The following is a 144179-nucleotide window of genomic DNA, read 5'->3' on the forward strand; positions in this document are numbered from 1 at the left end:
GGAACCTTTATCCCTGGTTGAATCCAGGGATAAACACCTTGTTCTCCCTAGCATGTCATGCAGGGCTGAGCCATGGCCTTCTGCTTCCTTTCGTCCCTTTCGGGGGTTGGAGGGTGGCTATTCCGGACCGAGAGCGCAGAGATATTTCCCCTCTAGACAGGGCCACCCCCAGGACAGGCAAAGGTTTCCTGGGCAGAGGGGATCCAGCAAACGTCCCTTTCGTGGTGGACAGGGTCACCCCTTCCACCGTTCCAGTTGACTGCACGTCCAATCCTCCCATTGGGGGCCACCTGGCTCTCTTTGCCAGCCAATGGGAGATGATCACCACAGATGCTTGGGTCAGGGAGATGGTCAGGTCGGGCGTCTCTCCAGGAATTTCTCTCCACCCCTCCAAGTCGATTTCACCAATGCCCCCTCTTGTGGGATCAGTCGAAATGGCTCCTGGTGGAATCGGCCATAAAACACCTTCTAGAAATTCAGGCCGTAGAGCCCTTTCCACGGGAGCACCACGGGCAGTGTTTTTATTCTCGACTGTTCATGATCCAAAAATCCTCGGGGGAATGGAGAGCAATTCTCAATCTCAAGTCTCTGAACCGCCGTATTTTATATCGGCGGTTCAAGATGCAGTCCCTCCAGACCAACTTGGAGGGCATCAGGGAGGGAGATTTCCTCACGTCAGTAGACCTGATGGAGGCTTATCTCCACATCCCCATTCACCCAGCCTACCGCAAATTTCTCAGGTTCTGCCATGCGACTTATCACTATCAGTACTGTGCTCTACCTTTCGGTCTCTCCTTGGCCCCCCGAGTGTTCACCCAATTGATGGCCATGCTGGCAGGCCAGCTCCAAACACTGCCGATAAGGATTCAGATCTACTTAGACAATCTCCTTATCCAGTCCAGTTCGGAGTTGCTAGCACTCCAAGACCTGACTACCACTCTTCGGGTCTTGCGGGCCCACGAGTTTTCCGTCAATATGGCCCACAAGTAATATATTAAATATATATATACTGAGTTGCCTTTATTAAAGTGCTGATTTTGCTTAATAGAAAATGCCATAGTTTCTTTTTTAAAAAAAGAAAAAGGTTCAGAAATATTTCAGATCTATTCTATGTATAGTTCCTGCCAAACAAGTCAAACTTGTCAAGTGATGTAATACAATGCTGTATTTTCTGCTATAATGGTAACATAGTGCTATTGCCTTACTAGATTTGAAGGGGAGGAGGAGGAGGACATGGGGAGGGGTAGAGTCAGGGACTTTTAGGGATAACACTCCTGGAGCAGATGATTTTGGTTATATGAAGACCAAGAACCAGCAAAACCCCAGACCTTCATCCTGCATCCTGTCCTCAGAGGCTGAAGTTCAGCCATTCTACCTGAAGCAGTGGCAAGAGTGTAGCAGAGGCTACACATATATAGTTCCCTTAGCTGTTCATTCATATGATTTAATCTCCAGACGCTCATCATCTTTGTCATTCTTCTCTGCACTCTTTCTAGGGTCTCAGCATCTTCTTTGTATTGTGGTGCCCCGTACTGCATGTGGTATTCCAATATGGCCTCACTAGTGTAGTATAAAGTGGTATTATCACTTCTCGTGATCTTGATGTAGAGTTGATTATGAGAAACGGACAAATAGCCTATTGAACTACCAGAGTCCATAGGTCTCAGAAGGATAGCAGGCCCTAAAAAAGCTACATGAACCAAAGTTTTAAATAGAAAGATTTCAAAATGTATCAGAACTATTTGTAATCCTGCTGAGCTGTTGCTGTGAAATGTGATTTTGCCAAGTATGTAGTTTTGAAATATATTGGGAATCAGAACGTTGAAACTGTGGGAAATAGGGAAATAGGGAATAGGAAAGAGCCTTGGTGGTGCAGCAGACTAGAGTGCTGTTAAGTAGCACCAGCTGCCTGCAATTACTACAAGTTCAAATCTCACCAGGCTCAAGGTTGACTCAGCGTTCCATCCTTTCAAGGTAGGTAAAATGAGGACCCGGATTGTGGGGGCAATAAGCTGACTTTGTATAAAAAAGAACACTGCTTGTGGGGGGGGCGAAAGCCCTACTAAGCAGGTATATACAAAAGTATGAAGGCTATTGCTTAACGCATTGTAAGCTGCCCTGAGTCTCTGGAGAAGGGCGGCATATAAATCAAACCAATAAATAAATAAAACTGAAAGGGGCCGATGGATAGAGGTTTGAGATGTACACAGGTATATGTGAACAAAGAAGTAAGTTTGAAATGCGTGCAGAAAAATATAAAAAGAATATCTTGGGATGAGTTCAGGGCCACTGGCTGTAGCTACTCCTTGCTGGACTCAGCTTTGTCACTGGACCTAATTGCAATGGGTTATTGATGTAAGTTGTGTTATGATGGCTGTTCATGTTCCAAATTTCTCCTGGAAGAAACCTCTGAATCTTAAAGTAAGAATTATTGTTTGTGTTACTGTCTCCTGTTTTTTTATTGGGATATTTTTATGACATGATGCAGCCTAGGACTACATTAGGGTTTTTTTGGCAGCTGCAACATATTAGTGACTTATACTTAAACAATAGTCCAGGACACTTAGATCCCTCTCACAGGTACTACTGTTGAGCCAGGTACTGCCTATTCTGTACCTGTGTGTTTGGTTTTTCCTGCCTAAGTGCAGGACCTTACTTTTCCCACCACTGAATTGGATTTGTTGAATAGGGCCCAATGCTCAATATGTCAAGATCCTTCTGAATCTTAAGACTATCTCCCAAAGTGTTAGTAATTCACCCTACCTTGATTTGATGAGGCACCTTCAATCCCCTCAGATTCATTTCTTTCATAAGCCATGGTGGCACAGTAGTTAGAATACCGTATTGCAAGCTAACTCTGCCCACAGCCAAAAGTTAAATCCTGACCTGCTCAAGATTGACTCACTTTCATCCTTCTGAGGTTGGTAAAATGAAGAGCCAGATTGCTGGAGACAATATGCTGACCTTTGTAAATCATTCAGAGGGTGTTGTAAAGCACTACAGAGTGGAATGTAAGTCTAAGAACTATTGCTATTGCTATTTATTGGTTCCAAGGTCACAACTGCCAGCTCTTTCAGTACATTGATATATACCCTGAGATCTCAACTTGTCCAAAGTGGATAGGTGTTTTCTTACCAATTCCTTGCTTATTTTGATCTGCATTCCTGTTCTGTCTCATACGGTGCTGGTTTTGATAGGTTGTACTATTTTTCCTTCCTACTACTTATCACCTTCTTGCCATCTTCTCTGATTAGTGGACTGATTATTTCCCTAACTTTCTTCTTGTACCTTACATACTGAAAGAAACTTTTTTTTGTTATTTTTTTTAGCATTTGTTGCATGTCTTAGCTTATTCCTTGCAGATTCAGATTATTTGCTAATATTCTGTTCTAGTTATGGGTCTTCAAATTTTTTTATACTTGTCCTTTTTGTCCCTCAGTTTTTCAGAAAGCTCTTTATATAGCCATGCTGGTTTCATCTAGAATCTCTTGGGAGTTTTTCTCTGTGATATTGTTTTTGTTTGGACCTTTATTATCTCATTTTTTTTAGAGTATCCCAAGAATCCTGGACTGTTTTTCCCCTAGGATTTCTATCCATGGATTCTTCCCCATTCTCTCTCTTAGTTTGTTGAAGTTAGCTCTGTTAAAATCTAAAACACATGTCTAATTTGGTTTGGTCACCTGTGCCTGCATTATGGTTAATTCAAGTATGATATGGTCACTCTTCCCAAAGTTGTTACAACTTCCAGTCCCTCAACCATTTCATCGCTGTTAGTAAGAATCAAATCCAGCATAGCTGATCCTCTAGTTCCCTCCTCCATCTTTTGGATGACAACATTGTCAGCTAGCTAGGATGTCAGAAGTCTATTTGATCTCACTAGAAAGTTTGTTTCTCAGTTAATGTCAGGATAGTTAAAGTCCCCCATTACTACAGTGGCATATTTCCTGCACACTTAACAAAAGTTCATCTATTTCCTTTGCTTGCTTGAATGGATGGCCTGTAGTACACACGTATAGCAATGTCAGTTTTTTTTCCTCTAGTATTCACCCAAATATTATACAAATCCTATAGGTAAAAGGGATTCCTCACTTCTAAAACATCTGTTTGAGTTTGCATATCTATGGACTATGGCAGGCATCCAATTAACTATCTTGCCTGCTGGCAATCAGCAGTGCTAGTACATAAAAAATATTTATATTGCAGCAGTGACAGATTCTCAAGCTAAGCAACAATTAAATGGCATTTCCAAACAAGTTTGTAGAACATGTGATAGACATTTAAACTATGACTTTGGAAAAGATTTCAAAATTGTTTTGAAATTCATGGAATAAATTGCTAAAGTAATTTAGAGCAGAAGCTGTAACACCACAATACAAAGTCACAGGAATTCACAGAACTCAGCTGTCAAAACAAGCAAGTATTTTCATACATCATGAGAATCTGGGGACCTCCACCCAAATCTTTCTGCACAATCCAGTATTTCTGCTGGCAGTTTGAGTGAGGATATCAGGAAGCAATGCAGAGCAAAGTATGAAGCTATCCTTAATGCAGAATCCACTTAAGCATATCTGAGCATTTCATCCTTCATTTGAATACTTCTGGTGAAAAACTCACCACTTCATATAACAAGATTTCTATTAACTAAGTCTACAAAGCTGAAAAAATTCTCCTTGACAGCTTATATGAACTTTCTTCCAGGTCCTGGTCCTGGTCTCTGGGGCAATAGGACATGTCCACTCTTCTTCTGTATGAGAGCCCTTCAAATACTTGAAGAGGGCTATCACATCTTCTGTAAGATATCTTTTCTCCAGGCTGAAGATAGATATTCCTTTTACATGTTTCCCGTAGTGCTTGGTTTCCTGATCCTTCCCTACTTTGGAAGCCCTTCTTGGCACTTGCTTCAATTCTTATGGTCCTTTTTAAATTGAATTATCCAGAACTGGACACAATATTCCCAACATGATTATAGAAAAATCATTGGTGGCGATACTTGGCTCTTGTTTAGCTTCAAGGCAGTGAAGTAATTGACAACTGTACTACATGGATAATCTGTGCAACACCCATATAGAATGTTTGCAATAAAACCCAGTACAATCCACCCATTTAACAACAGAAACAATATTTCCCTCAGTGCTCATTTAGTAGAATGGATCATTTAGTAATATGGATCAATTTATGCTACAATGTGCCCTACATGGGGCTATCTTTAAAGAGCATCTGGAAGCTACAGCTGGTGTGGTGCAGAATGTGAGCAAGTGAGCTGTTCTGGGTGCCCCAAGGATTGTGTTATAACACCTCTGCTGTGTGAACTGCATTGGATGCCAGTTTGCTTTCAGTACAAGGTGTTGGTTATTATCTTTAAAACCACTCATGGCATGGGACCAGTTACCTGAGAAGCTGTTTTACCCAAATTACCTCAACCCATACTATCTAGTCATGCTGAGAGGATATTTTATGGATCCCTTCAGTTAAAGAAATATGACTGATGGGATCTAGGGCGACAACCTTCTCTGCTATTGCCCCACCCTATGAAACATTTTGCCCCTAGAGGTGATATTGGTCCCTATTTTTCGGAGGAAGAGCATAAAGACTTGGCTCTGTCAGCTTGCATGAGAATCAAAGAGCAGCATACAACTTTGGGGGTGGTTGGTAGCCATTCTGGCTCATGAATTCTGGGAGTTGAAGTCAACAAGTCATAAAGTTTAGAAGCCCTTCTGGAGAACAAAGTTTAATTCAGGCATAGAAAGTGGCCATAATAAATAAGCAATACCGAAAGATTTAATTCTCCTCTTGCACCTCCAAAATGTAACAGCAGATTTGCCCAAAGACTAACAGCATTTATTTGCACTAATAATTAATAATAAATCCATCAACAATCATTAGTCTCCTTTCACTAACTTGTCTTATACACTTATAGAAGGGGCATGTGATTAATTATATTATGTTCTTTATCCTTTTATGTAAAGTACATCCAGGAATGTCAGTTGTGGCACAACAGACAATCCTCTTTTCCTCCCCATAGTTAAGCTTGCCTAACTATTCTCTAGAGCTTGTGAATTATATCCAGGAACTGATTGATATCTATTCATGTAAATCATTGATTTATTTCCTTGATATGCTGCTTTCAATCAAGGCTCTCAGCCCCTGTAATCTCCTTTGTTTCTTCCTTCTCCAAACTTCTCCAGTGCTAAGCTATGGCCCAGTTTGAATCTCCCCTACCAGGAGTTTCTATTCCCAGCTCCTGAATTTCTCTTTCCAGGTTCTCTCCTTTCGACTGCTTCCACAAAATAGGCTGTTGTACTCCACAATGAATAGGCAACTAAGGTAGTGTTTTTTTTTGTGTGTGTGTGTTTTTTTTTTTTTTTTTTTTTGCTAAACACCAAGTTTAGTGAAGTGGCAGTGAAGACCTTTCCTGGTATTGCTTTCTGGTCCTGAAGGCTGGAGAATATGCATTTTTGAACAAACTTTCAGATCAGCAGACAGAAAGGAGAGATGGTAGATGTGCAAGTTAAAAAGGAAAAATGAGAATGTTTGGACTAGCAACACCAGGTTTCAGAATTCAGCTCACAAGGGTAATCTTCCCCAACTCAACCAGGCACTTGCTTTCTTCAATTGCAGAGGTGACAAGGATGGGAAAAACTGTCCCACAAGGGATGGTGTTTGGCTCCTACTTGTGCAAGTAGGCATCCAACCAGAGCTGCCCCGATTCCTTGAGAGAGCTAGAAGAAAGAGTAGAAAAGAGGTAAAGCCAGCTCAGGCACTATGAAGAAGAAATCACATTAACAGTTGAACAAGGAAATGCGGGGTATGCACCAGTGACAAATGTGAATGGTAGGATAAGAAATGTAAGGATCATCCAAGATAGAAGAACATGGACTGGAGAGAATTAAATTATAGGGATTAAGGCAGTACTATCTCCTGGAGAGAGTCATGGTACTTATTTATGTACATAAACTCTTCATGAAATGATATACAGGTAGTCCTCAACTTACAACAGCAATTGGGATCAGAATTTCTATTACCAAGCAATATGGTTGTAAAGCACTTTATCTAATTGCATCATTTAGCCATGACAATCCTGGCAGTCCCCACTGCCTTTGTTAAGTGAAGATTGCAGGTCATTAAGCAGGGATCTCATGTGACTATAACTTGTGATTTCCTACCAACAAGTTAAATCAATAGGGAAACTGGTAGGAAATCCAAAGTCTCAGGCAGCTTGCAAGCAGGCCGGCAGGCAGGTGAGTATTATGAAGTGCAGCCAGGTGAGTGAGGGGACAGTATAGCATTGTGCAAGCAATTGTGGCTGGGTGAGGGAAGGGATGCTGTGACACCATACAAGCACAGCCAGGTGAAGGGAGTTGCTGCACAATTTGGGCAGGGAACACTGTAGGCAAGATCTCATTCTCTGTAGCAGGTTCCTCAGGAAAAAAAGCAACAGAAGCAACTTGCAACCTTTCCTCCTGGGAATGATCACATGACTGTCAGATGCTGCAGCTGTGGTAAATGTGGACTGGTTGCCAAATGCCCAAATGACAATCGCATGACCTGGCGGTGGGAGGGGAGTTGCTGCAATGCTCAGAATTTTAAGGACTGTTGTAAGTACTACAGTATTCGTTCAGCACAATCACAATTTTGAACATTTGCTAAATGAGTGATCATTAATCAAGAACTATCTGTATGGTGAAATAGAGCCTCGCATGTGTGAATAAATCATTCAGTGAATAAGCCATGGCTGTGTTTTCATCACATTTTGAGGTTATAATTTTCAATAGTAAAAGGAGAAAGATTTATACGATCTGAAGAGAAACCAGAGTATAAAGCTATACTTTTCAATAGATTCGGTTCACATGTTTGTTTGTGACTTGAGGGAACCAAGTAATCATATGAGATTTCTTCATGTACTTACATCGATTTGCATGTAGTCACCAGCCAAATATGCACTGGGTATCTTAGAACACCAGTGCAATCTCAGAACTCTAAGACTTCCTCAAAGACAATTGGAGAACCAAAGGTGGTGACAAACTAGCAGCTCCTGACTTGTGGCTGTCCTTATCAGGGGTGGGTTTCACTAACCTTTGCTACCGGTTCATTCTTTGTCTAATTTAATTTAATTAATTCAATTTATATGCCGCCCCTCTCCGAAGACTCAGGGCAGCTCACAATACATTTTAAAAAATCATTATAAAAAACATTTAAAAATTAAAAACATTAAAAACTCATTCACGCCATTCATGGCCGGATCTCGCCAGATCACAAGAGCAAGATCAACGGCCCCAGGCCTGCCGGAAAAGCCAGGTCTTTACCGCTTTTCGGAAGGCCAATAAGGTGGGGATGGTCCGGACCTCAGGAGGTAACTGGTTCCAGAGAGCTGGGGCAGCCACAGAGAAGGCCCTCCCCTGCGGGCCCGCCAGCCGGCATTGTTTAGCTGACAAGGACAAGGGGTGTCTAGATAATAACTTCCTTTGTCTAGATAATAGTTCTTACATATTTCTGTCAAAGTTATTTTCCTTGGTCTTTTCAAAAATGCATTCTCATCAGTGAAATTGCTTTGCCAAAAAAAGTTTGATGTCTATGGAGATTTTCTATCATCCAGGTTATGGTTGTCACAAAGGTGCTTTTCCAAAAAGCAATTGTACTTTCTTGGGTTTTTTTTTTTTAAATGTTTACTTTCATCTAAGAAGCTGAAGAAGCTGAGAACTGAAGAAACTTCTTGGATAAGAAGTGAAACATTTTCAAGGAAAAAAACAAGAAATCCAGTTACTTTTTGGGAAAGCACCTTTGGGACAAAATTTCAAATCTTTATTGTCAGTGCACAACATATGTACAATGAGATTGGTTGAGCTCCCTCAGTGCACCCTCCCCCAACACAATACAATTCACAGTGAAGACAGAAAATCCCTAACCCAATAAATCATATTAACAAACACCCAGTCCTATTGCACCAGTGTGAACATGTTACACATTGCACCAGCCCTGCAGTCCATCATACTACATAGTTATGATATTATTTCTCATTCAGGAGTCTGACAGCCCACGGATAAAAACTGTTCTTCAGCCTGTTTGTGTGGCTGGCTATGCTTTTGTATCTCCTTCCCGATGGAAGGAGGGTAAAGAAGTGCTGACCAGGGTGTGAGTCATCCCTGAGGATTTTCCTCACTCTTCTAAGGCAGCGAGCCCTAGAGATCTCATCTAGTGGTATCAGGGGACAGCCCATGATGTTTTGTGCTGTGCTCACCACCTTCTGTAATATTTTTCTATCTGCGGCTGTCAAACCAGCATATCATACTGTAATGCATTAAGTGAAGACGCCTTCTATTGTGGACCAGTAAAAGGAGGTCATCAGTTGTTGTTCCACCCTATTTTTACACAAGACCCTAAGGAAATGGAGTCTCTGTTGGGCCTTCCTGGCACTGTTTTTTTCCAGGTGAGGTCTTCGCTGAGATGGACTCCTAGGAATTTAAAGGAGGAAACTCTCCCTACACAGCCCCCCTTGATGTAAAGTGAGGCAGAATCCTCTCTCTTCCTCCAGAAGTCCAACACCATCTCCTTAGTCTTGCTGATGTTCAGGTGCAGGTTGTTTTTTAAGTACCATGTGGATAGTTTTTGCACCTCCCCTCTGTACAGTTTCGTCTCCACTTGTGATAAGACCCAGTATGGTCTGTGAACTTAATGATCACAGTGGATCAAAAAAGGTTCAACTTTGTCATAAGAGCCAATGCTTACCATACAACATCTGCAAAGGCTGTGAATAAAGGCTTAGATTGATACTGGATGCCATGCTTTTCACAAATGGACTTCACCAAGGGGGTCACCTTCCAGTAATTATGTCGAGGCATGGTGGGAAAAAGGCTACATGAAAGAAAAGAAAGAGAGAGAGACCTGTAAGATGCCATACAGTCTAGTGCTCCCCTTCTAATAATAATGAGATAGGCATGCCTTCAAGCCCAACAACCTCTTCCCAAAGGAGCTGAACAGAAAGGTTTAGAAGAAGCACGTAAGCAGAGTTCTGGCATCTCTGGCCTAGCTTGATTGAGTTCTTAAGCAAAACAGGCAGAGATATATCTAAGATTGATTGCATAGTGAGTTTTCCTTCTGTGGCTATGTCTTGCCATTTTTTTACCCTTAACCATCTTCACAGATTATTGTAATGGGTCTTGTCAGGGTTCAGTGGCTGAAAGATTGAACAATCTGAATGGGAGGCCTAGAATGAGGAGACTATAACAAGCATCTATCATTGACACTAGAAGAGTTAGAGGAAATCCAAGTCTCTTCTCCAAAAAGGGTGGATCGCAAGAGTGTGTGAAATATTCAAAATCTGTGTTAAGGATATTCTTGGCTCATAACCAATGCTGTGGGTTATTGAGCAGAGTACCCTTTGAGTAAACGCATGAAAAGCAACTGGGAGTGGTTGTGAACAATCATAGTCAACACACAAACACAGTGAGTCCAAAGCAAAGTCCAAAAACTATCCAAGTCATACACAGATAATACGAGAGTTAAAAGATCAATCCAGGGATATTTCAAGTACAAAGTCTTCTTATCAGTTGTAGTCATACACAATAAAACAGTTCTTGAGTTTCAAAACAGGAGCAAGTTCAATATCAAAAAATTCAATAAATGGTAGAAAGCAACATGTAGCTAGTGATCATGCAGAGAGATCAGGTAGAGAGTTACAGCAAATAAGCAGGTAAAATGGTGTAGTATCCACACAAGCCATGATCCTGACTTCCCTTAAGTACATTGGCTACAGAGCTTAGCCAATCAGGATACAGGATGATGCAATACAGTCTTAAAGCAATATAATACCTTTCTGACTGCAAACATACATTGTTGGTTTATATATTGCCTGACCAACTAGTTAGACAAATAACCATTTCCTAACAATCTGAATGGTTATAAATTATGAGGGTTGATCTACATGTACAACTTGCTATGGTGCAGAAAAGTCCAGAACTGTTTCCTCTCAATGAGAAATAATTAAGTATCTGTTATAACTCCTGTTTCCTGCAATAGAAAAAATGTGATTTCTAGCCATGTTCACTTCTGTTGGAGCCTGGCAAGTCTGTATGTCAACTGACTGAGTTGTGTACAGCTTTTGTAGGCCAGCCATTCATACTACTTCAAAACACTGAGAGGAAGAGCAGGAGAGGATGCTGTATGTGAGGAAAGACCATATTGACAGAAGACCTACCTGGCCAGAGAGGAGAAGGGCAGAAGAAAGTATTGCCCCATTGAAGTATTCAGTTTTGTTGAGAGTAAATTGGTTATGATTTTAGGTCTGGGATATCAGGAGAAGTGAAAGATGGGGGTGTGGCAGTTTGATTTTTCCTCAGGGAAAAATAAGGATGAACATTTGGAGAATAAGCAGGCAAAGGGAGAAGGGACTTAAGGGTTAAAGAACAAAGAACAGGCTTTGTAGGAGAAAGTAGGAGGATTCAGGTTAAGTTCTCAAGAAAGAAAGAGGAAATTTGTTCTAGGTAAAGCAACAATGAAAGATGTAAAAGTCAGCTAGATATTCCTTGGAATGAGTCTGATGAATTATTAGAACATAGAATAATAGGGTTTGAAGGAACCTTGGATATCTTATTGAAGATTTTTAATCTGCATAATACTTATGTTCCTCTTCATTCGGGATCCTATGTGAAACTTCAGAAGACAAATATGGTGAGAACAACAGTGAAAATGTAGCAAACACAATTATCAAGCAATATCCCCTTTATTTCCTAAGCTCTGGGTTATTTGAAACTGTGTTACCCCCACTCCCCAAATTTCCATTTCCCCTAAGACAAATGTACTTACTGATGTTCAATTTGGAAGTTGAGGTGCCCTGTAAACCAGTCGTTGAATAAGGACTGGTTTACATTGCATGTTGCCTGAAGCTGAAACGGGAAAAAAGAGAGGAATAAGCCAACTCTAAGAATGTAATGATTTTGTTTCTGGCTGGACATTTCCTGCAGCTCTCTCAATCTGTACTCTAAGCAAGAAGAAAATTTTGTACTTTGGATCAAAATAAAGTTAGTGTGAGAACTCCATGGTGAGTCCCATATAAGCAGAAAGCTGTTATAATGATCACAACTTTAAGACTTGTCTCCCCTTTCTAGAACCCTGATTTTATTTGTGCCACATAAGGGTTGGTCTCTGAATCAGAGCTAGGCTTAGGTTCTACTTATCTGGATGGAATAAATTGATATCTTTAGAACTCACTGACCTGCAAACAAGGTGTAATAGCATGGTTCACTTTATAAATATTCTGCTTATAATGGACTCTTAATTTGGCCCTGAATTGCACCCACAAGGAAAAGGCAAGTTGAACAATTTACACCCATGGATGCTATCAAGACTATTACAAAACAAATATGCTTTTTCACTTGCAATCTGAACTGCAGAAAACCAAAATGACTTCCAGATTATGTCTGCAATGACTCTGATCATCCCCACCAAAAAAAATCCAAATATATGGCTTATTGGTAAACCGTATTTCTTAATACAGCCTCTGTAATCTCAGAGAATAGCAGAAAATCTCAAACAGATCTCAACCCCAAAAACCCTTCAAGGATCTGCAGGTGCCTAACTAGTCTTGTGCAATGTTTTAATCCCACAGCAGATCTTGATCTGCATGTCCAAATATTTCAGGGGATGAGAGGGGGATTTTAAGGGGCAAAATCTATTTCATCATACCTCATATCTAAAGACTATCAAAACTTGAGATCAGACAGTTCTTGCCTCACACCAGTCTTCTTCCTCAGAAGGAGAATTTCATTTTTCCCTTTTGCCTTCTTCCACTCCATCTATTATATCACATTTACATATGAATAAGATATGTCACCTGAAATAAGGGTTGAGGAGGATGTGCATCTCACCTGCATTGAAAGCCAGTCCATGTTCTTATCATAATCAATGGCCATTGGGATGTGGTTCATTTGTGTCACCCAGACAAACCAGTGACTTTCTATGATTCTAGGCAGCAAATATAAAAGCAGATTACAATTTTTGCAACCTACACAAAAATACAAATAAAGCAGTTTGGAAGTAGTAGAGAAACACCAAAAGAGGAGCAGAATTAGGGGGAAATGCAACTAGAAGAAAATTAAACAAAAGCCAAATATGAGATATATTTTTTCCTAGTAATGAAGAATTCATTATTATTCAGAGTAACAGTGGCATATTAAGAACCTCTACTATTATTAATAATAATTATAACAATAATGTTGTTAACAACTAACAATAACTCTAACAATAATTTCCCATCTTTATTTTGTACAACTCAAAATGGTGAATGTGATGTTTCTCCTTTTATTTTTCCTACAATATCAACCCTGAAAGGTGAGTTGGCCTGAGAAAAAGTGATTGGCTCAAAGTCACCCAGCTGGCTTTCATGCCTAAAGGACACCTGGAACTCACAGTCTCTAGCTCAGCACCTTAATCATCACACCAAATTGATTCTCTTTTTGACAGGAGAGGATTTGGAGGATTTGGATTTCCCTATGAATTATAGTAGATTAATCTCTATTCTCATGGAGAAAATCTATGTTGTCACAAGAGTCAAAAACCATTTGATGGCACATCATCCATCAATCTTCATGGTAAAATTGGACTTGGGGTGTAGCCTATTTAGCATTTGTTTTCCACTGAGAAAATGTCAGTATAATGGCTGGGAAGATGTGAAGAGAAAACCCTGACCCTAATTCTGATTAAAAGAAAAAGAAAGGAAAAGACATGTTCTTATTGAGTTCAATTCAGGGGTGAAATGCTCCCAGTTCAGACCGGATCGCCCGATCCGGTAGCAATGGAGGCGGGTGGTTCGGAGAACCGGTAGCAAAAATCCCTGCCCCCCGCCATGCCCAGCTGAGCCGCGCAATCATCAGAGGCTTTTTTTTTAAAAGCATTTTTTCTATAACCTCTTTGGCCGAAAAAATGCTTTTAAAAGTAAAAGTAAAAAAAAAAAAAGCCTCTTCGGCCAAAGAGGTTATAGAAAAAATGTTTTTAAAAGGAAAAAATGCCTCTGCCGATCAGGCAAGTCAGCTGGGATCATCAGAGGCTTTAAAAAAAAAAAAAAGCTTCTGCCGATCAGGCAAGTCAGCTGGGATCGTCAGAGGCTTTGAAAAAAAAAAAAGAAAGCCTCTGCCAATCAGGTAAGTCAGCTGGGATCATCAGAGGCTTTAAAAAAAAAAGAAAGCCTCTGCCGATCAGGCAAGTCAGCTGGGATCATCAGAGGCTTTAAAAGCATTTTTTTTACAACCATTTCAGCTGAAGAGGTTGTAGAAAAAATGGTTTTAAAAATAATAAAAAAAAAAAGTTGGCCACGCCTACTTAGTCATATTACACCCCCCCCACCAAGCCACGCCCACAGAACCAGTAGTAACAAATTTTACATTTCACCACTGGTTCAACTCTATGTGAATGTATACATGCCACATCTTGGCGATGTGATAAAAGAGATTTGACATTCTCTTCTTCCAGAAAGATTTTAAAACTTCCAGGTCTAATCAACAACTCTGAAACTTCCAGGGGATCTTCAATCCAAGTACTATAGCCATGGACAAAGCTGATCAGAATCTTGGCCATTCCAAGATCAACTAAGGTTGACTAGATGTTGCCATTTGCTGAAAAGCAACTCTGAGAAGACACCATGCATCTAAAAAGGCATTGTATATGAACATGCTCCATCCCACAACATCCTCTCAGGGAAGGCTGAGGCATTCCATTCCTGGTCTGAATCAGAGCACTCAAGCAAGAGAGAAAGCAAAATTCTGGTTTTGGCTCTGAATATTGATGTATGTATTTATTCAATTTGCTCTGACTGGTGTCCTCCCAACTGTGCGAGAATCAACTCTTAGAATGTCTTGAGAATTGCAGACCTTGAAAGCCAATACATATGGCTGCATAAGGCAAAAAGCTTTGCCTACAAGGACATGGCATGGCAACCCAAAGAAATCAGGAAAAGTGTGGGATCAAATGGAACTTGCCTGAGCAGGAGAAAGAGACCCAACAGACTCTTGAGATCTAGTAGAAATGAGTATGTTATGAAGAACCGGAGATAGAAGGTCACCATCCAAGCCAAATCCTGCCACAAAAAACAGAGAAATATTCTGTCAAATTGTATGGTGTAATCCCATACCAAAATGCATCTACAGAATCCTAAAAACGCACCTACATTTTTGCTATGGCTCCCTTTATTATGCTGCAATAGAAATGCAACCTCCTTTTGAAACCATAGTGGAAATACGACTTACCACCCAATTTTTGCGTTGAACAACGAAGTAGAAAACATACCACTGCAAGTAGAAAGGCACCAGAGCTGGTGGACCAACTAAGGAAGAATACAAAGTTACATGTCTAAATAAAATCAACTCAAAGCAAGTAAAATATCTGTAGCTCAAGGTTAAAGTGAGGGGTCATTAGTGCTTTCTAAGCTTTGTTGTTGTTTTCTTGCAGGCATTTCATTATTCAAACTAGATAACATTATCGGTGCTGAGCTATGAATATTCTCCTGTATAGATATTTAATGATATCACTTTCTCTATTCCCTACCTACTGAATAAGAGGAGGGGGACTTTGTGAAGACTTTGTTAAGATTCAGATGTAGTGGTCTCACTTTCTTGCAAGCCAGAGAAGAATTGCACACTCACTCATTGGCTCTAAGTGTCAGGAAGACCTAAGAATTGTTTTAACGGATCAAACCTCAAAGCCTCACTTGCCCAACAGATGTAAAATAATGCTAATATGTTCCTACTCAATAAGTAAGGTGTCTGTAGCAATAGCAATAGCACATAGATTTGTTTACCACTCCATTGTGCTTTACAGCACTCTCTAAGTGGTTTGCAAATGTCATCATATTGCCCACAACAATCTGGGTTCTCATTTTACCAATCTCAAAAGGATAGAAAGCTGAATCAACCTTGAGCCACTCAGGATTAAACTCCTGGCTGTGGGCAGAGTTAACCACTGTACCACCAAGCTCCTGTAACCATGGAGATTCCATTTGGTTAACTGTGGCTCAGTTCCATCATCGTATGCATCTACATCTATCATATTTTCAATTATTAAAAGGGGATACAGATAGTATTGAGCCAGGTGGACCAGGTCTGTGTTAACCCTGGGATACAAAACTTCATTTGTCAGATATGGTGCTGTTGCCATAGAGTATTAAATATAATGTGATGGGTAGAAACATTTGAGATTATAATAGGGTGACATAAAACAGCTATAGTAATATTGTACAAAGGCTGCAAAAAAGGTCTCCTTCTAATGATACTTGACAGGAATGTAACTAGTTGACATTTTTTACAGGAAAAGGTTATTCCCATATTTCCCAGATAAATAGGGTTTCACTCTTCCTTCCAACCAATGGCAGCAAAACCACACCACACACATACAAAAATCACTGATTTCTTTAGTATCCTATGTGCCCTTAATAAGAATACGAATATCTCAAAAAGAAAATGATACTCACGGAGAAAGAAGTATTTGTGCTGGTGATTGTATGGCATGAACTTCTTTTTCTTTATGCCAAGCTGTGAATGGTGAGAAAGGTTCATAGCAAGTCAACATTCAACAAATCATACCAGATAAATGCACAAACTTGTCCTGGCAAACCTAAGTCCATCAATCACTCTCTACCATCCGTGCCAAAGTTATTTGAGCCAAAGTTAAGGATATCTTAGCAGTGCCAGTGTTTCCGAAGCCCTGACCTATAAAAGATTGTACATATACAGTATATCGGCACAACACAAATGAGATTCAAACCCAGTCTAAAAGCAATTGCAGTTTCTTCAGTAAAGCCATCAGTTTTAGAAAACCACATGCAATATGTTTTAGAAGTTGCTAATACATAATACACCACTGACTGAAGAGGTAGAGGTAGGTAGAGAATACAAGAAGCTGTAATCTCTTGGTCTACAAGAGAAGCTGGAGCCTATGTATCTGCACTCAGCCTGTATGACAAAGCCACACTCCCAGGAAAAGGAAGGAGCAACCAGATTAGCAAGATGTCTCACAGGAAGGCCGCATACAAAACTCCAGAGAATTGCATTGGCAACTTCCCCTATTGTCTTGGGAGCTCACGATCAGTAAATACTGTATATATGTGGCTCCCAGTAGGTGATATGTAGAAGATGGAAGAATATACACGAAAGGAAAAAAAGAAGGGAGAGCAATTGTCAGTTTGGAAGGAAGTGAGAATGGCATATGGTTCTAGGTGGAAACAGTTAAACCCACATGATGGGTGAAACAGGAAACTAAGGGGGCAAATTGTTTTCTATCATGCTGAAGTCCCTCTTTCTCTTCTCTTCTCTTCCTCCTTGCCTTTATATTTCCATAAAGAACACTGCAAAGATGTCATTAGTCTCCAAATGTTTTTCACCCAAAAGAAACTAAAACCAGTAAATTGTCCTGGTACTTCTCTCCATTTGAAGAAAAGGGAAACACACCACAATCTTCAACTATGCTTTATTTCTAATAAGGCTTATCCTGGCAAATAAGGTGACAGTTAACAACCAATGAAGTTCTTCTATGAAATCTGGCTAGCAATTTAATTTAATTTAATTTAATTTAATGGATGAAAGGAATCCCCCAGACAAAGAAAGAGTTCAAACTGCTCTCGCATACCTAAGTAATCAAAGCAGTATGAGCCTAAAAGGAGGTACTGTGTGCAACTTTGTATGATTTCTTTCATCCATAATCTAGCCACTAAAAGAACTGGAATCCTTTAATAGGTTTTTGTTGCTGCTGCTGTGGCTACTGCAGCTGTCGTCAAGGAAATTATGAATAATTCATTCAAGACAACACATTAGAGAGTGCAGTAACAAATCTATTCATACTTACTTGGGGATAAACATATATAGTGAGAACTTAAGAATAGCCCTTAAGTGGTTCATCTTACTCCCAGTTTGTTTCTGGCCAAGCAGATTTTTCTGAGGTGCCTCCAAGCAGCACATACCTGGTATGTGCCCCCTGCCCCCACAACTGAGTGATAACATTCACTCTTCAATACCAACAGACTAATCTTCCATGAATATAACCAATTCCCTTTTAAATCAAGCTGTTTTAGCTGCCACTATGCAGCCTTGTGGTAGAAACTCCACAAGTTAATTATACATTGTTCAAGGAAGTGCTTCCTTTTATCTATTTTAAGCTTCCTTTCAAACAATTTTACAGAATGACTGCTGGTCTTATCTTTCCAGAGAAGGAGAACATTTCTCTCTGTCTGTATTCTCTCCACATTACACATGATTTTATATGTTCAGGCATGTTCCTTTTCAGTTGCCTTCTTTCTAAAATAAGGTGTCCCCAACTCTTTTGGTTTTGACTATCCGGAACAATTTAGAATAATGTGCAGCCTTGGCCACCTCACCACTTTCTGATTTTTAACCAACAAGCAATCCAGCAAAGGAAAGGCCTTCTTATCTATAGCTGCTAGGTTAAGAGTCTCATCAAGAGTCTCTGATGAGAAATTTTCTTAAAGGCTTTTTGAAAATCCAGGTTAATAACATGCTGACATTCTCAAAACATTCTAGAAGGTGAGGGAGGCAGGATTTACTCCCCCAGAGGATTATTCTCAATATAAAAAGATCTAGATGCATCTGTCTAAGAATCGGGTCCCCTTCCTGGGAACATTTCTTCGAAATTATATCCTTCTTCCCCAAGCCCTTTTTTCTTTCTCCCTGAAAGGAAAGAAGCTTTCCTCCTGGGAGTGGAGTGAGCCATCGCATTCCAAAAGATCCTGTGTATGTACCTGTCTGGTCGTCTAAACATCTCCAGCTCTACAACTTTCATTTCAAAATTGCTCTCTGTGCACCAAAAGCTCGTGACAACTTAAGCTCAAAGTACAAACAGTCATACGTCTGACTCTGAACTACAAAGTACCTTCACCTCTGGTGTTCTATTTTTATACTGAACTTTTGACCTGAAGTAAAAAAAAATCATCCCATTTGCCACTCAGATTTCCCAATATTTTCATTTATTTTAAATCAGTTGTCCTTACTTCCATGACATTTAAAAACCTAGCCATTTAAAAACATTTAAAGTCAACACAAATTGTTATTATTTTTATTGTTTTAAAGCTGTAGTTTTGACCAATATCAATTATTATACTTAATCTTATCGACAATTTTTTATGTCAAATATATACAAAAAAGGCCAGTGTTCACATAAAACTACATAAGTGTGCTTTTTTATTTGAAAATTTCTAAATCAGTCTAAGTGACAAAATAAGCCTCAACAGCATTTAACTATTAAATCATGTAAAGAGGCCCAGGGCAAAACTGAGTTTTTGAAGATTTCATTTTCCTTTCTAATTCATGTCACTATCTCAATGATGTAATTGATAATTTTTCCATTCTGTTAGATTCAAAAGTACACAATGATAACAATTTTTGAAGATCTACAGTAAAAGTATGTAGGGGCTACATTTAAGGGTTGATGCTTCAGAACGCATGCAAAATTTCCACACAACATTCCCCAAATCCCACAAGCCTCACCTCTACAGAGAGTATCTTTCCCAGGGCAAATAACAAAGGATGCATGTTGAGATCAGGATCCTTGCGAAAGCAGTTAGGCTTTGCATGATGCTGGAAATGCCAGTGATTCCACCAGCTGGCTGGAGCTCCCTGCAAAACAAGGCAAATGCAAGAGGCCTCTTCAGGAATTTATTTCCTGACTAGGCAGAGCAAAATCTGAGTGTAAGGGGCCCAATCGTTCTTGAGCCCCAATGCCATGACATGGCTAAGAGCAAAGCCCATTTTCATGAAACTCACCTTTAAATGTCCAATCACAAATTTGTGAATCCAGTGGTTCCATTTAGACTGGCCAAAGACAGAAAGATGTCCAAAATCATGCTGCAGCCAACCAGCTTGGGCCTGGAAAACATTGCCATAGCTAGCATGACCACAATGCCTTGACTGCACACAATGCTTTTCCATGTAACCTGCAAAATCTTTGCTCCCAGAAGATTACACAGAGAGAAGGTTGAGGCGGGAGGAGAGAAGGAGAAGAGATCGGAGTAATACAATAAACAAGTTTAACAGGCAGATGGACTTAGATCTGAGGAGTTAAACCAGGGGTGTCAAACACACATCATCACAGCTGCATCACGTGACATATCGGGACTTTTTCCCCCTTCGCTAAAATGGGTGTGGGTATGGTCAGGTTGTGATGTATCCGGCCCGCAGGCCAGGAGTTTGACAGCCCTGAGTTAAACCAACAGTTTCATGAAAAAGTAGACTCCAAAGGGAGTTCTGATGAAAAAAAATATTACTAACATATTTGGAGGGAGATTTCTTTGCATAGACGAGCATAGGATAATGGGCAAAATTGTCCAAAATGGGAAACTAAGGATGATCAAATGAAAAGAGCTTTGATTACCATATTTGTTTATCTCGAGAGAAAAGCTGAATTAGACATTAAGGATAATGCAAATAGATACCTCTCCTCACAGAAGTCAAAAGTTACCACAGCTGAAAGATCACCAGAAGCGTCGCAGTGAGACAGTCGGGGAATTAGCGGGCTCTGATGAGCTCCGCAAAAACCCGGACTGACGAACCGCTGTCGAGCTGTCTTTGGACCAGAACCATCCTGTAGGGATGGGGAAGAAGGAGAGGCACCTCAGAAGACCGAGAGAAACAGGCAAGTTCCTCGAGGGTCAAAGGAATTTCTCTCTAAATCAGCAGCGGGGGTGGCAGCCATTGCAGCTGTCACGAAGCTGGGGCAACCGGGCCAAGCAACAAGCAGCAGCAGTGAAAAGAATGGAGTTTTGAAGCTGGGTGAGTGACAGCCAACTCAGATGAAATAACAGCACTAAAAAGCTTTTAAATTTAGAAAAAAAAAAAACAGCGAGAAATTGGCGGCTAAAGGAAACAGGGGGGAAAAAAGAGAAAGTCGGAAGCAGAATTTAAAGGGATAAAAACCTGAAAAGAAAATTGACTTTTGGAAGGAAATTATTTGGAGAACATTAAAGATCAGAAGAAATAACCCTAAATATGGAAAAAGGATTGGAAAATATAAGCAGATCCTTTTTTCCTCTTTTTTGAAGGTTAAGACAAACAAAAGAGAATTGAAATAAGCCCTTGTAACAGAAATGTTTTTATAAATTGAAAAAATATTTTTAAAAAAAGAGAGAGAGAAGAAAGTATTGCTTAACTGGAACAGGACTAGATTGAGTGGATATTTTTAAAGTGAAAGAGAAGAAAAGAAATTACGTAGTAAAATTGTTAACTGAAACAAAATACTATGTTAAATTACCTACAGTATAAGAATTGTGGATTGTAGAGAGACATCTTCAGGAGGAAAAGAACGGTGCAACTTGTAACTTTTCTTTTGGAAAATTCTGAACTCTGTTTGAGATAACAGTGGTGAGAACTTTGGGGGAGGGTTTTTCTGTTTCCAAATGGCTTGACTTTGGGGGGAAGAAAGAAAAGAAAAAGAGATCTTTAATGAGACTTTTAAAATTGGAATAAGACTAATTTGGAAAGAGTAAAATCGAGCAAGAAATCAAAGAGATGATTATAATGATGTATTCGACTTTGAAAACAGAAATAAGGGAAATGAAAACAATGTTGCATGGAAAATCGAAATCTGAGGACTTAATAACTGAGATAGAACACGTTCAATTTGACAAGGATTTGAAGACAGAGATACAAGATGCAGAAATTGAAAACAAATAAGAAAATAAAGACAATGAGATGAATTATGTAAAATTAACTGAATATGAGGACAGTCACAATAAAAAGGAGATTTTTGGAGATTATATTGAAATTAACAATGGGAAAAATAAAGAGGATGGGAAGAGACAAAGTTAGATAGAGAGATGGAACAGAAAAAACACAAAAATCTTAGATGATTACACTGGGATTAACAGTGGAATGACAAAAAAGAGAGAAAAAGGTGGGAAAATATTAGGGAATATAGGGCAAAATAGAAGAGTCCAGGACTTTGATTCACAAAATGATTACATTGAGGTTAACAATGGTAAAACAAGAGAAAGAGAAAAGAGAGGGGAAACAATGGGACAGATAGGGCAAAAAAGGGGAATTCAAGAAGTTAGAACACAAAAGAAAAAAAGGGGAAAGAAAAGGGTAAAAATAAAAAAAAGGGAGAAAGAAAGGAAGAGAGAAATGAGAGAAGAATATGTTACAGATACTTAGAATTGAAATATGGATTGAAGCTAAAATATTTGAAAATTAGATTATGTAAAAAGAAAATATATTAATGGACATAATGAATTAATTTTTATTAAGATGTTGGATGGTATTATTTGTGAAAATTAATGGGTATAATAACTGGGATATCATTTAAATACCTATACCTATATTACAATTGTAATAATTTGAATATTTTCAACAATATATTTATCTAAGCAAAAAAGAAAAGAAAACTGAAATGATATAGGATTATGATTTAATTAAATAAAACTTATTTAATTGGCTTTTCTATAAATGGTATTGTTAAATAGACAGAATTTAGGAAAATAATTGGGAATTGTATTATGTTGCATTATTTGAATTAAGAACTCTGTTTAATTGTTAAATTGGTATATTTTTAAGATTAGAGATAGGATTTAAATTTGATGAAGTAATAATTAAATAAAGATTTAATGAATATTATATGAAGTAATAACAAAATGTAGAGAAGTTTTAGAAATTGAAGTAAGATTCAGAAATATAAACATGTTTGAACTGTATTGTTAATAATGAGAATTTAGGGTAAGAATTGTGAAATGTATTATGAGGTATTATTTGAATTAAGATTTAAAGTGGATTAATAGAAGGGTAACCGTTTAATATGATTAATATTAAATAATAATCATATTAACTTAATATGATTAAATTAATATGAGTAAGCTTACTATAAGATGGTAATAGTTGAGATATGTGAGCCAAGATTAAGAAATAAATGTTATGGCAAAAATAGAATATATAAAATTGTGTTAAAGATGGAACAAAAAGTTGAACAAATTTATGACCGGATCAATGCTCTGTTCCAAAAAGATGTATTGTATGTTTGTCTGTGTGTTTTAAAAATTTTTTTAAAAAATTGCAAAAAAAAAAAAAAGTTACCACAGCTCTTCAGTTTTTTTGAAGCTTCAAGCCATGCTCTGCTTCATCTGATAACAGATTACCTGGACAGTCCCAAGTAGCAAAGCGGTGATGAGGAATGGCACCAAGGATGTTCCAAAATACCACATATTGAGCCAGGCTGATACATCCAGCAGCAAAATGTGAAGAAGGGACAGGAGGAAGAAGAGATGATTGGAATTCAGTAGTCCCATTTTTTCAACAGTGGCACGGAGCTCACGGAAGTCCTCCACAAGTTCTTTCTACAAAAAAACCACAGTGTGATACTTCCTTTGTTCTGAAGGCAACTTTTTATTCAGAAGTGGACAACCTGACACCTTGGGCAGTGGGCACCTCTAAACCACAATAGTCTTTAAAGTCTTCCAAAAATTATCACCAAAATATAACAATAAAAGCCATACAAAGGGGAAATATTCCATATACTGTATGTTGGGCAAGTAATTGAATCGACTCTTACATTAATAAAATTAAAGACAAATGTGGCTTTTGTCCTGGCACTACTCAATATAGCTTAGAATGATGCCATCCCTATTCTAGTTTCATGACAAAAGACTCTGTAATCAGAGGTGGGTTTCAACAGGTTCTGACCAGTTCTGGAGAACCGGTAGCAGAAATTTTGAGTAATTCGGAGAACCGGTAGTAAAATTCTGACTGGCCCCGCCCCCATCTATTCTCTGTCTCCCAAGTTCCAGCTGATAGGGAGGAAATTAGGGTTTTGCAGTATTGGGGACAGAATGGAGATTTTACAGTATCCTTCCCCTGCCATGCCCACCAAGCCATGCCCACAGAACTGGTAGTAAAAAAATTTTGAAACCCACCACTGTCTGTAATGCAGAGTGTATGGCCATGTGCATGTTCATCTTTGTACACTTTTTAGAAAGCCCATTCCTATTGAGATATCATTCCAAGTTAAGTTTCTTTGCTCTGAAAGTCGGCACGTAAATATATGAAACATTTTACATCTTAGACATTTAATATTTCTCGCTCCAAAGATCTCCTAGATCTTGTCCCCATTTTGAGACTCTAATTGATCATTTTTGTTTTGTTCTGGTACTACACAGTCTTCTCTCACCTGAAAACTGCCTCTTAACCAGGGGTGAAATGTAAAATCTGTTACTACTAGTTCTGTGGGCGTGGCTTGGTGGGGGGGGTGTAATGTGACTGGATGAGCATGGCCAACTTTTTTTAAAAAAAACTTTTCAAAGCATTTTTTCTAATGCTTTGAAAAGCCTCTCTGCTGATCAGGAACTCAGCTGGGATCGTCAGAGAGGCTCTTTTAAAAATGCCTCTCTGCCAATCAAGGAACTCAGCTGGGATCGTCAGAGACTTTTCAAAGCATTTTTTTTACCACCTCTTCAGCCAAGAGGTTGCAGAAAAAAATGTTTTGAAAAGCCTCTGATGATTCCAGCTGAGTCCCGCGATCATCAGAGGCTTTTTTTTTTTTTTTTACTTTTAAAAGCATTTTTTCATCGGAAGAGGTTGTAGAAAAAATGCTTTTAAAAATAATTTTAAAAAAGCCTCTGATGATTGTGCGGCTCAGCTGGGCATGGGGGGGGAGGGATTTTTGCTACCAGTTCTCCAAATCACCCGCCGCCATCGTTACCAGATCGGGCGATCCGGTCCAAACTGGGAGCATTTCACCCCTGCTTTTAACATATCCCACTCCTCCTTACAGTATATTTCTGTATTTCCCTTTTTTTGGGCAGGCCACCAAAGGAAGGTATATTTGATTTTGTTCCCAATTTTTTTTCCTGCAGATTCCTCATAGCATTAGCAAAGATATCTTTCTCAAGGCAGTTCTCAGAAAAGCTTACATTTTTGTTGGGTTCAAAACTGGGCTGATCTGCTGCAAGCTCCCCAATGAATAAAGGCTTCAAATATGTTCTCACTAGATTCTTGTCCAAATGGAATGCTGTGAAAGGATCCTGCAAAACCAAAACAGAACAAGGCAAAAATAATAGGGCTGTGTGTCCACACAAAATAATCAGTAAGAGAAGCTTTGGTTTTTGTTTCAGAAGATGTCTGCTTTTTATTAAAGGAATCTAACCATAAACCTGGGGGGGTGGGGGAATGAAATTGAAGGAATCCATTCAACTCTTAAAGCTGGAGCAGATTTCGTTATCTCTCGCTGAATCAGGGAAATGTTAAATAAACACAGTTGTGGTGGTTAAAGATTTCCATTTTATTAGCTTCATTTTAGAAGCTAATATTTTTCCTATAATAAATTGGCATTATCCCCAAATAATTGACATGGTTGTCCAATTAGTTTCTTCTGTAACCTTCACCAAAGTCCAAGTTTTAAAATTACCACCCAAAAAAAAAAAAAACCCCACCAAAAAGAATCTGGTTCTCCCACCCTGCTCTGCCTCATTTAGTTTAAATTCTGCCTTGGTTTAATCATTTTAAGCATCTAGTCTTAAGCACTAGTCTCCACCCAGCACATTGGTTCCAATGACTTCTCCTTTTGATTTGAAATCCTTTGCATTCATTTTGCAATACCTGAAAGGAATCTGAATGGAAGCCAAGACAATTAAATCCCCAAGTTACACTGTTTGCTTTTGACCACTAGATGCTGCTATAGAAACCTGTTTTTCTGGATTATTATATTTTGTATAAAGTGTCTATTCTCAAACAAAAGAACTTCAGACAGGTAAAACAGCTGAGTAACAACTGATCAAATAAGTCAGTTTTATCACAAGCGTCATGAATCAATAACATAATTTCATTCTTTTTATGTAGATGCAAATATAGACATACATACATACATACATACCGATATGTACATGAGGCATTGTTATTTTATGTCAAGGTTGATAGCCATCCAGTGCCTTTTGGCAATGAGTAAAACAAATGTATCTTCCTGCGACAATTAGCTTACTGACGACAGGAATATATATTCCGAATAACACTTTTTTTTCTGACCACTGTGTTCACAACACCTCCACCACTATCAAACTCTCCTATACTTGCAATAAATTATCTCCTCCATAATTACCTCCTGGGCAATTCTTTCTACAAGTGAATGATAGAAATGAATTGAAAGGTGGGCTACACAAAAAATATTCCATGCTTTATAAAGTAGTGTTGAGTCCATGAATATATGGGCCAGATTAAATTTCTTTAAATGTTTGAGAATTTCATTGTTGCTGACAGCGTTCCAGAACAATCCAACTCCAATTAAAAACTCTGAGACAAGCTTCATCTCAAAATCTTCATTTATTGGAATAGGTAATACTGGCACATCTGGGAAAATCCGAATCTGAGAGTTCCGGGTTTTCCCTCAATAAATCAAAACTCCATATCCAGCCCCTGCACCCATCAGTCCATCACATGGCCCAATCACCATCCATCCCAACTTGACACCACTGCAACCACTCTTCCTCCAGATGCAGGAGCACCATAACCTTGACCGAAAAGAAGAATGCTATTATGTCTAACAAAACCCTCTATCAAATCTCCCCTCCTACTTTCCCAAGCACAAGAAAGTGGCAGCGTGGAAGCTTCCAAGGTTAATATGGCTTCCAAAGCTGACAGTTGCATTTGTACGTAGCTCACACTCTCTCTAAGCTGCCAACATTCTATTGTACCATAGGAATAGATTTCTCCAGATATGTACCAAAGCCCAGAAAGGCCAGCTCAGGACATGCTGACCTGCTGTTGTACATATTGGGCAATATTAGTCCTTTAATTGGTGAGGCACAAAGAAAGGGCTTTAATCCTATTGTTGATACTGCAGCTTGGATCTCATCAGAGGAAAAAAAAACATCAAACCTTCCCTGGTAAAACTTATCTGAAGGGAGCGAGAGTGAGAGAGTGAGAAGACTGTCATTATCTGGTCAGTTTTTTTAACTGGAAATGGGAAAGTGGGTGGGTCATAGCCAGAGCTGAAGACTGTGGTACCATAAGTTTCAACCAATCATCACAATGGTGGATGTAAAACCTGGCAATAATGTCTGAAATGAAGAGGAAGGAAGCAATTTCCACAGCACTTTTTTTAGAATCACAGTGCGTTGTGTGTCGGCAAGATACAAATGGGGATCTGATTGTATACATTTTTTTTTCTTTTAAAAATAAGCTTGCTTGCTTTTCTTAGCATGCCAGTGAAAAAGGTCTTATTTTTTTAAGAAATTGGAATTATTCCAATATTTGCTTTCTTTACATGAGCAGCTTTGTTTCAGATTATACAAAAAATATTGTGCTCCAGCTACATTAAGACTAAAGTATCTATTTCTCTCTAGTAAACTAAATTGTCTTAGGTTATTAAAACAATTTTGTGCACCTCTGAACAACATGGTTCAGGAGGCTCGCATAGCCTTAGCTTTTGCTATGCTTGTGATGAACTAGGCCCATGAAGTGTTTCTCAGAAATACAGAGAGATGCTTCGCCCTAATATTTCTCAGAAATTCTGAGCGGTTGAAAAATTGTTGCAATGCAAAATCACAAGGACTGGGTTTTGATAATAAGTTCACTGTGTGCACAAAAAAATCTGAGTACCTCCAAAAATCCAATCAAACACTAAATATTAAATGTAGACATGATTCCCCTCAGTTAGTAGGATTAAGGAAAACTGTAGATAGAGGCTTAAATTAAATTTTTGTGAAAGATCCTATCAGTGAAAAGACTTAATTTAGATATAAATGGTAGCTCAGCAGTGACTATCCTTAGCAAAATAGTTGGATTTTAAATGCACATTAAAGCAAATGAAAATTTTAGCTTCCATTCTCAGAGGCAACAGTGAGATAAAAATCAATCAATACGGCATTCTAAAAATCAGCTTTTTGGAGTTTTTTGTCTTATGCACTATGAGCCAAATCCCCCTTATGCAGCTACAAAATCTCTCCAACAGATCATGACAAAAAACTGTTTTTCACCGTCATGTTTAGCCATAAAAGTATCAGAAAAGCTCAGAATGTTACCAAGAAAATACATCAGTATTTGCAAAGTTGTTCTCAAAGCTTTAAAAAAAAGTAAAAATTATATCCAGGTTACTAATATAAAATACTTCATCCAGAATTTCTACCTGGAATATCATGTTAATATATCCAGTCCATTAATTAAAGAACCATTTACACTACATGCCTGAACATGTCAAATATTCAAATAATATAACCTTCTGGAGATAAAGTCCACACTGACCATTTTTGAGAAGGGCAAGGGCCTTATGTATACATGGATGTGGTTAAGATTTGGGGAGCTTTTTCCCAAGTTTAGGAAGTTGATCTAGTGGTGAATCCCACCTTAGGCATGAAAGCCAGCAGAGTGGCTTTGGGCAGGTCACTCTCCCTCAGCTCAACCCACCTCATGGGATTGTTGTTGTTGTGGGGGGAGGGAATAGGAGAAGGAAGGTGTGTTGGATATGTTCGCCACCTTATTTGTAAAAAAAATAATAAAGATGAGATACAAATAAATAATATAATGATTTTCCATTTGGTCTTTTTTAAGCATTGGGTGTACTGTAGGGTTTACACTATTGGCTTTGGTGTTTTCACCAAATAATAAAAAGCCAAGTCACTCTTTTTCACAATTGTGGTTCAATGGACTCAGATCCCAGCAACAAAGAGGCTTGGTGAATGCATTTAGCCCTTTCCACATCTTGCGTGCAAACTTACAGTGGCTTGTTTCACAAGCCCTGTATTCAAGAATCCTGATTGAGCATTATATGGCAACCTGAAAGTGGGGAAGCAAAGCCATAGAAGTTTTTTCAGAGACTTGTTAGGGGTGGGGATGGGAGGAGTAGAAGAGCATTGCTCAATGGTTAAAGCAATGTTCGGCATGGAGGGCAACCTAAATTCAGATCTTGGAACCAGTCGATCCTAGAAGATCCCCACCAGAGAATTGCTGCTGCATTCTATTTGACAAAATTGAGTTAGAAGGATCAATGCTTTGCTTCAGGAAAAAGAGAAGCTTGTTAGGTGCCATTGCATAAGATGAAAGACAACGAAGGCCAACAGCTACCACTTGAAAGCTTAGTCTCGCCCCTGGTAGTTGCTTTTTTCCTTAGTAGATCAAGAAAAAGGATTGCCTTTTGCTCATCCAGACACATTCAGACTTTTTTTTAACCCCCACCCTATTGGCCTTCCAGAAAGCGGTGAAGACCTGGCTTTTCCGGCAGGCCTGGGGCCGTTGATCTCACTGTTCAATCTTGCGAGATCTGGCCATGGATAGTGTGCATGTGTTTTTAATGTTTTTAAAATGCTTTTATAATGTTTTTTTTAAAAAAATTATGTTCATTGTTTGTATTATTTTTGTTGTAAGCCGCCCAGAGTCCCTTGGGAGTTGGGCGGCATAGAAATATGATTAATTAAATTAAATTAAATTAATTATTGGGAAGAGGCCTTTTTTCAAGAGGAGACATACAAGGGTACAAGTTATTGCCTGAAATGTCTGAAATGATACACCACAACCCAAGATCTTCTTCCTGATTATAATATACAGTTTGGTCCTTAGAAACAGAATGTTATGCACTTCCAAAGGAAACCGTTAGAGCTTCAAAGAGTTATCTTTTTTTTTTTTTTTTTGGCCTCTTAAGTGGCCAGCAGTAGCATGAGTATTACATATTATGGTAGTTTCCTATTAATTATTGTAAAATTACATGATAGCTAAGCTTTTCCAAAATATCAAATGAGAAAAAATATCAGGGGAAATATTCCTGGAATCAGTAACATCCAGATGCCCAAGCATAGAATGGGTTGAATCTCCTTAAATATTCTCACTGGGGGAGAGGGGTGACCCTTCTCTTGGTCTTATCTTACGAAGGCTTGTTGTTTGAAGGGTATGTGTGAACCAGAGAAAATATTCTTTCTTTGCATGGCTAGGTTGAAAGTTTTCCAGTAGAGCAGCGGTTCTCAACCTGGGGGTCCCGACCCCTTTGGGGGTCGAACAGCCATTTCACAGGGGTCACCAAAGCCCTCTCTCACACACACCCCACGCCTTCACTCACCCTCACCCTCTGCCTCTGTTGGATCGCCGTTCGTCGTTCGCTTACCCCACCCACTCCCAATCTATTGCTGCCTCCGGAGTCCCAGCTGATGGCTAGAGGGAAACAAACCAGTGGTGGGATTCTGCCGGTTCTAGGTGGTTTGGCTGAACCGTTTGTTAAATTGCTGGCTCGCCCCGCCCCTTGCCAATAAATAGTGGGGGTGGGGCAGGGCGAGGGGTGGGCGAGCCAGTAATTTAACAAACGGCTCGGTGTTTTTTTGCAATTTATTGGCCTCGCAGCACACCAAACCGTTTGTTAAATTGCTAGCTCATCCACCCCTCCCCTTTCCCCGCCTCCCACCTGCACGGCGTCAGCCTCCCCTAGCCCAGGGCTGGGCAATTGTGACTCTCTTACAACCTGTGGACTTCAACTCCCGCCTAGCCCATTCTGGGGAATTGTGGAGAATTCTGGGAGTTGAAGTCCACAAGTCTTAAAGCTGCCAAGGTGGGAGACATCTGCTGTTACACTGTAGAATCCTTTCAAGCATGAAGATGGCCAAGTATCCTCCTTGAGAGACAACAGTTGAACATCAGGAGGGCTGTTAGAGGGCAGGGCTACATTTGGAAATTTTTGCAGGTGGTGCAATACGATCTGGTGTTTGCAATGGAGAGCAAAATCCGGCTTCTTCTCTCCGCTGTAAGTTCGGCATCAGGATTCCACCTTGGTATATTTGCAGCACAAGGCAGCCCTCCTCTCCTGCCGCTTGGGACTCGGAGCAGTAAACAGCGTCTGGTTTGGGGATCAGCCGGATTTTGCTCTCCATTGCTCTCTCAGCCCCCTGCAAGCTCTCGTCTCTCGAGGAGCGGTCCCTGAAGTGGTGCGGGAAACTTTGGTTGGGCTTCTCGAGAGATGAGAGCTTGCAGGGGGCCGAGAGAGCAATGGAGAGCAAAATCCAGCTGTTCCCCGAACCAGACGCTATTTATCACTCTGAGTCGGCAGGAAACGAGGGCTGCCTTGCGCCACAAATATACCAAGGCAGAATCCTAATGCTGCACTTACAGCAGAGAAAAAAAGCTGAATTTTGCTCTCCATTGCAGACACCAGATCGGCCCCTTGCAAGAGAATGAAAGAGAGAAAGTGGGGGAGAGTGGGAGAGAGAGAGGGAAAGAGAAAGGGGGAAAGAGAGAAAGAGAATGAGAGAAAGAGGGGGAGAGAGCGAGAGAAAGAGTGGGGGAGAGAGAGAAGGGGGAGAGAGAAAGAATGAGAGAAAGGGGGGGAGAGAAAGAAGGGGGAGAGAAAGAATGAGAGAGTGGGGGAGAGAGAAGGGGGAGAGAAAGAGAGAATGAGAGAGAGAGTGGAGGAGAGAGAGAAGGGAGAGAGAGAAAATGAGAGAGAGAGAGTGGGGAGAGAGAGAGAAAGAGGGGGGAGAGAAAGAGAGAATGAGAGAGAGAGAGTGGGGGAGAGAGGGAGAAAGAGGGGGGAGAGAAAGAGAGAATGAGAGAGGGGGAAGAGAGAGAGAAAGAGGGGGGAGAGTGCCTGAAGGACCCTATCCCGTCACTGGGAGTCCAGGTGCTTCAGCAAGTGGCACACTGGGTTCGTATTAGTGGTCTGCGAAATTTAAAATTATGAACTTGGTGGTCCCTGAGGTCCAAAAGGTTGGGGACCCCTATTCTGGAGGATTTAAGTAGTTTAACTGTGCTTGCTTACCAGAATTACAGAGTTGGAAGGGACCTTTGGAGGCTTCTAGTCCAGAGATCTCCAACGTTGGCAACTTTCTTTGCCTGGGCCTGATGCTTCCTGAGAGGCAGGGGGTCTCTCCGAATGGGACCCCCTTCCCAAAAGGCTGGCCCTAAAGCCCTAGCTCAGAGGTCTTCAAACGTGGCAGCTTTAAGACTTGTGGACTTCAACTCCCAGAATTCTCTAGCCAGCATAGCTGGCTGGGGAATTCTGGGAGTTGAAGTCTGCCAGGCTTAAAGTTGCCAAGGTTGGAGATCTCTGGATTAGAAGATAAATGATGGCATAAATGATGACCGGTCAAAAGTGCAAGGACCTGTCAGAAATTATTTTTTTCAGCCCTCTGGATAGTCCTTATGTGCATATGGACTACTCAGAGGGCTGAAAAAGTTATTTTTGACCGGTCCTCACACTTTTGACCAGTCCTTGAACTTACAACTGTCCTCACATTTCATGTTTTGCGCCCTATCTTGTCACCGTGGTGAAGAGAAGCAGTTGTGAAATGAGTGACATGGTTGTTAAGAATGCTGCACGGGCATAAATGTGAGGATGGTCATAAGTGTGAGGACCAGTCAAAAGTGTGAGGATCTGTCAGAAATGACTTTTTTCAGCCCTCTGAGTAGTCCCTATACACATAGCCATGGCCACCCGGTCACATGACCAGCTAGCCACGCCTACCCAGTCACATGACCTCCAAGCCATGCCCACAAAATAAGCCACGCCCACAGAACCGATAGTAAAAAAATTTAGAACCCACCTCGGTTGGGGGTCACCACAACATGAGGAACTGTATTAATGGGTCGCGGCATTAGGAAGGTTGAGAACCACTGCAGTAGAGAATCCATCTTATAATTTTTATATGTAAAGGTGACTACAGCCTTCCTTCAACATATATTTTAAAGCAGGGGTGTCAAACTCGATTTCATTGAGGGCCGCATCAAGGTTGTGTTTGACCTTGGAGGACCAGGGTGTGTGTGGCTAGGGGTGGGCGTGGTCATGGTGGGCATTTGACACAGGCTCAAGATGCGCTTTTTTCCTTTTCTTCTTTCTTTCCACAGTTCTTTACTATAACCATTTTCCTATCTCTTCTACCAGATATAATGGTCAAACATTTATTACTTATTCTTCATATTCCACTAAACTTTTTATTTCTAAACTTGGCATATTTTTCGGACTATAAGACACTCCGGAATATAAGACGCATTTAGCTTTTGGGGAGGAAAACAAGAAAAAAAAATCTGCCTCTGCCTCCCAGCAATTTATGTCCTTGCAGCAAACAGCCTGGTCAGCTTCAGCACAGCCTGATTTAGCACGAGCAGCTGATTGGCTGTTGGATCGGCCTCCCAGAATATCGCCTATCAGCTGTTCTAGGCTGTGAGGATCGCTGCCACTGCCTATCGCCGCCTCCACATGCCTCATTTTCGGCCTCCATCCGCCCCATTTTCGGCTTCCACATGCCCCATTTTTGGCCTCCACATGTCCTTTTTTCAACCCATTTCAGGCACCAGGGATCGCCACTGCCTATCCCCGCCGCCTGGAATGGGCCAAAAATGGCGCACGCAGAAGCCGAAAATGGGGCACACAGAGCCAGCAATAGGTGGCAGCGGCGATCCCCACAGCCTGGAAGAGCTGATAGGCGGTATTACATGAGGCAAATCCAACAGCCAATCAGTGGCTCATGCTAAATCAGGCTGTGTTGAAGCCAACCAGGCTGTTTGCTGCAAGGAGGCAGAGGCTGAAGGGTGAGGACTGGCGGGTCGGCGGAGCTTTGGCAGCATTTGCTATATAAGATGCACAGACATTTCCACCCACATTTGGGGGAGGGGGAGTTCATCTTATACACTGAAAAATACGGTATACCCCATTGTTTAATAGTAATTGCATTTCCAGGCAGAAAAGCTATTTATATTATTAAAAGCTATTTATACTATAGCACAAATAACATGATAATACAAGACCTAACAGCAGAGATAAATTTCCAGGATAGTAAATAGAAATGGCTGTCAATTATAGATTGTAGATTAAATGGACCTACAGTATGTAAAATCTGGCATTAAACTGTAGTATTAACATAGGTTGTTACTTGTTTTCTATCCAAATCAGGCACTTACTTGAAGCCACATAATTGTAATCTAGTCCAATCCAGTCCTCCCGCAGCACTCTGTCAGCTGCACAGAGGCCCTTGCGGGGGGGGCATGTGCAGCCCCCATGTGGCCCGTTTTTTTGCCTCCACGGCCTCCAGCAGCACTCTGCCGGCCAAAAACAGGCTGCGTGGAGGCCTTTATTCTGCTGTCACCATACTATGTAACATCAAAGTTCCATTTGTTCTTGGACATATATTCTAATACCTATGGTACCTATGGATGCTAACATGTGTGCTAACTCCTCCCCGGCATTTACCAGCAACATGTACTACTGATTTTTTTCTCATTGTTTTCATTTCATAACAGTTAGATGTTGTAAATTGTCAGGGCAAGCATTATCTTTATTTCTAGGAATAACTCTGAGGCCACAAAAACCCCAGGAATTCCAAGAAAATAATAATGTGGGTGACCACAGTTGTTTCACCCTGTACCCAAAGAAAAGGTAGCTATGGTAATAGACAGCATCTTGGGTGGTGGCAGGAAAAACTTCAACATATTACCTTCTGATAACTATGACTGACCATGCCCTCCATAGTAGTAGCCATTTTGTGGAAGGGCCCATGCTACACTCTCTGAATTCTCAATATTTCCACTGGCTGAAAATTGAATGAAGGCTTCTGGTCTAAGATGCTATTTACCCACGGCGGTGTTCTTAGAAAGAGCTAGAGATATCTTCATAGTCCAATTGTTCTACTGTCTCTCAGTGAACATAGCCAAAGTGACTCATGCTTCAGCTACCTTGAAGGTTTGTAGGGGGCAATAAGACTCCCTGCACATCAGAGGTGGGTTTCAGCAGGTTCTGATCAGTTCTGGAGAACCCGTAGCGGAAATTTTGAGTAGTTCAGAGAACCGGTAGTAAAAATTCTGACTGACCCCGCCTCCATCTATTCTCTGCCTCCCAAGTCCCAACTGATTGGTAGGAAATGGGGATTTTACAGTAACTTTCCCCTTGATTGGGGAGGGAATGGAGATTTTACAGTATCCTTCCCCTGGAGTGGGGTGGGAATGAAGATTTTACAGTATCTTTCCCCTGCCACGCCCACCAAGCCACGCCCACCAAGCCACGCCACACCCACCAAGCCACACCCACAGAACTGGTAGTAATTTTTTTTTTATTGAAAAGTTTTACAAAGAGATTTTTCCCCCCTTATTCCCCCCACCCTTTTCCCACCCTCCCCCCAAGACTTCCCAGAGCAAAATACAGGGTATTTCAATTAACAATCATAAGCTAAATTAGCCTAACTATTCTTAAACTACCTATTCCCCCCCCCAAACCTTAACTCCACTATAGATAACATAATACTTCTGGGCCTTGATAGTACAAGGGTTTAGTGCACCCTGTTATTAACACAGCTGCCTGCAATTTCTGCTGGTTCGAATCTCTCCAAGGCTCAAGGTTGACTCAGCCTTTCATCCTTTCTAAGGTAGGTGAAATGAGGACCCAGTTTGTGGGGGCAATAAGCTGACTTTGTATAAAAAAAATATACAAAAGAATGAAGGCTATTGCTTAAAGCATTGTAAGCCGCCCTGAGTCTCCGGAGAAGGGCGGCATATAAATCAAATTAAAAAAAAAAAAAATACTTCTAAAGTAGAGTTTAACCTTCATTTATAAGCTATTTGATATTTTCTTGTCTGATACTTATTTTGAATATAATCAATCCATCTTCTCCATTCCGATATGTATCTTTCTTGTGTATGGTCCTTCAGATATGCTGAAATTTTCGCCATTTCCACTAAATTCGCTACTTTCAATGTCCATTCTTCAATAGTAGGCAAAGAGTCCTTCTTCCAGTATTGCGCTACCAACAATCTAGCTGCTGATATTAAGTTCAAGATCAATTTAGTCAATTTAGTCTCTAATACTGTACAATCCATCGTTATACCCAATAAAAACAATTGAGGAGTAAATTTCAACCTTTTTTTCAAAATGTTCTGCATCACCCACCAAATTTTTATCCAAAATGCCTTGATTTTCTTACAAGTCCACCATATATGATAATAAGTTGCATCATCACATTCACATCTCCAACATTTAGCTTGCAAATTCAGGTACATACATGATAATTTTTTAGGATCTAAGTGCCATCTGTAAAACATTTTATAAAAATTCTCTCTCCAATTTTGTGCTTGCGTAAATTTAACATTTCTAACCCAAATCTGACCATGTTTCCATCATCACAGGTTCTTGAAAGTTTTGTGCCCATTTTATCATACAATCTTTAACCGATTCCGTTTCTGAATCTATTTCCAATAAAGCATTATACAATCTTTTAATATGCATCTAACTTTGATCTCTAATCTGTTTTACCAGGTTTTCCTCATTTTGCATGACACCAATTTTTTGATCTTCCCTCCATCTAGCTTGAAGCTGACCATACTGAAACCAAGTATAGATTATCCCTTGTTCTTTCAATACATTTAAAGATTTCAATTGCAGTTTACCCCTTTCTATAAAAAGAAGTTCTTTATAAGTAATCACCTCCATTTTTTGTTCTGTACTTATATTTTCTATTGTGTGTCTAGGATTTGCCCATATAGGTATCTTGTAGTTTAGCTTATATTGATACTTTTTCCAAACCCTCAGCAACGCATTTCTAAGTATATGACCCTTAAACACTTTATCCACTTTTTTTCATATAATAAATAGGCGTGCCATACATATAACAAATCATAATCTTCCATTTTTAGCATTCTCTCTTCAGTTAAATTAAACCAATCACTAATTTGTGATAAAACAGCTTCTTCATAATACAATCTTAAATTGGGCATTTTAAGACCTCCTCTCTCACGTACATCCTGTATAATTTTCAGTTTCACTCTTGGTTTCTTCCCACCCCAAATAAAGGTATTAACCAGTGGTGGATGCCTCCCAGTTCGGTCCAGTTCGGCCGAGCCGGTAGCGGTGACGATATGACATCACCGAACCGGTTCTCCCCCCCCCCGCCCTTCCACCCCACCCATCCACCCATGTTATTCTTACCTTTTATTTGGTCCCACCCCCAATCTATTGCTGCCCCCTGAGTCCCAGCTGATGACTAGAGGGAAAAAAACTGTTTAAACTCTTGCCGCGGGGCTTCAAAGGGCCGTCCTACAGCTGATCAGTGTTAAAAGCAAACAAATGAGTCGGGTCGTAAGTGCGAGGACTGGTCGTAAGTGTGAGGACCTTCCAGAAATGACTCTGACCAGCTAGCCACGCCCACCTAGTCACATGACCTCCAAGCCACACCCACAAAATAAGCCACGCCCACAGAACCGGTAGTAAAAAAAATTAGAACCCACCCCTGGTATTAACCCCTTTTTGCCACTCCCTCAAGTTTCCATCTTTCTTAAGCACTGATATCATTTGGAACAAAAATAAAAACCTAGGTAGTACATTCATTTTTATTACTGATATCCTTCCTAGTATAGATAATTGTAGCTTTTTCCAATTTTCCATTTCTTTCTGCACTTTTGCCAAAGAACTTCATAATTGTTTTTAAATAATTTCGTATTTGAAGCTGCAATATATACTCCTAGATATTTAACCTTTTTAATCAGTTCATTTACCAAAAAGCCAAAATCCTTTCTGCTTCTTAGCATTTTTGGAGGGATCTCTTTCAGAACCAGCACTTCTTGTCCAGCCACTTGAACCTTATTCTTGTAGGAAGCTTGTAGGATGTCATTTCTGATCCTCCTGGTTGTAAAGTAAATCACCAAATCTCTTGGTAACTGCCTTTGTCTTGCCACCCAAGAATTAACCCTGTAGATTTTATCAATTCGAGTTGCCACATCATCTGGACTTTCTTTGATTAGCCCTGCAATTGCTTCTGCACAAATGTTCTTTAAGTTTTCCTGGCTCTTTTCTTTTAGCCCTCTCAGTCTCAGAGCAAATTCCATAGATCTGTATTGTAACATTACCAGTTCATCATCCACCTTCTCTGTTTTACTCATGATGTCTCCTACTTTGTTTTCCAGGTTCAAATTGGCTTCATCAATTTCTTCCACTCTCCCTTCCACCTGGATAATAAGTTTTGACAGTCCTGAGACTGCAAAAACAATATCATCTCTTATTTTATCATGCTTTACTGCAACAACTTCTTTGATTGACTTTATATCCTCCTCAAATTTCTTTAATTTCCCTTCCATAATTACTGTTAGATTATTCATAGCTGCAGCTTGATTATTCATGGCTTCCTTTATAAATTCTTTGAGTTCATTAAAAGAAGCCTCCTGGCTCTGTGAATCAGCCGGAAGTTGTGCTTTCTGTGTCACTATTGACACTACAGGGGACAACTCCCTCCGCCTCTAGGAGCTCCTGGCTTAACTTGTTTAGAAGCCATCTTTTTAAAAAAAAAAATAAAGATCTTTTTTCCTTTCACAGCCTCAAAGTCCCTTGAGCAGTTTTCAAAAGCTTGCAATTTATAGTCTATGATTTATCAAACAAAATAGTCTTTTCTCCACAAGCTCTCAATTTCTAACAGCTTTAATCCACTCTCAAAGTGCAAAGTTCTCAATAAACACTTTCGTTTCTGACTTTCACTTTCATACCCAAAACAAAGGCGCCATCTTCAGCCTCCAGCTCAAAAAGATTCAACTAGAAACAATGTAAATCCGGAGTTAAGCACTGTTACTTTTAAAGCTTGTTCTCCTGTTTCCGCTCTGCCTGTGCTTGCAATCAATCAGACTCACTTTTGACAGCAGGATCGGACGCGGCGTCTGGCTCTGTTTAAAACAGAGTTGTCCCAGATCCGGAGCTTCTTAGTGGGCTGACCGAGGAGCTCTCACCCTCCAAGCCTCTGGAATCCTTCCAGAGGACTTTCGGGGGAACATCTTCCAGAAGTGATGAACTAAGCTAAAATCCAAAACTCTAGAAGGATGAGGAGTGGAGGGAAAAAACATACAAGTCCTTTCAGGACCTTTACTATGTTGGTCAGTGTCTACTCAGTCATTCGTGTGGTTGCAGAACATACCTCAATACCTCTGATCCAGGGATTGAGTTTTTGCTTTTGGCATAAGGAGGTAAATTTCTACATTCCACACATACACAGTCTTCTTTGTTCTTGTCCTTCTCATCTTACTTTTGATCATAAACATTCTACAGTGGAAAGAACATTCTAGCAATGATTTTCTTGGATTAGGGTCTACGGGAGTGAAAATATAGTACTGTACAAGCTTTCCTCTAGTCCAGGAAAACTCATGCCACCTTAAAAAGTTTCCCTTACATGAACTTTTAAACAAGTTCTTTCATCCTGGTAGTCATTCTATAACTCCCAATTTTTAGAAAGTCTCCAATCTATTGCCTTCTTTTGGATCAGTGCTAACCTCAGAACTCAGCCATTATTAAGCCATTGTTCTTCTGAACATGTGCAGAGTGCTCTTTCTTTCACTACACAGGAGCTGCCCTCAGCTCTTCTGCACTTGTTGCCAGAGCAGAGGCTTACTGTGGCCCTTTCTCAAATTTTGATTCAAATAACAAATAGATCATAACACTCTGTTTGCTAGGAGAACAGGACAGCTCTGCCATACAAAGGACTTCAGCCTGGCTGGGTGGAGCCTTCCAATGTAATTCAGGGAAGGGGTAGACCACAGTGCTCTTCCTGGGAACACCTGTGCAGCATGGAGATAATTTCTAAGAATGCATAATGTGGACTGTGATACATGGAGGCTCATTCATTTAGCTTCAGATACTCTGCACTGTAGGTCCCAAAACATCTTGTTCCTGAAGCATCTCTCCATGCTTCCAATCGAGCTCTCTGCAAGTGGCCTCCCAGCCTCCATCATCAAACCAGAGGATGCTCAGAAAGAATCTCTGCCTTCCCGCCTCCCATGTTCCCTCCCAGGCCCCCGACAGCTCAGAGGGATCTCCTCCAGGCAGTCGTCCTTCATTCCTTCCTTCCTTCCTTCCTTCCCTCCCTTCCTCCCTCTCTCACCGTGGCGTCTTGTCCAGCATAATGGCTGATCACGCGGGAACCTCCCGGATGCCTTTTGTGGAACCGGCTGATGTCGTAGACCTTCCTGTCAATCACCAGCCACCGCTCCGGCGCCCGGCTCGAGTAAGACTTGATCTCGTCCCAGCTGAAGAACCGCGGAGAGGGATCCATCCCAGCAACATCAGCCTCGAGGGACCGAGAGTAGCTCTCTCTCTCTCTTGCAGCCAGTGGCCCGGGCGGACTGAGCGCCGTCCTCTACCGAACGATCCGCCTGGCCCGGCCTCCAAGCCCGCCCCTCCGAGGCCCGATTGGACGGCCGCTTTCTCGGCCTTCACACCGAAAAGGTCGCCGGATTTTGCCCCTGGAAGGGATCCCCAGCGGTAGCCGGGTGCCTTCGCTCTGGGAGCTGGTTGCTTTGATGGAACTACGTGGTGCCTTTTGTTTTCCCTGCCGCAGCGCTTCATTTCTCGTGAGAATACCGTAATAGCTTCGTGATCCTTTAAACAAACAAAGTCGAATACTGGGCGCCTCCCTAACATTCCCAACTGATTCTCTTTATAGGAAATGCCTTGCCTTCCATTTGATGCTTTGTTTTTAAGAGGAAGAAAGTTGGCACGTCCTTCCGAATTTAAGGCATTTTCTCCACCTGGTGCCTTTCAGATCTGTTGGATGACCCTTCCTATAATTCCCCACCAGACAAGACGATTGATTGATAGCACTTATTCCTGTTTTTCCCCGAATGCTCATCTCTACATCCAAATGCCTATTTGACAATACTGTATAGAGCATCTGTGCGGCCATTGTAAGACAACTAATTAGCCCCCACCACCCACCACCAAATCTGTGCATAGAAGCCAAAGCACTTCCAAGAGAGAATTAATATGTATTATTAATGCAGAGATTATAACATGAGTATGTGATCATACCTGTGGGCTTCCATTTCATTTTAGGGTATATGTGTACTGGGGGTTGTATTATGTACATTGTTATATTATTATATATTACATTGTGTATTATGCACATTATATGTAATACATTGTATTACGTATAATGTAGATAGTATACAATGTACATGTGTATTGTGTACATTGTTGTACATAAGTGCACAACAATGGTGTTGTGATACCTGAGGCAATCCTACTCTCAAAACCACACATGTTGAAATAAATCACCCTGAAATCTACCCAATTTCCACATAGATTCCTGGGCCTCTGTAGAAACGTTCCATTGGAATTGTGCAGTGTGTGAAACGAAGAAATCCTGATTTGTTATTGTCTGACAGTTCTCACTCACATCCGTGTACACTCTTGATCTGAATGGAATCTTTTGTGGTGATGTTCAAACAGTAACAACACGTGGCATTTGTTCTCCTCAGAGGGAGCTCTAGTGATATCTTCATAGTTTTCCAGTTTTAAAAAAAAATATTTGCAATAAATATCATTCACCAGTTGACAAGATGATGTCATGCCTACAAAGACTTGAGGGGGAGAGTCCACTGCCAAATGGACAGCATCTGGTATTCTTCCCTGTGCAGTTACAATGAAGTTGGTTCAAAGTACAGAGTGTGGTTTCTACTTATTAAAAAGACTCTTTTTTTTTCCCTCTTCAATTATGAGCACCACAGACACACACACACACCCATCATGTTGTTTATTTTCTGGGTAAACAAAAGTAAGTACATAAAGCACAGAAAAAGGAACATAATAAGCAGGTGAGAGGAACTATTTGAGCGGGTGCCTGGAAGAAGTTGCAAGTCTGTGTTTATGCCTAGACAGTCAAAGACCACTTGATACTAATTAAGAAAGCCTGCATGCAGAAAACAAAATCAAGATTCAAACTTGCTTTGGGATTTTAAGGAAGAATAAGTAAAGGAGTGACAGAGCTTGGGGGTGGAGTCAAAAGAGGAATCAGCCTAGAATCTCTACCCCTTCCCACAAGTGGTCTAAGTCCAACTCCTCTTAAATTCCATTAACCTTATCTAGCACCAAAATAGTGCTGACCGTTATTTGACTAGATTCTTGTGCATAGACACGAGCAATAAATCAGTTTAATTGGAACTTAATGTATGACTCTGGTCTTCTGCACCTGACATTACGATCTAAATTAGTAATCCAGATTCACTTTTAAAATATAGGAAAAAACCCCAAAAGATGGAGGATAGCTCAAAGATCACATTAAACCCATTGGGAAGATAGCTTTGTAAAAAGAGGAGAAGCTAAAGAAGAACATGCAAATGATTGCATGAATGATGCACAGTACATTTTGAATGAATGAATTATGCAAAGTTTGTTTGGAGCAACTCCATGCCAAACAATTGTTACAGTGCAAGCCTTATGAACTATTTTGACTATCTGACTCTCTGCCAAGATATAAACGCCCCAGAGAAAGGGCAATAGCTCCCATATCTTTATAAGGAACAAGAATTTCTGCATTAACACCTGGAAACCCAGAAAGTTTTGCCTATGCAAAATGTACATGAAGGGCTATCAAAATGAAAAAAGGCAGGGATTTATTTCTGCCCTGCCTGAGGATACAGCAAGAACCAGAGTATGCAAGCTTTACACAGAGAGATTCAAACTAAAAAAAAAAAAAGGATAAATACCTGAGTGGAAGAATTACAGGTAGTTCTCAACTTACAACAGTTCATTTACTGATCATTCAAAGTTACGCGGCACTTAACAACCATTTTTCACACTTACAACTGTTGCAGCATTCCCATGGTCACATGATCAAAATTTGGATGCTTGACAACTGGTTCGTATTTATGATGGTTGCAGTGTCCCAAGGTCATGTGATCCCCTTTTGCAAGCTTCTGACAAGCAAAGTCAATGAGGAAGCTGGTTTCACATAACAACCGTGTTACTAACTTGACAGTTGCAATGATTCACTTAACAACTGTGGCAAGAAAAGTCGTGAAATGAGGCAAAACTCACTTAAGAAATGCCTTACTTAGCAACAGAAATTTTGGGCTCAATTGTGGTCGTAAATTGAGGACTATCTGTATTAAGGACAGTCTGCCTCCTGAAGTTGTGGGGGCTCCCCCATTAAAAGTTCTCAAGCCAAGCCTAGACCAAGCTATTGGTCTAGGTAGGACAATCTGATAATTCTTTCTATGGGAAAGAGGTTGGACTTGTTGTTGTTAGTTGTGAAGTCATGTCCGACCCATCGCGACCCCATGGACAATGTTCCTCCAGGCCTTCCTGTCCTCTACCATCCTCTGGAGTCCATTTAAACTCATGCCTACTGCTTCAGTGACTCCATCCAGCCACCTCATTCTCTGCCATCCCCTTCTTCTTTTGCCCTCAATCTTTCCCAGCATTAGGCTCTTCTCCAGTGAGTCCTTCCTTCTCATTAGGTGGCCAAAGTATTTCAGTTTCATCTTCAGGACCTGACCTTCTAAAGAACAGTCAGGGTTGATCTCCTCTAGGTCTGACCCTTTTGATCGTCTTGTAGTCCAAGGGACCCGCAGGAGTCTTCTCCAGCACCATAGTTCAAAGGCCTCAATTCTTTTGTGCTCAGCCTTCCTTATGGTCCAACTTTCACAACCATACATTGTAACTGGAAAAACCATAGCCTTGACTATACGCACTTTTGTTGGCAGGGTGATGTCTCTACTTTTTAGAATGCTGTCTAGATTTGCCTTGTTTCTGTCTGAAAGGAACAGGATCTGATGAGGAAGGGAGGCATGAAATTAGCCAAAGAGCTGGTTGAATTTTTCCATCTTGGATGGGATTATTCTTCAGCCATATTTAACTGGTTATACAATATATAAAATTGTTCAATGTCCTTAAACCTTTTTGGAGAGTCTAGAGTATGGATGTCAAACTTGATCACATCACGTGACATATCATGACATATTGCAATATTTTTTGCCTTTGCGGAGCCGGGGTGGACGTGGCCTGCATGTGATGCATCCTGCCTGCGGTCTGCCAGTTTGACAGGCCTGGTCGAGTGACCTATGAGAGTCAGTTTAGTATAGTGGTTAAGGCATCAAGTTAAAAACTTGGTCCTACCTTAGGCAGAACCCCATCTAAATAACCTTGCACCAGTCATTTTCTCATCTGTAGGAAGAAGACAAACCACATCCAAATAGCAATAGCCATAGCACTTAGACTTATATACTGCTTCATAATGCTTACATCCTTCTCTAAGCAGTTTACAGAGTCAGCCTATTGCCCCCAATAATCTGGGTCCTCATTTTATCGACCTCAAAAGGATATAAAGCTGAGCCAACCTTAACCCGGTCAGAAGTGAGTTAGCCCTGCAATACTGCATTCTAACCACTGTGCCACCACAGCTCTTACTATAGGGACCAGTACAGGCAGCCACCAGGAATCAATAGTTCCTCAAAGGAGGAAGAGGAGGAGGTGGTATTCCATTTGCCATGTGCTTCTTTTAATGGGCGAGCCTTTCGAATTGTTAAAGAGAAGTAAAAGAGTTACTCTGTCTTTTTTTTAAATAGACTTTCTCTGTTCTTTGCAAAACTCCCCCTACAGTTTTTAATGAAATTAGCACCATTTTTGACTATTTTAATTCTTCCAAATAAAGGAAATGATATCTTAAAATTATACCATAGATAACTCTGAATTTCTGAGGGGGCTTGAGTTGCAGGGGATTCTCTGTATTTTAAAAAAACAGCAAACCTGCAAGCATCTATTTTTCTCATTCTTTTATCTTTTTGTTTCTTTTCAGTTTCTGCCCTCCACTTTTTTTTAATCCTTTTTCCTATTTGTAATTCTCATCTTATTTCTCCCACACACCACCCTCTCAGTTTCCATCTCTCCCCTTCTCTCCAGGACACAGAGCACTTGTTTAATCAGAGCAACTTCAGTCTGCACTGATTTCCCAAGCTGTTGCTACAATGTGTAACCTTTTGCCTAATTGGCCACTGGCACCATGCTTAAAAGAAAATAGGGTGGATTAATTGGTATTCCCTTCTGTGGCCAAAGTTGAATGCCTCACAGAAAGATGTTATTTGGGATGCAACCAAGGCTGAAACTCAACTAAATGAGGTGAATTGGTCTTCTGCATAGTAACGCTCATGGTCTAAGGATATCTTTAAGCAATGGGAGGCTAGAGAGTATAGGGTCACAAAGCAATGAAGTATCTGCTCTTGGTACAATCCGGCAACCATTTGTCAATGCTGACGGTACTCAAGTGTTGCACTCAAGGTGCTTATTATCTTTGATACTATCTTTACTTTCTTTTGCCACTGTTATTAATTTATAATTTATTAAAAATTAATTTATAGCCAACCATTGTGGGCTTTATGGCTAAATTCAACATAAATATCCTGGCATCCAATCTAGATGTTTATTTTCAAGTTGGAAATCATCCTCCTAAATCTGGTGACATTGTTAACAAGGGTAAAAGATTTGCCTTTCCATCATGAATTATTGCTTGAATCCCTGATTCCCAAACTCTGATTAGTTTTTTTTCCCAACCCTTAAGAGTGTTGAAACTATAACTGCCAGCATTCCCAGCTAGGATAGCCAACTCGGGGAGCTGTGGTCCTTAATGGAAAGACAATAGGTTGGAGACAGCTTTTCAGATGTTTACAGTATTTTGAATTGGAAGATTAGCTGAGCTCAACCATGCAGGTGTGGGTGGGGTATCATTTGGTATATGTGACCTAGCTCTTTAAGAGAGAAGTTTGCAATGCATTTTTTTTCCTTTGAATGTCCCTTTTTCCACATTTCTATTAGTCCCCACTAAGCATTTGAAAGCATGATGTACCACAAGCAAGCAAAGAGAAGTTTGTGTGGTACCACAAAAATATTTCTGCCTCTCCAAGTCTTAGGTGAAGTACCCAGAACTCTAAGAAAATTGGCTGTTAAATGATAAATGTGAATCTTATGAGAAGTCATTGTTAAATGTTTAAAGCGTAACCCTATATAAATGAATGAGATTAATTTGAATGCAGTTTGAAGAATGTAATACTATATAATGAAATATAAATAGTAATAATAACAGTAATTACTAAGTAATTATTTTGCCACACTGTTATAAATTAATAACAGTAAATTATAAATTAATAACAGTGTGGCAAAAGAAAGTAAAGATAGTATCAAAGGTAATAAGCACCTTGATTGCAACACTTGAGCACCGTCAGCATTGACAAAATCACCATCAATTAGTTGCAGAAGGCAGCTTTGCCTGGAACAGCTTAAATCCTGTGACAATAACTTTAACAATATCAAATAAAATCTGTCTATCGTTGGTCCTTGGGAAGGACTTGACAAAAAGGCCAAATCTGGTCTGAACTTCTAATTGGCTGTGTAATTTTTTTTTTTTAATTTGATTTATATGCCACCCTTCTCCGGAGACTCAGGGCGGCTTACAATGCATTAAGCAATAGCCTTCATACTTTTGTATATTTATACAAAGTCAGCTTATTGCCCCCACAAACTGGGTCCTCATTTCACCTACCTTAGAAAGGATGGAAGGCTGAGTCAACCTTGAGCCTTGGAGAGATTCGAACCAGCAGTAAATTGCAGGCAGCTGTGTTAATAACAGGGTGCATAGACCATGATAATAATAGTCATTGGCAACCTTTAGTCTCAAAAGACTATGGTATTGTGCTCTGGAAAGAGGTCCTAAAACAGCATCTGGTGTGACTAAAAAGGCCAATTCAAGAGTGGCAATCCCTTCCACACTGAGGGCAGATACATTCTGTCCCCTGCCCAGCCCCCAGATTTTGCTTGCTCCGAGACTGCCTCTTTGCCTCAGCCTGCCAAACAAGTGTCTCTTTGAATTGGTGAAGGCCATGCTGCGTCTTTAGCCTCCAAGCTAAATGATCAGAGGTCAAGGTTTCCCAGTCATTAATGTCCATTCCCAAGGTCTTTAGATCTCTCTTGCAGATATCCTTATATTGCAGCTGTGGTCTCCCTATAAGGTGCTTTCCCTGCACTAATTCTCCATACAGGAGATCTTTCGGAATCCGACCATCAGCCATTGCTGCAAACTCTAACAGGAATGTGGTCCAGGCCCATTACCCAAAGGCCAGACATGTCCTTTGGCTTGAAAAGTAGCTGGTCTGCTAATATTCTGGTGTGTGCTCTGTACTATGCCTCATGGGAGAAAGGTGCTCCATGCTGGGAATACATCTGAAACTGGCCAGATTGGCCAACTAGATGTGCAGAAACTGGCCCATGTTGAACTGTCTCAGCCAACATTAAGGGAGAAGCCAGCACTAATCAGGATTTTCTCGGCAGGCTAGCTTTACAGAAGAAGGCTTTCAGAGCTCCAGAGGAGAACAAGGTGAAGCAGCATTGGTAGGAAAGCAAAATAATTGCTTTATTTCATGGAGCAGGTTTGACAGAATGTCCTCTTTTAAACTTTTACCCAAGTGAAGCGACTTTTCAAACATTTTGTGCCACATCCCATTGTCATCCTATTAGCAGAATTCTCTCCACAGATCTAAACAGGAACATGGTATACATTGTTTGAGTGGCTTTTTTAATGGTAGAAGTCCCAGCAAATAAAAGCCTATAGTAATAACCTTGGTGGGGGAATGATGTTTGGTCTGCTATCAGGAAAAAAAGGGCTTCATCTTTATTATTATGGTTCATTGCACAATCAGCCGGATGGTGAGACTGGATCTGGCATTTTGTCTGTCTACTGAGTTCTTCCCAAGGACCCGAGAGAGGCATACAGTATGTGGATGTTTGATGGTGTTACAGATATGATTGAAGGATGTAAGCTGTTCCAAGTAAGCCTGCCTTTTCCAATTGACTGATGGTGAATTTGTCAATGCCAATAGTGTCCCAAGTGGTGCTCCAATTTCTTCAATTATTATTATAATTATTTATTATTGCATATAGAAGCATAGAATATTTATTTTAGTAATAAAAGTGATGCCAAAATTGTTTTTTTTATTACACAACATAAGAATCATATAGAAATCAGTTGGCATTCTTGTAATGGGAGAAGGAAGAGGAACTAAAGTTACTTAAACAGCAAATATCGTAGACCTGTTCATACAAAAAATAACAATTGTTTAAATGTTTCTTTCGTTCTCTAGGTTCTAGGTGGCACACACAAAGTTCCTGACAGTCTTTCACCAGACTCTTTATCCATCCCAAATCTCTTAAGCTTCACAAAGTGCCTCAGATTATATTGTACACCTAAAACTGGCTGCATAATGCATATAATTGTTTATAATTTACAAAAGAGAAACAAAACAGAAAGATACAGGAAATAGCTGAGCATAACCTTCAAAAACAATGATATTTGGATATTATTATACTAAAATGGGATATCTCTCTCTCTCTCTTTCTGACACCTGTGCAATGTGCATAGAAGAATTAAAGCTGACTATGGACAAGTATATTTCCTATGGGTACTGGTATATTTGATGGGAAACAAAGATTTTATTATGCTGGGAAAAATAAATGGAATATTTAGGAGCAGGAAAGGGTGAATCAGTTTCTTTGGCATGTATCTTTTCTGCAGTTATAAAAGATACATTTCAGAACAAGAAATATAAGAATAAATTGTTGAAGCATTGAGCTATGATGAAGTAAGCCTACGTTCAAATCACTGAATGGCTAGTCACTTTCTTTCAGCTCAGTCTGCCATACAGCAAGATAATTGTGGGGAGAAAATGGAGATTTGCTCATATGAGCCACTTTGAGTTGGTGGAGGAAGCTTTCTATCCAGTCATCCAGTCATCTATTCAGGCTGTGGGCTCTCTAGATGATGGTGAATTACAACTTCCAAACATCCACCGTGAGTGAAAGCAAGAGATTCTGGGACATAAGAATTCAGCAAAAGCTGAAGGGTTGCTGATCCCCCCCCCTCAACACACACACGCACGCACGCACGCACACACACACAGGTCTTGCAAACAAGCTGAAACCCAGCCTAGGAAAAGACTCACTCATGATTATACAAACTTTTGTTCTGATAGCCATTGTGACTACAGATGTTTAAGGATGGATCTCAGATGGCAGCTACCTTGTTCTATGTGCCAAACACCAGAAGAAACAGATGTACAGAGATTGCAGCAGCTGTTTTCATCCTTCCAGCTTTGTGGATGACATGCAGCTCAAAGGTCATGAAATGCCTGCACTACAAGAATAAGAATCCTGGCCAAGGGATACCCAATTTTCTTACTACAGCTGTATCTGCTGTTCTGGGACCAACCTGTCTGTCTATGTCTGTCTGTCTCTCTCTCTCTCTCTCCCCCTCCCTCCCTCTCTCCCTCTCTCTCTCTCTCTTTCTCCCACTCCCTCCCTCCCTGCCTATCATCTCAAATTATATATCAAAAAGATAATTATATAAATAAGCTAATTACTGTAAAGTTTGAGTCCGTTAGCTAAAAGCATGACAGTTTTAGTTTAGTTTACTTTATTGTCATTGCACCTCGTACAATGAACTTAAATGCTATCTTTAGTGTACATTGTAACTACGAAAATAAAACACAAACACACATCCTTCACATTCTATACAATTGAGTTGAAAATCCCTGATATTGCATTAATATTGCACTATACAGTCAAATTCAATATAGTTACTGCTCTGGGATAGAAGCTGACAGATGGGGTGGACAGAGAAAACATATTAGAAGATGTCTGCATCACAGCACCCCAAAGCAGCCTAAATGAATAGCTGATGACTTCACCATCTTCTATCTTTGGGAAATGTTGGTTATCTCACATCCACCCCCCACCCCACCATCCTATCTTCATTTCTTCCTTATCAAGAAATGGAACTGATCCTTCCCTCCCAAGGTTCAGGCGGTGGAATCTTAGATAAGAAACTGATGTCACTGAGCCATGCCTTATTTTTAGTCGAACTAATGTGGTGGTCATGGTTCTTTTTCATAAAAAAACCATCCTGTGACATTTGAGTAGCTGGCCCCTGTGCAGAATACAACGAGCTAGGAATTAAAAAATGTCATCAGGGACGCTGTGCTCTTACTCCGGATTTGCATCGTTTGGGTAACAGCAAAATGAAAATCTCTACCATTAAAGCCTGCTGACTAATTTGGGATCATCAGCCATTTAAAATACGATCTGGCAACATTTTGTGATTAACTCATACTTATAGTCTCTAAAGCTCCTTCACAAAACGAGGAAGGCGACCGGGTGGGACTTTTTAGTAAACTGGCATTTGGAGGGGGAGTATTCGACTCATCCAAAAATCCGATGAAGCTATGAAGCTCTCTCCTGGCCTCGAAGCTGCCGTTGCTGTTGTTGTTTTGGCTCCTCTGGCATTTGCTTAAGCATCCCGGGGAGATCGCTCAGTAACCTTAGAAATGCAATGAAATTCCCATTTCTTTTCCGTTGCGTTTCGTTTCATATAAAATGAGAGGGCAAGCAAAACGAGAGAATCAACAGGAGGGGGATGGGGAAAAGGCATCCTTTAAAGGCCAGCCGTCTTAAAATTAAAGCGGTTTCCTTTTATACCCGCCCTGATGATAGATAGATAGATAGATAGATAGATAGATAGATAGATAGATAGATAGATAGATAGATAGATATGTATATATGTATATATACATATATACATACATATACATATATACATACATACATACATACATACGTGTGTGTGTGTGTGTGTGTGTGTGTGTGTGTGTGTGTGTGTGTGTGTGTATAATATCCTGTTATATATATATAACGGGAGAAGCAGGCCGGGACTTCAAAGACAACATCAAATCTCTCTCCTCCTGCCGACAAGAGCCTGGCTGCACCCTCCGCGCAGCATCTATTGGAAGGCAGCTCGGCCAATGCCGGATCGCGTCGCCCCATCTCGCCTCGTCTTCAAATGTAAGCCGAAGCTGGCCGGCCTTCACCTTCGAAAGATGGTCGCCAGCCAATGGCAGACCATCCGTTTGCCGGGGGAGAGCCGGGATTGGCGCACCCGCTCTGCTGATACACCCTGGAAAGCTCCTTGATGTTTCCTGGAGCGGGGATGGAGAGGCGGAGGTGGCCCCGGCTGGCGTGGGGATTATAGGCGAAGGAAAATCCTCCGCGGCAGCCTAGGGGGCACTCCGAGCTGGCGGCGGAGCCGGGGACTCTCACACGCTTGGGAGGCAGGCAAGGTGGGGAGAGGGAGAAAGAGACAAAGAGGGAGGAGGCGCAGAATTACGTCGGGGTGAGGGGGAGAGAAGGAGGCTTAGAGCAGCCCTTTCTCTTTTCGGCCAGGCAGCTTCCCGCAGGATCCAGAGAAAGACGGACGAGACGGACAAAGAAACCGAATCGCCCATGGGGAAAGGCGGGGAGCAAGGCGAAGAATGCGGCGGCGGCGGCGGCGGCGAACGGGAGGCGCCGGTTCCCTCCTATACCTGGGAGGAGATCCAGAAGCATAACCTGCGCGCGGACAAGTGGTTGGTGATCGAGCGGAAGGTGTACAACATCACCCAGTGGGCTAAAAGGCACCCGGGGGGGATCCGCGTGATCAGTCACTACGCCGGCGAAGATGCCACGGTAAGCGCTCTAGCAGGAGGCGGAGGAGGAGGTTTCTTGCCTGGAGCAAATGGCTGCTGCTGCTGCTGCTTCCTCTCTTTCTCTCACCTGCTGCTCTTAGAAACGTAGCCGCGGGGCTGGGAAATCGGTCGCTCCGGCTGGCGCGCTGTGGGGACACGCCGGATGGGGTTGCCCCAAACTGGGGTTTGGAGTGGCCTCCGGCCCGGAGTTTTTCGCCCAAGAGTCCGGTTAGCGCTGAGGGACCAAAGCGGGCGCTTGTAAAACGGGAGCAAACCGTGGCCGCCCATTTCTTGCATCTCTCCTTTTTCTGCATCGAGGTGGTAGTCCCGGCGGGGTGACGCGAGGTCAGCACTAGAGTCTAGGCCGGCAGTTCCTCCGGACTGGCTTGTTGCCTTGGATACCTTGGATCACCACCGCTACCACCACCACCACACACACAAAAAAAAAAAAAAAACCACCACGGAGGCTCCTTGCAATAATAGTAGCAGCGTTCTTTTCTTATAAAGCCCAACCAAATTTGGCAAAGGCTTTGCGTACCCGATTGATTGCTAAAGCCAAAAAAGCGCAGGGTAACCGGGACTTGATCCAGGATCAAATGGAACCTGTGCTTTGTAGACCAAAGTCTGAAGAACAGCAGAGGTGCCCGACTGCTAAGTTGGTCCAGCCAAGCCCGATTTTTGCAGGGTTCTTATGACATTCCTCGAGGGGCCACCAAGGCACCAAACTAACCAGGAGGAATGGTAGGAGGGCTCACGGCTAACAGTAGAGCCTTCTCTAAGGTGGCTAAATGTGAGGTGAAGGATAGGATCTCTGCATATGCCCAGAAGCGTTATTTTAATTCATCTCCTATATCCTGAAACTAAATCCTGAGGATGTCTGAGACAGAACACCAATTATTAGCATTCAGTAGTCCTGGACATGAAAGGCATGGATGGCATTGCTATTTCTCAGTTCCTAAATATATTAGAGCTGATTTTTTTTATTTAAGAGAGGCACTCTAGACAATGATCCTGTTCATTTGTGTCATCTTTTTTATGGTCTACAGCAAAGCCTGAGTAGCCACAACATGCTTGTAGCTTAGTAAGTGGATTCATGCATTCATTTTACCACCACCATCACCTCCCCCTCTTCTTCCTCCTCCCCCTCCATATAAAGAGAGACCATCCCGTTCCCAAACAGTTCCTTTTACGTTTTTCCTCTACTTTCTCAACAAGGGAGCGCATGTCTGAGCATGCTTTAAAGAATTAAGAAAACTTTTAGCCAGAACTATGCTGTCAGCATTGGGATTTAGATTTGCCCACCATAAAGTTTTTGTGGAATGTTGTGTTGTTCCAGAAATCCATATCGTTTTCAAAACAGTTGAATCTTCAAAGGCTAAAATGATGGTGAGGAGGAGGGAGGATTTCAGAAGATGGAATCAAGTTCTTATCAATTATTCCCCCCCCCCCAAGTTTGCAGTGGTGTCATATTAAATATATTGGTCCAGATGCTCCACCAATCTGCACCTGTAGTTATCAAATTGTTTATACTACAGTACAGTTTATCGTTGTTTCACTTATCTGTGGTATCAGCCTATGAAACACAGAGATTGGTTCTATTGTCTCTGTTGTTTCAAGCTACAGTGAAGGCTTTCTAAGGCAACATTTTTAAAAACTTGAAACAGTGTGAGCTAAAAGGTCTGAGCTCTGGAATTCTGTAGAACAAAAGGATTTTTTAAAAACATACCATCATTGCTTTCTATGGGATTCTAATTTGGGATGGAGAAGGAAGCAATTTTTCATCACTAGATGTCTCTAATAAACAACCCTTTGGGGCCTGGTCAGGATAAGAGTTTTAAAAAATATTTTGCCCTTCAGAAGCCATAAGAGTTAATGTCCAATGATGCAAAGATATCATTGGATGAGCATAAGCTAACAATTTAGGCTTGGGGAAGGGAGGTTGTGTGTTGAGGGGGAATCCAAGGATTTTGGGGGGGGGGGGGGTTGTTTTTTGAAAGTGATAAGGGTAGAAATAGCTGCTGTTCTCTTGCAGAATGATATTGCATCAATTTCCTTCCTTTTGCAGGAAAAAAGCAAAACATGAATTATAGAAAATCAGTCTTTTAGGTATGTGATGGAGTCCACAAAATGTGGACTTTTTAAGGCCAATGGTTTCCCTCATAAACTATGGGGCAATTGCTATTTCCCCATGATTTAGCAATCTCAAAGGGACAGCTTTCACCTGCCTTTTGTCCTCTTTTTAAAGCAAACTCTATTGATATATTAAAATCTTCCTGCTCCTCTATCACACACAAATTCTGGAATCTAAGAATCATGCCATGTTTATATTTGTTAAAAGAAGATAAAATAGCTTTTAACCCAGTTTGAATCTTTGGTTAAGAAAAGTAAAATGGGCATTGGTCTTTCTGCCTTCTACTCCTTTTCAGATGAAATTTATAACAACTTCATCATATTTATTTGTAAACACGGTCATTCGTAAATAAGCCCCACTAATCCAATAATATAAGGCTTTATTAACTAAGCGTGCTCAGAATTTCAGGCTAAAGGTTGCTTCCAATTGGCCCAATTGGCCAATTGGAAGGGAAAGATTCTTCCTCACTCTTGCAGTTCTGATTCCAGTGTAACCATTTGGAATCCATTAGGAGTTGGAATGGAGGCTGCCAAAAGAGGATGACTGAAAATTGCCACCTTCTCCCTTCAATTGGAAGATGCTTTCTAACAATGAACTGAATATTAATTAAAGCAACCAATGGTACCCACACTTTTTCTGCAACTGTAGTTCTATCAAATCACCGTTGAGGTTCAGAGGCCTGAAATTAAAACATCAGATTTATTACCTTTTTCCTCCTAGATGTTGAGGGGTATGCTAGTCACAAAAAACAAATAGTCAAAGAAATGTGAGAGTTGACTCAAGGATAATCCAGATAATAACAGTGGATCTTGGCCGGATGTATGGAGATGAGCAAGACATACAGTGAGCTTAGAGCACATGATCAAGGTTGATTGGTAGCAGCGGAAATGCAAGCTGAAGTGCACAGGGAGATGTGACTCATAAAATATAATGGGAGGAGTCTCTTAGGCAGGTAAGGAAGCAACAGACTTCTCCTGATATTCAGCATTTAATAGAATCTGTATGATTGGTGCTAGTCATCTTTGAGGACTAGGAGTACTAAGTATACCCTGCAGGCATTTATATCAGCCGTTGTGCTTGCAATATGGCTTGCCATAAACATGAAATGTATGTAGTAGCAACAGCAGCTGCATGTTCTTAAATGGATTATGAAATACTAATAATGTTGCTTGCTTATCACTTAAACTATGTGTGTAATCCAGGGATCCAAAGCTTCTTAAAACAGATCCTTTATATTCCATTTCAGTGTTTTACAGTAGAAGTGGATTATGGAAAAGACTGTTTTCCTTTTTAATGGGCAAGTTAAGTTGCAATGTACGATCTTATATACATTTGTTGAAGAACGTGTTCATTTAACTACTGCTACTACAGTCGTGTCAGAGCACCGAAGCATTTCTGGGTTGAAAGGATTGAATGGTGATATCACCATTGCCTGGGGGACTCTTTTCACATCCCTGTTAAGTTGCCCATCGAAATGGAACCCATTTATCTATTCACAGTCACCTGCTTTTGAACTTCCGGGTAGGCAGGAACTGGAGCATATGGCGGGAACTCCCTCCCTCCCATGGCAGCAACCGGATCTCAAACTAAAGCTTCCCAATCATCAACTTAGCATCCTAACTTCATGAGCCACCACACTCCCTTGTCCATTTAATTTAATACAGTGGAATCATAACTCTAGGATTAGATTAGACTAGGCTACTTTTTTATATAAATATGCAGTTGAAAAGACAGCAAAGCAAGCATACAATACTCCCTTGTAGCATGCTTTCTTCAACTTTTCAAAAGCATGGAACACCAGTTTTTTTTAAAAAAAGTGGAATAGCTTGACTGTTACTTTCAAAACAAATAAGAGAATACTTGGTAAATTCAGTACCTGGCTTGCCTTTGCAACAGCCCATTTGCCTGGGTGTGTATGTCTTACACATGGAGATCACACTTCAACCTGGCCACTGGAGGTCGGCTGGACTTGCACATCTGTAATTGTTCACAGAGAACTGGTATTCCTTGGAACCTAGTTTAAAAACACAGTGCCAAAGAATGTAAAGTCTTGAAGTTTCTGATGGCCAGCTACAAGATCCTGGGCTGGGACTATTTTTCTCTCACTAGTGAAATCCAACCCATGCAGGCTGTTCCAGGGGTGAAATGCTCCCAGTTCGGACCGGATCACCCGATCCAGTAGTAATGGAGGTGGGTGGTTCGAAGAACCGCTAGCAAAAATCCATGCCCGCCCCCCATGGCCAGCTGAGCTGCACAATCATCAGAGGCTTTTTTTTAACTTTTAAAAGCATTTTTTCTACAACCACTTCGGCCGAAAAAATGCTTTTAAAAGTAAAAAAAAAAAATGGCCACACCCACTCAGTCACATTAACCCCCCCCACCAAGCCACACCCTCAGAACCGGCAGTAACAAATTTTAGATTTCACCACTGGGCTGTTCCTTTCATCTTCCATCCTCCAGGGAAATAGAAATTTGATCATTTTTTCCCTAATGCCTGTCCATAAGGAAAACATTTGACCCCGGGGAATCATGGCTTTTAAGGAGACCCATGCTCATTATGAATTACTTTTAAGCAAAGAAAAGGTAATTCATAATGAGCATGGGTCTCCTTAAAATTATTGTTACAATCCTACACATTTGATTATTTTCTTTAAGCAAAGAATATAATCAAATGTGTAGGATTGTAACAATAATTGCTTTAAACCCTGTTAGAAGCAAATTATGGTATATGCAAGTACTAAAAAGCAAGAGAAATAGAGAATACTTTGGCTGAAGTTCCTAGAATAAATTCCTATCAATCTTCACACATCCTTTAGTCCACTAGCAAAAGATCCAAGTATTAGGCCCTAATGGTTACTTTTCAGGAACCTCATATTTTCTCCGGCTCTGAATGATGCTGTCCAATAATCTTTTGCAAAGGCCATTCTGATCTGCTAAAGACTGGTTTCTTTTGCTGCCTTGCCTGAGAATCTTTTATGTGAAGTTGCTGTGAACAATTCTCTGACTCAGCAGTAGGCCTCTACAGCTTCTTTCTGCCAAACTTCCAGTTTCCAGACAAGCTGTCCTGTCATCTGTATGAATGAAGAAGGGTCTTTTCTGATTATACTAATCTTAGAAGAAAAAAGATTTTTAAAAAGAAAAGCTACTAGTGAGCTAAATGGAAGGGGGGAGGCAATATCTTGAAGAGAATATCTGTTTCACAGTTACTTACACTTCCAACATAATCCTCTTGCAGTTGAAATACGAATTCAGCCATGCAAATGACAAATCCAATTTTGTCCCCTGAATAATGATTATCAACCTTGTAAGAAAAATGGGGACTGGGAAAAGTGGAACCCTCCTTTGCATGTACTCTTTGAAAATGAATCAGTACATCCAACAGTACAATGACATTGGTGGAGGATGCAGGTTTCTTGTTGTTATGGTCCGCCAGCAACCTGCAGAGCTGGCAGTAGAGTCGGACAGTGAGGAGGCTGGGGAGGACCACGGGCCAGTCCTGGCATCTGGGGAAGGCTCTGACAAGGGCTCTGCATTGGAGGCAGAGAAAGGGCCATCTGGGAGGTACGTGCTGCCTCTGGAGACTCCAGAGTCGGACCACAGCGAGGCAGAGGAACAGGGGCAGCCTGTTTCCAGTGCACGCATGTGTAGAGCTGCCAGCAGGCAAGAACAGCTTTAAAAAAGGGGACGACTCAGGAGTAGGGCTGGGAGATGATTAACCCCTCCCATAAGACTTAAAAGAGGAGCAAAGGCACGTGGGCCTTTGCAGGAAGCAACGTTTGTTCATTCGGTTCAGCTTAAAGCCTGAAGCTCTGTTTGATTCTGGACTCCGTGTGGTTTTGCGAATTAGGTTTTTGGCAGCGTGTCAAGGGAGATAAAGTTGGGTGATTATCCCAAAGGACTTCTCCTGAAGGACTCTTTATAACTAATTGGGACTCATCTGTGAATGAACAGAATTCACAGCTGTTGCAATAAAATAGGTTTTTGGGACTACTCGTGTATTTTAATGACTCAGGAAGCCTAGGTCAGAACAGTTGAATCAAATAAAACAGTTCAGTGGGAAGCTGCTAGTAGGACCATTTATATTTGAGCATGGCATACAATATCCAATGTTGGCATCTCTAGCAAAAATAACCATGTAACGGTTGTAGAATCCTCTCTTTTGAAGTGCTGCAGCTAATCAAAACGGGACAAACTCAACTGTAGTCCAGGTAGTACAGATAGTCCTTGACTTGCAACCACACTTGGGGACCAGAATTTCTGTTGCTGAGCAAGACGGTTGTTATTGAGTTGCTCCTAGTTGTTTTTTACCCTGATTGTTAAGCAGATCACTGCAGTTGTTAAGTGAACGGTGTGGTCATTAAGTTAAACTGGTTTCCCCCATTGATTTTACTTGTTAGAAGCTGGCTGAGAAGGCTGCAAATGGCGATCACGTGATGCCAGGGATGCTGCAACGTTCCTAAGGGCAAAGACCATTTATAAGTCATTTTTTTTCAGTGCTGTTATAGCTTCAAATGGTTGCTAAATGAATGGTTATAAGTCGAGGACTACCATTATAGTGTTTTGTATTTCATTAGAAATGTAGTTTCTTCAGCTAATACAAAAAGAATTTTTCTGCATTTCCCTTTGGTTCAATGGTGGGTTTTTACTACCGGTTCTGTGGGTGTGGCTTGGTGGGCATGGCAGGGGAAGGATACTGTAAAATCTCCATTCCCACCCCACCCCATTTCCTCCCAATCAGCTGGGACTCAGGAGGCAGAGAATAGATGGGGGCGGGGCCAGTCAGAATTTTTACTACCGGTTCTCCAAACTACTCAAAATTTCCGCTACCGGTTCTCCAGAACTGGTCAGAACCTGATGAAACCCACCTCTGCTTTGGTTGATCATTCATTCATTCATTTGGTTGATCATTCCATTCTGGCCTGGTCTGATGGGGTAGTATATTTTAAAAAATTTTTAAAAAGCTTTCTTGATTTTTATGTATATTCGTTGTTTTTAACAGTCGCTTGGTTGACTGTCATTGTGAGCCACCCTGAGTCATTGGAGATAGGGCAGCATACAAATTTTATAAAATAAATAAATAAATTCAGCTTCCACAGAAGCCAGTTATTATGTATGGTTTTAAAAGCCCATTTGCAGAAGATGAATGTAGTAATATTCTCCCATGGGTGTTCCTTAACAACTATTTTTAAGAAGCATGAAAAGATAAAGACTCCCTTGAGTCTCCTGCTAATTACATGGACATATTACTGTGGTTTTCTTCAGCAACAGTCTCCAAATGATTTGTCATTTGGGTTTCTTTCATAGGGTTAACCATACTGGTGTGCAAAGCGCCCGATGACTCCAGATGATTGCAGAGATGTAGAGAATTTCCTCATTACTGCCCCCAAGCAGTCAACCCTTTTGTAGTAGCCCCATAGTTTTGTTTTATCTCATTTTTTTTAATTTTCAAATCTAGTCTATTGCCCTGGTGTTCCCTGATGGTTTCCTGTCCATGTACTAACCAATTCAGATCATGCATTTTGAAACCAGCCAAGCTCCACTAGTGTTTGTCACTGAACTCTATAAAGAGAAGCACCTTGCCTCTAATAACAGGGGGAATATAGTCTTGCCATAATTAGCAGCTATTGATAGGCTTACTTTTCATGAATAGTTTGATCTCCCTTTAAATCCAAGTTGGAAGTCATTTGCATATCCTGAATTAACAAATTTAATTAAACATCCCTAGGTTATGAGAATCCCAAAATGTTCCCAAGATCTAGTACTCTTAAAGAGTAAAACTCTTTGGTAAATATGTTCTCTGTATGATGTGGGTGTGTATAAATGTATCCACATGTAGCCCACAGACATATATCCGATGGTGTCCCTTTCCCAATTGTTCCATATTCAGAGAAAATAGAGGGAAATTTGAGCTTCAGCAGGACTTCAACAAAAAATACTTAAGTTGCTGCCATCAAGAAAAGTGAAGAGGGGATGACTTTCATTTACCCTATAAAAGGTAGAGGAAAAAAAACCCTTCAAATTCAATTCCTATGGAGAAAAAAAACCCACCAATGTGATGTTGCTGCTGTTTCTGGAAGGAAAGAAACAGTTCAGCTTTCTCCAAAAAGACAATACAGGGTTACTTTTTCCTTCAAGTTATTGATCTGGTAAAAAGGAATAATTTTCCTCCAGATCGTTCCTTTCTTAAAAGCATTTCTCAAAACTAAATGATCAATAGGCTAATCCTTACCTGAAAACTCATGACTCTTCAGCTGTTTGATAATCCCTGTCATCCTAACCTTGTCCCTTTTGTTCTGCTCTAAAAAGAATAAAATCTAACTTTATTTTTTAAAAAAACAGTTTTTTTTTAGTGTGGATGAGGGAGGCTTCGATGAGAAATCCCATTTTAAAATAATGATGCCAAATGCCCATAAAAAGGAAAGGTAAAGATTTCCCCTGCTCAGTCCAGTGGTGGGTTGCCCCCGGTTTGCACCAGTTCCATAGAACCGGTAGTAAAACCGATGGAAGGCCCCGCCCACTGACCCTGATGTCATGAAAACGCTTCTGCACATGAGCAGAAGAGCATGCGCATGAGCGAAGCAAGCGTGCGCACACGGCCCCATTGCAAACCAGTAGTAAAGGTAAGTAGAACCCACCCCTGGCTCAGTCGTGTCCAACTCTGGGGTGCTCATCCCTACTTCTTAGCCAAGGGAGCCAACTTTGACCAAAGATGCTTCCTTGAACATGTGGCCAGCATGACTATACACTGAGGCGTACCCCTCATGGAATACTATTACCTTCCCACCAAAGTGGTACCTATTTATCTACTCACATTTGCATGTTTCAAACTGCTGGGTTGGCAGGAGCTGAGGCAAGAATAGGAGCTTACCCCGTCATGTGGTACTTGGGCCGCAAAATGCCAACTTTTCAGTTGATCGTGCAGCATCTGAACCACTAGGCCATAACTGCATATAAAGAAACTTTACTTTGGAGAAGGGGAATAACAAGGGAAGACAACTATCATACAACCAGGTTTATGAATGAGAATTAAGAAGTCATTCTAGATTGTTTAACTCTAACCATGTCTCAGCCTGTACTTACTCACTTTTTTATAGGGTAAAAAATTCCTAGTGAATAGTTGCAGTCAGAAGGGAGAATCAGAAATGAACGTCAGAGGTATAATGTAGATCAAGTCTCTTAGGATATCAATGTTATCCATCTCTTCTTTTTTATTCTAGGATGCATTTCGGGCCTTTCATCCAGATATCACCTTTGTAAAGAAGTTTCTTAAGCCATTATTGATCGGAGAACTTGCTCCAGGAGAACCCAACCAAGATAGAGGAAAGAATGTAAGTAAGAGGTGGCTTCACTTTCTTTGACATGGGAAGGCCAAAAAGAGCCTGAAGGAAGTGGTATCACATGGAGCATCTGTAAGAGAGAAATGGGTAGAAGTATTGAGGTTAAAAATAGGGTAGCAAGAAAATAAAGTGGAAAAGAAAATAACAAAACATAGACAAACTGAAGACCAAGATAAGATACTGAAGAAATTGCAAGTGCTTTAAGTTGGGAATACATTGATGTGTCTCCTTGCCTAATATTAGCTGAACTCCTCTCAGGCAACAAAATATGCTGAAGGAAATCCATGCATAAAGCATTTATATTAAGATATTTCACCCAATAGAGTTGTGCAAATCTTTGAAGGGGTGCTTCATTTTAATAAAGATTCAAAAGAATCAATCTTTGGAAGAGCTAAATGTTGCTTCATTTTCTTCTTCTTCTTCTCCTTCTTCCTCTTCCTCTCCTCCCTCCCCCTCTTCCATAAAAGACAGTGCAAATTAAACTCAGCAATGAAAAGGAAAATAAAGATTAGAAAGTGCAAGAGAAAAGAAAATAAGCAAAAAAGGAAGCAAAATAAGAGAAAGAGAAAAGAAATATTTAAAGACATGACTTCCACTTTTCATCACAAGACCCACAAACAAATTTAGTAATTTTCAATCTCTAAGATTGCATACATGTATCTCTTCTTCCTATAACGCATCTCTTATCCAAATGGAAATCCATAAACCAGGGTCAGCAAAATGTATGCAAAGGATTCACAGAATTTTATAGAAACGTGTCTTATTTTAACCTTGAGCAAACAAACCAACTTTGTACTTCTCTACCAATTTTTATCTTTAATTCAATTAGATGTTATCATAGGATTTAATATCTTGTAAGGATTTTTCCATCTGAAAGGCTTCTTTGAGGCTTTAGCAAATCTCTTTTGTGAATCCAATAAAGCATCATTTCCCAGGTCATTCTCTTGGCTTATCATTTGTATTTCTACTTTGTCATCTCTGTCATATAATCCACATCATTTAAACTTTTCCAGTATTTCAACAACTTCTTTATAACATTTCTGCATTGAATGATGTTTATTTCAGCTCTTTATCTTGTAGCTCTTCCAAGGTATTCTTTTTCATGTGTGTCATTTCTTTTTTAATGTCCTTTGGACAGTCAATCCATAGAAGCAGACATCATTGCTGACATTGTAGTTGCTAGTTTCTGTCCCCATTCTTCAAATACCAGAAAATGGTATTTAAAATGCCATACTATTTTCTGTCATTTTGTTATTGCTGACCAATAACAAAAGCAATCCTGTCCCTCTCTCTTTTTCTTTTCTGATTCTTTTTATACTTGAAATCTTCAGTCCTCTTTAGTGTAGAATATCTGAAATCATAAAGTCTCAAATTTCTATTAGAATATAAGGTAGATTAAAGAATTTGATTCCCATGAAAGTGATGTTTATTTAAATATTTTCAAAATCTTATAGCAAAAGTACTAATAATCCAAATTTGTGTGGTCCTTTAATTCATTTATAACTTTCTTGAATTAAAATTTTATTTATTTTTTTTGCTGTTTATTTCAAATTCTTTACATTCTTAGGGCTTATAATTAATTTTTCTTTTTTTATGGAATGAAGGCAAACTCACCAGGTGGCTTTGCAAACTTATTATTTTGAAGATCTCTATCTCTATTGAAGGTCTATGTTCGGATAGTTAAATAGGTAACTCATAAAAATGATTAGAAAATGAGGTTAGTCCTTTAAAAATCTGCACAGCTGTTGAAAGTGTGATAATTCATCTCTATTTCCCTGCATTAAGACACACAGGAAACAGCTACCCTATGGGGATTTTATTTATTTATTAAATTTATTTGGCACCCATCTTTCCATGAGGAGACTTGGGATAACAGGGAGAGGCCAGATGGAGGACTGCTCTCCTGTCCTTAACTGGAGAGGTTACATGGGACTCAACCAGTTTCAATTGAGAAACTGTGAGCATCCTAGACAAGCTAAATCCAAAAATGTTAGGCAGTTCCTAGAAGTTTGGCATTCAGACAAGTCACTAGATAATCTATCATAAATAAACAGATAGAGCTAAGCTATACTTATATATCATTCAAAAGAGACAATAAAAAGGCTAAGATGGAAATAAAAACACCAGAATACATCCTCTCCAGCAACCAACGCCCAGATAAGCATTAATATTAGACAAGCAATCTTGCAGGAAACAATACCCCAATCAGAGGTGGGTTTCAGCAGGTTCTGACCAGTTCTGGAGAACCGGTAGTGGAAATTTTAAGTAGTTTGGAGAACCAGTAGTAAAAATTCTGACTGGCCCTGCCCCCATCTATTCTCTGCCTCCCAAATCCCACCTGATCGGGAGGAAATGGGGATTTTGCAGTAACCTTCCCCTGGAGCGGGGTGGGAATAGAGATTTTATAGTATCCTTTCTCTGTGACACCTACCAAGCCACGCCCACCAAGCCACGCCACACCACACCTGCCAAGCCACGCCCACAGAACCGGTAGTAAAAAAATTTAAAACCCACCACTGACCCCAATCAATATCTTAATCAAGAAACTACTAAGGAGAAAATCACATCCCCACCCAGGGGACAAGGTACTGTATATAAACAGGGAGCAAATCTCTTTCCCACTAGCACTGGTGTTACCCAGTTGGACAATGAAACATTGGTAAACAAACAGACAAGCACAGTGAACACAAAGATTCCACTCTGAGCTACATATATTCTCTTCCATGGAACTGCTCTATTTCACAGTTTTTGGTCATGACCATGACATCATCTCTATTTGTTCAGAGATGTGCTAGCTTGCTATCCCTCATCCAGAAGCTTGTCTTCTGAACTTCTAATGATTTCAAAATTGGAAGTTCCAGTTGCAATACTAAAGTGCAAGGACATTTGTCCGCTCAAAACATGTTCAAAATTTTAATTCCTATATCTCAGCTGTTGATTAAGACTTTAAGATTATATGAAAGACCTTGATGAAGACTCTTGTGTTGCTTTTGAAGTGTGAACTTTGCTGAAGCAAAGCTCAGACTCCTCATACAAGCCTAAGAATGCAGCTGAGATTAGAAACTGTCTGGCCAAGAAGGAGGAATAGTCAGGGAAGCAAATATTCAGGGATTTTTCATCACTTCTTATTCCATCTGCTAGGATTTTGCTCCCTACCTCCTCTCAATTAGCTGCTCATCATCAAACCAATCAGATAGATAGATAGATAGATAGATAGATAGATAGATAGATAGATAGATAGATAGATAGATAGATAACTTAAAATGAAAAGCAAAGAAAAAACATTTTGGAAGGCACATAGGTGTCCATGTAGGATATGTTGGGAATTCCTTAATCCCTGCATCTTTCTCAGGATTGAAGGTTTAGATCTTCAAATCTAAAGTGCTCACAGCCCCCTCCCTTTTCCTTCTTCTGCACATGACATCAGGTATGGTTTTTCTGACTGAAAGCAACCTGTGCATGGCCTTTTAGTAACCTGAAGCTTTTCTGAAGTCTGACTTGGAAGGTAGCTTCACAGATATGTCCCTGATTCTTTTTTCTCATCTGTCCCTTGTCTCCCAGCCATTCAGAATCCCGCAACTCCCAGCTGTTCAAGCTATCAATTATTCAGCCCTTCTGCTTTGGTTGAGCACTTGCCAGCAAAAGCCCTTCTGTTCCCTCTTTCTTTTTTTGGAGGTTACAATTAGGACAACAAGCCAATGTCTACATATCACCCTGCAAATGCTCCATTATTCTTTCACTATTCCTTATCAAACAAAGAGGGTGGTGAGGCTTAAATTGTATTAATTGATTTCTACAGCCTACAGCTAGGTGGAAATATTGAGAAGCATAAGGTCTATCATGTTATATCTCATTAAATTATTCTGACAATGGCCACAGCAGCCACCACGATTTGCAATGGCAAAATACTTTGGTACCCTCCAAACTTCATGATCAGGAACTCAAAGAATCTCAAAGGAGTTTTTACCATTTATAGAGAGGAGACCTTGTGTAAAAGAGCTTCCCTAAATTTGTGCCATCTACATCTGAAGGATGATACAACAGACATGGCTGAGCAGCAAGATCCTTACTGCTCTGAACCCCAAATAGTTACCTGTCATGTCAAATTATTGAGCTTTCATTTAGCAGCCAACACTAAAGTCAAGAAGATTTCAGAAATAAAGAATAGAACGCTGTGTTCTGTGCATCCTTGGATCTAGAATGTAGCATTCTGAAAATTAGGGTACATATTAATATATTTCATTGTGTTATGTTACATCATATCAAATATCAATCATATATCATATTATATCATGCTATCGTTATATTTCTATCCCACCTGTATTATTTTTATAAATAACTCAAGGTGACAAACATACTCCTTTGTCCTCCTATTTTCCCCACAACAACACTGTGAGGTGAATTGGGCTGAGAGAGTATGACTGGGCCAAAGTCACCCAGCTAGCTTTCATGAGTAAGGCAGGACTAGAGTTCAGTCTCCTGGTTTCTAGCCTAGTGCCTTAACCACTAGACCAGGGCTGTCAAACTTCTGGCCTGTGGGCTGGATGCGTCATGCACTGGCCATGCCTATGCCCGGTTTAGCAAAGGGGGAAAAGTCCCGATATATCCCATGACGACAATGTGATGATGTGAGTTTGACACTAGACCACTAGACCAATATTAATATTTTTTTCTTCTGTTCAGTTTGTGTCCAATTCTTGGAACTGTCTGTTCAAGTCCCTGCAGTTTTCTTGGCAAGTTTTTTCAGACTTGGTTTGCCATTTTTCAGAAGTGGTTTCTTATGGCTGAGAGAGAGTGACTAACCCAAAATCACCCTGCCAGATTTCATGCCTAAGGGGGACACACAGTCTGCTGGTTTCTAAACAGGAGCCTCAGCTTCTACAACTGGCTCTGTATGGTGTGATGCAGTGTAGTATAGTATAGTATAAGTATAAGTATAAGTATAAGTATAAGTATAAGTATAAGTATAAGTATAAGTATAGTATAGTATAGTATAGTATAGTATAGTATAGTATAGTATAGTATAGTATAGTATAAGTATAAGTATAAGTATAAGTATAAGTATAAGTATAAGTATACTTATACTATACTACGATATAGTATCGTATCGTATCGTATCATATCGTATTGTATCGTATAGTTGTTGTGGCCCGTCAGCGGCCTGTGCAGCTAGTAGCTGATTCTGACAGCGAGGAGGCTGGTATGGTGCTGTGCCAGCAAACTGTGCAGTTGGCACTTGAGTCAGACAATGAGGAGGCTGGAGAAGATGTGGTGCCAGAGGTGGGGCTTCAGTCAGGGCCTTCAGAACCTCCAGAAGCTCCTATAAATGAAGAGGAAGAAGAGGAGGAGCCTCTTCCCGATGCACGGGCGTGCAGAGCTGCCAAAAGGCAGGAGTGGCTCCTCAGGAGGAGGTCTCCTCAAGAGTAAGGCTTGGGGCTAATTGGCCACTCCCTTAGCCAATTTAAGGAAGGACGACGACTGAGGCAATTTGCAGGGAACAACTTTGTTCACTCTCCTTTGTCTTGATCTTAGTTCTCTTATCAGCTTCCTGCAAATTGCTTCTGGGCTTTCTGCCAACCATAGTAAGATTATGATTATTTATTTTTTGGATTCTTGTAGGCTGTTAAGAAAGTTAATTAACAGCCTTTGTTTGAAAAAGACTGATTTAATTTAGTAAACTAAGGTTTGTACAGACTTTGTGTATGCTGCGTTCTTTGGGGTCCATAGCTGGGGCAGAACAATAGTATAGTATAGTATGGTATTTAATGATTTTACAGGACAGTTGAAATAGATATGGTTATGAAAATTATATAGAAGTCTTGTTACACAATCAAGCACTGAATCCATGAAGTTCAGCATTGGCCTGACAGAGCAGGGTTACCAGGCTGAAGATTGTGTAGTGCTTAAAAGTGAAGCCACCCATTAGAGTATAAAGCATCCAATATCTTGTTTTTTCTTCTGTTCAGTCTCAGCTAGTAGAAGATTTCCGTGCCCTGAGAAAGACAGCAGAGGACATGAAGCTATTCAAATCCAATCCTATATTTTTCTCCCTTTATTTGGCTCACATCATTGTGATGGAAATTTTGGCTTGGTTAATGGTATCATATTGTGGGACAAGTTGGAGCATAACCTTGGTACTTTCCTTCATCCTCACAGTCTCTCAGGTGAGATTTTGTTTGCTAAATACTGAACGTTATCAATGCTTGGTCACAATGTTCTTCTGTCATTGAATTCTTTAAATAAATGCACAAGTTACTTAAACTTCCAGGTAACTGTGCTTTTTGGTGGGGAAAGTGAAAGAAATTATAATTCAAGAAACTAAAATCAGTTAGTCATTATTCGAAAGATGATATGTTCCCATTCCCAATATATTTTTTTTGCTCTCACCCCAAACAATTGCAATCTGTCTGCTTTTGACTTGCAAACTGATTGAATTTATTCCCCCCCCTCTTTTTTTAAAAAAATTGGTTTTTGCCAAGTAAAAGAAAATCCTACTAGGTCTCATCATTGCCCAGCCCAGACCTAGAATAATGACAACCGAATATTCTGTATTCCACACAATTGAATATTAATGACTGAAGATCAGCTTGCAAATGTTGTATAGAATGCTACTTGCACTATTTAATGTCTCATTTTAAGAACTGAAGGCCAGAAAGCAAGAGAGTCTGGACAAAAGCAGGAAACTGAAGGAGATGCAGAAAGTGCAGATCTGCTTCAGGGTAGGGAAAGAGGCAGTGACAAGATGGTCAGGCACTGGATGATGACTCCAAGTGCAGAGATTTCTGCAGCAGAGTCAAGTATTGTGGAAATATCTACAAGTAGCCTTTGATTTACAGCCATTTGTTTAACAACTGCTCAAAGTTATATCGATATTTTTATAAAGTGACTTATGACTGGACTTTGCACTTATGACTATCTCAACATCTCCATAGTCACATGATTAAAATTCAGGCGCTTGGCAACTAGCATGTATTTACAATGGTTGCTGCATCCCAGGGTCATGTGATCACTACTTGGGAGCTTCCCAACTGGCTTCTAAGGAACAAAGTCAATGGGAGAAGTCAGATTTGCTTAATGACTTTGTGATTCACATATTAACTGCAGTAATTTGCTTAACAACTGTGACAAAAAGGTTGTAAAACTTAGGCTTACTTAACAACTGCCTTGCATAACAATGGAAATTCTGGTCCCAATTGTGGTCATACATTGAGGACTACCGCATTCAGATTTTTTTTCCTTTGAACACAGGTGCAATATTTGGAGACGCATTACTGAAAGTTGCTTACCAGATTGCTGTTAGCAACTTTCCAAACACCCTTCTCTCTAAAACAGTTGACAGGGACTACTGTAGGTCTACTAAAAGTAACTTTGGGGATCATTTATTTGGGGTATGAGCAGGCAATTTGGTGTTTGAATTCATTTCGTTTCAACCACAAAAGCACACAGAACTCTGAGAGGAAAACATGTATAAATGCATGTTTTGTATAAACCAAGAATGGGCAACTTTAATTTAGTCAGTTGTCCCATTAATTAAAATGGAAGATAAGACGTATGATGTTACCGTAAGGAGCAGGGACAGAATTCTCCTCTCCTCTTTTTAGGGAAGGAATAGCAATAGCACTTAGCAATAGCACTTAGATTTATATATCACTTCATAGTGCTTTTACAGCCCTCTCTAAGTGGTTTACATAGTCAGCATTTTGCCCCCAACAATCTGGGTCCTCATTTTACCGACCTCGGAAGGATGAAAGGCTGAGTCAACCTTGAGCTGGTGAGATTTGATCTGCTGGCAGCCGGTGATCAGAAGTAGCCTGCAGTACTGCATTCTAACCACTACGCCACCGCGGTTTATTATGAATGAATTTTGTAGTTTTGTAGGTTTACTAAGCTCTGATTTTTGTAGTTCAAATTTAAGTGAAGAGACTACCAGAAAGATAAGAAGGAATTTGACATAGAACTAGGAACCAATGGACTAGATAAGATTTGGATGGGTACAGAAAATAAATTACTTTCTAAATTATACAGATATCTGCTCGAATATGAAAGGGAAGAGGAGGTAGTCAAAAAACAGATGATCGCATGGGAAAAAAATATTGGACATAGTATAAATTTAGACGATTGGGAAACAATTGGGAATTACAATCTTAAATTGACAAGAGCGGTAGCATATAAAGAGAACCAGTACAAGATGATATATAGATGGCATTTAGCCCCCACCAGAATAGCTAAAATTTCTGCACGTCTTAATCCTTTTCTTTTCTTTCCAGGCCCAGGCTGGGTGGTTGCAGCATGACTTTGGACATCTCTCTGTATTTGAGAAGTCTGTATGGAACCATGTAGTTCATAAGTTTGTGATTGGTCACTTGAAGGTAAGGCCTATGCCTGTCAAATTACAATAGAATGATCGCATCAAGATCTAATGAGACTATGTTGCTCACTCTTTTCTGAAACAACTCTGGGCCTTTCACATCATTATGATAGGAGGTACTCAGAGGAAATGGGCTTCCCAACTCAGGACAATTTAGAGAACCAGTTGATTATATTTCATTCTTAAATTCTAGCATCAAGCCTACCTGATTTGCTTCAGAGTAAGAAATGAGCAATCCGTTTTAGAAGAGTTTGAGTAGAAAATTGTATGTTGATAACCAGCATTCATAGATCCTAAACAGTACTAAAGAAGAAGGAGCATACCTTTCTTTGCAATCATCATGTCATCATTTTAGCTAGATCCAACTTCATATCCATTTGTATGAGAAGAATTTATAATCCAGAAACCAAAGCTGAAAGAGTTACATGAGGATAAGTTAATTATAGTAATGGTCAATAAACGCTTGAAGGCAAGACAAAACAGGGAACATGGCCAATAATGAGAGATGCTAAGAGCTGTAGTTACTGTCAGGGTTCCAAGAAATCAAACTCAGAAGCTTGAAGTTCCTCAAAGCTAACTTTTATTAGAATCATATTGGCACTTCTGGGAAAACCCGAATCTGAAAGCTTCCGGGTTTTCCTCATCCACAAGAAAGTTCAAGATTTGCCAACAGCTTCCACATGTCCACACAGCTCCAATCAATTCTTTCCTGAACAGAAGACATCCTCCAATTTCTTCTTTGCACAGCTGCTGGACACCATGGCCTTGAACTTCTCTTAGAGAAGTTTGTTATGGCTATCTCTACTTCACTCATGCAATCTCCCCTCCCAACTTCCCACGATATGATTGTGGCAGGCCTGGATCCTCAAGGCACACAGGTAATATGGCTCCCAGGCATGACAGTTACAAGAAAGGAGTTTAAGCTAAATATCAGGATGACTTCCTGATTGTACTAAAGAACCCATAGAACAGATTGCTACAACATGTGGTTCTTCTTTACTAGAGACCTTTTGTCAGAAGCTGCATGTTCTTCTCTCAGAGATGTTTTTTAACAGATCCTGCACTGAGCCGGGGATAGATTAGATGACATTTATGGCTACTTCCAGTGCGATTTTATGACAATACAAAGAATGCACAAAATGAATAAACAGAAGTCATCTATTTTAAGCTGATTAGAAGAATACTTAGAACAGCTTTGTTTTAAAGTCTCCATATAACACATTTAGCAATTACAATTGAGATTGGCAACTTGTTTAGAGTCTATTTGCATAAACAAGTCAGTTGCTAAACAGGACTACCTGTAATTATTCTGTAGAATTTGCAATCACAAACTCTAATGGTTACTACCTTCAATGGCTTTAGAGGAAATTAGTTCAATTCATAGAGGACAGCTTTATCAATGCAATTGATCTATTAACTGTTGTCTATAGATATTCTTGGGGGTGGGGGTCAGGTTAAAACTTCTGTAAGAAATATAGGATATGTATATCTAGTTGGAAGGAACAAAATTTGCAGTTAAGTAGCAACAATGTGCTGAATTCAGGCCCTCACTTTTAATGGAAGGAAGAAGTTTATTTTGTATTTTAATACCAATATAGTTAATAATTTAATAATTTAACTATACAATATATAGTTAAATTGTGTGTATCTCTGTATGTATGTATATATATATATATATATATATATATATATATATATATATATATATATATATATATATATATATGTGTGTGTGTTTTCTCAGGTTTTCGCGGGTGTTTGTATGTAGGTCTTTGGTTATTCGGGTCTTCTCCCACGTAAAATTGGAAGTGTCTTGGCGACGTTTCGACGAAGTCTCATTCGTCATCTTCAGGCTGGTGTTCTCGGCTTCGTGCTTCCAGGAGCAATCCTGGAATTTGCTCCTGGAAGCACGAAGCCGAGAACACCAGCCTGAAGATGACGAATGAGACTTCGTCGAAACGTCGCCAAGACACTTCCAATTTTACGTGGGAGAAGACCCGAATAACCAAAGACCTACATATATATATATATATATATATATATATATATATATATATATATACACACATACATACAAACACACTCACACATACATACTATATGCATCAAATCAAACATAATTTCTGGCTTTTCACAATTCTTTGAAAATTACAAATATACATGAGGAAAAAATATATATACAAAATCATATTATTTGGAAAACAACCATTACAAAATGAGAAATAAAACACCATAAAGTAATATAGACAATTCAATTTTTTAAATAGCAGAAAGAGAATACATTTTTAAGTCATTGTATAATTGATGAAGAATGGGTGTCCTTCCAACTTTGGAGTATTATATTTTGTAATCATGAAAGCATGCAGTATCTATTTCCATTGTCCTTCTGTTTCCAAGCCACTGGTATAGAATTGAAAAGAACACTAGGATCCACAAAAACAATAAGCCTTCTGGAACAAAAGTAATACATGAAACAACTTCTGTGCAAATGGGAACCATTGTAACAAAAGAGCACATCATATGATCCAATGATGCATTTTGAGCACTTCTCCAAAAATTAGCTGAACCTATCAAATTCTTCTTTATATCAAAGATATAAAATAATAATTAACTGTAACATAGTAAATGCCAATATTTCTTCTGTTTGTGTTCATTGGCTGGCTCTTACCTGATCCCATGTTGCCCCATATTTTTGCATATGTAATTCTATTAATTGTTATTTCTGCTTTATTATTGTGTAAAAACATATTTAATCTTCTGGAGGATTTCTGGCTACCAGCCCATTTCTAAAGGACAAAAGATTAATAAAAGGTGTTATCTTTTTGCAATTTTAGCAGAAAGAATATTTTTTTATGTTACAATTCTCAAATAACAACCAGAAAATTGTCTTCAAATTCTATTGAGTGATCTAAAGTACCATATACATTCCACATTCTACCATTGTGCCATTCCATGCCATGCTTTTTTTGGAAACTCTTATCAAAGGAGGGAGAAATCCTTATTTGGCAGGTCTCCAAACATTTTTATATTTACATTTGGTAGCTTGCCAAGTATTAGTTGGTTGCAGAAGATACTTTGAGGAAAGAGTTATAAGGGACTCTATATTTTTTTCAGTTGGTTTCATAAATATTTATCATCTTGAATACAAAGTACAAACTATTACCTGTAATGAAAGAATTGTCCTGCTAAGGGACAGTACCTCACTGATCTTGGCTAATCTCAGAAAGCCTAAATGGGCTCAGATTTGTATTGGATGAGAGACAACCAGCAACCATAGGGTTGTAGAAATCAAAGAAATCAAAAGAATCTCAGAAGCAAAGGAGAACTACTGTGGCATTGCCAAGAAAATCAAATGGTCTGTCTATAAAGTTATCAAGGGGAGGTCTTACATTTTTAATCCCCATCTTTGGTGGTATTCAAATAATGACCTTAACAGTACTTTAAAAAATGGATTCTCCATGTGTTTCCATAGGGTGCTTCAGCAAATTGGTGGAATCACCGGCACTTTCAGCACCATGCAAAGCCAAACATATTTAAGAAAGATCCAGATGTGAACATGCTGCATCTCTTTGTCTTGGGAGATACCCAACCTGTGGAGGTAAGATAAAAATATGTGAATTCAAGTGCCTCAGATCCAAAGAAAATTCCAGAGGCAGTAGAGACCCAGAAAAATCTAGCCCTCGAGGCAAAAAAATTAATTAATTAATAATTCATTGTAGAAAAAGGAATACTGCAGACTCTTGTGTTAATCAGTGTCTGTAATAAGTGTGCTCCCTCTTAGTCCTCATCTCTTGCTTTATCTGCATCACTCTGTTGGGGTTCCTCAGAATGACATATTGGAGAGCTTTATTATCAATTCCCTTTGCTGGCAAAACTCACAGCCATGGTGCAATGCATCACTCTTTTTCAGAATCGTGTTACTAGGACTGCTAGCTGAATAGAGAACTGATTTAGAGAACTGCCTACCTTAGTAGGCACAGTAAAATAATTGATACAGGTGATAAATTAGAAAGGCAGGTGAGTAAGAGAAAGGCTGCAATTTTATGTCCAATATTCTATGTCACCAAACTAGCTGTTTTTCACTTAATGCTAAGGGCAATCTGTTGACAGAGGAATTCTTTTGAAGCAAAACTAGTATATATTTATTTATTTGTTATAGTTTGTTTTTACTTTTTAAAATAAAATTGCTACCCAAATTCTATAGAAAAAAAGAAGCATTGAAGTTTGTCACCTGGTGATATTTCAATTCATTTATAAAGATTAATATACAGTACCAAGTTGCCTCTTATCTATTGCTAAACTATATTGAAAATCTCTTAACTACTTGGTAGGATGATATCCAAGTGACCAACTTTTTCTGAATCAAAAATTCTATTTTTGGATGGTTTGATATCTAATGATATGGCATAGCCATAGTAGAATTCAGAGATGATTCTGCTGCTTCTTGAAAACCCAAATTCCAGTATCCATTGCCTGGTGCAAAATATGTACCCTAGAATTAAAGAGTTCAGAGTCCAGAAATTCCAAATCCCAAACTAAAACCTGTTCATAATTCTTTCCCCAATCTGGGTTCCCACTGAGAATCAAAATCAAAGAACCTTGCCCATTTACTGCAAATCCTGCAGCAATATACCAGAAGACCCAGTTAGATCTACTTTCTGTTTACACTTTCTCTAAGAAAGTTTCCTTTCCATATTCAGCTAGAGATGACTTATAAAATCCAGATGAGTTTTGCCTTGTGTAGATCAGCAAGAAAAAGTAACAATATCATGTGGTTCCTTAGAATGGTATATTTCCTATGGACAATGCTAGAAGAGTGTGCCCTTGTGATAGACATGTCCTTGAGGGACACTTTGCTCTTCTCTAGAACAAAAATGAACTCTAGCTAGGAAAATCAGAGAGCTTCCTGTCCTAACTGATTCCAGTTGGAAACCTGGGCCATGGTTGCTACAGCAACTTTGAAAGTGCAATACATTCCAGTGCCTATTAAGCAAATACTGCAATACAGTCTAAAATATTTTTATATTGTAACTAGCTAAATACATTCCACAAAATGTGACATTTATGTAATAAATTGAACTCCAAAGGCCAATAAGAACAAATTAGTCAACCTTGTCTGATTGTTTTTTAGGCAGTTTTTCTTCCTCTCAATTCCCCACTATCACCCACCATCCTATTTCCACTCAGGACTTATTTGTTGTCTATTTTTTCATAATGATTTTTTCATTCCATCTTCAAAATTATCTGTTTGCCTCAGTGGGATGCTTCAGTAAAAATGCTTTGATCAAATCATACAATTAAAGCAGGTTCATAAAGTAGCTTGGCATTTTGACTTATCTGGAGTGGGGAAGCCATGCCTCTGCTTTGATAGCTTCACTTTGCCATTTGCTGAGAAATGAAGCAGCCAGCTGAGGCAGATCAGCACCTTCTCAAAGTTTCAGGAGGTGGAGCTCATGACCTATGAGGTGTGGCTTTGAATGTCAAGGCCAGTCAGAAGAAGTCAAAGAAAAGCAGCAGGAAAGATCACTGCTACTTTGCTCATATTTGATAATAATGTGTTAGCCTTGTTTTCTTATAATAGCAATAGCAACAGCACTTATATGCCGCTTTACAGTGCTTTACAGTCCTTTCTAAGTGGTTTACAGAGTCAGCATATTGCCCCCAACAATTTGAGTCCTCATTTTACCCACCTCGGAAGGATGGAAGGCTGAGTCAATCTTGAGCCCGAATTGCAGGCAGCCGGCAGTCAGTAGAAGTAGCCTGCAGTACTGCATTCTAACCACTGTGCCACAGTAGCTCATAATGGAAAAAAACTAATTCCCGATTTGTCCAATCTGTGATGAAGAAATGCAGATGTAGTGATTTAGTTTCTCTGAATATGAATATTTCCTTCTCTGTGTGCAGTCAGTGAATCTACTATTCTTTCCTATTTGTTCCTTTGCTTTGTTATATGGAGCATTTTTACCACACTTAGACATAAGTAGCAAAATAAAAATGAGACCTTGATCATATGCAGCTTTTCTGTTGTCTAAGAATCCTTTTGATCATTCTTTCTAAAAAGTTACTTCTCCATTTCACGATGAACATTTTAATATTTGCCTTTTATGACAAATATTTTGCAACAGGCTACATACTCTCTCTGAAGCTATTTAACCTATAAAGTAGTGGTTCTCAACCTTCCTGTGAGATGTAAATGCCTTATTCCCTAATGTGTAAATAATGTATATATGGGACATCGGGGGTTAACTTATTCTTTGGTTCCTAATGTATTCATAATTCACCACTCCCATTCTTGGCTCCACCCCTTGTATATATAAGGAGCCACCTTCACCATTTTCCTTGCTTCTATCTGTGAATATTCAGTGAATATAGAATGCCTGTTATAATTAAAGAGAAATATATTTAAACCTCTAACTCTTATTATCATTATTGAGTCTGATCCTGAAAATATTGCAACAAGCTGGTAGCAGAGGATGGTTAATTGACTCAATAAATACTTAAAGATGTCTAAGAAAGATAGACCCAACACCAGGGCCTACAGCAAAGAAATAGAAACTGAACAAGAAATAATCAACGAATCCACAAACGCGATTTCGAGAGAATCCGAAGAATACACCACTGAAGAAGAAGAACTAATAAATGAAAATAATAACCAGGAGGAAATCGAAATAGAAAATAACGAACTCAGGTCAGAGATATTAAAACTATTAAAAAGCCAGAAGAATGATGAAAGCCTCATCGCGAATCTCCAAGAAATGCTGAAAAACAGCGGAGCAGCGAGAGAGAAAAACATTGCTAAAGAGAAACCCAAAGACCAAAAAACTGTGAGTGATATGACTACAGAGAAAGTCGTTATGAAAAAGAAAAGATGTGATCCCGCGCAAAATTTTGAATGGCAGCCATCTTGGTTCCAACAAGCCTCCAAAGTGAGCGAAGCAGAGCCAATCAAAATGCTCAGTTCAAAATTTCTGGCGCGAAAAACGTTATCAGACAACGAAAGCGAAAAGGAAGATTCAAACTCTTCAGAAGAACCAGAATCAGAAAGCGAAGACGACTTAACGAAATCCCAAGTAAAGTCAGCAATGAAGACGCTTTTTGCTGCATTTGGGCCAAAATTAAAAATTTCCAAAGCGACAACGAAGAAGCTAGAGAACAAGCCGATACCTCAAGACCTGCACGCTCCCATCCTGACTTCGAGAGCGACGACGCCCGAGCCCAGAGAGCCATGTCGATTCCGCCCTACACCGCAGACCGGATCAAGTACCAACGCACACAAAAGAAAGAAAAGAGCAGTCGCCGCTATCAAAACTCCTAAAACCGAGCCAGAAACCGACTCGTCTGAAGAGGAGCGGAGCGAGCGAGCTGCAATGGAGAGAACCTTCCACGACGACGCCAAAGAAGAAATGAGCAACGCGCATGTGCGAAACTACGTAGACGGTCCGGAAAGACTTGAACTGGCCAGAGAACCGCGCAGACTCGTTGCGAGCATCCCCATGCCGTTTTGCAATTTCCTGCACTTGCGAGACCACGGACTACCTCAGGTTGTAAGTAATGAACAAAATAATGTGGGAAACTTACCCAGTGACTTCCCAAAACTTAGAGTTGATGGCATTAATTTGCAAGAATGGTATCAACAGCTCCAGGTTGTCTTTATGAAAGAAAATTTGCTATTCTTTATCACTAGTCCTCCAAGAAGACCTTGGACTTTAAAAATAGATTGTTTACATCATAGAGCATTTTTCTTAATAATATCTAGCGTGTCTCCTACAATGTATCATAGCATCAAATCAAACCTAACTGTTTCAGAAATAATTCAATGCATGTTTAATCTGTTTCACAGCGATAGTGTAGCTACCACTACAAGAATGTCTAAGGATTTCTTTTCTTCCAGAGTAAAACCAGGGGTTTCCATAAGTGAGCATTTGATATCTCTAAACAAAATAAGAGCTGAGCTGCATTTGAGGGGGGAAGTGATTTCAGATCAAACAATGAAAAGTGTTATTATCAATTCACTTGATTCATCATGGGATAGTTTTATGTCACACTTAGACACCATCAATCTAGGATATTTATCCATAGAAAGTCTATCTAACAAATTGATAGCAGAAGACAATTCAAGAAAAAATCGTTCCAGCAATCACACAGAACACAAATCTTTTAGGAAGGTAGCTTTCCAGGAAAAATACAATGAAGCTTTTAAATGCCATAATTGTGGATCCAGGGAACACAATAGAAGAGACTGTCCCAAAATCTCAAAGGAGAGACATAGGTCAGAGTATAGGAGCAAATACAATTATAGACAGTCTTCCACAGATAGACATAAATATAGAAGCCCACCAAATTACAGAGATAGTAGAGGGGGTAGAGAAAATTCAAAAGAGAGAAAATCTGGTTCACTGAATGGACTAAATAAACAAGACAGCGCTAAAACACAACTAAATGAGAACAATAATTGGCTTATTGATTCTGGGGCAACCAACCATACCACTAATAACAAAAATATATTGTCTTCATTTACAGAAGATAAATTTGTAATAAAGGTAGCTAATCAAGAAAAGGTTCAAGTATTAGGCAGAGGAAATGTGACCTTGCCTGGCCTAGGAAAAATAGAGGGGGTATTGTTAATTCCAGAAATACCTCATAACATACTAAGTGTCATAAAACTAAGCAGAGATTCTGACATCAATATAGTTTTCTCAAAGGGGAAAGCAACTTTAGAGAAGGACAAAACTAATGTAGGCACTGTGATGATTAAAGGAGGCCTACCCTATCTAATAACAAAAGAAAGATGGTTACATAACATTGATTCAAATATGGAAGATTGTATTGAGGCAGATGATGAAAATGTTAGTAACAGTGACAATGATGAATGTAAAATATCTCATGATCACGCAAATACACACAATGAGAAGAAACCAAGAATAGGTAAACCAATTCATGATGAGTGTGCTCACATCTTGCATAGGAAGTTAGGACATGCAAGTTTTCCTGTAGTACAAAAAATGACTGAACACGCAGAAGGTGTCAAAATAAAAAACTGTGAAAATTATTTGGAATGCTCAGTATGTAAATCCACTAAACTAAAAACTAGTCCCAGACCAAAAAAATCCAACAGATCAACTAACAAAATTTTTGACTTAGTACATATGGACCTAGTTGGTCCATTAACTCCATCAATCACTTATAGAAAACGTTACTTCCTAACAATAGTAGACGATTACAGTCGCTATGGTTTTGTTTACACATTAAAACACAAGGATGAAACCTTTCAGAAATTTAAGGAATTCTACAAACGCATAGAAACACAACATAATATCAGAATAAAACAAATTATGACAGATAGGGGATGTGAATTCATGTCTAAAGAATTCTCCCAATGGTTAAAGGATAGAGGAATGCTACATTTCACGTCTAGTCCATTTTCTGCGTTCCAAAACGGGATTGCAGAGAGAAAGAATTCCACACTACAAACCATGATTAGGTGCACATTAGAGGATGCTGGTTTAGGCAAACAATTTTGGTCAGAGGCCTTACATTATTCAAATTACACTCAAAATAGAACCTGGTCCAGTATTGTGAATAAAACACCATATGAGGTGATGTATAATAGGAAACCCAAATTAGCACACATGCACATATTTGGAGTCACTGCAGACGTACACATACCTAAGCAGTTGAGAAGAAAGGGAGAAAACGTATCCAGAAGATTAAGATTTATGGGATATGAAACTGGCACCAAAGGGTACAGATTCATTGATAATAATAACAAATTTATAGTCTCCAGAACAGCTGTGTTCCATGAACAGGCCAATTGGTCTAAATTACATCTTAATGAAATATTTCCAAATAAATGCAAAGATACAAAATCTTGTGAGGAAGGGACAATAGAAAATCAAAATATCAACAAAAATAAAAACAAAACCAAAACTTGGACAAATAGTCAGCACAAAATAAAGACAGACACATTAACAAAAAAGGAAGCAAGATATTTGCATGATAACCATAGCAAACCCGAAAGAGCTATTAGAAACAATAGAAATCAAGTACCAAATAAATACAGAGATTACATAATGCATATGGATGGTGAACAAATGACACCTAATACATATGAGGAAGTATTAAAACTCCCTCGTGAAGAAAAGGAAAAATGGGAACTAGCTATGAAAAAAGAGATGGAAAGTTTGCAAGGATTAAATGTGTTTACACCTGCGATTGCGCCTAAAGATAAAACGATTATAGGTACCAGGTGGATTTATAAAATTAAGAATCTAGAAGGAGGCAATACTCTATACAAAGCTAGATTGGTTGCACAAGGTTATGCACAAAAATATCCGGAGGACTACACTGACACATACTCCCCCACAGTGAGAACAGAGAGTGTTAAAACAGCTCTAGTAGTGGCATCTGCACTCAATCTTGATGTATTTCAATATGACATACAGACTGCGTATTTACACGCAAAACTAGATAAGGAAATATATGTAAGAGCACCACACAGTCAATACACTAATAAGAATGAAATTTGGCTATTGAACAAGAGTCTATACGGATTAAAGCAATCTGGCAAAAGATGGTACGATTGCTTGGTAAAAGTACTTAAGACCATGGATTTCAACGCTACCACTGCTGATAACTGTTTCTTTGTAAAAAAGAGTGATGATCATATTGAATTTGTATTAATTTATGTAGATGATATTTTATATATAGGAAAACACAAGGAGAGAAGAGAAACCTTTGTAAATAAGCTAAACGAACATTTCTCGTTGAAATCTCTAGGTAAAGTAAACAAATACCTTGGTGTACAAATTAACAAAACTAGAAGGGGATTCAAACTTACTCAGAAAGATAAAATCATTGAACTTCTGAACAAATGCAATTTAAACAATGCCAAACCCTGTGACACTCCTATGCAAACTGATTTCCTTAGAAACACTGATGAATCTTCCCCTGAATTCAAGGATAATACATTTTATAGATCAGTCATAGGTTCACTTCTTTATATATCTAATTGGACCAGGCCAGATATTGCATTACCACTCAACTTATTGTCAAGATATGTTAGCAAACCAACAATGTATCATTGGGAAGCAGTCAAAAGAATTCTAAGATATCTGAAAAGTACATTAGACTTTTGCTTAGTATTAGAACCTAGTAATGATAAAGAACCAAAACTTACATGTTACGCAGATGCGGATTGGGCTGGAGATATATCATGCAGAAAGAGCACTTCTGGTTATATTTTTCTATTAAATGACTGTCCAGTTTACTGGTACACTGGTAAACAAGAACTGGTAGCCACTTCGACCACAGAAGCGGAATATGTTTGTTTGTCCAAAGCTGCAAATAACCTTGTATGGTTTAATGATTTGATTTCAGATGTTTGGAAAAAACCTGCTTTGCCTTTTGTTATGCATGAAGATAATAAAGCAGCCATTGAAATATCCAGATCCGATGCCATTGGACAAAGGTCCAGGCATATAGATATAAAATTTAAGCATGTGAGACAATTGTCTCAAGATGGATTTATCAAAGCAGTGCATTGTGATACCTCTGAACAATTAGCTGACATATTGACGAAGCCTTTACCTTCTAAACAGCACAAATATTTAACATCAAAATTATATGTCTTATATTGTCCTGAATCTGAATGTAATTGGTGTTGTATAGCGAACCGGCATTTAGAGGGGGATTTGTGAGATGTAAATGCCTTATTCCCTAATGTGTAAATAATGTATATATGGGACATCGGGGGTTAACTTATTCTTTGGTTCCTAATGTATTCATAATTCACCACTCCCATTCTTGGCTCCACCCCTTGTATATATAAGGAGCCACCTTCACCATTTTCCTTGCTTCTATCTGTGAATATTCAGTGAATATAGAATGCCTGTTATAATTAAAGAGAAATATATTTAAACCTCTAACTCTTATTATCATTATTGAGTCTGATCCTGAAAATATTGCAACACTTCCTAATGCCGCGACCCTTTAATACAGTTCCTCATGTTGTGATGACCCCCAACCATAAAATTAGCCTTGATAGTACAGTGGTTTAGTGCACCCTGTTATTAACACAGCTGCCTGCAATTTCTGCTGGTTCGAATCTCTCCAAGGCTCAAGGTTGACTCAGCCTTCCATCCTTTCTAAGGTAGGTGAAATGAGGACCCAGTTTGTGGGGGCAATAAGCTGACTTTGTATAAAATATACAAAAGAATGAAGGCTATTGCTTAACGCATTGTAAGCCGCCCTGAGTCTCCGGAGAAGGGCGGCATATAAATCAAATTTAAAAAAAAATAAAAAAATTATTCCTAAAACCATTGAAAATATGTGTTTTCCGATGGTCTTAGGTGACCCCTGTGAAAGGGTCGTTCGGCCCCCAAAGGGGTTGCAACCCACAGGTTGAGAACCACTGCTATAAAGGCTTACATGGCAAAGGGCCTGGTTACTTGAGGGATCACCAGTGTCCCACAATACCTACCCAGTCAGCTCAATCTGGCAGGGTTGGCATGCTCCATTCGTCAGTGAAGCAATATCATCAATCAGGACTCCAGATTAGCACCTTCTCTGTAGCAGCACCAGCCCTCCCCCAATTTTCTCCCAAAGTTCAAATGTCCCCCATCATCATTCAATGCTGTTGCTGAATCTGTGATTATATTATTATTTCTAAAACTATCCCCTCTGTATTATATAAACCGCAGTTCTTTGAAGCAATATAATGAAAAATATTGAAATCTGTGGAAGTCATCTGAAATAGCACAAAGGTAAATTTCTAGTATTTAGATTTAGAAATATGAATGTTTTAGAACTACAATACCTACAATTTTAAAAAAAGTATTGCCAACAGGTACAGCAAATTGTGTCTGTATCAAAATTAATATATTTAATGTCATTGAAATCTTATTTTTTTCTGTTGTTCATCCAACATAATTTTAGTGGTATAATACCAAATTAGGGTTTTATTGTCTTGAATAGTCAGCACTGAAAAGTTTTTGTCTTCTCCTTCAGTATGGAAAGAAGAAGCTGAAATACTTCCCTTATAATCATCAACATGAATACTTCTTTTTGAGTAAGTATAGTTCTTTATACAGAAGGCAGAGCTGATATTTATTTCCTGCTTATTTTTCCATTAGTTGTCCCCAACACAGATATTACAATCAATTCACTGAAGTTTTCCCCCTATATGTTAAAACTGGTTTGTAAGTTAGAAGCCTTGTCTCTTTCTAAACTTTTTGGGAAGTGGACATATTTGAAACTGCCAGAGCACAGTCCTGGGAATTGGCTAACTTCAAGAATACAAAATGGCCATCATGACAAGCACAAATTGCTGCTGGGCACAGGCAATGCATCTTGAATTTAAAATGTTTCACACTCACAATGGGAGAATGTGTTGTTCTGACCGTAGTTGGATGTTGAAAAATGCCTAACTTTGGAACACTTCCAGGATAATTGGAACAGCATTGAAAGATTTCCTGTAAAGTCAGAACAACTGTTTCTGATTTAGATGGAGCATTTTGAACTGGAAACAGTATTTTATTTTTATTTTATTATTTTATTATTCATATTTCTATGCCGCCCACTCTCTGAGGACTCTGGGCGGCTTACACCAAAGACAGTATACTAAATAGCATATTGCCCCCAACAATCTGTGTCCTCCTTTTACCCATCTCGGAAGGATGGAAGGCTGAGTCAATCTTGAGCCGGTGAGATTTGATCCGTTGATCTGCTAAACTGGCAGTCAGCTGAAGTAGCTAACCACTGCACCACCTCGGCTCTTATTTTAAGCTGTAAACATTTTAAAATTGAAATCAAAGTACAGTGAAACACCTATTGAGCACCCTCACAATTCCCTCAACCAACCCACATCTTTTTTTTTTAACTTAATCTTACCCCAGTGTCTTTTTAAAGGCAGGTGGATACACTTCCATCCCAGTTCAGGGCTGCACCATTTATCATGTTTATTATCTGAGGCGGGCTAGAGTAGCTGTGCCAAGCATTCTTGTTAATGGTTGATGCTAGAGTTTTATGTTGCTTTCAGCATTCTCATTTCCTTTTTATAAATTAAATAATATTTTAAAAATTAAAGAAGTGGGCCAGAAGCCATACGGTCAAGAGGGAAGATGTCTGTAGGCACATTGGTTCCCAGAGGGTATCATGTTGGAAACACAAGTCCTGATTATTTTAATAGCTTAAAATATTGAGCCGTACACAGCATTTCTCATCATTTACTGCCATATGCTTTCTCAGAGAGAGTGAGAGAGAGAGTGAGAGAGCGAGAGCGAGAGAGAAACAGCTTCACTGCAGACATTTATTTTTATGTTGTTTTTCAGTCCCAAGACACCATTCTGTTTTGTGTTGCCTGCTTCCCCTAATGCGTGTTGTTTTGTTTACAGTTTTCCCACCTCTCCTTATTCCAGTATATTTCCAAATGCAAATCTTCACAACAATGTTCAAACACAAGTTCTGGGTGGTAAGTGAAAAATCCCACATGCCCTTTATTGCTTTCATTTCTCTGCATGAAATGAAAATTCATCTGAAGAAGATCTCAGCTGAGGGGGTGAAGCAAGGTCTCTATGCATATTCTTTGGAAAATAAATAATTGTTGGCCTAGAGATAAAAGACATATAGCATTTGCCATGTATATTGTTTTCCTTGTCTCCTAGGACCTGGCATGGGCCTTCAGCTACTATGTACGCTACTTTATCACCTACATCCCATTTTATGGATTTCTTGGGTCCCTGCTTCTCCTCACCTTTGTCAGGTAGGGTTAGCTACTAAAACATTTAAAAGGTACTTCTGCTGGTTTATAACGGTCTGAGAAGTTCAAGACCAGATAAGTTATAGATTCATCTATTTCCAAACAAATCTGCCCAATGTTTGTGCACAAGAAGACTACATTATGACTGGCTGATATAAGTCCTCGCTTAATGATGGTAATTGGGACAGGGAACTCTGTTGCTAAGCAATGTGGCTGGTAAAGTATGACTTCACATGACCATTTTGACTTATGAGAGCAGTAATGGCAGTCCCAGTTGTCATTGTTACGTGAATCCTGTGTTGTTGCAGCAACTCACAAGTATGTAATTGCCATTTGCGATCTCCTGCCAGCTTCCCCTTTGTCTTGGCTTATTGAAAGATGGCAATGAAGACTATAATGGCAATTATGTCACCACAGGATGCTGCACTGTTGTAATTAGGAGCCAATTATGAATTGTGATCATGTGATTGTGGAGATGCTGCAATGGCTGCAACTAAAGGACCTATCTTCTGTTTCCTTGTCCAGTATCATCATAACTTTGGTTGTTGAATGAATGGTTGTTCAGTGAGGACGACATGTGCTTGTTTCTGCTGTAGACAGGCATTTTCTGCACTGCACTTTCCAGCAGTGGAATATTTTGTTGGAATTTTCCCTCCTATGACTTTCCTTGATTTTATCAATTGTTCTAATGTGTAGTTATTTATCATTGATTGATTTGATTTGATTTGATTTGATTTGATTTGATTTGATTTGAGTGACTGCTTATATCATAGCAGTGGTGGTCTATGCACCCTGTTATTAACACAGCTGCTTGCAATTTACTGCTGGTTCGAATCTCTCCAAGGCTCAAGGTTGACTCAGCCTTCCATCCTTTCTAAGGTAGGTGAAATGAGGACCCAGTTTGTGGGGGCAATAAGCTGACTTTGTATAAATATACAAAAGTATGAACGCTATTACTTAACGCATTGTAAGCCGCCCTGAGTCTCTGGAGAAGGGCGGCATATAAATCATTTTTTTTAAAAAAAATAGCAACTCTAAACAGCTAAGAATGCATTAAAACACAATCCACAATAACATCTAAACAGTATTACTATTAAAAGTTTCTTTGCAGAGTGAGATCAGTACAGTATTTATACAGTTAATAAATAAATAACCTAGAAAGGCAGCTGATTGGTAAAAGCCAATCTACAATGAACTTGGAGCCACAGCCACGCTGGCTTCAACTTACCTCCTGGCCCCCCAAAAAACATTCATGACTTCTACATTTTCCAGAAACCTAGCAGAGTTGAGTTCAGCATATCTTGACAGATAAGGTATTCCAAAACCTAGGTTTTACAGCAGAAAAATCCTGTAAGATGACATTAATCAATGCTGCTGAACAGATGGATGTGAATAGCTATAGTGACACAGTGGTTAGAATGCAGTACTGCAGGCTACTTCTGCTGACTGCCAGCTGCCTGCAATTTGACAGATCAAAACTCACTAGGCTCAAGGTTGACTCATCCTTCCATCCTTCCGATCTTGGTAAAATGAGGACTCAGATTATTGGGGGCAATATGCTGACTCTGTAAACCACTTAGAGAGGACTGTAAAAGCACTGTGAAGTGGTATATAAATCTAAGTGCTATTGCTATTGCTATTGCTATTCCCACATATAACCCTTTCCCACTGTTAATTGGACTCTAAAAACCTGTTTTTTCTTCCAGGATTTACTGTAAGTTAGAAGTTTCAGGGGAGGGGCTGAGGGTTAGTGGGTGGATGATGTAAATATATATTGCAATGTATTGTTCTTCAGATTATTGCTGTGCTGTTATATAATCTGTGTATATCTGGGTGCCTATATATCTATGCTTGTCTTTTTTAAAAAATCTTCTGAAGCCACCCAGAGTAATTTGGAGATGGGAGACTTAGAAATTTGACATACAAATCAATAAAATAAAGGCAAATGACATATTAGAGACCAACTATATGCCTACAAAATGTGGGAAGTTCAAGACTGTCCAGACTGTTCTGACCTATTATTAAATTACTGGACATAAACCTAATCTTTGACCCTTTTGTTGGCCATAGTTTCTCTAGATTACAGCTTTCAGGCTTTTGAGCTCAATCCCCTCTCTCTTTCTTGCTCTTTAGGTTTATGGAAAGCCATTGGTTTGTTTGGGTTACTCAGATGAATCATATTCCAATGGAAATTGATAGTGAGAAGCACAGAGACTGGCTCAGCTCCCAGGTAAACTTTCTTTACTGAAATCTCATTCCTACCTGGCAATAAGTGTCACCGAGTCCAGGGGAGTTTCTGAGCAACCATGCTTGGGATCATCTGGTAGAGTACTGGAAATGTGTCCTACTGACTTTATCTCAGGTTTGATGAAACTAACGAAAATGTTCCTCCATGCTCCACACTTCTTGTAAAGCAGACTAAACTGGGTTAAGGATTTAATTTAGCAAAATTTTAATGTAGCTAAATCCTTAGTCATCATTAATACTGCAAATATCAATTTAGTCTGGCATCTTGAGACAAAGGAACAATGGTTGACCTATTTTTCTAAAAACATGAAGCTGGTTATAATTCAGATCTACACTGCTTTGTTCCAAATGTTGTTTGAAACATATTACTTCTTAATTTCCTGCCTCTTGCAATACCTCACTATTTTGAAGAACTCAAAAGATTACCATTTTACTGTGCAGTCATATTGCAGCATGTAATAGATTGTAGCATGTCCACAGTACTGTAATGGCAGACTTTACCAAAAAGAAAAAAGTAATGATTTTGAACTTAACCTCTTTTCAAATTCAGATTTATTGGAATTCACAATTGCCTTTCTTTCACAGCTGGTAGCTACTTGCAATATTGAGCAGTCTTTTTTCAATGACTGGTTCAGTGGACATCTAAACTTTCAAATAGAGCACCAGTAAGTATGCAATGTTTATTTCTGAAGGTACATTGGCAGTGAAAATACATGCACAAGATGTAATAGTCACCTTGGAGAAGATGGAATAAGAAAAAAATGTTGGCTAACAGCAATAACCATAGAATTTTAGTATGCTACAAGGATATGTAATATTTATTAAATTTATATGGTACAAGCATATGTAATAATTATTAAATTTATACACCGTCCAGAGTCACTTTGCAGACTGAGATGGGCAGCATATAAATTTAATAAATAAATAAAAGGCAATGTACATAAAACTATTGTACAGGTAGTCCTTGACTTAAGATTGAGCCCAAAATTCTGTTGTTAAGTGAGTTTTGCCCCATTTTATGACCTTTCTTGCCACAGTTGTTAAGTGAATGATTGCAGTTGATAAGTTAGTAACACGGTTGTTAAATGAATCTCGCTTCCCCATTGATTTTGCTTGTCAAAAGGTTGCAACAGATGATCACATGACCTTGGGACACAGCAATGGTCATAAGTATGAACTAGTTGCCAAGCATCTGAATTTTGATCATTTTGACCATTCCAGTGATCTTCCATATAAAACATCCAAATATTCCATCTAATTAGAAATGGAAAGACTAACCTTCTCCCCACCCCACCCTCCCAAAAAAATCCCATGGAGTTTTAAAACCCATTTTTTCAAAGCTTTAAGCTCTTGCTGTCTTCTGGACAAATTTAAAAAAATAACAAGATTACGAAATCTTTCCTCACAGTTTCAGTTTAAAGTATATATAAACAATACAAGTGCATATATAATGACCTAGATATATGGATAGGGAGAGAGAGAGAATGCAAAAGATGTTGGGCTCCAGCCAAGCTTGCCGTATTGCCTCAAAGGGATGTACTCATATCTTAGATGCTGAAGCAATACAGTCCATCATGTTGCTTCTGGATTCAGCTATCTCATCCGGCTGTTGAACAGACTAGGCTCTGTTTATTTCTATAGTGCATGGCATGTCCCCCAGAACTGCTGCTCCTGCGCTTTCCTCATGCTTTCTTCTTCTGTTTTATTTGAGCTTGTTTCCCACAATGCCACGCCACAACTACCATAAGATAGCACCGTTGGTAAAGTCCCTGTGTGCCAAGTATGAAGTTCCTTATGAAGAAAAACCTCTTCTGAGAGCATTTGCAGACATTGTTGGGTAAGAGACTCAATAGGGATTGTCAGTCTGTTCTATCTTTTGGGGAGCATAGAGACACGAGTACAACTTCATAACGCCAGCCAGCCATATTTATATACTAATGGGTTACAGAAATGCAGAAATACTTAATCTGTATGCTGATAGATCTGGGAGTTCTCTGTCTTTCTTACAAGTGTTTACTATAAATTCACGCTTGGGAGAAAGCTCAGGGTCAGCTTACACAGTCAGACTTCTGTTATACTATTGGAATCTCATACCTGTCTTCTTACTCTTTAGATCCCTAAAGAAATCTGGAGCGCTGTGGTTGGATGCTTATCTCCATAAATGAAGCTGGATTTTGGTGAAGAGAATGACTTAGCAAAGGGGAGGGCTGGGGAAAGGGGTAATATGTATTCTTCTTGTCTGATTTCAGTCTGTATGTGTACACACATTTGGAAAGAAGTTTCCTGTACTGTATTGTCAAACTGAAGTTAAGGCAGATTGAGGGAACCTATTTTAAATCAGAAGGAATTTCAGATGTGTCAGATATTGGAAAAAAAGAGAGAAAAGATTCAACACAGGGTAGCTCAGAAGGTTAGGACCTTTTAAAGAGAACAGACAAAGGTGTGAAAGGAGAAAGTTGATCTTTGTATCTTCTCCTAAGTCTTGCTGTTATAGTTCCAGCTCTGTCTCTTACCACAGGGGTTTTCAAAGTTCTTCAGGATTTTTTCAATTGAAAAAAAAAAAACTCAGAACCCAATTAAATTTAAGCAAAGCAATGACTCATAATAAATGCAAATATCCCTCCCCAACGGGGTTGGAGTTTTTGAATGTCAGCCAAACAGCCCCACCCTTTCCATTGTATCATGGAAAAATTGCTGCAGACAACCATAGGCTGTGTTTGAGTGGACTTTTTTCTTGCCCTTAGTCTCTCATGAAACTCCAGGGTTCTATAAAACACAGTTTAAGAAAAGCTGACAGAGATGGTTGGGTTATAGGGAATCCAGCTATCTATTTGATCCACATTAAATACAGGAAGCTTAGTTGGTTCTTTCAAAGAATGAACTGTAAACAAATTTAAGGACTTATTGTCCTTAATAATGGTCGCACAAGAGAGGAGGAAAGGGTGAGATATGTTTAATCCAGAGAATAATATCTAAATTATCAGGTAAAACTGCTTACATTCCATCTAAGGGAACAAATCCCACCCATTGATTTAAAAAAAAAATAATTTTAAGATCAAGTAACTAAGTATTATCAGACATCTAATGGAACCTTTCTCCTTTTCCAAAATGGTCAGGTGAAAATGCTTACATTCTAATGTTTTTAAGAAATCAAATAAGAAAGCATTGTCTCTTATCAAATGAAGCTTCTGTTCTCAGTTTCCAACACACACACACAAGCACAGCTGCAAAACGTTTTCTCTGAATTTGGATAAAAACTTGGTAGGGATTTGCATATGCATATGTTTCTTGAATTTTCCCTACCTCTTCTTGTCATACTGTTTGAAGAAAATTTAATGTGCTTCACTTACACTGAGCCTCCTGGAGGTTAGTTCCTATTCTGTCTTCAATGAACAATTCAAATGCCTGTTTACACTGGATCAACCAACCTAAACCAACTTTGGGCTATGTGTGTATCCCTAACTAGATTCCTAACCAAATAAGAGATACTTTGTGCATATGGATGTGCATGCATGGTTCACCAGCCATTGCTGTAGACAGACAGCTGCACTTAACAGAATGGATTTTAGAATGAGCAAACAGGAAAGTCTGTTTACCATTCTCCATGCCTAAACAGCTGATTAGTAACAACAATGGGCTGTACATTTACATTTTTACACTAGGACCAGCAAGTTCGTGTTTGGCATCATTGCTCAGTTCAGTCACAATTTCTACAAGAACTGACATAAAACATGCTTGCTTTAAACAGAAACTTTTAAAGATTTGCTTCAGGTTCCATGCATGGTAATTCTTAATTACTACTGTATATACAATTGCAAACAAAATCACTGGCATTTTTTCCTCCTCTTAATCAGTCTATTTTACAATATCTAATTCATTGGGGAATCGGTTTTTTAAAGAAACCATTTACAGTGCATGGCCAATGTTTTAAAAGGACCAAAAGTAGACAAACTTTGTCAGACAGTGTGATATATAGATATTGCCTTAAATCTGAGTGCAGTCACCTAGTCTGTTTTCCAAAATCAAAATAATATAAGATCTCTCTAGTTTTATTCCTGATGTGGAATTCCAGAGGCCTTTTAAGAATTACTTTAATCACTTACAATTCATGACAACAGTTTGTTTGTTTTTATATATTGAGAAGACACTTGACTTTGTTTTCTGTGGTTGTATAGATAATTTCCTCTGTTAGTTTTGCTAATTAAAAGCATCCATATATGAAATTTTAAAAAAATCCCCAAACAAGACAATCTCCCTCATTGCTTTATGGCATCAGAAGTTCAATTTCTAGAAGCAATCCAGCTGCAACTGATGTGTTTTCTCTCATTTATTTCTTATCCCTGCTGAGAATTGTGATTCTCTCAGTACAGGGAATCCCTACTTGCAGAGGATAAAAAAGTAGTCTGAATGATTAAAAATAGAGCTTATGACAGCAAACTAAAAAAAAAAAATCAAATTTTTTAAAAGTAAAAACTAATAATTGAATTATGTAGCTCTTGACCATATGTGAAATTGTCCCAGTTCTGCTGGCATCTAGTTAGAGTCTTAGACAGTTCAGGTAATTTAATCAGCCCTGAAACTCATTGTGTGTCTGTATTGGAAATAGTTACCTTGGCTAACATAAAATATAAGTTTCTTGTGATTAAAACATTGAATATAGTTACCTATCCACATATACCACACTGAGCTTCTGGGAAAAAGCTAGTTTAAGAAATTAATAAGTCCATGTGAATGTATTCCCCAGAAATGCTAGAGACATTGTGATGGGCAAGGCAATATACCGGTATTTGGTGAATCAGTTCTTGGACATTTCAGAACACTAAGAAGTTTTACCAAATAGAAACTTTCAGCAATTTCAATTCAAGGATTTCAAAATTATAAATCAAGTGCACTAAATATATGTATGCTACTAGCAAAGAAATCCAACTGAATGATGAGCAAAAAGGCATTTAATTTTTGCTAATGAAATGTTGGACTCTCTTTCGCAATAGTTTCATTGAAAATTATATTATACAGATAAAACTAATGCAACTACATAGTACAGAAAGACATTTTAAAAATTTAAAAGTGCAAAAAAGGGGAAAGAAAAGGAACAAAAAAGATAAAAGAAAAAACCTCTCCCTGTATCCTCAGCAAGCATACTCAACAAATTATTACTAATACAACCAAACATCTCTTCGTTCCACATCTCACCCTATTCTCCATAAGCCTGTCTCTAAAATGTCCATGTTAATCAGCGAAACCCAGTAAGCATTAGCAGAAATAAGTATTACAAACTTTTATCTGGTACACCCAATTTGAACCTGTTTGTATTTATATCTAGTTATATTTAAAAGATCCCCCATTTCTTCTATTCAAATAGAGTCTAGTCCCAGTTAAAAACAATTAAACATTAGCAGAAATAACCATCATCATCCAGTCCCAATCAGAAAACCATTTAATCCCAACAGAAAGAATAATTCATTATTTTAATTTTGATCAAATAAATTGAATTGTATTCATTCTTCTTTCTCCCAACCACCTTTGAATTCATCACAGAAAGTTCTAACATCTGCTTTCTCATACTCTTTTTCTCTCTTCTCGCAAAATTCTTGTCATTTTTGTCAGGCCCCTTTTGTACTTCCAATGTGACAACTCCTGCAAATGTTTTTTATAAATCCAATATAAGAAAATTATCCATATCACTCTTCTGATTTGTACTTCTTTTAATATTTTAAAAATCTTCATTCAATTTCAGTTTGTAAATCCATTGTTTTCATCCCTTTCTTATAGACTATAATTTTTTTAAACCACCTATAAGTCAATTTCAGTTTTGTTCAATGGGATTTGTTCAATAACACCTTCTGATTCTATTATAGTAGCAGTCTCCAACTTTTCTGGCTCCATGGACTGGCGGCATCAGTGATGGGGGGAGATGGTTTCGTATGTGTAACCTAATCCTGTACATGCAAATGAAGCTTTACGCTCTTGCCCATCACTTGCACTGCACAGTTTCCCACGGGGCCCGGACTAGTACTAGTCCATGATCCAGGGGTTGGAGACATCTGTATTATAAACATAAATAACTCAAAGACTTCCTTCACTCTTTCATCAAACATTTATTTTAAGGTAGCCTTTGGGTTCCCTCTAGTGTTGAACTTTCAAAGTATCAGTTTCAAAGTATAAAAAAGAGCATTTTCCCATGAGAGAAGATCCTTTTAATTTGATTCAAAGTCTTAAATAAAGTCATCTTGATCCCTTGATTTAACATTTTCTAAATCCAGCAATAATTATTATGTTGCTGTATACTAAAAAATGTTACAAAACTTTAACAAGTTTTTTAAAAAAGAATTGAAGGAAACTCGCCTGTAATTTCAGTAAAATTTGCCAGACTGATATATAAAAGATTTGCCAATCTTTATATATATATATATATATATATATATATATATATATATATATATATATGTAGGTCTTTGGTTATTCGGGTCTTCTCCCACGTAAAATTGGAAGTGTCTTGGCCAAGACACTTCCAATTTTACGTGGGAGAAGACCCGAATAACCAAAGACCTACATACAAACACCCACGAAAACCTGAGAAAACATATATATATATATATATATATATATATATATATAGTAAAAAAAACCAGCCAAATGGGAGAAAAATTAAATACAAAGTGATTAAGAGATGAATCTCAGTCAAACATATGATCCATATAGACCAGAGGTCTTCAAACTTGGCAGCTTTAAGACTTTAAGCTATGCTGGCTGGAGAATTCTGGGAGTTGAAGTCCACAAGTCTTAAAGCTGCCAAGTCTGAAGACCTCTGATATAGACAATGTTAACGGCTATAAGCACAAAGAAATCCCACAATTTATAATGAGTTGACCACAAAATGAATGCATTTCCTGATGTCTGCTCACAAAAACAGCTGTGTGGGGTACATGCAGGTAATTTTACAATCGCTTTACTTTGGAGATATTTTGGCAGCACAAAAGCATTTGGGTGCCATTTTCAGCCACAATATGTTTTTCTAACATCAGTTTGTCATGATGTCTCACTGGAAGCTTGAAATATTGGGTTAACTCTCAAAGAGTACATGTCAAATTGCAGTCAAAATTTTTCCTAATGCCTATTCATTGCTTCTTGATAATTGGCAAGTAATGGAATTCCTACTTGCCACTATGCATATAACTACCACAAAGGTGGTTTTAACCTTAATTAGTCAAGATATTTTTTATTATGAATCTGAGAATCTCTGGTTCCAGAATTAGCAGAAACATTCCATATTTTTAGCCTCTTTAGAACATAATATAGGGAGTGAGTAAACATTAAATTATGGATAACACAATACTTTGCCTTAATCCAGACTTTTCCTATCTGATGTCCTCCAGATGTTTGGAGCCAGAGCCTTTGAGTTTTCCTAGATTGGGATATGGGAGTTTTGAAGTTCTGGAGGGTAGCAGAGAAAGGATGTTTTAATATCTCAGGGCATGACCCAGCCAAAGTTAAATGTGAGCAGTTTAAGCACATAATTTAGCATTGACTCATATAAATGTTGGCATTTGGCTTAGTCATGCCTGCCTAGTTCCATGAATGTACTTCATTTTCTTTGTTGCAACAGGAATGAGCACAAAAATAAAGATCCTGTAGCATCTCTTATGCAGTCTTCCAATTGGACAGCTCACTTAATCTGAAGGCTTCTGATTTCTTTGTTGTTCTCTCGACCTTTTGTTCCAGAACAATTCATTTCTATCAGAACTTGCAGGAATTTCCTACAGTTTTGTTCCACTCCAGCCACCTTGCATTGCCTGGCTATTTTCTATTTGTTTAACTCAAGAGGAGCCCCAGAATGTTGGGATTTCAGCCTTCTCGATTCAATAGCTTTATTCTTACCAGGTTATTAATATTTTTTTAAAAGTCTGTAAAACACCCTGCACTGCTAGCAGTTTTGGGCAAAGGCAGCTGCATCTAATGATAGCACCTCTAGGTAAGAATCATTGTTTAAAATAAACAGCAATGTTGCTGGGACAATCCACAAAAGAAGGGGCCATTCACAGTTGTACATAACAATTTTTTGCAAATATAACAGCCCCACTAGAATAAGATAGGCAGAGGAAAGGAAATGGTGTGATAGTTACTTTTCCTTCCTTAACTAAAAAGCTCAATGGTTGCTTAAATTTTCTTGTTTGTGAAAAAACATTGAAAATAAATGGTAGAAATAAATTGAAATAAAATGGTAGCTTTTGCATTTGGAAGACAAGTCTCTTTTATTGTACATGTTCTTGAAGATTAAAATACTTGGTAATCACATGCACACATTAATTGGTACATCTATATGTCAATCCATATGATTATTAGCTCTAAATATTGGGTCTTGTGTTCAGTTTTCTAACCAATTTTTTTCCTCTCAGACTAATCTGAATCAATAGGTTCCAAAGGAGTTGGTGCTTTCCGTGGATTACTGAAGCATCATAAAATATTGCACTAAGTAAATATAGGATCCAAGTCATGCAAAATATTTGTTCCACTCTACATTGCCCTGATCAGATTCTACTTGGAATACTTAGTTCTGTATTCCATAGTTCAGAAAAGACATTGCCCAACTTCAGAGGAGGGCTACCAAAATGGTGAGGGATCTGGAAGATCAGTTAAAGTTTCTACATTTGTTTAGCCAATGGATCAGTCAACTGAGGGAAGTTGTTTGAATCTTCAAATATCTGAAGATTATCCACAGAATGAGTAGACTTATTTTTTATTGTCCCAGAAGATAGGCCCAAAATGAACAGGTTAAAATTATGAAGTAGGCAAGATGGATTGTATAAGCTTTCAGCCAAAGGAAAGCTGCCACATAATATAGCGAAGTCTTCAATGGAAGTCTTCAAACTGATGCTGGATTGTCATCCCTCAGAAATACTCTTCCTGATCCTGCTTTGAACAGGGGATTGGATTAAGTACCTTCCAATTCTCTGATTCTAAATTGATGAAGTATATTTGCTTGTTTACCAAATGGGTGCTTGGATGATGAAATAAAGTTATATAGAAATATATCCTCAAACTTCACATTAAATTTCTTCTCCAACTGAATTATTTTAGGAAGTTGTTTAAGTGTTGGGCCATTGTATAAGCAATGAAGGAAGATGAAACTGCTATCTAGCTGGAGATTATATATATATATATATATATATATATATATATATATATATATATATATGCAAAAAATTAAAATCTCAGGTGTTTTCCCACGTCAATAATAATAATAATAATAATAATAATAATAATAATAATAATAATAATAATAATAATAATAATAATAGAGAATCTGAGAAAGCTGGGCCTGTAACACGAAGCCAAGCAGCTAGGAGGAGGAAGCAGGAAGAAAAACTGTTGTCCTCCAATCGGAACACAGAGTTGCAGGCTAGCCAGCATACATCAGCAGCAGCAAATATAGATAAGCGACAGCTCCAGCCCCACAACAGAGAACCCATAGCTTCTACATGAAACAGAGCCTGAAGATGACAGGGTTGTGAGCCTGTCGAAACGTTGCTTTAAGAAAAACTTTTAAAGTCACTGGTAGGATTTTAGCTGAGGTTTTAAAGGACCTTGCAGAGTGCTCTGTAAGGATTTTTAGAAGATTTTAAGCTGGGATTTTAACCAGGATTTTAAATATTTTAGCCAACTTATTTATAATGACGCGGGAAAACACCCAAGATTTTAATTTTTTGCATATGCACACCCGCGAAAACTTAAGAAGACATATATATATATATTTGTTCAGCTGAATTAGTTGTTTAGGCATAGGCCTGGCTATTCAGTACACCTGAGATGTAATTATATGAAGAACTATGGCTGTAGAATTAGTTTTATTTATTTATTTATTATGTGTCATTCATCTAAAGGCAACTTAAAATTAGACGTCAATGAACATATGTTATTTTATGCTGCTGTTCTACAACCATTTTCATATTCTTGGTTCACCCAGAAGATCTGGTATCAAAAACGAAAATATATTTAGCTTTTTTTTTTAAGGAAGGTATAAGTAATTTTACTGTTGCTTAAGGTAGGACTATACATTGTCTGAGTTTGAATAATTCCCTCAAGACAATAGAATAATGTAGCAGCATTGTAAATATTAATATATTCAAAAATTCAAATTAAAGCATGCCTGATAGCTTCTGCTTGAACACATTTACAAACAGGAGCCAACCTTCTCATTAGATAATCTGTTTTAACATCAACTGCTTTTGCAGTTAGGACCCCCCCCCCATATTCAATCAGAATATCTTCCTGTAACTTAAATGCCTTGTTTTTTGGCCTTCACTCTAGAATAATAAAGCACAGTAAATGATCTTTTGGTACTTTGTACTAACATATCTCCTTTTAGCCTCCTCACAATGAAACCTATTTATTTCCCTCAGTCTTTCCTCCTAGGACCTAGTGTCCATCTTTGCTACCCTAAGTTATTTATCTGCATCCTTAAAGTGTAGTGCACAGAACTGCACACAATACTTAAGGTGAGGTTAACCAACCCAGGAGAGAACAGTTACTTCCTGTGACAAGGGGAACCTTATTATTGTTATTATTTTGGTGATTATACATATTCAGGTTTGAGAACAAGAAATCATAAGGCTGTCTGCACTTTATATAGTTCATACAGAATGGATTTGCCTCTGATTAGAATTTATTTTAGATGCCATTATTGTTAAAGAATATTTGCCTCCAAGGATAGTAACTGCTATATTGGATTTTGTTTTCTGCTTTTGTTAGGATAAAAAGAGCTTCCTTAAGTTTCTTGGTTGCTAAAAGAAGAAAAAGCAATTAGAAACAAGGAGGAGTGTTTTTTTTTCCTGATGAGGTGAAGTATGGTAATTCCCAACTGACATTTCAACCAAGATGAACCTTTAATCTGATTAAATTAGAGAAATACTGTAATATCATTGTGGCAAGGAATACTAAGATAGAAAGGCTGTTGCTGAGCTATATCATTACAGTCTTTATATGGATGAAATGCACATATTTTATTAAGATTGCAAATACAATAACAGGTGAAAGTTCTACAGATAATATTAACCCCATGACTTAAGCATGGACAAGAAACCATTTAGAAATAATTTAGATGCTTTGCTATTTCATTCTTCATTTGTAAGAGCAACCTCAGTTTGTCTGTGACAAAAGTCTAGTGTTTGGAATGGCACAATAGTGCCCATGGAACATCTATCTAGGAAGTGGACTAATAAACTGACTGCTTTTGTTTCTCAAAAAAACCACTCAAGTAATTTTGTTTATTCAATGGCACACTTGTATATGATTCTTTATGACTCTATCTAGAATCACTAAAACGGTGGACTTAATCACTAGATAATTGCCCATCTGCTGGCTATATTCTGGTATCATAACCTTTTGCTTGTTTGAATAGAGGTATTGGTCTCTCCAAAGAAGCTTTTACTTATTTTTTGTGTTTTATAAAACTAAAGAGTGATGAGGGAAAAGAGAAAAAGAAATGCTTGCCTACCAACATTCAAGCAGAAGGTTGAAATTATCTTCTTTTCAACGATAGTCTCAGCAGTGATTCTTGAATATATAGTGAAACCAAGTATCTTATTATCTCTTTCAACCCACCTCACAGGGTTGTTGTTGTTGTTGTTGTTGTTGTTGTTGTTGTTGTGAAAATAGGAGGAGGAAGATATTAGGTATGTTTGCCATCTTGAGTTACTTACAAACTGATAAAGGAGGTTAACATCTAATAATAAATAAATTACCCATTTACTTAGACTTTGTCCCACAAATTTGAAAGGCAGCAGGTTGAGGACTTATGCAACCTGTATTTTTATTATGTCTTTTTGTAACTACAGATTTGAGAATTCTAAATATGGCACCATTTCTGAGACACAAAGAGCCATGCTGGATCAGTCATACAGCCTTAAAATCATATATAGAAAAATAAACTTGGAACTCTTGTTATCAGAAGTTAATTTAGTGATTTAATTGCATTTGAAAAGATTGTGCTAGATGCATGAAATGACTTGTTTTGGTCTTTGCAGGTATAGTGCAGCTCTCTGTAAACTTCATGCGTATGTATTCAATGAAAGTTTTAAGTGGCACATTAGAACTGAATGAGATAATTCATCTTCAACATTAATCTTCCAGTCTGTACCTTAATGGTCTGTACTTCAAATCTTCCTCCCTCAATGCTGTTGAAGATATGAATAGATTCTAAAGTAGGCAACCTATGAAAAACAGGTCAGGCTATTCTTAGAGAGAGATTTACATTAGGTTATAAAAAAGCACCTGGGAAGCTAGGATGAACTTTAATATATGGTGAAAGAAGGCTGGATCAAAAGGAGGATGAAATAAGGGAATCATGAGTAATGTTGCTAAATTTAAGGGCCTGAATCAGATACTACCCTGGAGCTCAGAAATGCCCGATAAGAAAGGGATGGACTTTCAATGATGTGGGCATAGCTGTCATCTTTCTTGCCATTCACCTTGTGATAGCATTTCCTACTGTTCCTAACCGATGGTAATCATTGCTGAGGATTGTTGAAGTTGTAGCCCACCAATTTAAAAAAGTCACCAATTTAAAAAAAGACTGTCATCAGGAGCATCCATGGAGAATATTTAAAAGAATGGCTGGTTCTTTCACAGTCAGCTTGCTTCTTGGCTGCCCTGCCCCCAGCTGGAGACTCAACTGATTACTTCTTCAAAAAAGCACTCTTGAGGGCATCCAGCTACACAAGGAAGCAAAAGGGTTGATTTCCAGGGTTTCCCTTTTCCCAGGGGAGTTTCTTCTGACTTAGAAAACACTCTAAGTACAAAACTGTGGAGAATCTGTAGTAGACGAGAAGGAAATCCTACAATCAAGACACCATGATTCCGCTGGAAGTTTTCTTTCAAGTCCAGAAAAATTAGAAACACACTTCAGTGGGAGGGGGGACAATCTCCCAGGATTGTCTACTAAGTAAAAAATTACGATCAGGTTTTGCTAGTCTCACAACCTTTCTTTTACACTGTTGAATGCCTTTTGTGATTGAGAGCATATTAGGACTCCTGCTACGAAATGGTTGCTATGGTAGGTATGGTCAATCTCAAAGTACCCATATACACAAAAGTAAATCATTGAGACAGCTACCTATCGACCCTTAACCTTCCAGAATGCTTTATATCAGTCAAATTTAGATTTTTTTTCCTTTGCAGGTGGGCATAATTCTAAGCAAAGCACCTAGGCTGTGTAGAATCTAAGTGATGGAGGTTAATGTAACCTTGCAAGTGATTTGCATTGCAGAAGCTTCCTTTTGTTACTTTACATCGTCTTTTAAAAATGAAATGGTGTACTCTAATAGAAGCGTTCACTGTCCTTTTATACTATGGCATTACATAGATTGTTTCCTAAAGACAGAGGTGGGCTGCGCTTACTTTAACAAAGGGTTCACTGATTGTGAGCACACGTGCCCCTTTGGGAGAGAAACATGCTCCTAATCAACTCAGGCAGCTCTGGTGAGTACAGCAGGGGCAGCACGGCCAGCCAACAAGCCAGAAAGTTAGTTATAAATGGAAAGCATAGCAAAACCAGTGGGTGGGTGGGCCCAGCCAGCGATCAGAGCTAAGGGTTCGCCCGAACCCTTGCGACCATGCAGCAGCCCACCACTGCCTAAAGAGTCTGCTCTAAAAAGATGGCAAATGCAAGGCTACTGAGCCTGCAGTCCTTGATTTTTCTTCCTCTACCTCTTATTTTTCCATAATTGGACTCCTTTGATGCTAGAGATAGAAGAGCCGGTGATTTAAAGGACTATGGCCTGGATTCCAATAGAAGAACTCTGACTCTTTGCTCAGCTGGGATGTTCACTACTATAGTGGCCTTTGCAGCCAGCATCTAACCTACTCCACCTATTATTGTGAAGATAAAATAAGAATGGAAAGGACAACATACACACCTTGAGTTCCTTGAAAGAAGTGCACAATAACAGTGTATAAGCTGGTCAGATTGTAAAATCCTGTTAACATATCCTGTTGGGGTTTGCAAAATGTAGTATATTCCAATAAACAACATAGAGGGGGGGGGGGGAAATCCATTAAGAAGTGGTTAAAGAAATTGTATTTAACCACCCCCTTTTTAGGAGATATAGTACTAGACACTAGGCACATAAAAGGTGATGTACAAGTAAGTCTTTGACTTATGACCATAACTGAGACCAGAATTTCCATTGCTAAGCAAGGAAGTTGGTAAGTGAATCATGCCCAATTTATGACCTTTTTTGACACTGTTTTTAAGCAAAATCACTGCAGTTGCTATCTGAATTATGCAGTTGTTAAGTGAACCTGGCTTTCCTCATTGACTGCTTAACAGAAGCCAGCTAGGAAGGCTCCAAATGGGATTCACATGACTCCGGGACTGTGCAATTGTCATAAATACATTCCAGTTGCCAAGTGAATTTTGATCATGTGACCGTAGGGATGCTCGAACCAGAATAAGTGTGAGGAGCAATTGTCTTTTTTCAGTACATTGTAACTTTGAATGGTCACTAAACAAATAGTTGTAAATTGAGGATTACCTTTATAAAAAGCATTGAGATTATTAACGACCAATATTCATTATGGAAGGAAACGTTTACTCTCAATGATTAGTTGGTGAATTGCAGAGGGGGGATGGAATGAAACAATTATTTCTGTCAATATTTTCAGTCAGTGAAAGGGTTTACATTTAAGGCAGAGTTCCCCAATGTTTCCGGCTTTGCAAACTGGCGGGGAGAGGGGAAAGGGGAAGGTTCGTGCAAAGCACACGGCACACAGTTCCATTTCCGTGAGCGGCTTGCACACACACCTGCCATTTATGCAAATGGAGCCCACTGCTCACATAAGTGAGGATGTGCATGCGTACCCACTCACCGGCCATTTTCACAGCCCAGCTGCAAAACCTTCATGGCCCACAGATTAGGGACCACTGGTTTAGGGCCAACCTAATCCCAATGGCAGTTGTTTTAAAATCTGGATCAAATCCTGGTCAAATAGAAAGAGGATGGGATGGTATATATTTATCAGCAAGAGGCAGAATTCTTCCTGTACAAATTGTTTCCTACCTACATGATATAATTGTTTGCTAAGGCAGACACTCTTTTGATCCTAGAGCTCAGCCAAAATTAAAAAGAGTTATTCTGCAGGAAGGCTAACCGTAGATTGGCATCAGATTCTTACATCCTCCACACAGGAGACTGTTCTATTTTAGAGGGTTTTTTTTAAAAAAAGTTCATTTGTGCATCAAACTGATTCATGTGCCAGAGAAGATGTGCCAATTTTTTCTCTCAAAGGTATACGTTATCTGCTTTTGGAAAAGCTCTTCTTTGGAGACTGTTGGTGTATCTTATTATGGGCAGAGGAAAATCAGTCTGTATAATATGGAAATTTGTTACATGTTAAACTCTCCCTTCCTTCAGGATTTCTCCGGGATCAAGGCTACTCAGCAACCCAAAGTGTGGTTGAGCCATGAATTTAATTCTCATATTCCCTGGCCTTGGAACTTTGTATTCATTTTATTCAAGCATCAGCATACATGAATATTTGTTGTATCAGCTGCTCCTGAGCAAGAAAATGAAACAATCTGTTAATAATTGTTCTTGAAATTAGCATAACAAGGACAGACTCATTTGAAATTTCGCTACATGGATCTTCAGATTGAGCATCTCAGTTTCCAGTCTGTCACTTTATTGTTTTAATATCCTTTTTAAGAAAAAAAAACTTAATACCACTAAATGGACCGCTTTTATAGTTTATTTTGTCATATTTATATGGTATATGCCTATTTCTCAAAAGCTAACCACTATTGCTAACTAGATCAAGATTTAGTTCCCAGAGTGTTGTAGATTCTCCCACCAGGAAGTCAGTCTTCTCAACTCAATTTAGGTGAAATGTAGAAATGTGATGAATGAATGAATGAATGAATGAATGAATGAATGAATGAATGATCCTTAATTGTGCTTTTGATACATTAGACCAGCTGCTACAATCCCCATCTGCTTGGGGATTACGGTATTAGAGTTGTGGGATCCTTGGTGTTCTCTGATCTTGGTTGTTTTCTTGCAGATGTTTCATTACTAGGTAATGAAGAGTTGAAGCTCAATGCATTTAAGGGGCAACAGGAGGAAAAGGCTGCTATAAATAGTTTAAGAAAAAAAAGCAATGTCAGGGCTCTTCCAAAAATGCCAGTTGCTCATCACAGTTCACACTTTCTTTCACAATTACCCAGAGCCCCAGATTATGTATAGATTAAAAAAAAACAAAAAAAACACCAGGAGCTAAAATCCAATTAAAGTCAGGGAGGCAGATTCTTTCTAATCTATACAGTTTCAAATGAGTTAATTCATCAGGCTGTGTGAAAGCCCACATTAATCTGCAGTTTTACAAATATAGCACAGGAATAAAACTAGGAAAACTAAATCTTCACTAGGGCAACGTATTGAACTAAGCCGCACAGAGATGAATTACAATTTAATTTCATCACATTTGCTCATAACTAAGAGACCCATATAATCCTAATCAACTGTCTATTAGTCTGTGCACTTATAAGTTAATTTTTACCTCAAATTTTGCAATATTCCAAGGAGCATAAAATAGGATGACAGACTGTGCTTTGTAGAGCATATTAGTCAAGAGGTAGGGAACACCTATGTTCAAATTCATACTGAAAACCTTTAATGGTCGTTATTCACAGATCTCCTTTCTTTGATTTTAGGATTTGTGTTCCAGGAAGCAAAATTCTAGGCCAGAACATCGATCAAAGCCTGGTCCTAAAGAGAAAAATGCCAATTTGTATTTTGGGGTGTGTTCTGAATGACAGAGTCGTTTTCTACCTCAAATCATTCTTTCCTCCCCACAAAGAGCTCTTGTTTTACTCAACCAAATGGCCAATACGTGCTTACAAAGCGTGACACTTAAGTAATGCCACAGCAGAGTATTTGATGGGGAAGTATTTTGAGCAGGCAAGCAGTTAATAGAAAAAGTAGTTAATCTGTACAGACTGTGCTTCTGACATTCCTCTGATCCAAATCAAGCCAATATTTTATGTTAAAATAAAGAATATGGTCAAAGTATTGTCATGAATACTTGTGGGTACTGTTTCTATTCGCTCCTTGGTGGTTTGTCTTATTGTGAACTAACTATGCAAGCCAAAAGGGATTGTTTTGGATTCTGGAGCTAGGTATCTTTGATTTCTCCATTTGAACAGGACATGCATCCTTTCCATGGTTAATGTGTCATGCTTCAAACTGATGGGTCATTCTGACCCCAATGGAGATACTGCTGACTTTTAGGCCAAGGCTCTTTTTGGGTGCAATTTTGAGTTTGTTATTTAGGTAATCTGAATTGGATTCTAGTGCTGGTGATTGTATGGAAAAATGTTTGCCATAATGATGTCTCTAAAGGCAGTAAAATTAATAGTAATTCAAGCTCCAACACTAATATATATATACACAATCAATACTGCTTGTAATGCCTTGTTTATTTTATCACTGGAATACATGCAGACTTCAAAAGAAATAAGTCCAATGGCAATAAAAACCAGCTTCATGTCAACACTGGAGTCTATTTATTAAATAGAAATCAGCATACGTTATTAGAATAGGAACACAGAAATAAGGAAGAGATAATAATGCAACCAGGAGAAAAGATTTAAAGCTGCTGTAATATGCTTTTTTCTTTCTTTTCAGGCAACCAATTCTTGTAATTTGGGAAAACTGGCAGCTAGCAAAGCCATCTTGATCAATATTTGGTCCTATAAGAGATGAAGGAAATGATTAGATTTCCTTCATCTCTTATAGGACCAAATATTGATAAGTAAATAATGACAATGCAAAACCTCCAGCCAGTATGAAATAAACTGGAGGCCGTTGCAGGGAATTTGGTGTGAGAAATACTTTTTGAAGATGAAATTTCAGAGGATATTTCTTCACAACAGTTCATTTTATACTCAAAACAATGCTAAATCTCCTTTCAATGAACAAACTGGAATTTCTCATAAGGCAGTCACCATTTCTACAAGGATCTCTTCAGTTGTCCTTCACCATCTTTTATTATTTGCTTGCCTATCACAGTGCCTTAATGCACCCTCCACCTTCTTACTGTCTTCCAGATGAGCTGGACTAGAGATCTCAGTTAACCCATCAGGAGGACACTGGGCTGGGGAAAGGTGATTGAATATCAGAATGCTCTAGGGCGCATCCTTAATAGGTCAATTCCTTAATCACCTAGTAGGCGAAATTGCAGAAGTCAATATTCTTGAAGCAAATGTTGCTAGAAACCATTTCACTTCTGGTTTTGGCTCAATAGAAAAGCAATCAGATACATGCTCACCACTGAGTATGAATAGATTTAAGGCCTCCTTTGACAATTTCATTCTGAGGTCTTTGCAAGATGCTACATGACTAACTGCATCTCTGGCCCAAAAGATCGTTCTTCATATACTCACATAGTTCATCATTTTAGGTCTCTCAGAGGTGAGACTATAAAGGCAACACTCTCTGTTGTAATAGAAGCAATTCTAAAACTCTGGCTTATTCATCCATCTTGTTGCTGGCGCCCTGTGATGCACAGAAATCTTATAGCAGGAAAAGGGTGTGTTACTACTTGTTCTCTTGATTAAGTAATTTCAACAGCATATTTCCCAAATACATCCTTTAAGAGAAGAGTTCCTGACTGCTATGTCTTTAGCCCTCAAGTGGTACTATAAATGATTAGGATAGTAGGATAGTAGGGATAGTGAACAACAAAGCAGTGGGGCATCTTCAGTTCCACTCCAAGAACTGGGTCAAGAAAATACTGTTTGATATGCAACACTATCAAACACTCCCAAGTCAATAATTTCCAGGAAAATCCCAAAGAGTGCTTGCTCTATTGCTCATAAACACAACATATTAGTGAAGTCAACCTATTAATTTCAAGGCAAACTGAAGAAAACATTACTTCCCCAAGAATGGAAATGGTAGGGTCCAATTCAGCTATTATAGACAACTCAGATGTGTTGTCAGTCAGATGTGGCTTCACATCGCATTCAGAACATAATCCCAACAACCCCACCAATGATCAGTTGATAACCTCTAGGCACTGTGTCATGTTCTGGCTTCCTCCTCTTATGATGGTAGAGTTGAAAATCTGGTAAAGTCCACACAGATCTGGGACGAGGGTGTAATCATAAGGAGCCAAAAGGAAGCCACAATGTATGCAAAATTCTGCTGCCAACCAGGTATACATGCCCAATGGAACCAATGGAACAATCTCTCGGTAACACTAGCTGAATTGATCGGCTAAATTCATCCAAGCAGGAGACTCTGTTTGTAGAGGCTTTGTGAATTCATGGATTACCAACAAAACCTGATTTTCATTGTCATTATTCATGGATGGAAGCTGAAATAGCAAGTGCCTTCCACAATCAGTAACCAGCAACTAGACCACTCGGTCTGAAAGTAGGAGGGAATGGCTACCAAGGGAAATTATGTCTTCTAGGAAGCCTGTATCAGCTGTTCTCATCTCAGAAGTTTCAAAATATTATCCCAAAGGAAAAGCTGTTTCCTTCTTTAACCAAAGAAAATGAAAGGCATTTTCATTGTATTTACACCCAACAGATCATCTAGATATTTGAATTAAAAATTCAATATCAACTTTTAGTATACCCTAAAATACAATAAAAAGAGAGAGATCCTCATCAATACTGTAGCATCAAAACTGAAGATTCACTTATGAAATCCAGATAGCCCCCACTTTTTTAAAAACTGCATAAGGACTTTCTAGAAAATTCAGTCTCTGTGGTCAATCTTTGGATGTGAATCAGGTGGGGGTGGGGGGGAGGGCTTAAGTTTAGAAAATACTTAGCCAAATGCAAGCCTCTAAATGAGAACCAGGAGTACAGCAGAAATGTGGGCTAAAGAAGATCATGGCAATGGATCCGTGACTGGTATGTTGAATGCAACGAAGCATAGTTGAAGAAGCCTTGGGAGAAAGAATTTCAGGTAGGAAGAGCTTGTTCTAGAATGTCCGTGGCATAAAAAAGAAGTCCATCAGTTACAAGTGGCTATCCATTAGATCATTTCCCCATCCTTCCATCGTGACTGGGGTTTTGATCAGGAGTGGCTTTAATACCAGCGTGCAGAGTATGGCAAAGGGTCTGTGGATCCCTCAAAGGAAAACCCTGAGCTACAATCAGAAACAAAAGCAAAACCTTTCCCAACTACCTCTTTCAAGCTCCTAAGAAATACTGGAGGAATCTGCACCTTGCAGCTCTCAAGGAAGGCCGTTTTCAGCAAGAGCATGTCTTTGGAAAGCTGGAGCAGTAGTTTATCTATCTATCCATTATGCAGCAATGATCAATAGCACTTAAGATTTCAGAATGGCAAACAGATAATGAGCCCAAGGTCCAGCCGAGGCCTCAGGAATATGTTTTTAATATATTTATATATGTGTGTATATAGAGTGGCTTTTAAGTAGAACATTATATACTGGCTGAGGAGGAATGCATAGAAAAAAGGAAGGAGTTCCAACATGGCCTCATTCCATAGTGCCAGAGAGCTCATATTCACTGGGTAAAAATGCCTGGAGTAGGTGCTCTCAAGAAACTGAAGTTGTCACTCAACAGGAAAAGCCTGTGCTTCTTACATTTTCAATTAATATTGCACCATCTTGAATATGAGCAGACATTCTGTCATCGATTTTCTGGGTGTCCACAGAATAACTGACAGCAAAAATCCTTCCTGATCATCATCTTCCATTTACATCTCGCTGGGATAGAAGCCCAGTTTAGCAATGGACATTTCCTTCCGAAGCCTCATGACTTCCCAATACATCAATTCCACTGTGGGTCAAAGGAAAAGAGAGAGATTAAACAGAGAAGCAAATGAGAAATAGTTGTAGCAGAAGGCAAACGTTGTAGCAGAAGGCTAGCTTCCCCAAGGTAGTGCTCCCCTGAGCTCAACACTCATTGGCTCAGCCAGCATGGCCAAATGATCAGAAGTCATGAAAATCATTTGAGGAACCTATCCCTTCCATTTGGAAAATCCACTTCATATTTTAACAAGAGATCTTGATAAAATATGAAGGTAGAGGAACTGATGTGTACCGTTTGTGTGGCACAAAAGCAAGATCCTTGCCCTACAATAATGGCTATTTCTCTATGGACCAAAAGGAGGTGGTGGGGGGGTGTTACCACTGTACTTTGCTTAACAGTATGATATCTTCTTTTCCCACCACCATCAGCCCTCCACTTTCTCATATTATTTTATTTATTTATTTATTTATTTATTTATTTTATTTTATTAGATTTATATACCGCCCTACTCCCGAAGGACTCAGGGCGGTGAACAGCCAAAAAGATAAAACACACAGATTATAAAATTTAAAACAATATAAAAACGTATTAAACAATTTGGCCCAAGACGAATTAAAACATCCCCATATTTAAAAACAGATTTAAAATTACTCATATACCATTTAAAAGGGAAAGTTAGGCCAGGCCAGCCTGTTGGAATAAAAAGGTCTTGAGGGCGCGGCGGAAGGTGCGTAAATCCGGGATCCTCCGTATCTCCGGGGGAGCTCATTCCAGATAACAGGTGCCCCCCTGGGGGCCGCCAGCCGACACTGTTTGGCCGACAGCACCCTGAGGAGCCCCTCTCTGTGAGAGCGTACTGGCCGGTGAGAGGCTATTGGTGGCAGCAGGCGGTCCTGTAAGTATCCAGGTTCTAAGCCATGGAGTGCTCTAAAGGTGGTAACCAAAACCTTGAAGACCACCCGGAAGACCACCGGGAGCCAGTGCAGCTCGCACTGGCTTACATTTCTGCTCTGGATTCAGATTTCTTTTACCCAAGCATCTTAGTTGTGGCTCTTCCTCCTGTTCACAAGGTTATTCCTTCTGCCCAGGACAACCACATATTTATCTTCTCACTGAATGGAAGGCATTTGTATGTTGAAACCCTACCCATTTTTAATTAATATGCTGTCCTAAAAATAGTTCAAATTCTGCAAAATTCAAATCCGAACGTGGATCTTAACATCACATATACCTTCTTGAACTTATTTCTGGAGTTTGGGGTTTGATTTTATGCACATGAACTTTATGCCATTACACATTAGATTACCTAGATTAGTTCAGGTAATGTAGCTGAACACATTAGTTCAGCTAGACTTCCTTTCTTTTCTACCTGCTTTGGGTAACATTTACAAGGGGGGGGGGGGAATAATACTCTCTTGAATGTTCCCTTATGAAATATCCAAAATGCTTGGAATGATTTGGTGGTCCCATTTGTAATCATGTGAGTTGGTTGTGTACCTTGTGAATTAGCTACAAAGGGAAGAGCCCAACTTCCACATCTCAAAGAGAGAAAAAGAGGGGAATTCTTACCATCTTGTCTCACCAGTCCCTGCTGGATGTACCGAATGTAAGTGAAGAAGTTGCATACAGCTGTAATCTGAAAGAGGGAACAAACATAACACCTATTTATAAGCACATTTGGAAATATTTACAGAAAACATATATGTGAATAGCACAGACAATTGTAAACTCTTTTGTCTTTAAGATGATAGATTACTCTGTTGGCATCAGATACCAAGATACCTAAAAAAGGCATGGAGCAAGGCAAAGCAAATGCAAGCAAGCTGAACACATTTTTTCTGCATGTATTCACATTTATACATAATGTGTATAAGATAAAGATTATATTATTTTTTGCTAGGCACATTACTAATAAGAACTTACCCTGGCCCTGCAGGAAGGGGAAATGTAGTAATAATTCCCAGAATCCCCCAGTTTGATGCGATGCTTGCAGGCTCGGGACAGGCCGCTCAGAGCGCATTTCCTAAGAAAAGGGAGGTGGGAGTAGAAAGAGTTAAGCAGGATGTCATCTAGAGGCCTTGACAAAAGGGAACAAAACATGATGCTGGTCACCACAATGAAAACCCAAGCAAAGACCTTCATTTTTGCATCCTTTTAAAGGATTTCACAGTATGTTATCGGGTTTTTTAAAGTTATTCTCTGTACTATGAATTTATCCTAAAATATATTAAGACTATAAAGCTAAGTATAATAAGTATAAAGATATACTTATTAACAAAGAAGTTCAACTCAACTCAATTCAGTTCAATTTACAATTTACACTTCTTAGAAGCGGATGGTAAATTTGTCAACTTCATATTAGGGATTGTTATATTCTGGGAGGAGAACTTCCTATTCTGTCAGCTAAAACTGTGAACAATCTAAACCAGTGTTTTTTAACTCCCAGAATTCCCCAACATGCTTGTCTTTGTACAGCCCTCCTGCTTCCTGTTTTTCATCTTGGAGGCTAATCAGTGCTTCTGTTGAATCAAACTTTGTTGATTCAAAATGTGCTATTTGCAGCTTGTTTGAAAAGTGCATTTGGGGCATTCAGTCTCAAAACATCTAAAAATCAAAACATCTCAAAAGTCTAGCTATAGGATTTGGGAGGTAACCAGCAACACAGAAAACCAAATAAAGTTAATATTAACGGAGAAAGTTGATAGTTAGTAGACAAAAATATTCCTCTGGGATTATATACCCAGCAGTGCAGGAATAAAGATGAACCATTTCAAAGACAGTTGTAATTGAAGATTACCTATATGGTATGCTGTCAGCATCCTGAATGCTTACAATTTATTTGATAGCACCAATTACAAAGCTGTTAGTAACAACTTGGGTTAGTAGCTTATTAATAATGGAATAAATACCTTTTCAACTGGCTTAAAAAAAATAACTTACGTTATAATTTGGGACCGGAACCCACTGTGAGAAGAAATAAGAAGTTGAAACTAGTATTAGGCTAGAAATGGCAATATTCATTCTTCTTGGACTAATGGTGGTGTGTGTGTAGAAAGCACAGCTCAAACTGAGGGAAGATTAACATCTGAATTATTTAGGCTACAATCCTATATGAGGGATCTTTGGAGTTCTCTGAGCTTGCTTGTTTTCTTGCAGACATCTCATTACCCTAACTAGGTAATATCATCAGTGCACATCCTATACCTACCAAGAAAGCGACAAGAACAAACTCAGAGTAGCAGAATTCTGGATTGTACTATTCCTAAAGTTTAAATGGGGCAGAGAGAATATCTGTCTCAAGGATAAATTATTTCCAGCCCAGCAGACAGACCATACCACTTGGGTCTAAAGTAACCCCGTGCCCCTTCTTGTGGGCCACCTCGCACTGGTGACAGGGGGAGGGGGATTGCACAGCAGATGAATCACCTTAGCAGCCATGCAGTCTAATGAGAGAAAGCAATTGGGTAACTCCAGGCAGTTTAAATCCTTTGCTCAGAGTTGTGTACAAATAGTAGACATAGAGATCAAATCATATTTTCTCACAAAGTGGTGGTTGAGGGTAGCCATCAACAATATTTAATCATATCTCTCAGGCTCCCTTAATGTCTGATTTCCATGCCTGGAAGATAAGCATCCCTTCAGTCAAGTTCTTACTGCACCAGCAGTAAGATAGTTTTTGCATCAGCATAAAACAATTTTCACCTAGTACCCAAGTTTGTAGTGCTTTTCTGGCTAAATTTAGGTCCATTAGAACTGCTGATTGTTGCTAATAAAATTTATACTTTTGTACATTCATGTAATCTGATTCTCCTATTACTGATCCCTTCGCCTCCTCTACTTTCTCCTCTGATTTTTGTGGGCCAAGCAGTACAAACTGAAAGGAAGGATACACAATGGGGCAGTAAAACAAATTCCGTGAACAACCAAATAGAAGACCTTGTTTCAGAAAGGCAATGGGTAATGTAGCATGTTAAAAACTCAAGGTCCATCTGTGGAAGAAGAGGGGGAGTAAAAAAAAAATAAGGCAGCTGGACAGCTGTTATGATCTTACTTTGGTCCACCGCATTCAATGGCTGCCACCTTCACTACCGGCAATGCCTGAGTAGCCACTGGTTCAATGGTAAGGGTGTTCTGCTCCACAGCTGCCTGAACTAGCTCTGAAAGCTGCACCAAAGAAAACAAACACAAGAAATTCATGTCAACAAGGAAGGAGCACCTTCATCTCTCAGAAATCTCTGAACAACTCATCTTTAAACTGACTTCATGCTTGGTGAAGTCCAGGCAAGGGCCTACATCTTCATGGTAAATCCTCTTGAGAAAAGGACACGATTTATCCAATGTTGGAGACTCCTTCCAAGCCTGAAATTCTGCAAATAAGATGGAGTCCACCTGCAGCGACAGAAAACCACGAAACAGAGGTCTGTTGAAGAAAACTAGGGAGAGAAAAACATACACAGATACACAGGCACGAAGAAGGAAAACCAGAAAGGTTTTGTGAGGAAAACCTCACAAAAACTAGAACATTCTTCTAGTGCAGTGTTGGCGAACCTTTTTGGCACTGAGTACCGAAACGGGAGCGTATGTGTCCGTGCGTGTGCCGGAAGCCAGAAGCCAGAAGTCGGAAGAGCAGCAGCCGTGCGCATGCGCGCAATGGGCAGCTGCTCTTCTGGTTTCCAGCACGTGTATGAAACCGGAAGAGCAGCTGCCCGGTGTACATGTGTGCGCTGAGAAGATGATCTTCCAGTTTCCGGTGGGCGCATGTGCACTGCACGCCAGAAACCAGAAGACCAGGTGGCCGGTGCTCATGCACCCGCCGGAAACTGGAAGAGTAGCTGCCCGGCATGCGCTGTTGTGATTCGCCAGTGGCCTGCGCAGATTGTTGCTGATCCTGATGACGAGGAGGCTGGTGTGGTGTCGTGCCAGCAGCCTATGCAGCCGGCGCTCGAGTTGGATAGCGAGGAGGCTGAAGAAGATGTGGTGCCAGAGGCAGAGATTCAGCCAGGGCCTTCAGAACCTCCAGAGGCTCCTTCAAGTGAAGAGGATGAAGTGGAGGAGCCTCTTCTCAATGCACGAGCACACAGAGCTGCCAAAAGGCAGGAGTGGTTACTCAGGAGGAGGTCTCAAGAGTAAGGCTTGGGGCTAATTGGCCACTCCCTTAGCCTATTTAAGTTTGCACACAGCTTGTAAACATTGCAGGAAACAACACATGTTCACTTGCTGGTCATTGAATATGGATTTTCTTTGCAAACCTTGCTTCTGGCCTAATTGCCAACTCTTGTAAGACTTTATCTAATCTGTGGAATTTCTGGCAGGTTGTTAAGGACGTTTTATTAACAGCCTGCATTTGCAAAAGACTGTGTTTGTAGTAAACCGAGTTGTTCAGAGTTTTGTGTGTGCTACATTCCTTGGGATCCGTAGCTCCCATGGGGCAGAACATGTGCATGCGCACTGGGCAGCTGCTGTTCCAGTTTCCAGCGCTCCCATGTGCATGAAGAACAGCTGGCCAGCGCACCGGAACCCAGAAGAGTAACGGGTGATGGCTTGCGTTCCCGGAGAGATGGCTCTGCATGCCACTTCTGGCACGTGTGCCATAGGTTTGCCATCACGGTTCTAGTGTATGTCCTATTCATTAGGCAGATGATGAGGCAAGGAAACAGAATTGACTTATGCATCAGCAATAGGCAGTTCTGCCTCCTGCTGTGGTTACTGCAGAAAGGGCATGACAAAGAGAGCATCATCAGGAGACAATGTATCCTCCATTAGTAGATTACAGTAGTAGTATCCCAATAAGGTAACCAAAGAGAACATCAGTTATTAGTCTGTAAATATTTGAACATACAGGGGCTCACATGCTCTATCAGTGGTGAAGATCAGTTCCCTCTTCTCCTTGGGGAAACAGCCTCGCATGGATTGTGATCTGCATTCATACTCAAGCAGTATGTCAATGAAACAGGGCGGCGCCTCAGCAAAATCTCCTGCTTCTCTTTATGACAACTCAGTTGCTTCCCACAGGTCCAGAAGAAGGGCAGGAAAACCTTAGACAGCTCAACTGTACGTTCTCCTATAACTTTATTACTATTGGCAACATGAATTTTAAGCTCTTCTAAACAAGTGATAAGTATTTTAAATCTCAGTTTTTGTTCCACTGAATAGGGAGATAACCATGGGCATGGCTTTCCCATGAAAAGAAACTTAATTGCCTCCCTTCATCAAAAAGGAATTCACTTCCGATCCCATCAAACAAGCATCCCTTCACCAGTTGAAAAAAAATGAGTCTTTTCCAAAACACTGCATGTCTACTTAGTTGTGTTGAATAAGGGGCCAATTTCAAAAACAACTCATACTTGAAGCATTCTATGTTCATACTTGAAGCATTCTATGTTCTGGAAGGTTCTGACTGTTACGAAAGAAGGCATACTAGTTAGGAAAGGCAGGATGCAATGAGTCTTTTCTTCTAGCCGTGTATTCATATGGCAGGGAGAAGACTCACAAGATCAAAGAGTCTTTTCAATTGCGGTGGCATCACATTCATCTGTCAAGTAAGCCAGCCAAGATGTAAATAAATAAATATTTAATCAAGCAAGTAAAGGCGATCAGGCACCCATGATTTTGCATTAGCAGGCAGGCAAGGCCAACAGAGAAAACACGCCTGCTTGTTTTTTGTAGTCATCCCTTAAGGATAAAAAATATTTTAAACATTCTGTGATGAATCAAGTCTCGAATGCTGATTACTTCCAGAAATGTCTATTGGTGCCTTTGGGAAACCCAAGGCAAATAGGACATGATTGCAGAGCCCCCTTCCAATTTTGCTTTTAGCAATTGCTAAACATTTGGGATTTCTGATTCCAAAACTGGACATAGTATACAGCAATCCTGAGTAGCCACTGACCATCCAGTCTTCCATAAATTTGTGAGCTCTCCTTTCCAAAGGTAAATAAGTTAGCAACTCATATTTGATTTGTGGAAAAGAACTTGTCATTTCTCAACCTGGCCCACGGAACTGCCACAGCTATAGACGAGACCTTTGTTTTAAATCAGGGGTAGTGAACTATGGCCCTTTTATGACTTGTGGACTTCAACTCCCAGAATTCCTGAGCCAGCAAGTCATAAAGGGGCTGTAGTTCCCGACTTCTGTTTTAAATAAAGGCAATTCTCAAAATCTTCAAACTTTGGTACCTCCAGGTTTCCTCTTTAAATAAAGACAATCCTCAAAACCCAGGAATATCTCCAGGTTTTCAGAAAGCCACCAACCTCTCCCAGCATGTTCTCTTCCAAATGTTGGAGAGGGTTAGAAAGTTCCACAATAGAAGGCATAACCATGATAATCAGAAATAACTGAATGTCTATGGAGATTCTCAATTATCCAGATTATGGTTGTCCCAAAGGTGCTTTTTCAAGAGGCAACTGGACTTTCTGGTTTTTCTTTGAAGACGTTTCACTTCTCATCCAAGAAGCTCAGAGCTGAAGAAGCTTCTTGGATGAGAAGCGAAACATCTTCAAAGAAAAAACAGAAAGTCCAGTTGCCTCTTGAAAAAGCACCTTTGGGACAGAAATAACTGACTTCCAACATCCCTAGCTGATTTTTTTTTTTTAAAAAAAAAAAAAGCTTATAAAAAGTTCCAATATTGGAAGATTTTGGGGAAGATTTTTTCTTACTCTCCTGTCCCTACATAGTTTTAAAAAGCAGAGCACAAACACGCCAAGAACTATGAAAAGAATGTAGCAGTGAATGCAGCCTGAAGGAAAAGTCTCTACTGACAACATTACAAGCATTGAGCTACAGGGACTGCTCACCTGAGACCAGCAAACCACCTCAGAGCACCCGTATGGGGGAAGAGGGAAAACATTTAGAGAGAAAAGAACACACAAAAATGACTGTTAGTGTTAAAGAAAAAACTGAACAGGGGGAAGGTGTTAAAAGCGCACCCAAAAAGTATTTCTTGTCCCCAGAACTGATCCTTCCTCAAGATCAGTGAAACCAGTTTCCACAGCCAGACTGATTGGGATTGCAACTATTAAGATTTTTTAACCAGCCTTGATGTTGCAGTCCCACCCTTTCTGGCAACAATTGCTATGGATATAATCAACAGGAAATGTGAGGACATGGCTCTTTACTGTCTGTACAGAAGAAGAACAGCTTCCCTCAGACTTTATGACCACCTTCACCAGCAAATCTTGTTGGCACTGCTGTGACCAAATATCTGAGCCTACCTTCTTAATCGCAGAGCTATTCTACTTCACCCCACCCTAAGAGAGATTACCTGCCGCGAGAGAGGAGAGGAGAAAGGAGAGTCTGCTGCCAGGAACCGCCAGCCTGGCTCATAGGTGATGTGGATTGCCTTCGCAGGGACGATACAGAGCAGCAGGGAGAGGAGAGTGGGTACCCCAGACTTTAAGGAATGGGAGACCAAGACAGATAGGTGACAAGGGCAGAGAGAAGGGGGGAAAGAGGAGAAAGACAAGGAGAGAAAGGAAAATGGTGTGAGAGGGACAGAAGATTAGAAAGACGACGACCTCAGTCACAAAAGACCTTGGGCACAAATACCCCACCCCAGAAGGTACATAAAGGTGGCCATCCTATCTAATCCAGATGTACTGGGACTGCAACTCCCAGAATTCCCAAATTATCCTTCTCCAGCAATATCAGGAACTCTGGTCCAACATGGCTAGAACCTACAAGACTTCTCGTGTTTGATTCCAGTTATATTTAAGCTCATTCATGCCTATACACTATAATTACTGCTTAATTCTTTGACTCTGACTTAATATATCAAAAGAACCCAACCAGAATCAAGGAATTAATCAAAATAGGCCAATGAAATTTTTCTCAACACTTCCTGTAATGAAGCAGGTTGTGTAAGTACAAGATAAAACAGATTTTTCCATTAGATCCCTGGCCTTACTGCATTTCCCCACCCCACACACAATACAGCATGGCTGATAATTTTTTGCTTCCTCCCAGGGCCTCAAGCTAGATGCCGATCGATCACATTTACCCACCTCTTTGAATTCGCTGTTGACTGACTCCTGGGGTGCACTCTGGCCAGCAACTGTGATTGCACCGGTGCTACTGGTGCTCTTGTTGCGTCCATGTCCCTTTCTGAAGGATGTTTTGGTGGGGCTCTGAAGTTGTGGGTGCAACTCCCGATTTGGCGAGGAAGGAGTTGATGTTATAACTAGCGTCTTCAGGGCTGTCACCTCTGCCTGCAGCATGTCAATCTGACGAGAAACAAAGAGCCATCAGCATTGATCAGCAAAGAACTTGGTGGTCCCAGGATTATGCCATGTCCAGGAGAACATTTAATGGCTCATGAAGCCAATCAGTCGGGGCTCTTCTTTAAAGCAAACAGAAAGTTGAGTTCAGGAGTTACTAGCTTTATATCCTCTAAATTACATGTTTTTATTCTTATTTCCTTGCATAATCCCCAAATGTTAAGCTTATAAGCTTTATAAAGATTTTCCCCTGTACGTCATAACTACCAAACACACTAAATAGGAAAGGATGCGTACATATTTGCATATATTAGTTACCTACATATCTGGTTTTCTTGGTGCAAAATTTTTATTTATACAAATACTGGCAAATATAAAAATATTTATACAAATACTGGTTCATGCAAAGGCGGCCACAGGTAGTCCTCAAATTACAACTGTTTGCTTAGTGACTGTTCAAAGTTACAACAGCACTGAAAAAGTGACTTATGATCATTTTTCACATACAGCTGCTGCAGCATCCCTAGGGTCATGTGATCAAAATTCAGATGCTTGTAACTGGCATGTATTTATGTTGGTTGCAGTGTCCTGGGATCTTTTGATCACCTTTTGCGACCTTCCAACAAGCAAAGTCAATGGAAAAGGCAGATTCACTTAACAACTGTGTTACTAACTTAACAACTGTATCTGTGGCAAGAAAGGTTGTAAAATGGTGCAAACTCACAACTGTCTTGCTTAGCAACAGAAATTGTGGTTGTAAATCGAGGACTATCTGTATTTCTCATGGTTGGATAAAGCATATAACACAAAATCTTTCAGGTGATTTGCTTTCACTCTGCCAATAGATGGCGGTATAATCACATTACAATGGCAAGTTTTTTTTTCTGTAGTTCATAGCTACAAATCTTTCAAAAATCCTTAGCTGTGCCTCTTGAATTTTTGAATATACAAGAAGTTCGAGTTCAGCAAGTTCTTTTAAAGTTATCAAAAAAGGGATTGTGGAAGCTGAAGCATCAGTGATATATCACTAATCTCTTGTCCCCTCTTCTGCACAAACTGGTTAAGCAAGACACTTCAAATACCTGAAGGTTTCTCATGCTGGAAGCAAAGACATTTTCTGCTCCTCCAGAGAATGGGATGAAACCTAATTGACTTCAGTTACTGTGGATAATTTGGGGATGAAGATTAATGTCAAAATGTTGACATTAAGAGAAATCTCACAATGGATCCAACAGCTAGGCTTTATCCAGGTCCTTGAGGCAATGTATTTAATACATTATGCTTCTTGGTCCTTCTTTTTTTTCTGCATGGATTGTTTCTGAATGTATACTGGTAGTCCTCGACATGACTATAATTCAGTGTGTAATTTCAGTCAGAAGTTGTTGTGAAGCAATTTGTCATGGTTGTTGTGATGGTTGTTAATCACGTGGCCGCATCCAATTTTAAGCAGCCATTAACAGAATGCTATGGTAGTTAAGCAAATCCATTGTTCGTTATGGGTTGTGATTTTTTTTTACCTCAAACAGGAAATAAACACCAGTTTCTGGCAAAAAGGTCATAAATCATGGTCAGGTGATCACAGAATGCTGCCTGTGGCTGTAAATGCAGGCCAGCTGCTGAACACCCAAAATGCAGTCATGTGAGGGTGGACATTTTAACTTCGAATCTAGGTCACAAATAGCTTTTTCAGGGTCTGTTGTAACTAAACGGTCTACAACCTGTTGTAAATTGAGGACTTCCTGTAGCTGCTAAATAGGTCTGTATTTCAGCAGGCAGAGCATGTTTGTCTTATCTTTTGTTTGCCTTCTGAATACTCTCTGAACTCTTTCTAGTATCAAGCCATAGGGGTACACCTATTTATGGCCTTGCTCATGCCTACTAAGGCTACAACCCACTGCTCCCTTCCTTGGAAGCAAACCCCAGCAAACTCAGCAGGATGTGTTTCTGAACTGGAACTGCCAGAACTGCATGGAAAACATTTCCCAAAACATGTGAAATAACACGAGTTTTCTGTCAGCTAGAGCCAAGTCTCCTGCTTCAGCAAAACTCAGGTCTTTAACTTTAGAGGATTTCTCTCTTTGATCGCAGTGCATTTATGTTTAGCTGTTTGGTTTTCAGTTTTCTGAAATTATTACAAACCCTACTGCATTCTTTTTATTGCTTTATCATCAAATTCCCATGAGCATTCACTGAGAGGAATAGTGTCCCATCGGCTTGGGCTTTGTTACAGTTATCAGCACGGAGGCAACAGGTTGACAACACATTTGAAAAATTACACCTCAGAAGCATTTTTATATGATTTGATTCCTGCTCCTGTGCAACAGCTTGATTTGGACTACTCTGCCACATAAAAGGGCCTTTTTAACCTGTTGCCTCCAACCAGGAAGGAGAAAGGAACCGCAATAGATATTCTACACCCCAGTAGCTCCCACTACCTTTACATCTGAAAGAAAAGCCTGCTCCAGAACTTCTGTATGCATACACACACTCCCCACACAGTTGGGAACTAGTACAAGCAGGTTTGCTATCCAGATCAAGAGAGGAGCCCATATCTAAAAGCTTCCCTTTCAGTATCAGGCTCATGGACTTTGGGATATGCTTAGTAGATATGGTCTTGGGGTCACCATGATTGTATGGATGAAGGCAATGTATGAAATGGATTTCTTCACCTTCCCTTGAGCCTCCCTCAGCTGCTTCTCTGAGGCCGCTTGCTTGGTGTTTGCCTCCCGGACCATCTTGTGGGCTTCCTATGGCAGATAGAATAAAACAAAAGGACGCTTTTGTCCAAGGCAATCAGGTTCTCAAAAATGGCAAGAACAACTTTTAAAGAACATGGAATAGAGGCCCAACTGTCTTTTCCCAAACTGCCACCCATAAGAACCAACACAGGCACACGGTGCACAGGGCACATTAAAATAAGGAACATTTAATCACATACAGCAGAAGAGCATAGACTTTCTTTGAGAACTGGTGACAGGCGAGTCTTGCAGAATGCAGAACTCTAAGCAAACTTCATGAGGAAAGGGTAATGTGGAAAATGAGTGCAGCCAACATGGAAATATTGAGATTAAATCATGATTTTTAAAAAAAAATCCATCCAATTTCTTCTCCACAAGCTTATTTTTGCGGTTTCTCTTCCATCTGCATATCTGTTACTTTTATGTACTACAAATTGGTGGCAGTTGGGCAGGTGGCTTGCAATACCATAAAAAGCAGTGGCAAGGGCAGGTATGATAACCACACAATACGAAACAGAATTCTTTTTCCCTGTTGGAAACATGTACTGTATCTAAGGTAACATTTCCTCTTTTCAGGGTCTTTTTCGTCTTGGCAATCAAAATACCACCAATACAGTTAGTCCTCGACTTACAACATTACATTTAGTGACCGTTCAAAATTACAATGGCACTGAAAAAAGTGATTTATGATCATTATTCACACTTATGACCATGGCAGCATCCCAATGGTCATGTGATTTACATTTGGATGCTTGACAACTGGTTCATATTTATGATAGTTGCAGTGATCACCTTTTGCAACCTTCCAACAAGCAAATACAATGGGGAAACCATATTACTAATTTAACAACTTCAGTGATTTACTTAATAAATGTGGCAAGAAAAATCATAAAATGGGGCAAAACTCACTTAACAAATTTCTCACTTAACAACATAAATTTTGGACACAATTGTGGTTGTAAGTTGAGGACTATCTATATTTTAAATTTGAGATTTTTATTTAAAAAATACTGGACTGAGACATATCTTTTATTTATCAGCTCTAAATGGGGCTGCCATAGAATACTTTGGAATTTTGAGAGGATAGGGATGAAATAAATCCTCTTAGCTGAAAGATCACTGCCAATCCTAATTCACCAATATAAAAAAATTAGGTCCTCACATGATTCAGAGTGTGCAGGCCACAAAGAGCTTTATGTTTGACTGGCAATTTTAAAGTACTTTTATAATATGTGGAGTTCTTCCTGCATGTTTTACTTTTATTTTCATAATTTTCCTTGAGAATGTGTTTGAAAGAGCAAAACATAATGTTCTTAAAAGAAAACTAAAAATAAATAAAGCATTCAGTATTCAATTTATATTTAATATTCACCTGGAGCCATATAGGTGAATATTATTTACTTGTCTTATCCTGGTGTATCTTCAGTCAATATGATCTTGCAAAGGGATAAGAACGAGCTCCCCTCCACCCAATGGTGAAATCCTACCAGTTCGCACCGGTTCAGGCGAACCAGTAGTGATAAAATCTACCGGTTCAACGAACCGGTAGTAAAAAAAAAAGCTAATTTCCGACGATCAGCTGTGCCATGCGATTTATATTCACTAGAAAGCAAGAAATCCTACTTTCTAGTGAATCTAAATCACACAGCACAGCTGTTCCCCCCCCCCCCGCTGTTCTGCTTACCTTCAAACGGCTCCTTTTTCCGTGCGAAGCGCACACTTGATGTACACTGCGCATGCATGCATGTGCAGCGTGCGTTTGGTGCACACTGTACATGCAGCATGCATCCGGCACGCACCACACATGCGCGGGCAAGCAAACTGATAGCGACCCACGGAGGATTTCACCCCTGCCTCGACCACACACTTATATACAAGCAGTAATCAGATACTGACTGTCCTAGTTAGCATTTGTTCAAACTTATGACAGTACTGAAAAATAGGTTTATCACTGGTCCTTAAACTTACAACAGGCACAACGTGCTGTTGTTATGTAATTTCCATTTACAACCTTCACAGTCAGTTTCTGACAAGCAAAAGCAATGAGGAAGCCAGAAGTAAATTGCAAGATGCAGTCACATGACACTGTACTTAACAACCATAAGTGATTCACTTGATGTCCACAGTGGAGCAGATGCAAGTCAGATGATATTTCACTTAAAGATTGTGTCACCTTGCTACGGAGTTACCTGTCCCAAATGCAGTTGTTAAGGAAGACTATCTGAATTAGATGTGGATTGCAGAACCCAAGCTCTCTCAAGTTTGTTCATAATTAAGGCGTATCCACTTAAATTATATTCCATTTCTCATTTTTCCAGCCTGAGTGAATCTGTACCAGTTTGCAATTTCGATTTAAAGAAACACATACCAATTTTTGTGTACATCTCCCCCCTTTTGTTTTAGTTCCAAAGTGCACTGTGAAATTCAGATTTCAGCATTTCAAGTTTACATAAGAATTCAGAAAGATCAAATTGGATAAATTCCCTGAAAAATGGGAACTGAATAAATTCCTCGCTCATCTCTAGCTAATGTTCAATGGCAAGAGAATGACTGCACACCTCTCTGACCCAAGGCCATGGATGAATAGCCTCATCCCCCAGAGAAAGGCTATGCATCCATACAAAATGAGAAATTTCCATTCCTATGAGGACTACAACACATCAGGGTAATGAGACAGAAAATGCACCAGCTCAGATTCTGCTGACTTTAGGGAAAGAGAAATGGTTGCTCTACTAACGGAGGAGAGAGTGCTCTTATGCAAACACCCAGTTCCTGTTGGTGCTGGCCTACATAATCAAAGAAACAACACAGTGTGGCTTTTGCTGGATCTAACTTCTTCCAGTGGAATATGAGTTTTACTGCTCTTACACAGTAAAGCTTTTCTGAATATATAAAGTACAGCTCTAGGAAATCACCTGGGTCAAAATGTTAATGGTAAATTATTAAAACATGCATAATATGAAATAATGCAATTAAAAAAAACCCCAAGATAGAATTCTATTCTTTCAACAAGTATGGCTTTCAAAGTCTATCAGAGCATACTTTGTGGGAGAGAAGAGATGCATGGATCCTAATGTCCAAAGAGATGTTTTCAAAGATGTACACCAATTACTTAAGCTAAAATTTGGACTTGGTTTGTAAAGGAGCCATACCATTACCTTCAGGATTTGGATGCCAGGTTCGAGTTAGGAAAGTACACTACCTCAAATAAGCTTGCTGTCAGCTCTTCCAGTTCCTGCTCCAGCTGCTCCCTGACTTTGGAAAGTCTCTCACATTCTTCATCTTTCAACTTTAATTCCTGCAGAGAGAAAACACAAGAGATAATGATAGTCATTCTAAGAGAGAGAGAGGGGAGGGAGGGAGGGAGGGGGAGGGAGAGAAAGAAAGACGGAGAGAGAGAGATACAAACACACATGTACATCCACAGAGATCTATCATACACTGAAACTTGTTGACAATTGTCTACCCCTATTAAGCTGAAAGTAGTTTTACAAACCTCAACCAAAACTTTCAGTGGGCCTGCTTTGCCAAAAAAACATATTAACTGAAGGAGGCAATGGCAAAAGCTGGACTTGGACATGTAGCTTAGAAAATATGGAACTCTGAATTCACTTTCCTACCACTTCAACTTCAGATTGTCAAATATAAAGAAAAGCATAAAGAAAATAAACCCACTAAATAGCATACCATAATTTGGGCTTCCCTATGGGCAACCAAAGGCAATATGAGACTCTCAGCTGACTATTCAAAGTCCTCAGCTGTGATCTAGAGCCAGATCATATAAGCAGGAAAGAGGGGAAAGAAAACCTGCTGTCAATCAGAGTCTGGAATATAGAGAAGCAACAGACTGGAACTCTTGTTTGCCGAGACAGCACAATGTGGAAGTGTGTTGTCCCAAATTTCAGTTCTGATCCAGTTTGTTATGGAAAACCCTGGTCTTGTAGCCAGTCTGTTCCGCAGTCCAAACTACATAGAAGCATTACAATGTAATGATCCCTGTTTCAAAAGGAACATATCATCATTTATGAATAGGAAGCAGTAAGGATTCTATAAAAGCATAAGATCCGTGAAACCAAGTTAAGAAATAGACATTTGATCCAAGTTCTATTTAGAAAAATCACCAAAATCAGTAATATGAAATGGGCTTAAATAATATATGTACGAACTTTACAGAGTATGAGGGGAATCATATAATACAGTAAAAACCTAGCAGGAAAAAAAATGGAATAACATAAATCATCTGGTTTTCTGTTTTAATTTCCTAATAGTATTCTAGCGTTTTACCTGCTCAGCAACTGTCTACTTCATGAATTGATATGAAATAGCTTTGGACAGAATGGAATCAATGTAGCTCACAAACACCTAAAGACAAGCAGAGCGGCAGGACAAAATGTCAATTTCCTAATGCAAATGGACAAAAGCTCAATATTTCTTGGCAAGCAATTCAGATGAAGCTTTTGGACCCACTGAGAGGCAACATCTGAGCATATGCTTTATGTTTGCCAACAGGCGGGTTTAGAACTAGTGGCCAAATTCTCCACCCCTTCTTAACCTCATGCTTACCTTCTGAGCTCTATGGAGCTCCTCCTTCAGGAACTCAGAGCCTTTCTCACGGATTTCTACCGAGGAGCTGCGCAAACGGGAGACGTTCAGTTGTGCCACTGACTGGGTCTCATCCCCACCGGCCAGGCTCTTGACAGAAGACTCTGGGAGCTGTAACTCTTGCCCTCTGTTAGTTGACGAAAGCGCTTTCCACTGACCCACCACTAGCTGCTTTTGGAGCTGTGGCCTGGCCTCCTCAATATGGGTCTGGCTGTAAGAAAGAAATCAGTAGATTCAGGATTAAAAAGAGAGACATCCTAGGTGGCATGCATAGCCATATCAGTGGGCACGTTAGCTCAGCTCTGGCGCGCATGTGCACACCGGCCCGCTGATTTTCGAGCCTTCTGGGCCCACCAGAAGTAGGGAAACAGGCTGTTTCCTGCCTCCGGAGGGCCTGGAGGTGGGGGGTGGGGAAGGCCCGTTTTTCTTTCTTACCTGGCTCCAGATCCTCTCTATGCATCTGCAGAGGGCGAAAACAGCCTTTCCCACTGCCTCGGAGGCCCTCCAAAGGCCTGAAAGGGCCCATTTCCCAACTCCCGTTGGGACAGGAAGTGACGTTTTTTGCTCTCCCCAGCCTCCAGAGACTCCTAGAGAGACTTCCCAGATGCATAGAGGATCTGGAGCCAGGTAAGAAAGAAAAATGGGCCTACCAGTTCATCGCGTACCAAGAGTGGGGGGGAGGGGGATTGCACACGCATGCGCAGCGAGGGCACATAGAATTATGGGTGTGGGCACGGGCACGCACGAACCTCCCCCACAACCCCTCTCCTGGCACGCGATAGAAAAAAGGTTAGCCATCACTGCCCTAGGTCCATATATCCCTTATTTCACCTCATTCCTCTCAAGGATGTCCCACATGAATTCCATTACATAGTTACACACACACACACACACACACACACACACACACACACACACACACACGGGGTGGGGGGAAGGGAGGGAGGGAGGGGAGTGAAGATGGAGCGACACAGCAAATCAAGCAGGCTGTTTATTTTAAGAGTTCGTTTTCTGCCAGTGAGTTTTACAAATGGAATTGGCTATCACATGATAAGAAGGCTAGGCTGGAAATATTTCTCCAGGAAGCAATCTCTTCACTGTTTTTTTTTCCTTCACTGAAAACATGAATGAGGCTATTGACAATTAGCTTTGGTGCAGTCTTGCTCATCAAAAGAATAGGTAAACTTGGTACAGCAGCCCACAAATATTTTGTCAGAATACAAAAGAAGGCAGCATTTACGTGATATCATCACTAGCATGTATTGTTATTTTGGCATCACCCGGTGCAGAAGAAGAGCTATAACCCACTTCGCTCCACATACAACATGCTTTTCAAGCAGGACCTGACACCTCCAAATTACAACCCAGTTCGATTATGCGAAATGAAATCACATTCAGAACTAAAGATGGTATCTCGTTGGAATCAGCAGGACTTCAAACCCAATGCTATTCTGCCTTGGTGAGTTTCTCTCCGTTCCTTCCCTTCCAGATTCAAGCAGCTTCCAGATACCTGGACAGCACTCTGACAGCATTTGGGGGAGAATGAGGACAACATCATGTACTACCTCTAACCAGGTCCCTCCAAGTGCAACCAGGAGCTGTCTCTGTACTGAATCCAGGCCTGAAACCGGATTGCAACAGGTCCAAATAATCTGTTTCATTCAAGGCTTTTTGCATTTTCTCCACTATTTTCTCTTTCCTCAGAAAGAGTTGGAGACAGATCAGTAGTTTATTTAGTACCGTGTTTCCCCAAAAATAATACCGGGTCTTTAATTTTTGCTCCAAAAAATGCATTAGGACTTATTTTCTGGTTAGGTCTTATTTTGGGGAAATACGGTATCAAATGCATCCATCTGGTTGACAATCTTAACTGGGGCTTATTTTGGGGGTTGGGCTTATATTACGAGCATCCTGAAAAATCATGCTAGGACTTATTTTCCAGTTGGGTCTTATTTTCGGGGAAACAGGATACATCTGATTCGAGCAATGGTTCCTTAAGAAGGGGCATATCACTGTCTCCTTCAAAGAGGAAGGCAGCTCCTCTTCTCTCAAGGATTCATTCACCATGACTGAAACCCAGCTTTTCCTCACTTCAACCAGGAATGAAAGAGGTCCAGATTACAGGGGATGGGGTTGATGTGGAAGTTGCTGCAGATGCCACTGGAAAGAAGATACATTGCCCTAATATACAGGTCAAAGAAACCTCGCCCTTGCATAGTAATTAATTTTTATCTATTCCCACATTTGTGACAATAATTTTTCAAATTATACACAAACTTTTCCATACACAAATAGATTTACGTAGAATCTTTGACTTCTGCAATATAGCTGAACTTCAATTTCCATCAACCTCTCAAATTGCTTGAAGATTTTCTACTCCTAAATTTTCAGTGGAAATACTTTTTTTTCTTCCAGTTATTGTACGTTATATATATTTTTAAAAAAAAACACTTTCATAACTTAGACGCAGCCAAAAATGGATTATAGCTCAATGTACTCTTCAGCTGACCATTAAAAAGATACAAGAGTAAAATCACAACAAAACTATCAACCAGAGATCTTTTCACAGACTTTTGACTGACTTGGTAACATTACTGAGCATAGTTTTGCGTGCATTCCATGCATACTCTTGGTTCCTGTTGAAGTTGAATATCAGAGGGCATTTGACATAAAAAAAAAAACCTTTTATTTTATTTGAAGACATTCTGAAGCTCAACATCAACAGGATACAAGAGCATGCAGACAGATACGCAGACACAAACAAAAACAAACCACAGTGTAGAAATCAACCAAATCATTCCAACGTAGATAACAATAATAGTCTTGATATATACAACTTCAAAAGTTTCAGCCATGCTTATGAATGAAACCAAGTGATGCATTCCCAAGCACCAACCTAGGTCAGACAGTGGCAACATTCCTGCCCTTGTTTTCCAGCACCAGAGCAGACTCCACAATGGCTCTTCAGTTCTGAGCCATGTGCTTCAATAAGGGCTTGTTTGCCTTGAAGTTCCCTCCGCCATTCCATCCAGTCCAAGCCAGGAGTAGCAGTCCCACAACCAGCAAGAAAAAACTGGAAAAACTGAATGAAATGCAACCTATCACAAACCACAAAACAAAACTTCTGGTACAGCACTCAAAAACCACCCAGAACTTTCAAAACAATTCCATTCTCAATGCAGAGCTTTTGTTCTGAGTATAGAAAGAAACAAAACTCTTGAAGAATTGGATTTTTCTGTCATAATAATAATGCTTTGCATGCAGGAGGTCTGAGATTCAGTCCCTGGTTCCTCCAGACAGGACAAAGAGAGACTTCTTCCTAAAATCTTAAGAGACATTTTCAGTATTTCTTATCAATGGCCTAATAAAGTATAGCATTAAGGCAGCTGCTTATGTTTTGTATCTGCTCCACACAAACATTCCCAACACATGTTGTGGTCCGCCAGCGGCCGGCGGAGCTGGCAGCAGAGTCGGAAAGTGAGGAGGTTGGGGAGGAACATGGGCCAGTCCTGGAGTCTGGGGAAGTCTCGGACAAGGGCTCTGCGTCGGAGGCAGAGAAAGGGCCATCTGGGAGGTACGCGCTGCCTCCGGAGCCTACAGAGTCGGTCCTCAGTGAGGCAGAGAACAGGATAAGCCTGTTCCCAGTGCGCGCATGTGCAGAGCTGCCAGAAGGCAAGAACAGTTAAAACAAAAGGGACAACTTGGGAGTAGGGCTTGGAGATGATTGGCCCCTCCCATAAGACTTAAAAGAGGAGCAAAGGCATGTGGGCCTTTGCAGGAAGCAACATTGTTAGTTCTGTGCAGTTTAAAGTCTGAAGCTCTGTTTGATTCTGGACTCCATGTGGCTTTGCCAATTAGGTCTTTAGCAGCGTGTCAAGGGAGATAAAGGTGGGTGATTATCAGCCTTATCCCGAAGGACTCTTTACAACTATTTGGGACTCATCTGTGAATGAACGGAATTCACAGCTGTTAAAATAAAACAGGTTTTTGGGACTACTCGTGTGTTTTACTGACTCAGGAAGCCTAGGTCAGAACAACACATGAACAGACATATCAATAGAGAGAATGGGTGTTTCCTTTAGAGTTTCCAGTGGCAATTCTTCAAATTCTGAAAATGAGTGCTTCTTGGACGAGATGCAAAAGGTTTTCAAGAAAAAAACCAAGGAAGTCCAAATCCAATTGCTTTTTGTAAACGCACCTTTGGGACAACCAGGATCTGGATGATTGAGAATCTCCATAAACATTTCTACACTATCCCAAATTTCGTCATATAAAATGGAAAGAAAGGGGGAAGGGAGGAGGAGCTAGTAATAGCAGTAACAGCAGTAGAAAGCTGTTTCTTTCACAAGTTATAATGAATGCAAAGGTAAAGTAAATTGTGCCGGAGCTTGGAGCCCTGGGCATCAGACACAGCATATCGCCTGGCTATGTGAATAACTGGATAACACCTAATTTCTTTGTGTTTTATTTTTATTTTTTATATTGTGTGGTTTATGTATTTTATTTGTTTTATTGTAAGCAGCTGAGAGTCACATAAATGTGAGATGAACAGCTATATGAATGAATGTATTAATAAATCACTAAAAGGAGTCATGGTGGCGCAGTAGTTAGAATGCAGTAACGCAGGCTAACTCTATTCACAGCCTGGAATTCGATCCTGACCGGTTCAAGGTTGACTCAGCCTTCCATCTTTCCAAGGTCAGTAAAATGAGGACACAGGTTGTTGGGGGCAATATGGTGACATTTCTAAAATGCTCAGAGAGTGCTGTAAAGCATTATGGAACGGTATATAAGTCTAAGTGCTATTGCTATTGCTAAAAGGTCTCAGAACCACTGAAAATCCCTGTGATAGTTTTAAAAGGATAAAGATCCTAAGCATAATAATTTTTACCTATAATTTATTTTAAAAAAAACGTATGTCACACACGAGAAGAAAAACCACTGTGGAAAAGATCCAAACAGGAAACTACAGAAGTGTAGCCATTATCCAGACACCCCTACGGGTTAATCCTGGGAATGCAATTGCTCAAGTTTAGCCAACATTAGCCTATGGCCAAGATTTGATTACATCAAGCTTGGAAAAAAGATCAGGAGTAAATGAGATATGCATATTCTTTCTAGCCAGGTTTTACCTACGTAAACTAAGTTGTTTTGCAGCTCTGGTTGTGTGAAATCTCATTCACAAGCTTCAGGAGAGATTTCACACAACCAGAGCTGCAAAACAACTTAGTTTACGTAGGTAAAACCTGGCTAGAAAGAATATGCACATAAAAGCCTACGAAAAAGAAAAAGACACATATATATATATATATATATATATATATATATATATATATATATATATATATATATATATAAAGCAATGGCAATTAAATCAGATTGGTTCAAGTTCATGTGAAGCAAGAAACAAATAAAGGATATCTTTGCAAAAAACTTTGCAAAATAAGAATAAGATGTTTGATTTGGCAGTTCTTTTTTTTATACTTCAATTTTGATTCCAAGTAAAATAACACACTAGGCAGCCAACAGCCTGACTAGGAGCCCGATGGAAGCCACCCAGATCACACTGAGACACTGAGGCTCAAAGTTTCTCAAAAGGACCAAGTGAAGAGATGGATATTGATCATGAACATAAATAAATGGCATTTATTTAATTGGACCTGCCTTTTGGCTATGATTAAAGAGCCAGGAGCCTGTGCTTCCTCTCCCCTCCTTGAAGGCTGCTAAAGGACATATCAGCATCAATCCTAACCAAAATTAAGAGATAGGATCAGGAGTTCTGCAATGGGGTATTAATGAGCTTCTGCACATTGTTATTCCATGAAATCAGCTTGCCTGAATTTTGCAAGTGCCCAAATGTCTATTTTTATTTCACAAAGCTATTGATATCAAATTCATTCCACAATGTGTAAGTACCTACTGGCCCATTTTTCAGCCCCTAAAGCTCCTGCCAAGACTAAGCAAATGAAATTTGCAGGCAATTTTCCAATTTCCAGCAGAGCTGTTTGCCAACTTACTTTCTGAAAATGCTTTAAGTCTCCACTAGGCATAGTTTAGCCCCACGCCGGCTGCTGATGATATAATTCCCATGCCTCCTCCAAACTATTGCGAAAAAGAGGAGGAGGCCTTGCTTGCAAAAATATTCCCCACCCCTGCATCAACTGTATATCAGCTCTCTATTGTTAGATGTGAATTACCATTCCTGGAATCAAGGAAAGTCCCTCTCGGCATCAAAAACAATGTGCAGCAAAAGCTGGGAATCTACTGACACGTCCTGTACCTGATTTTACATTGTTCTTTGCTCAGTGATCTAGAAAAAAGGGAAAACAAAGTGTTCTATGAAATTCTGTGGTTGGGATGAAAGCCCTCAAGTTTTTTGGAGGTCTGACTGCAGGTCTGACTAGACCTTTCTTTTTCAGGAAGCCGGGCTGGCTTAACACTTTTTAAAATGTTTTTAATATGTTTTGTTATTGTTTTTTAACTTTGGGGCCAAACTTATATATATCTTTTTAAATTGTTTTTAATGTTTATATCTATGTTTTTTACTTTGGCTGTACACCGCCCTGAGTCCTTCGGGAGAAGGGCGGTCTATAAATTTGATAATAAATAAATAAATAAATAAATAAATACCTATTCCAGAACAGGTGTTTTTTTAAAAATAAATCATATAGAAAAGGTTTGCAGAGACAATCACTTCTGGAGAGAGAAAATGGGTCTCTCTAACAAAGTCTGTAAAAAAAAAACAATTATCAAAAAGAAAAAAGTTAGAGGAAAATATAATAAGCCAGGTGTTTCTTTGGTGCCCAGAAAAAAAAAGTTCCTTATCAAAGCACAACTCTTAAAATCAAGCAGAGAAAACTAAAATGCAGATGGGTGAAGAACATAGAAATCTGAAGGGAACAGCAATACAGGTTCTCATCAAGTTACAACTGAAAAAGAGCCTGCCCATCAGAGTTATAACTCATGAAGATAGTAAAGCAGGCTGGTCATATAACCAACCCAATTTTATGATATTTTTGCAGTGGTCATTAAGCAAACAAGGTGATCATTAAGTGACCCAATGGTTCGCTATGGTGCAGTTTTGGTTTTCAGTAAAATTGATGCAAAATAGGTCAAGTGACTGCAGGATGCTGCAAATGGTTGTAAATCTTTGATAGTGAGATAGGCGGCATATAATTTTAATAAATAAATAAAATGCGGCCTAATTGCTGAGTGCCCAAAATGCACTCATGTGACTTCGACAGGGGGAAGCCATTGGAATTTTGAATTGGTATCTTAAGTACCCCCAGGTAGGTCCATTGGGACTTTAAACAGTCACTAAGCAATTGGTCATTAGTCGAGGACTACCTGTACCATCTCTTTTAAACCCAATTTGAGACATCAAGTAACAAAAATGCCAAAAGATCTTCACATGATCAAGAAAGATCTTCACCCCAAATCTTACACTTCATTTCCTGTTTTAATCTGGATCCCATCTTCTGGTTTGCATACTGATTTATAACCTGGCCGAATAATCTGAGAAAGTAGAACACAGGGCAGGCAAATCCAAACCAATCCTTTTTTAAGAAAGTGAATCACTTAAGTAGATCAGGGACTATTTAAAATTTAGGTAGGAAAATAATTAAGCAAGGTGGGTAAAATGGTTAATAAATAAACAAGTCTCTCAAGAAGATTTAAAAACTAATACCACCGGAAAAAGCTAAGCCCAACCCAGATAGAAGTCACAGATTTGGAAAGCATTTTGGGATTAGGCAAAAAGAAAAGAAAATCAGTGCAGGAACATTAGACAATCTTATTTGATGCTGCTGTGCAGACAGTTCCCTAATCCCCCATATCCCTGCAGAAAACTGTATATTGGTGAGAAAGGATAGTAGATTTGCCTGACATCTAATTTTCTATATGCAGAAATCTTTTTAATATGAAGAATCAAATCCCTCCTGCACTGTGGCACAGTAGAGCAAATCAAGCTATTCACACTATTCATACTGTCCAGCTACCTTTTCTTTATTAACAAAGTGATGCTGTGATGATCCTATAAATATCTACTACAAATATCCTTAACTAATCATCATCTGTTGGATAACAAAAAAGATAACCTGTACAATATTGCAGACTACCAGCATTAAACATTTTCATATGTTTTTAGTTGCCTGAGGGAATTAACAGGGACAACAATATGCATTTACTTTAATGAAAGGAATTATTAAAATAACTAGTATATGCAATTTCTGATTAATAGAAGTGTGCTAATAGGAAGATAGGAAATGGCTAAATGTACTTCTAGTGGCAGTAGAAGACTCAGAATAAATTAGTTGATCATGAAAAAGAATGGAAAAGGCTAATGAGATATTAGCAATCCCAAATTTTACGCTGGGCTATGAAGCAGCCCAATTAGCACAGTTAAAGGTCTGATTTAACAGTGATCAATGAAACCATTTGTTCAAAAATCACTTAAACAAGATATTAAGAATCCATTAGAAAGCCTTTTAGTATTCAATAAAGTGGGGGAAGGCGAGAATGTGGCACAAAATTATTCCAAATCACATGGTAGAAATATGGGACTTAACTAGAGACACTTTTATTCCATATTAGATTTTGCCTTGGACTTAAAAACAATAATCTTTTATGAGTGTATTATAGACTTTATTGTCGGAATTAAAATATTCATCAACCTGTAGAACCAAGATAAACTAACATGTAAAGAGTATTTAGATATTTTAATGGAAAGATTAACATCACTCTGATGGGATTAGCCCATCCCACCCAGTCTGGCAGAAGGGGCATGCTCCAGATCCCATCAGGCAAGGAATTTCGGCTGGTGGGGTCCAGAAGAAGAGTCTTTTCTGCCTTGACTCCCAGCCACTGGAGCATCATGCTCCCCAGATGAGATCTGCTCCCACGCTTTTGACTTTCAGAAAGGCCTTGAAGACATAGCTGTGCCAACTGGCCTGGGGCCCCAATGGGGGTGTGGCAGGATGGATGTGGCTAATACAGTAAATAATACCCCACCTGCTCCTTGGGCACACTTTGCTCCCTCATTCACTGCTTAGCTTTATTTTAATTGAATTTTAAATTTAAGACCCCTTATTGTTTCAATGTTCTATAATGTGTTTTAATTGAATGTCTGTAAGATGTCTAGAATCTCCTCTGGCAAGATGGACGGCATACAACTTTAATAAATAAATAAAATAATAAGTGACAAAACAAAGCCTAACATAACTGAAACTTGGTACCCTGGTGAGAAAGTAATACTCTTGTCCCGGGAAGGGGTTGCTTCTGTCCTATCCAAAAAAATTCCTAAATGTTAAGGCTGCAGAATATGTGGCATGGGTGGAAGGGAGGTTGGGGGCGAAGACAGGCTGAAGAATAAGAATCAGTCACAAAAGATACCTGCATCAGATTTTCAGAAACTCTTCTCTTCAATCTCCCTATGTTAACCACTGAGGGATCACCAATTCTCAAGAGAGGTTTTGGGCTGTTGTTGGAAGGAGAGGTGAAAAATTGCTTTCCACCAATACTTCTCTGGAACCAAACCAATAATCTCTTCCTGTTGCTATTTTATTTAAAGCCTTGACAGGCTTTGAGAAAATTCTGCAGCAGCCACAATGTGGGAACTTCAATAAATAAATATACTTACCCCACAAGGTGGTTGTTGTGGGAAAGGGAGGGAATGTTATGTACACTGCTATGAGGTCCTGGAGGAAAAACAGGATATAAATCTACAAATAACTGAAATCACATTTTTAAAAAACCTTCTGAAGTTGAAGAATGATAGGGACTTATTTTGTTTTTGTAGCTGGGAGTTGAATTTAACTGCTGTGAGCCATCTAGTACACTCTGTAGCATAGACTGAATATATATGTCTAGAGAAAAATAGATTATCTTTAAAAAGAAGAATTACATTACTTAGAAGTGACTTAATAGAACTTTTTCAGGAAAAACAAACATTATTTCCTTTTAAATTTATGGGAAGTTTACTAGAAGGTCATCTATCACTAGTAGTCAACAGGTTGTCTTTTTAAATAATTGCAGAACACGCCTTCCATAATTTTTATGTTTTAGATAGAAGATTCTGCAAAGTAATATTTGGCCAAGAAATTTTATTATGATCGGTTTAATGTGCTGCATTAAAAACAAACAGGAAATTGAGCAGAAAAGTACCAAATAACATGTTATTTATGCAACTGGCCCTGCATTCCAGTATGATACCAGGTGACACTGGCAGAATCTGGTCTGCCCTTTAGAAACATAGAAATGAATCAGCAAGTCTTGGTTCCTGTGTGGCTAACAGATATCAAACATACTGAGTCAGCATTTACAGCACATTTGAAAACATCCTTAGGTAATTATTATTCTAGAGCTAGTTGGAACAGCAGAGGCCATAGTAGAACATAGAAAAACTATGTTTCATTTAGCCCATGGCATAATTAGGAATCTATATCTTGGTTTCTCAAACTGAAGAGGTCCAAAATCTTTTTAAAACTGCTGATTTTGTCTTTCTATCATCACACATTCTGTAAGATGGACATATCAGTTGGCTGTTCTGCTTCCATATATAACAGCTAATTAAAAACTTAATGCAATGTGATGTGATGTGTAATGAAATTTCACTGTTTAACATATACAGTTTACATGCAGAAGAAGGCAACCATTCATTCACAAACAGAAACATCTGAACTTCTGCTTGCCTAGTTTAAAAGGAGCTCAGTCAGCAAGAGTTTCTTTAAAAACAATTGTCAGTTGAGCAAAATAGTTCAGGTCCTAAATCATTTCCTAGATCAGAGGAAAAAAGGGATGAATTATATTAAAAATCTTTCATTCCCACAAATACTTCTTTATTGCCAATTTTCTGGAAATGCTAATGAACTGCTACTTACCTACTTTATAGAAATTGTAACTAAGCTTGCATGCTTTCATAAGGAAAACAGACATTTACAAATCTTTCAAGGCTGGGCATTCTGTTAGAAAGAGTTGTTTAGTGGCAACAGCAAAGATAAATGAGCAGCAATCAGAAAATTTCAAGTATACTGAGCCTTAATAAAATGTAGAAGTATGAACCTTTTTTATTTAAAGCAGCAAACCGAACGTTTCCTGTTTTGGGTAACTTATGAAAATTCTGGGAATGCAAAAAACTAATTTTCACAAATCCTTGGAAGACAGGAGGAAGTAGGAAAACCTTTATGTAACAAAAAGTAATAAATTTAACAAGAGCTCCGAATACTTTTTTCCTTTCACTGATTTTTTTTCTTTTTTTCACTTTTTTATGCCACTTTCCCTCTCCCTACACCCAATTTGGTGAAGCATTTAAGGCATCAGGCTAGAAACCAGGAGACCATGAGTCCTAGTCCTGCCTTAGGCACATAGCCAATTGGGTGTTCTTGGGCCAGACACTTTCTCTCAATTCTAAGAAGGAGGTAAGAGCGAAGTACTTCTGAAAAACCTTGCCAAGAAAATTGCAAGGTCCAAGGCAGTCTCCAAGAATCAGACACAATGGGACAAAAGAAAAACAATATTCTTCTAGCTTTGCCTTTTATGCTTAGCTCAAAACTTCAAAGACTTACCGATTCATTATTGGTCCATCTAGCTCAATATCAATATCACTCCCTGCCCAAAACCAGATTCTCCTCAGGTCCATGGGGATTGCAACATGTAGGAATGAATCTCCAACTTCCTTATAAAAGACTTTCTATAGTCCAAAGGCTTTCTGTAGTCCTTTCTGGAGATGTTGAGACATAAACTTGGCACATAGTCTACTGTGTATGGAAATTCTCAATTATCCAGATCATGATTGTCCCAAAGGTGCTTTTTCAAAAGGCAACTGGACTTTCTTTTTACTTGAAGATGTTTCACTTCTCATCCAATAAGCTTCATCAGTTCTGACTGTATGATGGGGGTGGGGGGAATGGAAGGATTAATTCTGGCCCAAAACCCTAAGAATTAGTCAGAGCTAATCCTTCCATTCCCCACCACTACCACCATCCAGTCAGAACTGATAAAGTTTGAATGAGTTGAATGAGAAGCAAAACATCTTCAAGGAAAAACAAAGGTTAGCTGCCTTTTGAAAAAGCACCTTTGAGATAGTCTACCACCAACATTAGATAAGGGGGGGGGGGGGAATGCCTTTCTATAATGCCTATCTGCTGCAGTCAACAGTACGACTGGTATTCTACAGGATGTAGCAGGGATGAATGAACATGTCTATTGAATGCTCCCATATCCTGAATACATGCTGTCATGTACTGAACTTCCTCTTGGCTTTCAAAATGCATCATCTAAATACATTCAGGCCATTGCAATAAACCTCATTCCCCAACTAAAGCCCACTCACAAGAGCAATCCTGGGAAATCAAAGACAAGTCCTGAACAGATAAATAATTGTTATTGCAGATCTAGTATTGGTTTAGCCCTGGCAAAAACCGGCTTTTCCAAAGTCTAGAACTCTAACCATCTATATTACCCATATACACAACACTCAGGATTTAAAATTTATCTCCTACTTTAACAATGTAAAAAATTGGCCACAGCTCTTTTCTCTGGTCTTTGCTGTCTGTTGTCTATTTCTTGCAGTAGCTTATATAATAGTCCTTCCTGTTTCCTTCCTACTTTGCAGATGTCATTTCTGACCTGCATGGAGTTAAATAAGCTTTCAGCCATATCAATATCTAGGAATATTACACTGTCCAGTAATTTATTTATTTTTTTGCTCAACTCCAGCACTTTATGTTTATTTGAATTATTTGGAAATTTGAAACCACCACACTGAAGGTAAATTTCAAAACCATTAATCAGTGCAGTTGCCACTGTTAGTCTAGATTAAAATTGCAATCTGGTCTTTATTTTCAAGAACAGTTGCTATTTAGCTGCTCTTTTCAAGAAGAAGCTTTTTGTGAAGGAACTCCCCCACCCCAAATCTAAATGAAATTAACAAAGCAATATGATACAGTAAAGTATTGAGATAAATGTCAATAAGTATCGTAAGTCATTTTCTTAGTAGACTTTTAATTTGAAGCTGTCGAAGAGACAGTCCTCAGTCTAGGCTTCAAGGTTACAGATGCTCTTCTCTGCAACACTGAGCCCAAGTAAAAGGCTGCAATCCTCCATTCCAAGTGATGAAGGCCAATGTCTGTGCCTCATAAAGCCTCTGAATAATGGGAAGTTGTCTTTTTAAAAAATCTAATTCTGCAGAAACAGGAGGAGAGGAGAGGGAAATGTGCCTGATCTGCACTTTTAGCAAAAGACCCAATGAGTTCCCTGCAGAGTTGGTCTGACAGAGCAATTTCCTGTATGAAATGCCTTTAGATGACTTTTGGTAGAATTCTGTAAGGAATATGTCCAACAGAGAAATCTGCAGGGCTTCTCTCTTCAATAAAAGAAATCTCCTCTGACACCAGAATAAAGAAATGAAATCTATGTTCCACTGTGCAGTTATTTTTCCTCCTACATAGGGTATACCTGGAGAGAAATTATTAACTGGGAAACTACAAGGAAACTTCATCATTTTTTCCCGTGCTTTCACACAGATTAGCTAAAGCTCTCTGAATACATACACATAGAAACAACACTGGCTATTAACACAGAAGTAACACTCATAAGGTTGTTTTGCTCCTAGCATTCTACTTTGCTTTAATGAGAGAATCAAGACACCTCATGAAGTTATCTTTGATTTCCATAATATTTCTCACATTGCAATACCACATCATTAAACCTGATAACACAATTCTGAATGGGAAATCCACTGACATCTTAACTAAAACTAGAAAGCTTTTTGGAACAAAATCTAAAGTGCTGGGCAGTATATATAAAAATGTTTATACACAATCATTTTAGTAGGATTTCTGGCATAGGAATTCCTAAAATAATGTACATATTCCTTGACAGCAGTCTACAATCACTGGCTGTTTCAAGATCTATACACACATCACTCACGTTCTTAGGACTTCAAAGGCACAGCAACAATTGAACCAAGGTAAATGTGGTTGTGCATGTCCACTGCATATGCAAACACCAAAACAAGGAAAAAGAGTACCATTGTGTACTACTTATCTTTCTGCATCACATCTGAGTTGGTCCTTTACCCTTTCAAAGATAGTAAACAGACAAAAATAGATACTGAAGAGCCAAAAGTGCTAGATTTAGAATCAGCCTTCCAAGTCTACCCCAAATAGTTTCAACCTGACTTTAATTCTTCCTTTACGGTCCTGAGCACGAAGATACGAATGCTTAATGTCAAGGATGTTTGTTTTTGGAAGCTAGCAATTAAATTCTGCCCCATAAAGATGCCAATATCAGACTTTTATTATGCATCCAGACAATGTCATCAGCCCACCTTTGATCGCCCATCGCTCTTTTTTTCAGTTCATGGGGCTAACCTTTAGCTAACAGGCTGAAAAGAACTACTGTATCCTTCTGCACAATGCACAGAATTGGATCCCTAGGGGAGAGTGATTTGGGGTCTAAAGTGATAATTATCCATTCTAATGCACAGAAGCATCAGTAAGGCTACACTCTGAGGTGTACCTCTGGGGCTCCACAAAAGAACACATGTCAACCATGGCTGAAATTACAGTCAAGCACCTTAAATTGTTATACAACAATAGGTGGACGGCCAGCAGAGCATTTACTTTCTATGTTGGTTGCTGGGTGGGTGGCTAGTTAGTACAAGGAATAGGAAGCAATAGTGGCTGCTAAGTAATGGGGACAAGGAAGAGGAAAAAGCAGAGGGAGTATGGCAGACAATCAGGTAGCCAGATGGGTTTGGAGGCTTTCCAAATATTTTGTTTCCCCCAAACCTGGAAATGCATCAACATTTCCATTCACACGCATGCATGCATGCGCACACGCACACACACACACAGGAACCCATCTTGCTGTTGTCAGTCCTTGGACAGGTATTTCCTACACCTGCACATATATCTTTGGGTATGTTTGCAGGGGAATTTATGGAAATTCAGACTGCACCACTTCTGCCATTTTCAAACCTAGAGCTTTTCACTGGGACTGCATGCACCAGAACCCTCAGCTAGATGGAGATTTTGCAGTTCTGGGAGTTAAAGAGTCCAAACACCTCTGGAACTCATCAAAATGTTCTGCCTTATGGAGTAAAATTGGATCATTCCAAAGGTACCTGACACCAGTTCAAACTTACGACCCCTCGCTGATCACGGCGCACCATTATTCCAATTTACACGCCAGCCGCGGAACTGTCTTGGAGGGACTACTCCCCGTAATCAGACTCACACAAGTTCTTATCCGTAAAATGCAAGCTAGCCAACAACGCATCCCCCTCCCCTCTAGTCAGCGTCTCCCAGCCGGCGCTCGGGGACTCCTCTCTGGATCCCGCCCCTGCCTCCGCACCGTTCAGCCGGGGCTCCCTCAACCTAGAAGCAGAGGCTCTTCCGCGGATGAGCTGCAAAAGCAGATTACGAGAATTCAATCCTCCCCGAGGGGGAAAAAAGACCGACAGGACAAAAGGCACGTCAAGTGCCACTCATCGCCACCCCAGTCGGACATTCACTGCAGACTCAGACTTCCTACCCAGTCCACATGCTGGCTTCGCGGCACTTCCAAAGGCGCCACCGCGCCGCGTGCCTCACAAGCAGGACAGGGTATCCATCGACCCTTCAGAGGCCGTGCAAGGACCCGGTGATCGATCCGGAGCCGGCGATCGATCCCTTCCCCTTTCTTTTCTTCCCAGCTGCGCTGCGGCAGTCGCTGGACGCTGATGGAAGCCCTCCCAGCCAGCTGCTTGGCTGGCTCCGCAGCTGGGGGGGGGGAGGAGGAGGAGGAGGAAAGCCGGGAAAGACACGTGACCCCTCCGAAGCCTCTCCTCCTCCCTCCCTTTGCCCATCGCAAGAATGCATGTGCATATCCCGGCACGGCGGCGAGTCACATGACCCGCCTCCCATTCACTTCCATGGAGTTCCGTAGCTGAGCTTTGGATCCGGCGAGTCCCGGCGATGCTTCTTTTTGCCTTTGCTTGGCCGCTACCGCTAGTTTTCCTTTAGATCTGAGGATAGGGGTTTTACCTTCTGACTAAGCCAACCCTGCTGCCTTCTTAGGTGTATGAAAGAAGTGGAAGATCTGCTAGAAGTTGGGCGGGACAAAAAATGCAATAAATAAACAACTAATGTGAAAAGAGGTCGGGCCACGTTGGTGGTAGATCGGCCCGGATTGATACAATATTTATTTTTTATCCGTGCTTTTCGGTGAAACTCAGTAAAAATTCTGGAAAAATTTTTCCAAAACCACAAATTAATCAGCTGCACTTTACACATGTTTCTTAAAGTAGCTCTCTAAATCAGTCACCTTTCAATTGCTTTTTAAGTCAACATTAATATATGAATTCAGAGTTCAGGCCTGTATTCTGAAGATTATCTCTCCTACTTGGAAGTTGGGAGCAAACTTTCTATTTTATCAGAAGCATACAGGAGTTCCAGAGTCCATTTGCAAGTTCTGGTTTTAACTCTTCTACACTTCCTATCCTTGATTCAAACTGGTTGGGGAGGCAAAGGAAACTCATGCATTTAACTTGTGACATTGGCCCACATGTGTTCAGTTACTGAGCCCTGGCAGTGCAAAATAATACAGAACAGGTTCCAGAGCTGACCCCTGTCTCCATTAGGGCCTATAACCAGCACCCAAGAAAAGAAAGTGTATAATTAGATGATTGTTGCCCTCATAAATTCATGCCATAAATAAAAAGTACCACAATTCTTTGGTGATTGTCTTACTGCTGAAACCAGCTACGAGTAGCAGTGTGATTATATTGCAAAAACACATCATTCACTTTTGAAGCATTTGAATTGCCAAGCAGATTGTTTTCCTGTCCTTCTCAATAGTAACCAAAATCTGTTTATTTTTGCTACATAACTGGAAAGTGCCATATACTCCAATTATGCTGTATTAATAATAATTAGATTGAAGATAATGCAGGATAATCTTTCTTTTGCCCTTGAATGTTATAATATGGGATAATAAACAGTCATAAGCAGAAGAGACATTTGAGTGTACATGCAAAGGCTTGGAGGACACATATCAAGATATCCTTGAAAGTCCTTTTGCCAGATGTCATTGGGCTACCTATTCATGGAAGTACTCTTGCTTTTCTTTGCACATTTATCATGGAATTAACATAACTTCCCTGTCATATTTATGAATTTATCTTTTAAGAAATTTTAAACACAAGGTTTATTACCAGTACCCTCAGTCCTAAATTCTGCTCTTAAAAAACAAGATTCAGACTGCCTTTGAACAAACATTAAAGTCATGGCAATCAATTTGCTAATTGGTAAGGATAGAAATAAAAATCCAGGATTCACAATTATATATCTGTTCTATTATTTTGATCTAAGAATTTACAGGGAAATGTGGACTGCCCCTTTGTTAGGTTTTCCTCTTTTCTTCACAAGTCGTTCTTACTTAGTTTAAGGTGCATTCATATGGTCCCTAGACTAGAATCTCAACAACTTTAGGATTTTCAGATTTTCTGTTTCAAACTTGGAAACTTCCTGAGCATCTTCAGTAAGCCATACTGAGCTCAGTAGTATTTATTTCTATTTAAATGTGAATATAAAATTGAAATAGCAATAGTTTTGTTTCTGCTCCCCAGTGGGATTTAGAGCAAAGTCCCATTGAGTACAGTGGGTCCCCCACCCCCACCCCATGTAACAAAGTATAGAATCAGTGGTGGGTTGCTCCCGGTTCGTACCAGTTCACAAGAACCGGTACTAAAAATTTGTAGTAGTTCGGAGAACCGGTAATAACATTGGCTGGCCACGCCCCAAACCGGTCCCTGGCCTGGTCGCCGCTTGCTTACCATGCCCACCTCATCAGAGGCTTTTGTGTTTTTTGTTTACTTTTAAACACATTTTTTCTACAACCTCTTCGGCTGAAAAAAATGCTTTTAAAAGTAAAAACAAAAAACTTTGATGATCATGCGGCTCAGCTGGGATCGTCAGAGGCTCCTAAAAGCATTTTTTTCTGTAACCTCTTCGGCCGAAAAGGTTGTAGGAAAAAAAATGCCTTTAAAAGCCTCTGACGATCCCCGCTGAGCTGCCTGATCGTCAGAGGCTCCTAAAAGCATTTTTTTCTGTAACCTCTTCAGCTGAATAGGTTGTGGAAAAAAAATGCCTTTAAAAGCCTCTGGCGATCCCAGCTGAGTTGCCTGATTGTCAGAGGCTTTTAAAAGCATTTTTTTCTGTAACCTCTTCAGCTGAAGAGGTTGTAGGGGGAAAAAATGCCTTTAAAAGCCTCTGGCAATCCCAGCTGAGTTGCCTGATTGTCAGAGGCTTTTAAAAGCATTTTTTTCTGCAAACTCTTAAGGTTGTAGAAAAAATGCTTTTAAAAGTAAAAAAAAAAAAAAGTTGGCCATGCCCACCCAGTCACATTACCCACCACCACCAAGCCATACCCACAAAATAAGCCATGCCCACAGAACCGGTAGTAAAAAATTTTAGAACTCACCCCTGTGTAGAATGAAAGACTTTATAGGTAATCTTTGGTCACATTTTGGGTGTGGGCAACCAGCCTGCATTTGTGGCCATTTACAATGCCCCACAGTCACATGACTCAATCTATTGTGTTTTTTTCCAGTGTTTGCTTCCAGTTTCCAAGAAAAAAAAATGGCCATAATGAAAGGACAATAGGTTTGCTTAACAACTGTGGTGTTCACTGCAAAAAGGTTGTAAAATCAGGCCTGGCCACATGATGTCCTGCTTTATGACTGCCATGACTTATGACTGTACTTGTCAAGCTCAATTATGAGCTTGACAAGTAAGTTGAGGACTACCTGTATATGTTTCTCTATGTTTTAAATCATGATTGTACACTGCCCATTGTACACCACCCAGAGTCATTTCTGGTGAGATGGGTGGCCAAATAAATGTGATAAATAACTAATTACATTTCAGCCAGATCTTTTATATTCACAAATAAATGTGTGCGATCAGTGCATGTAACTATAGAGACGTTTTCGTCTTTCCTTTCCAAACTGCTCTCAATGGAAGAATCTCTAAAATAGGAGAGAAAGAAGAACTGCTTATTTGCAAATCTACTTTGCTCTTTCCTGTTTTTTTTTTATTCCAGCAGCAGCAGACACAGTGAACAAATGTTTCTCCTTTTTCTTTTGACATCATTATAAATATTTTGAAAGCTGTAAACTTACATCTCCTGGGATTTCTTCCAGCAAGCAAAACATGCAAAGTTTACGCAAGTTCTGGTAATGTGATTTGCCTTGCAGATTTTTTTTATTATCCTTGTAGCTCTGCCCACACTCTTTTTTGATTTGTCAACTTCCCTCTTGAATTATTCCTGAAACTGGAATGATCAAATATTGCTCTGAATGGTCTCTGATCTTTCTCACAAGCCTGGCCATGAGCGTCTCATGCTCAAAACTGGAGGGCATCATTACACTAATCATCTATCCTAGGATATAAGGCCATTTAGATGTTCCCTGTATAATCTCTTCTATGCATAGGAGAAACAGTGGGTGATCCATGCCTGGATTGAAATATATGTTTAATCTAGGCATGAATTCAAAATGTGTATATGTCAGAGATGTTCTAGGATGGGAGATGAGAAAAAGCCAAACCACTGGGATGGTTGGAGAAAAATCAGTAGAAAGAGGGACGGGCAGAATTGGGTGCATTAGACTTGAATTCAAGAGTGACAAGGAAAATGGAGAATGGCCAGATGAGCTATTTGGTATGCCTTTGTTGAATTCAAGCATGGAAGGGAAAGGGAAGGAAGGCAGTGGGAAGATTGAATATGAGCTGGCTCTCAATGCTAAAGAGGAGGTAAGAGAGGAATAAGAGGAACAAGCCTTTCTCTGTTCTCTCCATAAGACAGAGAGAGAGATTTTATCTCAAAGAGGACTAGGTTTCATTTGCCTTAACCATGACTCTGCTCATAATGGTTCCATCAACTTTCCAACACTTTTATGTTTCACCTGCTGCTCCTACCCTGGATAGGAGATTTCTGTACACAGAAGCCAGAGGCCTCTTCCACAAAGCACCAGATGTTTTGTGATATGGCACTTTCTGGAAGCAATATCCGAGCAAACCAGAGAAAGAATATGAACATGAAGTTTAAGAAGCCCTTTAAAAAATTAATCTCTGATGGGCAGCTGGAGCTTAGTTAACTTGACAGCATGAGAAAAGGAAAAGGCATCACCTCTGTAATGGTGGATGATGCTTTGAGAGACAGCAGTGGAGATGAATGAACATGACTTGCTATGCACATGACATGTTTTGGATGCTCTCCTGAAAATAAATCATCATATATGTGTAGAAAGCCCAAACTTGGAGCAGGCTTTTAAGAAAAAGCACAATTGGAGCAGGAAGTAGACAAGCTTCAACTCATCAGACAGCATAGATCCAATAAAGACACATTCAATAAGAACTGACAATGAAGCACTTTCATTTCATAAAACAAATGAGTGTTTGTTTAATGAGTGGATAATTGTGTCATCCAGAAACAACATAAAAGATACTCTGCACTAATGGAATTCAGAAACAGATTTAATAGTCTTCCAAAAGAAAAAGCCTCTGGGCTTGCAAAGAAAAAAAAAGTTGTTGCCGAACAGGAAATGAGATGGTGCCTCTTTGAAGGCCAAGCAGCATCTGGCAAGGAGACAGAATAGTTACAGTAATGAATGATTCAGTACTATGAGGAATAGAAATAAATATGTGTTATCACTTAAGTATGCTGCCTGACAGAAGGATGGATCAGGAATGTACCACAATGAATTTTAAGATTTATTAAGTTTATCATTATCAAAAAATATTAATTAAAAGGA

At 39.5% G+C, this 144179-nt stretch overlaps 3 protein-coding genes across 12 annotated transcripts; 1 reads left to right on the forward strand and 2 right to left on the reverse strand.

Annotated features, from left to right (window-relative positions):
- Window positions 1-5760: 5760 nt before the first annotated feature.
- Window positions 5761-40088, reverse strand: LOC139327497 (acyl-CoA (8-3)-desaturase-like). Its single transcript, XM_070957335.1, has 12 exons — window positions 39776-40088; window positions 24884-24994; window positions 23114-23311; window positions 19755-19856; window positions 19479-19607; window positions 16454-16514; window positions 15234-15310; window positions 14967-15064; window positions 12861-12957; window positions 11800-11879; window positions 9724-9849; window positions 5761-6719 (listed from the first exon to the last, which is right to left on the reverse strand). Exons 1-12 carry the CDS (start codon window positions 39944-39946, stop codon window positions 6668-6670), a joined length of 1302 nt encoding a protein of 433 aa, XP_070813436.1. The 5' UTR covers window positions 39947-40088; the 3' UTR covers window positions 5761-6667.
- Window positions 40089-50988: 10900 nt separating this feature from the next.
- LOC139327498 (acyl-CoA 6-desaturase-like) lies at window positions 50989-88212 on the forward strand. The gene is made up of 12 exons (XM_070957336.1): window positions 50989-51210; window positions 60558-60668; window positions 66644-66841; window positions 68945-69046; window positions 72518-72643; window positions 82051-82111; window positions 83436-83512; window positions 83706-83803; window positions 85934-86030; window positions 86633-86712; window positions 87759-87884; window positions 88161-88212. Exons 1-12 carry the CDS (start codon window positions 50989-50991, stop codon window positions 88210-88212), a joined length of 1350 nt encoding a protein of 449 aa, XP_070813437.1.
- Window positions 88213-101773: 13561 nt separating this feature from the next.
- On the reverse strand, window positions 101774-139118 carry RAB3IL1 (RAB3A interacting protein like 1). 10 transcript variants are annotated; one of them, XR_011599723.1, is made up of 13 exons: window positions 138920-139118; window positions 123347-123596; window positions 121986-122081; window positions 118715-118792; window positions 115833-116051; window positions 111093-111221; window positions 110884-110996; window positions 109773-109796; window positions 108756-108855; window positions 108402-108468; window positions 106664-106859; window positions 102599-102807; window positions 101774-102169 (listed from the first exon to the last, which is right to left on the reverse strand). XR_011599723.1 is itself a non-coding variant. In XM_070932068.1 (12 exons), the coding sequence occupies exons 3-12, from the start codon at window positions 122471-122473 to the stop codon at window positions 106777-106779; spliced, it is 912 nt and encodes a 303-aa protein (XP_070788169.1). In that variant the 5' UTR covers window positions 122474-122548; window positions 123068-123145; window positions 123347-123422; the 3' UTR covers window positions 103500-106776. The 10 variants fall into 10 exon arrangements, 7 of the variants coding, with proteins under 7 accessions (XP_070788169.1, XP_070788128.1, XP_070788150.1 ...); XR_011599722.1 differs by having other exon boundaries at window positions 101774-102172; XR_011599721.1 differs by having other exon boundaries at window positions 101774-102807.
- Window positions 139119-144179: the final 5061 nt, after the last annotated feature.

This window comes from Pituophis catenifer, unplaced genomic scaffold (assembly GCF_029215685.1).
Source record: "Pituophis catenifer annectens isolate HBS135680 unplaced genomic scaffold, rPitCat1.0.hap2 SCAF_1, whole genome shotgun sequence".
NCBI lineage: Eukaryota > Metazoa > Chordata > Lepidosauria > Squamata > Colubridae > Pituophis > Pituophis catenifer.

What these genes read in the sequence shown, in the direction of transcription:
- LOC139327497 (XM_070957335.1), bottom strand. Translation starts at nt 39,946, where the DNA reads ATGGATCCCTCTCCGCGGTTCTTCAGCTGGGACGAGATCAAGTCTTAC. An exon ending in TGCTACTTGGGACTGTCCAG is followed by an intron (nt 19,857 to 23,113) that starts GTAATCTGTTAT and finishes AATGTTTTCCAG; the next exon opens with GCCCAAGCTGGTTGGCTGCA. An exon ending in GCCTTTGCAGATGTTGTATG is followed by an intron (nt 6,720 to 9,723) that starts GTAAGCATTGGC and finishes TCTTTCTTCTAG; the next exon opens with CTCTCTCAAGGAATCGGGGC.
- LOC139327498 (XM_070957336.1), top strand. Translation starts at nt 50,989, where the DNA reads ATGGGGAAAGGCGGGGAGCAAGGCGAAGAATGCGGCGGCGGCGGCGGC. An exon ending in TTGTGATTGGTCACTTGAAG is followed by an intron (nt 69,047 to 72,517) that starts GTAAGGCCTATG and finishes GTGTTTCCATAG; the next exon opens with GGTGCTTCAGCAAATTGGTG. An exon ending in GCATTTGCAGACATTGTTGG is followed by an intron (nt 87,885 to 88,160) that starts GTAAGAGACTCA and finishes CTTACTCTTTAG; the next exon opens with ATCCCTAAAGAAATCTGGAG.
- RAB3IL1 (XM_070932027.1), bottom strand. An exon ending in TGGACTTCACCAAGCATGAA is followed by an intron (nt 110,997 to 111,092) that starts GTCAGTTTAAAG and finishes TCTTTGGTGCAG; the next exon opens with CTTTCAGAGCTAGTTCAGGC. An exon ending in ATTGAATGCGGTGGACCAAA is followed by an intron (nt 109,797 to 110,883) that starts GTAAGATCATAA and finishes TTCTTCTCACAG; the next exon opens with TGGGTTCCGGTCCCAAATTA.